Here is a 138,369-nt window from a genome sequence, read left to right as displayed (position 1 = left end):
ATCTAGAACCTGCCAGCTGCTCTCCTGCTATCTAGAACCTGTCAGCTGTTCTGCTATCTAGAACCTGTCAGCTGTTCTCCTGCCATTCAGAAGCTGCCAGCTGCTCTCCTGCTATCTAGAACCTGCCAGCTGCTCTCCTGCTATCTAGAACCTGTCAGCTGTTCTCCTGCCATTCAGAACCTGCCAGCTGCTCTCCTGCTATCTAGAACCTGTCAGCTGTTCTCCTCTCCTTCAGAACCTGCCAGCTCTCCTGCTATCTAGAACCTGTCAGCTGTTCTCCTGCCATTCAGAACCTGCCAGCTGCTCTCCTGCTATCTAGAACCTGCCAGCTGCTCTCCTGCTATCTAGAACCTGTCAGCTGTTCTCCTGCCATTCAGAACCTGCCAGCTGCTCTCCTGCTATCTAGAACCTGCCAGCTGCTCTCCTGCCATTCAGAACCTGCCAGCTGTTCTCCTGCCATTCAGAACCTGCCAGCTGCTCTCCTGCTATCTAGAACCTGTCAGCTGCTCTCCTGCCATTCAGAACCTGCCAGCTGCTCTCCTGCTATCTAGAACCTGCCAGCTGCTCTCCTGCTATCTGGAACCTGTCAGCTGTTCTCCTGCCATTCAGAACCTGCCAGCTGCTCTCCTGCTATCTAGAACCTGTCAGCTGTTCTGCTATCTAGAACCTGTCAGCTGTTCTCCTGCCATTCAGAAGCTGCCAGCTGCTCTCCTGCTATCTAGAACCTGCCAGCTGCTCTCCTGCTATCTAGAACCTGTCAGCTGTTCTGCTATCTAGAACCTGTCAGCTGTTCTCCTGCCATTCAGAAGCTGCCAGCTGCTCTCCTGCTATCTAGAACCTGCCAGCTGCTCTCCTGCTATCTAGAACCTGCCAGCTGCTCTCCTGCTATCTGGAACCTGTCAGCTGTTCTCCTGCCATTCAGAACCTGCCAGCTGCTCTCCTGCTATCTAGAACCTGTCAGCTGTTCTGCTATCTAGAACCTGTCAGCTGTTCTCCTGCCATTCAGAAGCTGCCAGCTGCTCTCCTGCTATCTAGAACCTGCCAGCTGCTCTCCTGCTATCTAGAACCTGTCAGCTGTTCTGCTATCTAGAACCTGTCAGCTGTTCTCCTGCCATTCAGAAGCTGCCAGCTGCTCTCCTGCTATCTAGAACCTGCCAGCTGCTCTCCTGCTATCTAGAACCTGTCAGCTGTTCTGCTATCTAGAACCTGTCAGCTGTTCTCCTGCCATTCAGAAGCTGCCAGCTGCTCTCCTGCTATCTAGAACCTGCCAGCTGCTCTCCTGCTATCTAGAACCTGTCAGCTGTTCTCCTGTCATTCAGAAGCTGCCAGCTGCTCTCCTGCTATCTAGAACCTGTCAGCTGTTCTCCTGCCATTCAGAACCTGCCAGCTGCTCTCCTGCTATCTAGAACCTTCCAGCTGCTCTCCTGCTATCTAGAACCTGTCAGCTGTTCTCCTGCCATTCAGAACCTGCCAGCTGCTCTCCTGCTATCTAGAACCTGTCAGCTGTTCTCCTGCCATTCAGAACCTGCCAGCTGCTCTCCTGCTATCTAGAACCTGTCAGCTGTTCTCCTGCCATTCAGAACCTGCCAGCTGCTCTCCTGCTATCCAGAACCTGCCAGCTGCTCTCCTGCTATCTAGAACCTGTCAGCTGTTCTCCTGTCATTCAGAACGTGTCAGCTGTTCTCCTGCCATTCAGAACCTGCCAGCTGCTCTCCTGCTATCTAGAACCTGCCAGCTGTTCTCCTGCCATTCAGAACCTGCCAGCTGCTCTCCTGCTATCTAGAACCTGCCAGCTGTTCTCCTGCCATTCAGAACCTGCCAGCTGCTCTCCTGCTATCTAGAACCTGCCAGCTGCTCTCCTGCTATCTAGAACCTGCCAGCTGTTCTCCTGCCATTCAGAACCTGCCAGCTGCTCTCCTGCTATCTAGAACCTGCCAGCTGCTCTCCTGCTATCTAGAACCTGTCAGCTGTTCTCCTGCCATTCAGAAGCTGCCAGCTGCTCTCCTGCTATCTAGAACCTGTCAGCTGTTCTCCTGCCATTCAGAACCTGCCAGCTGCTCTCCTGCTATCTAGAACCTGTCAGCTGTTCTCCTGCCATTCAGAACCTGCCAGCTGCTCTCCTGCTATCTAGAACCTGTCAGCTGCTCTCCTGCCATTCAGAACCTGCTAGCTGCTCTCCTGCTATCTAGAACCTGCCAGCTGTTCTCCTGCCATTCAGAACCTGCCAGCTGCTCTCCTGCCATTCAGAGGCTGCCAGGCTGCCAGGGGAGGAGCTGCCAGTCTAGCAGGGGTGCCTCAGATGGTGCTGGAGACCTCTGCTCAGAAACTAGGATCATGGAATCATAGACTGGCTTTGGTTGGGAGAGTCCTTGAGGAGCAGCCACTCAGCACCACGCTCAGCACCACAGCTCTGCCTCTGGGAAACCCCTCCAGGGATGGGCATTCAACCACCTCCCTGGGCAGCCTGGGCCAGGCTTTGAGAAGCCTTTCAGGGTCCCTGTCTGTGCTGTGCTGAGGACTCCAGTGCTGGCCCCAGCAGTTCAGGGGGGTCTCAGCAGAGCACAGCAGGGGGCAGATAGATGCAGGGCACTCCAGATGCAGAGAAGCTCCCTGGGGCTGGTGGTCACCTGCACCGCTCCTGGCTCAGTGCAGGACATCTCAGCCTTCACCTGCAGTGGCCCACCTGGTTCTGCTGGGGTTGTAAAGCCAGGTGAGGGACTGTCCCCTCCTGCTGGCAGCTGCAGCAGCCACGGGAAGCTGCTCTTGTGCCCAGGGCTTTAGGTCTGCTCTCCCGCAGGGGCTGGCGAGCACCATGCATCCTGCACAGCTCAGCTGCAGGCTCCTCAATTCCCAAGCCCACCATGAGGTCAGGCTGGTGCCCCCTCTGTGCCCTGGCCCACCTGGGGTGCAGTTATTCAGCAGCCAGGTGCCAGCCTAGGCTGTGCCACTGGGACAGGCAGGGTAGGGCAGGGCTGAGCAGCCCCCGTGCCAGCCCTCAGGACAGGGCTGCCCTGCTGGGCGCTGCTGGCAGGGGGTGAGGTTGGGCCCCATTGACTCTGCTCTGTGATCATGGCCTGGAAGAGGGGGAAAGGGGGATGGGGGATGGTAGGGAAGGGGAAAATAAACCTGCAATAGCTGCAGGCTCTGATTCTGGGAGAGTTTTACCACTTCCAGCCCTCTGCAGTCCAGTGAGGGGAAGCAGAGCCATGAGCAGCACCTGGACCTCCCTGTGTGTGGCCACCAGGCCAGGGGAGGTTCTCCTCCCTCTCTGCTGTGACTTAGTGAGACCACATCAGGAGTCCTGGGGCCAGTTCTGGGCTCCCCAGCTCCAGAGGGACAGGGAACTGCTGGAGAGAGCCCAGGGCAGGCTGCAGAGCTGCTGAGGGGCCTGGAGCAGCTCTGGGAGCAGCAAAGGCTGAGAGCCCTGGGGCTGAGACCCTGCAGAAGAGCAGCCCCAGAGGGCAGCTGAGCAATGCTCAGCAAGAGCTAAAGGAGCTGTGGGGGGCAGGAGGCTGGGGCCAGGCTCTGCTGAGTGGTGCCCAGGGCCAGCACAAGGGGCAGTGGGCACAGACTGGCAGCCAGGAGGTTGGATCTGAGCAGGAGGAGAAAGTTGTTCGTTGTGAGGGTGCTGGAGGCCTGGAGCAGGCTGCCCAGAGAGGTTGTGGAGTCTCCTGGTGTGGAGAGCTTCCAACCCCCCCTGGGCATTGTGCCCCTGGGCATTGTGCCCCTGGGCAAGCTGCTGGGGGTGCCCTGCTGGAGCAGGGCTTGAGCTGGGTGAGCTCCAGAGCTCCCTTCCAGCCTCTCCCTGCTGGGATTCTGGGATTCTCTGTGGCAATGTGGGACCACTGTGAGGAAAGGAGGGTTGAGGGAAGCCTGTCCCTTGCTGTGCTCCCTCCCTCACCCTGCAGCCCCCCCCTGCACATGGCCAGGGGGTCTCTGCTTTCTCCAGCTGGGAGCCAGGGTTGTCCAGTTGCAGTTTCCTCCTGATTGCAGAACAGGCTGAGCTGGGAGCCCAGGGAAGGTGAAGGAAAGCAAGGAGCCCTCTGCTCAGTGCAGAGGGGAAGTCAGCAACAGATGGAATGCTGGGGCTGAGGAATTCAGAGCTTTCACTGCTTCAGTTGTTCCTAGAGTGATTATTTCAGTGAGGTGATTAATGCAATTAACTGGCTACAAAGGGGGGAGAAATGTGGCTCAAGTAAGAAAAGAATCAGTTTGAGAGAGCTTAAATAAGTGAAATCCACTTACTTTCAGCCCAGCTGGGCCTGCTGGCATTCTGCTGAGTGCTGAATTCTGCTGCATTTGGGGAACTGCTGGCAGCTCTTCCTGGGAAGAAAGGCAGAGATTGTATCTGTCCCCAGGTGGAGAGCAAAAGGGATGCAGATAAAAGAGAGAAATCCACAGGCTGCCAATTCTAGTGTGAAGTGTTGGAACACATAACCAAAGGTGCTGTTTGGAGACATCCAGGCTGGGACAGGGTGCAGTGCCCCAGCTGCAATGCAGTGGTCAAGAACAATCCAGTGCTGAGAACCCTGCTTTGCTAGCTGCTAAAGGTAGAGGCAGGGAGCAGCAGTGGCTGTCAGCCTGGAGTCATGGAATCATGGAATGGTTTGGGTGGGAAGGGACCTCCAAAGCTCCTCCAGTCCACCCCCTGCAGCCAGCAGGGACAGCCCCAGCCAGAGCAGGCTGCTCACAGCCCCACACAACCTGCCCTGCACTGCTGCCAGCCATGGGGCAGCTCCCAGCTCTCTGGCCAGCCTGGGCCAGGCTCTCCCCACCCTCAGCACCAAACATTTCTCCTTCTCTCCACTCTCAAGCTCCCTCTCTGAGTTCCAAACCATTGCCCCTGCTGCTGGCACCACAGGCCCTGCTCCAAAGTCTGTGCCCAGCTCTCTGCTCAGCCCTTGAAGCACTGCAAGGCCACCAGAAGCTCTCCCTGGAGCCTTCTCCTCTGCAGGCTGCCCAAGGCCAACTCTCTCAGCCTGGCTCCCAGCAGAGGGCTTCCAGCCCTGCCAGCACTGCTGTGGCCTCCTCTGGCCCTGCTGCAGCAGGTCCCTGGCTGTGCTGAGGGCTCCAGAGCTGCCCCAGCACTGCAGGGCTGTGAGCAGAGCACAGCAGAGGGGCAGAATCCTTCCCTGCCCCTGCTGCCCTCACTGCTGGGGCTCAGCCCAGGCCAGGCTGGGGCTGGGCTGGCAGTGCTTGGTGCTGGCTCTGCACCCCCAGTACCCCCAAGTCCTCCTCAGGGCTGCCCTCCTGCCCTCCATCCCCAGCCTGGATCGATGCAGGTGCAGGATCTTGTCCTTGGCCTTGCTGAACCTCTTGAGGTTCACATGGAGACACTTCTCAAGCTGTGCAGGCCTGCCTGGATGGATCCTGCCCCTCTGTGTGTCAGCTGCAGCTCTCAGCTCAATGCTGCAGAGAGTTTGCAGGCTGCCAGGAGCCATCCTTGTGTAGGGTGCAGACAGGAGGTGACCTGGGTGGAATGGCTAGAGACTGAGCACAAAATGAGGTGCTCAGGGGTCCTTAGCCCTCAGAATCTGTCTGGAAGGCTGTGGCTGACCAGGGGGGCTGTGGATGCCTCCTCCCTGAAGGTGTTCAAGGCCAGGTTGGATAAGGCCACATGTTCTGGTTCAGAGAGACCTTAAGTTCAACCACTGACCTCAGGCCACCATGGCCACATCCCAAAGTGCCACATCCACACATTCCTTAAGCACCTGCAGGTACAGGGACCTGCCCTGCCCTGTTCTCTGGAGGTGCTGGAAGGTGTCCAGAGAAGGGCCACAAGGATGAGCAGGGGGCTGGAGCTGCTCTGCTGTGAGCACAGCCTGATGGAGTTGGGGTTGTGCAGGCTGGAGGAGAAGGCTCCCAGGAGACCTTCTGGTGGCCTTCCAGGATCTGCAGGGGGCTCCAAGAAAGCTGGGGAGGGACTTTGGAGGGGGTCAGGGAGGAATAGGACCCTGGGGGATGGAGCAAAACTGGAAGTGGGGAGATTGAGATTGGCTGTGAGGAAGAAGTTATTCCTCAGGAGGGTGGTGAGAGCCTGGCACAGGCTGCCCAGGGAGGTGGTGGAAGCCTCCTGGCTGGAGGTGTTTGCAGCCAGGCTGGAGGTGGCTGTGAGCAACCTGCTGTGGTGTGAGGTGTCCCTGCCCATGGCAGGGGGCTGGGACTGGCTCAGCCTTGAGCTCCCTTCCAGCCCTGACAGCTCTGTGGTTCTCCCAAAGTGGCACAGCCCTGCACCATGGCTTTGGCAGGATTTTGCAGGGGGGGGGAGGGTGTGTGCCTGGATCCTTTTGCCCCCACCCAGGCATCCTGGTGTCTCCTTGCTGGCAAGGGCCGGGAGCAGGGCTGCAGAACCTCCTGCTGCCGGCCGGCAGGATGCCGTAAATCGCGGGGAGCTGCGGCGGAGCCCTGGGCTGTCTATTGAGAAAAGCCAATACCCTTCTGTCTGTCAGCTGGCACTTAGGGATGAGTGAACACTTGTGTTAGATTTTCCAATAGCAGTGCTGGGGTCAGCAGGGTGTCTGCTGCCTTTAGCCAAATCCAGATGGGGCTTTCCTATAAACAAGTGCACCCCGAGTATTTACACAGGCGATGGCACCTGACGCCTCCTCTCTCAGGCCAGCCCATTGAGTAGCCACTCATACTATAAGTCACTTCAGTGCATTAAGTAAATATTTTAATATAGCCATGTCACTGTTTATGATAGGATGGCTGGGGCCCAAACCTTGCCTAATGCTTGGGGAAAAAGTCAGTTTACACCACGCTGCGCAGCGAATCAAAGAATGCCTAAACGGGGCTCTTTTGTTACTCCCAGCTCTGTTTACTTTACTCTTCTGTAAACCTTTCCAAACACTTGCTTACAAGAGCTGACACAACCCAGATTTCCCCGGGCCCGAGGTGCTCCTCGTGCCGGCAAGGTGCTGCGAGGAGGCAGCGGCGGAGCCTCCGGCGGGCAGCCCCGGCCCGGCCCGCGCCCCGCACCCGGCTCCCGGGGGCGCAGGACGCCGGCTCCGGGGGCTGCAGGATGCCGGGTCCGGGGGTCGCAGGACGCCGGTTCCGGGGGGCGCAGGAGGCCGGGTCCGGGGGGCGCAGGACGCCGGCTCCGGGGGCTGCAGGATGCCGGGTCCGGGGGTCGCAGGACGCCGGTTCCGGGGGGCGCAGGAGGCCGGTTCCGGGGGGCGCAGGACGCCGGCTCCGGGGGCTGCAGGATGCCGGGTCCGGGGGGCGCAGGACGCCGGTTCCGGGGGGCGCAGGACGCCGGCTCCGAGGGGGGCAGGACGCCGGTTCCGGGGGGCGCAGGACGCCGGCTCCGGGGGCTGCAGGATGCCGGCTCCGGGGGGCGCAGGAGGCCGGCTCCGGGGGGCGCAGGACGCCGGCTCCGGGGGCTGCAGGACGCCGGCTCCGGGGGGCGCAGGAGGCCGGCTCCGGGGGGCGCAGGACGCCGGCTCCGGGGGGCGCAGGACGCCGGCTCCGGGGGCTGCAGGACGCCGGCTCCGGGGGGCGCAGGACGCCGGCTGCGGGGGGCGCAGGACGCGCAGGACGCCGGCAGGGCGGAGGGAAGCCCTCGGGGCTCCTGCCCCGGCACAGGTGGCTCTGCCTTGTGGTGACAGAGCTGGTGCTGGGAGCAGATGGCAGCAGTGCCACAGAATGGCTTGGGTTGGAAGGGAACTTCAAGGCTTATCCAGTCCCAACCCCCTGCCATGGGCAGGGACACCTCACACCGCAGCAGGTTGCTCACAGCCACATCCAGCCTGGCTGCAAACACCTCCAGCCAGGAGGCTTCCACCACCTCCCTGGGCAGCCTGTGCCAGGCTCTCACCACCCTCATGGGGAACAACTTCTTCCTAACATCCAAACTGTATCTCCCCACTTCTAGTTTTGCTCCATCCACCAGCACAGGTTGCTCACAGCCACATCCATCCTGGCCTTCAACACCTCCACAGCCTGCCTGGGCAACCTGTGCCAGTCTCTCCCCAACCTCACTGCAAAGAATTTCTTCCTCCTCTCCACTCTCAATCTCTCCTCTCCCAGCTCAAAGCCATTGTCTCTCATCATAGAATCATAGAACCAATAAGGTTGGAAAAGACCTCAAAGATCATCAAGTCCAACCTGTCACCCAAGACCTCATGACTACCAAACCATGGCTCCAAGTGCCACATCCAATCCCCTCTTGAACACCTCCAGGGATGGGGACTCCACCACCTCCCTGGGCAGCACATCCAAGGGCCAACAACTCTCTCTGTGAAGAACTTTCTCCTCGCCTCCAGCCTAAACCTCCCCTGGCACAGCTTGAGACTGTGTCCTCTTGTTCTGGTGCTGGGTGCCTGGCAGAAGAGCCCAACCCCGACCTGGCTACAGCCTCCCTTCAGGGAGTTGCAGAGAGCAAGAAGGTCTCCCCTGAGTCTCCTCTTCTCCAGGCTAAGCAGCCCCAGCTCCCTCAGCCTCTCCTCACAGGGCTGTGCCCCAGACCCCTCCCCAGCTTTGTTGCCCTTCTCTGGACACCTTCCAGCAGCTCAACCTCTTTCCTGACCTGAGGGGCCCAGAACTGGACACAGGACTCAAGGTGTGGCCTGAGCAGTGCTGAGCACAGGGCAGGATGAGCTCCCTGCTCCTGCTGGCCACAATGTTCCTGATGCAGGTCAGGATGCCCTTGGCCTTCTTGGCCCCCTGGGCACACTGCTGGCTCCTGTTCAACCAGCACCCCCAGGTCCCTCTCTGCCTGGCTGCTCTCAGCCACTCTGACCCCAGCCTGTGGCACTGCCTGGGGTTGCTGTGGCCAATGTGCAGCCCCTGGCACTTGGATGTGTTCAGTCTCCTGCCCTTGGCCTCTGCCCATCTGCCCAGCCTGGCAAGGTCCCTCTGCAGAGCTCTCCTACCCTCCAACAGCTCAACTCCTGCCCCCAGCTTGCTGTCAGCTGCAAACTCACTGCTGATGGACTCCATCCCCTCCTCCAGATCATCAATAAAGATATTGAACAGGCTGGGGCCCAGCACTGCTCCCTGGGGCACACCACTGGTGCCTGGCTGCCAGCTGCCTGTGGCACCATTCACCACCACTCTCTGGGCTCAGCCTCCAGCCAGTTCCTAACCCAGCTCAGTGCTGCTGTTCCAGCCAGGGGCTGACAGCTTGGCCAGGAGCTTGCTGTGGGGGACGGTGTCAAAGGCCTTGCTGGAGTCCAGGCAGACTCCATCCCCAGCCTGCCCCACATCCCCCAGGCAGTCCCCTGGGCATGGAAGGAGATCAGGTTGGTGAGGCAGGAGCTGCCCTGCCTGAATCCCTGCTGGCTGGGCCTGAGCCCTTGGCCATCCTTCAGGTGCAGTTATTGCCCCCAGGATAATCTGCTCCATCACTTTCCCTGGCACTGAGCTCAGGCTGCCAGGCCTGGAGTTTCCAGGTGCCTCCATCCAACCCTTCTTGTGGATGGGGACCACCTTGGCCAGTTTCAGTCACCTGGGACCTCTGCAGTGAGCCAGGGCTGGAGGAAAATGATGGAGAGCGGCTTGGCAGCTCATCTGCCAGCTCTCTCAGCACCCTAGGATGGATCCCATCCGGTCCCATGGACTTGTGAGTGTCCAAGTGGCTCAGCAGGTCCCCAACTAATTCCTCATGGATTTCCAGGGCATCACACTGCTCCCCAACCCCATTGCCCAGCTCAGGAGGCCACTGGTCCTGAACTCCTGCCCTGCTGTTAAACATTGAGGCCAAGAAGGCGTTCAGGACCTCAGCCTTTGCCTCATCTTCAGTCACAGTGCTCCCCTCCAGGACCCATAAGGAGTGCAGGTTCTTCTTGCCCTCTTTCTAGCATTGATGCATTCATCCAAATGCTTTTCCTTCTCTTTCACAGCAGTGTTCAGCTTAGGTTCTAACTGGGCCTTTGCCTCTCTCATTTTTCTCCTACATGTTCTAGCAACATCCTTAAATGTATCTCCAGTTGCCTGCCCCCTTTCCAAAGGGGATACAGCCTCTTTTTGACCCTTGATCCCTTCAGGAGGTGCTTGCTCATCCAGGCCCAGAGCCTTCCCCTCAGCTCATCTTCTGGCAGGTGGGAGCTGCCAGTGCTCCCTGACCAGCCCCAGCCAGGGCAGCATCTTGCTGCAGTGCAGAGTGTCCAAAGCTTGTGTTCAGTTTGACAGAGCACAGAGATGTTTCTGAGCTTTTGAGGTCTTTGTGGGCATCAGCAAAGCTCCTGCTCAGCTCCCAGGCTGGATGATCTTAGAGAGCTTTTCCAAGCCAAGCCACTCCCTGGCTCTGTGCCCCTCACTGCCCCGTGCCCAGCTGTGCCATTGCCCGTGGCCTGCTGGGATGCCAGTCCCACCTGCAGCACCGAGGGCTGGGTGGTGATGAGCTGCCAGCCTGCCATGTGGAGCTGCAGCAGGAGTGCTGGGCTGCCAGTCCCCCATCTCCTGGCTCTCTGGCCCGTGCCAGGTGCTGCCCTGCAGCTCCCCCAGGCAGCTGCGTGGCCGTGGGCAATGGGGAGGTCTTTATCTGTGTCCCAGTGAGAGCTTTTGGGGACGGCTGTGAAATGGGCAGCCTCAGCCCTCCGCTGCTGAGGCCAGGCTCTGGTCTGGTTAATTACACTGTTTGTTGGTTTAGCCTCTGCCAGAAGGCAGCAGGCTCTCAGAAGCCATCCCTCGGCAGGGAGCTCTGAGCAGCAGGGCCAGGCAGTGGGGCCGGACAGCTCCTTGCAGCCTTGGAGCATTGGCTCTGCTGGGAGCTGAGCCTCAGCCAGGCCCCAGGAGCCGCAAATCTCCATCCTGCCCTGATCCAGATGTGTTCCTGCTCCCTGCCTGCGTCCCCCCTGCCAGAAAGCAGCCCTGACAGGCAGCCAGCACAGCACAGCCACCTCATTTGGGCTCAGGCTGGGTGAGTGGCCTCCAACCATGGCTGGAGGAGAGCTCGAAACGCTCAGGCACTCCTCTCACTGTGGGGCTGTGTTCTAACCATCTGTGCCTCAGAAACTCCTTGAGCCAGGGCTAGCATGGCTATGTCTGACAGCTCATGGTGGCTTTCTCTTCCATGAAGGTACCTGAGTGCCTTTTGAGCACATCCTGCAGCAAGGAGGTCCACAATGGGTGAGAAAATCTCTCCCTCTGTCTTTATTGATGCTGGTACTTGAACACCTCCTTGGTTCTCCCCTGTCCCTGCAGCGAACAGCCATGGCTGCTGGTCCTGCCTGGGCCCCTTCTGACCGGGCAGTCCTCCAAGCTGAGCTGTGCTGCTTCAGTCCTGAGGCTCCCAGTGCATTGCACCTGCCCTTTGGTCATCCTTGCTGCTCTTCTCTGTGCAGAGGAGAGGACCCTTCCCCATCAACATCACTTTGCATTTCCCTGTGCATCATTCAGCCACTCAGTGTCAGGATGTCCGTCTCCAGCTCTCCACAGCAGCTTTCTTTTTCATGGCACTAAGAGGACTATAAGGACAATGTCTCTGTCTCCTGATCCTGCACAACCCCCAGCACAACTTCCTGCCTTCTGCCTTCTTCACAGCAAACCTACCCTTTGCTCCTTACCTCTGAACACTCAGCTTCTGCCTCACTCCCAGAAGGACATTGAGGAGCTGGGGCAGGTCCAGAGAGGGGTAACGAAGCTGGGGAAGGGTCTGGGGAACAGGGCTGGGGAGGAGCAGCTGAGGGAGCTGGGGGTGTTGAGCCTGGAGCAGAGGAGGCTGAGGGAGACCTCATTGCTCTCTGCAGCTCCCTGAGAGGAGGCTGGAGCCAGGTGGGGCTTGGGCTCCTGCCAAGGAACAGTGATAGGACAAGGGAAAATGTCCTGAAATTGTGCCAGGGGAGGTTCAGGTTGGACATGAGGAACAACTTCTTCCTCAAAAGGGTTGTGAAGCCCTGGCCCAGGCTGCTCATGGCAGTGGTGGAGTCCCCATCCCTGGAGGGGTTTCAAAGCTGTGTAGATGTGGTGCTGAAGGCCAGGGTTTGGTGGTGCCCTGGCAGGGCTGGGTACCAGCTGGGCTCAATTTTCTTTTCCAGGTGCTTCCCACCCTTAGTGGTTGTTCATTTCCATCTGTGCTGGGTTAAGGACCAGTCTGCAAACAGGGGGAGGGCTTGTGAGTGCTTAGCCCTCCCTGCAGGGCGTTTTCCCCCTGGGAAACTGAGTCTGTTGCACTCCCCCCTCCCTGCCCAGCCAGGGTACAAAAAGCAGGGCATTGCAGGCATTAGCTCTCCTTTTGGCTCCTGCCTCTCCTGGGTGCGAGCTACTGTGGCTGCCCTCTGCTCCTCTGCCATATGGTCAGGCCTGATCCTTCTCCCTGCTGCCTCTCTGCCTCTGCAGAGAGAGACTGGTTTTGTATTCTTGGTTTTTTTTCCCCCTCCCATCCATCCTTGTTCCTTGCCCTTGTGAACCTTGCCTGTTATTTTATATCTATATAGATATTGTTTAAAGGAAACTCCTTCTGGGCTTGCTTAGCCTGGAGAAGAGGAGGCTCAGGGCAGACCTTATTGCTGTCTACAACTACCTGAAGGGAAGTTGTAGCCAGGTGGGGGTTGGTCTCTTCTCCCAGGCAACCAGCACCAGAACAAGGGGACACAGTCTCAAGCTGTGCCAGGGGAGGTTTAGGCTGGAGGTGAGGAGAAAGTTCTTCCCAGAGAGAGTTGTTAGCCATTGGGATGTGCTGCCCAGGGAGGTGGTGGAGTCCCCGTCCCTGGAGGTGTTCCAGGGGGGATTGGATGTGGTGGCACTTGGTGCCATGGTTTAGTCATGAGGTCTGTTGGACTGGATGATCTTTGAGCTCTTTTCCAACCTGGGTGATACTGTGAGACTTTGATTCTGTGATTTACCTCTTTACCTCCAGGCCAGCTGCAAATTATTGCTTGGTGGATTTGCTCCTTCCCTTTCCTTTTTTTCCCCTCCCTGTTGGGAGGGAGGAGGGGGGAGAAGGGGAAAGATTCAGCCTTGCCCCCGTCTGAGCTCTGAACTCCCAGTTAAGGCTCAGACCACTACACTGTAATTCCATGATTCTGTGATTCTGCAACTTTTCAACAGCTTTCAGTGAGCAAGCTTGTTAGAAATGCTGTGAAAATCCAAGAGGACTCAGGGTGACCTTTACCCAGGTGCCCTCAAAGAGCTCCAGCACAGCTGAGGTGTGAGGCACTGAGAAAGCCATCTGGATGTGTCTGCCTTGTGCCAGTCACCTTCCCTCTCCCCATTACTGTCCCATCTGCATGTCCAGTGCTGGGGGCTGGGCTGAGCTTGGAGCCACCCACCCTGGCACTCCTCTGCCTTGCTGAGCCTGGCTGCACCTGCTGATGTCTTTGCTGCTGGAAGCCTGTTTGTTTGTGCTTAGGGAAGGCCTGGAGCTCTGGATGGGAGCTGTGGCTTGGGGATGCCCTAGAGCAGCCTTCCAGCACCTGAAGGGGACCTACAAGAAAGCTGGAAAGGGACTTTGGAAAAGGGCTGGGAGTGATAGGAGAAGAGAGAAAGGATTGAAGCTTGAGGAGGGCAGATTGAGACTGGAGATGAGGAAGACTGAGAGAGTTGGGGTTGTGCAGGCTGGAGAGGAGAAGGCTCCCAGGAGACCTCATTGTGGCCTTCCAGGATCTGCAGGGGGCTCCAAGAAAGCTGGGGAGGGACTTTAGATGGTGTCAGGGGGGGATAGGACTGGGGGGGATGGAGCAAAACTGGAAGTGGGGAGATTCAGATTGTGAGGAAGAAGTTGTTGCCCATGAGGGTGGTGAGAGCCTGGCACAGGCTGCCCAGGGAGGCTGTGGCTGCCTCCTCCCTGGAGGTGTTGAAGGCCAGGCTGGATGTGGCCTTAAGCAAGCTGTGCTGGTGGGAGGTGTCCCTGCCCATGGCTGGGGGTTGGAACTGGCTGAGCTTTGATGTCCCTTCCAAGCCAAACCATTCTGTGAGTCTATGACTCCACAGATAAAAAGGCTTAGTCCCAGAGGGAGCAGAGCTGGTGATCTCCCTTGCTGTTTAATGAGGCTGGGGAGATTCCTTCCCTCAGCCTAGCTAACGTTCCAGCTTCCCATAGGATCTTGCCAGGATCCAGAAATAAACCATCAGCAGAGACACTTCATTACATCTTGTCTTGGAGCTCTGTGTGTGCCTTCCAAGCAGGCTCAGGTCCTTTAAAAGGACATTGCAACAGAAATTCCCTCAGCACAGGAAGCACAGGGACCTGTGGGACAGGGTCCAGAGGATGCTCAGAGGCTGGAGAGCCTCCCCTGTGAGGCCAGGCTGGGAGAGCTGGGGCTGTTCAGCCTGGAGAAGGCTCCAGGGAGACCTCAGAACAGCCTTGCAGTAACTGAAGGGGCTGCAGGCAGGCTGGGCAGGGACTGTTCAGAAGGGCTGTGGGGATAGGCCCAGGGGCAAGGGTTTGGAACTGGAGCAGGGCAGAGTCAGGTTGGACATCAGGAGGAAATTCTGCCCAGGGAGGCTGGGGAGACACTGGCACAGGCTGCCCAGGGAGGTGCTCCATCTCTGGAGGTCAAACCTGATGGGACCCTGAGCAGCCTGCTCTGGCTGGAGCTGTCCCTGCTGCCTGCAGAGAGGTTGGACAGGATGACCTTCAAGGGCCTCTTCCAACCTGATGCAATCTGTGAATCCATGATTCTGTGCATCTGGATTCCAGGTGGAAGCACTGAGCATCTGTCCCTGCCATGAGGATTCCCTTTCTCTGGCACCAGCATTAGCCATGCCAAAAGCTTTACTGCCTCCTGGGCCTTTCTCACACAGCCAGGGCACTGATTCCTCAGGTGTCTGAGGGAGCTGTGGGTCATGGGCACCGAAACAGGAGGGACCAAGGATGAGTTTAGCAGTGGGACCTGGAGTCCCAGCTAAGGCCAAGCTTTGCCTCTTGCACTAAGCCCACCTGCACTTACCCAGACCTACCCTTTTTGGTCACAGGCCTGGTGCTGGGAGCTGGGCTGATCCTGCAGATAAACTCAGCCTGGAGGATGCATTACAGTTTCTAGCTGGTAGAAGCCTGCTGTTCTTGAGCAACCTTCCAAGCAGGAAAGCAGGAGCCCAAGCTGCTTCTAGATGGAGCTTGATAAGTTAATGGAAGGGGATTTTATGACGTGACAGAAATGATCCTAGAGTGAAAAATGAAGCCTTGGGATAAGCCTGAGTGTTCCCTTTGCTGCTGTCTCTGGAAGAGCCTTGACACTCCTTCTTGCACTGTGGTTTCCCATCCCCATGCTTTAGTTAGCTGTCTGAAGGAACCATGAGTTTGCTTTGCTTTGCTTTCCCCTTGATGCAGCCTTGGCCTCTGGGCTGGAGCCTTCTGCCACAGCATTTAGGCCACAGATAGGATCTGCTCTGCTGCACTGCTGCTTTGTGTCAGAGCACTCCTGAGTGCCTGAGTGAGCTCTCCTGCTCACAGCAGTGTCTGCTGAGCTTGGAGCCACAAAGCATTCTGCCCTTAGCTGGACTGTCAGGTCCCCCTGTGGGCTTTTTCCCTTCCTTTATGGGATGAGCATTTGTGGCCTCCCCTGGGAGTTCACCTTCATGGACTCATAGAATCACAGATCTGGGCCAGGAGAGACCTCCAGAGCTCCTCCAGTCCAACTCCCTGCACTCAGCAGGGGCATCCCCAACTAAATCAGGCTGCCCAGGGCCCTGTCCAGCCTCACCTTGAATAGCTCCAGGGATGGAGCCTCAACCACCTCCATGGGCAGCCTGCTGCAGTGTTCCAGCAGCCTCCTGGTGCAGAACTTGTTCCTCACATCCAATCTCAGTCTGCTCTGCTCTAGTTTGAAGCCATTGCCTCTTGTTCTGTCACCACAGGCCCTTGCAGACAGTCTCTCTCCATCCAGCCTACTGGCAGGCTGCTCTGAGGTCTCCCTGGAGCCTCCTCTTCTCCAGGCTGAGCACCCCCAGCTCCCTCAGCCTGTCCTCACAGCAGAGCTGCTCCAACCCCTGATCATATTTGTGGCCTCCTCTGGACCCTCTCCAGCAGGTGCAGGTCCTTCCTATATTGAGGGCTCCAGAGCTGGATGTCCTGTGGGCACAGGGAGAGCAGGCAGAGGCTTGGCTGCTTGGTCCCTGAGCTCAGTGCAGTGGATGAGCCCCAGAGGCTGGTGTTGATCCCTTCTCCTACATTTGTCAATTGAGAAATGAGCATGAAACATGAGCAGCCTGTGGTGTCTCTCCTGCAGCCACTGGGGCCTCCTGCAGGACATGAGAGGGCTGGGGCTGTTCAGCCTGGAGAGGAGAAGGCTCCAGGGAGACCTCAGAGCAGCCTCCCAGTGCCTGAAGGGCTCCAGGAGAGCTGGGGAGGGACTCTGGACAAGGGCTGGGAGTGCCAGGATGAGGAACAATGGCTTTGAGCTGGGAGAGGGGAGACTGAGAGTGGAGAGGAGGAAGAAATTGTTGGCAGTGAGGGTGGGGAGAGCCTGGCACAGGCTGCCCAGGGAGGCTGTGGCTGTGCCCTGCCTGGAGGTGTTAAGGCCAGGTCCAAGGCAGGGGGATGATCTGTGGTGTGTGTCCTTTCCTCAGCCCAGAGCAGCTCACTACAGTGAGCACAGCTGCCATGGGACAGCTGAAGTGATGCACCTCAGGGTGCTCTCAAGCCTGGGGCCACCATGCCATCAGCCCTCCTTCCAAGCAAGCCCCTGTGTCCTCTGCAGCACTCTGCAAAGCCATGGGACAGCTCCTTTGGCTCCAGGGGGTCCCCATTTGTACCAAGCTGCAGAGGGGCTAAGCAGGGCTCCCTCCTTGCTAGTCCTGAGCTGGTTGTGACCACCTGGCCTGGTCCTTTGGTCCATACAGCACTGGGCAAGTCCAGTGGAAGGCTGAAGAACATCCCAGACGTGGCTGGGAGCAGGGAGATGAAGGGAGCTAGAAGCATGCAGAGGGAGGAGTTGCAGCAGAGCCTCTTGCTGTAGGCTGTAGCCACTTCCAGCTTGCAGCAGCACCTCAGCCCCACTCTTGGTCTCCAGGTGTGGTGTCTGTGACCTGAAAGCTGCTGCAATGCATTTCTCAGAGAATCAGATCACCCTGGAGGCCTCTGCAGGGCTCAGCACTGGTCCACAGTGGCAGCTGGGAGCATGACAGTGGAGATGGAACTCCCTCACAGCACAGCCCCAGTCCAGCCTGCAGTCCCAGTCCAGCTCCCAGCACTGCTGAGCATGGCTGGCACCCAGGGCTGGGCTCCCCAGTACAGGAGGGACAGGGAACTGCTGGGGAGAGCCCAGGGCAGGCTGCAGAGCTGCTGAGGGGCCTGGAGCAGCTCTGGGAGCAGCAAAGGCTGAGAGCCCTGGGGCTGAGAGCCTGCAGAAGAGCAGCCCCAGAGGGCAGCTGAGCAATGCTCAGCAAGAGCTAAAGGAGCTGTGGGGGGCAAGAGGCTGGGGCCAGGCTCTGCTGAGTGGTGCCCAGGGCCAGCACAAGGGGCAGTGGGCACAGACTGGCAGCCAGGAGGTTGGATCTGAGCAGGAGGAGAAAGTTGTTTGTTGGGAGGGTGCTGGAGGCCTGGAGCAGGCTGCCCAGAGAGGTTGTGGAGTCTCCTGGTGTGGAGAGCTTCCAACCCCCCCTGGGCATTGTGCTCCTGGGCCAGCTGCTGGGGGTGCCCTGCTGGAGCAGGAGGTTGAGCTCCAGAGGTCCCTTCCAACCCCACTGTAGTGGGATTGTGGGATTCCAGTGTCAGAGACACTAAGAGCTACTCTGTCCCTCCCCTGAGCACAAAGGATGCCCATGTGTGGCACAGGGCCAGCCACAGTGTCTCTGAGACTCCTCATGGCTGTGGTGGAGAAAGGCTCCAGAGTGAGGAGGTGTGGAGCAGGTGTGGAGCTGGGACAGAGAGCAGAGGGCTCCCTTGCAGTCCTTCCCCTTCCCTCTGGCCTGCCAGGCACTGCAGGCATTGCTGCTGCCTGTTCCCCATTCTCCAGGGCACTTGGATGTCATCATGAAGCCTGTGGATGGTTATGATTAAAAGCTCAAGCACAGGTCCCAGGCACAGGGCTCAGGCACAGGTCTCAGGCACAGGTCTCAAGCACAGGGCTCAGGCACAGGGCTCAGGCACAGGGCTCAAGCACAAGGCTCAAGCACAGGGCTCAGGCACAGGGTCTGAAGCACAGTTTCTCAGGCACAGGGCTCTAGCACAGGGCTCAAGCACAGGTCTCAGGCACAGGGCTCAGGCACAGGGTCTGAAGCACAGTTTCTCAGGCACAGGTCCCAGGCACAGGGTCTGAAGCACAGTTTCTCAGGCACAGGTCTCAAGCACAGGGCTCAAGCACAGGTCTCAGGCACAGGGCTCAGGCACAGGGTCTGAAGCACAGTTTCTCAGGCACAGGTCCCAGGCACAGGGTCTGAAGCACAGTTTCTCAAGCACAGGTCTCAGGCACAGGGTCTGAAGCACAGTTTCTCAGGCACAGGGCTCAAGCACAGGGCTCAAGCACAGGTCCCAGGCACAGGGCTCAAGCACAGGGCTCAGGCACAGGGTCTGAAGCACAGTTTCTCAGGCACAGGTCCCAGGCACAGGGCTCTAGCACAGGGCTCAGGCATAGGTCTCAGCCACAGGGCTCAGGCACAGGGCCTGAAGCACAGTTTCTCAGGCACAGGTCCCAGGCACAGGGCTCTAGCACAGGGCTCAGGCATAGGTCTCAGCCACAGGGCTCAGGCACAGGGCCTGAAGCACAGTTTCTCAGGCACACATTGTCAAGCAGCTACCTGAAGGGAGGTTGTTGCCAGGTGGGGGTTGGTCTCTTGTCCCAGGCACCCAGCAGCACTGGTGTGCAGGGGCAAGCTTAGGCTCCAGGTGAGGAGCAAGTTCCTCCCAGAAAGAGTAATTAGCCCCTGGAATGTGCTGCCCAGGGTGGTGGTGTCCCTGTCCCTGGAGCTGTTCAGGAAAGGCTTGGATGTGGCACTTGGAGCCATGGTTTAGCTGTCAGGAGGTGTTGGGTGTTAGGTACTGGGTTGGACTTGATCTCTGAGGGCTTTTCCCATCTGGTTGGTTCAATGACTCTATGAATCACAGAGTGTTATGTCTTAGACAGGACCTCAGAGCTCAGCCAGCTCCAGCCCCTGCCCTGGGCAGGGACACCTCCCACCACCAGAGGTTGCTCAAGGCCTCATCCAGCCTGGCCCTGAACACCTCCAGGCAGGGCACAGCCACAGCCTCCCTGGGCAGCCTGTGCCAGGCTCTCCCCAGCCTCACTCTCTGCAATCTCTTCCTCATCTGCTGTCAGATTCAGTTCTGAAAAGAGAAGAAGCAGCAAGAAGCAAGGCTGGGAGCTGCTTTTTGAGCCTTTGCAGCATAGTTCAAACTTCCCTGCCTATTCTAAGACTTTTCAGTGTATTTTGAGCTGACTTTATACAGAAGGAGAGTGTCCCAGAGCCCCAGGGAGGTGTTTTCTCCAGCTCAGAACTGATTGCCTGTGCTGCCCAGGGCAGCTCTAGCTGTGCTGTTAAGGGGCCAGGAGATAGCCCTGGCCACAGGAGCAGGGCTCAGAGCCGGTGCCAGGCTGCACAGGAGCTGCACCCCTTGGTGCTGCTCAGCCCAAAGCAGATGCAGAAACACAGCCACAGCTGATGAAGCTCAGACTGCTTGGAGCAGAGGGCAGGTTGTGTGGTGAGGGCTTGTGGCCCCTGTGCCCTGGGCAGGGCTGCTGCATGCTGCTGTCCGAGGCTGTGGCTGACTGTGCAGCTTGGTGCTGTGCTTCAGCTTCTAACCCAACCTACTGTGGGCAGCAGGAGCAGGGCAGGGCCCCTGGGCTGGCCACTGCCTGCACCTCGAGTCTGGGGTTCAGCTTTGGGCCTCTCACTCCAAGAAGGACATTGAGGGCTGGAGCAGCACCTGAGAGGGGCAACAGAGCTGGGGAAGGGTCTGGAGAGCAGGGCTGGGGAGGAGCAGCTGAGGGAGCTGGGGGTGTTGAGCCTGGAGCAGAGGAGGCTGAGGGAGACCTCATTGCTCTCTGCAGCTCCCTGAGAGGAGGCTGCAGCCAGGTGGGGCTTGGGCTCTGCTCCCTAGGCTCAGGGGATAGAAGGAGAGGAACTGGCCTGAAATTGTGCCAGGGGAGGCTGAGGTTGGAGAGGAGGAGAAATTTCTCTGCTGCCAGAGTGGTCAGGGCCTGGCAGAGGCTGCCCAGGGAGGTGGTGGAGTCCCCATGCCTGGAGGTGTTGCAGCAAGCTGTGGCCATGGCTCCTGGGGGCATGGCTTGGTGGCCATGGTGGGGCTGGGTTGGGGTTGGGCTGGGTGAGCTCAGAGGCCTTTCCAACAAAACAGTTCTGTGATTCTCTGATTCTTCATCCACTTCATAGCAGGGTTACAGCTTCAGCTTGGTGTTTGCATCTCTCTCAGCATGGGAAGAGGCTGTGAAGAGCAGAGCAGGCTGCCTGGAGAGGCAAGGGATCTGCACAGGGCTCTGGGGAAGTGCTGTGGTCTCCACAGGGCTTCTGTCCTGTGGTTGTGGAATCATAGAACTGTTGGAGTTGGAAAAGACCTTCGAAGCTCCTCCAGTCCACCCCCTGCAGCCAGCAGGCACAGCCCCAGCCAGAGCAGGCTGCTCACAGCCCCACACAACCTGCCCTGCACTGCTGCCAGCCATGGGGCAGCTCCCAGCTCTCTGGGCAGCCTGGGCCAGGCTCTCCCCACCCTCAGCACAAAAATTCCTTCCTTCTGTTTGGTTCAAATCTCTCTCTTTAATTTCAAACCATTGCCCTTGTGCTGGCACCACAGGCCCTGCTCTAGTGTCTGTCCCCAGCTCTCTGCTCAGCCCTTCAAGCAGCTCTGAGGTCTCCCTGGAGCCTTCTCTTCTCCAGGCTGAACAGCCCCAACTCTCCCAGCCTGTGCCCATAGGGAGGCTCTCCAGCCCTTTGCTCCCCCTGGCCCTGCTCCAGCAGGTCCTTGTCTGTCTGGGGTTGGGGGTCCCACAGCTGGACACAGCACTAGTCAGTGCTAGACCTCTCCACCTGAGTCCATCACACCAGGTCTGGTTTCTCTCCTGGGTGCCTTAGGGAGCAGAGCATCCCACCACAGGCACAGAAATTCCTGCCTGGCCCTGGGCAATGCCAGGGGAGCCAAGAGCTCTGTGGCATTTGGTCAGATGGGTGCCAGCCCCTGGGAGAGCTCTAAGAGCTTCACAGGGTCACCAACCTGAGACATGCTGTGCTCAGGGCCCTGGATATTTCCTGGAGACTGCTCTGGGGCTGCTCAGGCAGCTGGCAGTGGGCACAGCCCTGGACTCTGCACAGCTGTCAGCTCAGGGATCCTGCACAGCACAGGCCCCCTCCAGCTGCCCCCAGGCTTCTTGTTTAGCAAAGGTTTGGAGCTGTTTCCTCTTGGAAGGGCAACACTGAGCTGCTGTTTCTCTGAGGATCACAAGGTCCTGCAGCAGCAGCAGGCAGGCAGGGAGCAGGCAGCTTTGCCTGTGCCAGAGAGTTCATCACTCAGAAATGCCTCCAGGGGCCCACCCCAGCCCCCAGCCGTGCTGCAGGCTCTGACAGGCATGCAAACACATCCCATAAGCATGGGCAGCTGGTTAGCAAGGGAAGGGGACAGCCCTGGTGCCAGTCCTGCAGCACTGCATGCAGCAGAGGGGGTTGGCAGCCCCTGCTGACTGTCAGAGCCCATCAGGTGGGGTGTCCTCCAGGGAAACACCTCCTGCACAGAGAGACTCCAGCTGCATCACTGTGCCAGCCCCCAGAATGGAATGGAATGGAATGGAATTAGAATAGAATAGGATAGGATAGGATAGAATAGGATAGACTAGACTAGACTAGAATAGAATGGAATATTAACCAGGTTGGAAAAGACCTCAGAGATCATCCAGTCCAACCTCTCACCCAGCACCATCTGATCAACTCAACCATGGCACCAAGGGCCTCAGCCAGGCTCTTCCTAAACACCTCCAGGGATGGGGACTCCACCACCTCCCTGGGCAGCACATCCAAGGGCCAGTTACTCTTTCTGGGAAGAATTTCTTCCTCACCTCCAGCCTAAACCTCTCCTGGCACAGCTTGAGACTGTGTCCTCTTGTTCTGGTGCTGGTTGCCTGGGAGAAGAGCCCAACCCCCACCTGGCTACAACCTCCCTTCAGGTAGTTGTAGAGAGCAAGAAGGTCTCCCCTGAGCCTCCTCTTCTCCAGGCTAAGCAACCCCAGCTCCCTCAGCCTCTCCTCCCAGGGCTGTGCTCCAGACCCCTCCCCAGCTTTGTTGCCCTTCTCTGGACACCTTCCAGCAGCTCAACATCTTTCCTGACCTGAGGAGCCCAGAACTGGACACAGGACTCAAGGTGTGGCCTAACCAGTGCAGAGTACAGGGGCAGAATGACTTCCCTGCTCCTGCTGGCCACACTGTTCCTAATGCAGGCCAGGATGCCCTTGGCCCTCTTGGCCACCTGGGCACACTGCTGGCTCATGTTCAGCCTACCATCAACCAGCACCCCCAGGTCCCTCTCTGTTTGGCAGCTCTCAGCCACTCTGACCCCAGCCTGTAGCACTGCCTGGGGTTGCTGTGGCCAATGTGCAGCCCCTGGCACTTGGATGTGTTCAGTCTCCTGCCCTTGGCCTCTGCCCATCTGCCCAGCCTGGCAAGGTCCCTCTGCAGAGCTCTCCTACCCTCTAACAGCTCAACTCCTGCCCCCAGCTTGCTGTCAGCTGCAAACTCACTGCTGATGGACTCAATGCCCTCCTCCAGATCATCAATAAAGATATTGAACAGGCTGGGGCCCAGCACTGCTCCCTGGGGCACACCACTGGTGCCTGGCTGCCAGCTGGCTGTGGCACCATTCACCACCACTCTCTGGGCTCAGCCTCCAGCCAGTTCCTAACCCAGCTCAGAGCTGCTGTCCCAGGCAGGGGCTGACAGCTTGGCCAGGAGTTTGCTGTGGGGGACAGTGGCAAAGGCCTTGCTGGAGTCCAGGCAGACTCCATCCACAGCCTGCCCCACATCCCCCAGGCAGTCCCCTGGGCATGGAAGGAGATCAGGTTGGTGAGGCAGGAGCTGCCCTGCCTGAATCCCTGCTGGCTGGGCCTGAGCCCTTGGCCATCCTGTCAGTGCTGTGTGACTGCACTCAGGATGATCTGTTCCATGGCCTTGCCTGGCACTGAGGTCAGGCTGCCAGGCCTGGAATTCCCTGGCTCCTCCAACCTGCCCTGCTTGTGGATGGGCATCACCTTGGCAGCTTCCAGTCCTCTGGGACCTCTCCAGTGAGCCAGGGCTGGTGGTGAATGATGGAGTGCAGCTTGGCAGCTCACCTGCCAGCTCTCTCAGCACCCTAGATTGGATCCCACCTGGTCCCATGGGCATGTGGGGATCCAAGCAGCTCAGGAGGTCTCTAACTACTTCCTCCTGGATCTCAGGGGAACTGTCCTGCTCCCTGCCTCCATCTGCCAGCTCTGGAGGCCACTTGTCCTGCAGACAACCTGTCCTGCTATGGACAACGGAGGCAAAGAAGGTGTTCAGGACCTCTGCCTTCTCCTCCTCTTTAGTTACTATGTTCCCCTCCATGGCCACCAAGGAGTGGAAGTTGTCCTTGCCCTCCTCTTGCCATTCACACATTTGTAGCAGGATTGTTTGCTGTCCTTCACAGCAGTGACTAAGCTCTGAATGTGCTTTTGCCTCTCTAGTGTTTCTCCTTCATGACCCAGCAACATCCTTACATCCCCAGGGGTCACCTCTCCTTCCTGCCAAAGATGTCTCCTCTTTTTTCCCCTTAATTCACTCAGAAGCTCATCACCCATCCAGGCTGTCTGCCCCAGGGCTCATCTCTGGCACATTGGCTCAGCCTGCTCTGAGCCTTCAAGAGTTCTTCCTGGAAGCAGCTGCAGCCCTCCTGGACCCCTTGGTTCCTAAGGGCTGTTTCCCAAGGAGCCTTCTGAGTTAGTTCCTTGAGTAACCTGAGGTCTGCCCTCCAGAAGTCCAGAGTGGAGGTTTTGTTGCTGCCCCTCTCAGCTTGGCTGCATATTGAACACTCAATCATCTCCTGGCCACTGGAGCCCAGACAGCCTCCAACCACCACATCCCCACCAGCCCTTCTCTGCTTGTAAAGAGGAGGTCAAGCATAGCCTTGCCCCTGGCAGGCTCACACAGCAGCTGGGATAAGAAGCTGTCCTCCATGCACTCTAAGAACCTCCTGGACTGCCTCCTCCCTGCTGTGTTGAGATCCCAGCAGATGTCAGGCAGGTTGAAGTCACCCATGAGGACAAGGTCAGGAGATCCTGAGACAGCCTTAAGCTGCCTATAGAATGCTTCATCAACTTCTTCCTCCTGGATGGGTGGTCTCTAACAGACTCCAACCAGGATGTCAGCCCTGTTGGCCTTCCCTCTAATTCTCACCCACAGGCACTCAACCTGATGGTCCCTGATCTCCAGCTCAATGGCATCCAGTGCCTCCCTGATGTACAGGGCCACCCCTCCACCCCTTCTCCCTTGCCTGTCTCTCCTGAAGAGCCTGAAGCCATCAATTGCAGCACTCTAGCCATGGGAGTCATCCCACCAGGGCTCTGTGATGGCAACTACATCATAACTCTCCTGCTGCAGCAAGGCTTCCAGCTCCTCTTGTTTGTTACCCATGCTGTGTGCATTAGTGTCCATGCACTGCAGCTGGGCTGCTGGTTTCACCCCTGGCTCCAGCATATCACCCCCACACTCCTGCCTGGGGGGAATGGTTCCAGCCCCTTCCCCCTTCCAGTCTAGTTGAAAGCCCTGTCAATGGCCCTGGCAGCCTTGCAGAATCACAAAATCACAGCATGGTACCACAGGGGCTGGAAGGGACCTATGGAGATCACCCAGTCCAGCCCCCTGCCAGCAGGGAGCACTTGCAGCCCAGAGAGCCAAGCAGAGCCTGGGCTGCAGCAAGAGAAGTGTGGCCAGCAGGGCAGGGAGGGGATTCTGCCCCTCTGCTCCACTCTGCTGAGCCCACAGCTGCAGCTCTGGGGCCAGCTCTGGAGCCTCTGTGCCAGGAAGGATCTGGAGGGGCTGGAAGGTGTCCAGAGAAGGACAGAGGAGGAGCAGAGGGCTGGAGCTGCTCTGCTGTGAGCACAGCCTGAGGGAGTTGGGGTTGTGCAGGCTGGAGAGGAGAAGGCTCCCAGGAGACCTCATTGTGGCCTTCCAGGATCTGCAGGGGGCTGCAGGAAAGCTGGGGAGGGACTTTGGAGGGTGTCAGGGAGGGATAGGACTGGGGGGGATGGAGCAGAACTGGAAGTGGGGAGATTGAGATTGGCTGTGAGGAAGAAGTTGTTCCCCATGAGGGTGGTGAGAGCCTGGCACAGGCTGCCCAGGGAGGTGGTGGCAGCCTCCTGCCTGGAGGTGTTTGCAGCCAGGCTGGAGGTGGCTGTGAGCAACCTGCTGTGGTGTGAGGTGTCCCTGCCCATGGCAGGGGGTCTGGGGCTGGCTGACCCTTGAGCTCCCTTCCAGCCCTGACAGCTCTGTGACTTTGGAATGACCTCCTCTCCAAATTAGCTTCTGGGTGCCCACAGAAACCAAGCCATCAGAGAGCCCCCACCAGCCTGCCTGCTCACAGGGCAGCACAAGGGAGTCCTTCTCCAGGGCAGGGTCCTTTGGTGCCCACAGAGTGGCCATGGACAGGGATGCATGAGCAGGGGAATCAGTTCCTGGGGAGTCTGCCCCAGCCTGATCACCCTGAGTGAACTTTAAGATCCACTCTTCTGGAAACACAGTTTGCCCACTGGATTTTGTCCCAGATACGTTCAGCCTCTCCAGAGGGGTGCCAGAGAGGTGGCTCTGGGCAGGCTTTGGTGGAATCACCTACTTCCTGCTATCTTGCACCACTTGAAGCTTCATTCTATGAAAAATGAAGGAGCCATCACTTCAGCAGAGCTTCAGGGGATGGGGCCAGGACTGAGATGTTCCCCTGAGAGCAGCTCCTATCTCTCATCATCCTCCCCAGGCTGAAGGCCAGGAGCTGTCCTGGATGGGGATGGTTGCCACTTCCCAGCACTGGGCTTTGCACTGCCATCCCAGGCCACGGAGCCTCGGGGCAGCTTGGAGCAGATAGCGGCGCTGGGAACTGGGAGCTGGGAAGGAGATGTTATCCTACAAGCCCTGAGGGGGTGAGCAGTTGGCAAACCCTGCTGAGTGTGGGGACCAGCCTCTGGCCACAGACTGGGTGAGTTTGCCTCCAGGGAAGATGTCACAGCCTCCTGCACAGCTCTGCTCACCACGGGGGCCTGGGCAAGAGCCAGGGGGCTGGGCAGTGGCCCCACGGAGGGGCTGCAGCAGAAGCTGCATGCAGTAGCTGCTCAGTGCAGGGGCAGCCAGGCTTGGGGCAGGTTTCCTTGGCTTGCTTTCCCTTCCTGGGGAAGTCCCCTGGCTGGCTTCCCAAGCGCTGCTCCTGAGCTGCGGCTCGCTGCATGGAGGTTGCAGTGGGGAGCAGGGCACTTCTCCAGGGCAGGGGAGGAATGCACAGATCTGTGGGAAGCAGCCTGCAGGCCCCAGCCCGTGCTGCTGCCCTCAGTGTCAGCACAGGATGGGGCTCTCTGTGTCCACGAGGAGGCATCAGTTAGAGGGTAGAAAGGCTCTGCAGAGGGACCTCGACCTGCTCGACAGATGGGCAGAGGCCAACAGGATGGCATTCAACAAGTCCAAGTGCCAGGGGCTGCACTTTGGCCACAGCAACCCCAGGCAGAGCTACAGGCTGGGGTCAGAGTGGCTGAGAGCTGCCAAACAGAGAGGGACCTGGGGGTGCTGATTGACAGCTGCCTAAACATGAGCCAGCAGTGTGCCCAGGGGGCCAAGAGGACCAAGGGCATCCTGGCCTGCATCAGGAATAGTGTGGCCAGCAGGAGCAGGGAGGTCATTGTGCCCCTGGACTCTGCACTGGTTAGGCCACACCTTGAGTCCTGTGTCCAGTTCTGGGCCCCTCAGCTCAAGAAGGACATTGAGAGACTTGAAGGTGTCCAGAGAAGGGCAACAAGGCTGGGGAGAGGCCTTGAGCACAGCCCTGTGAGGAGAGGCTGAGGGAGCTGGGGTTGCTTAGCCTGCAGAAGAGGAGGCTCAGGGGAGACCTTCTTGCTCTCTGCAACTACCTGAAAGGTGGTTGTGGCCAGGTGGGGGTTGGGCTCTTCTCCCAGGCACCCAGCAGCAGAACAAGAGGACACAGTCTCAAGCTGTGCCAGGGGAGGTTTAGACTCGAAGGGAGGAGAAAGTTCTTCACTGAGCGAGTCGTTCGGCATTGGGATGTGCTGCCCAGGGAGGTGGTGGAGTCACCGTCCCTGGAGGTGTTCCAGAGGGGATTGGATGTGGCACTTGGTGCCATGCTCTAGTCATGAGGTCTGTGGTGCCAGGTTGGACTCGATGATCCTTGGGGTCTCTTCCAGCCTTGGCTATACTGTGAGACTGTGATGAGGGCAATTGTCCCACAGGGACATTGTCTGGGAGGCAAACAATGAGATAATGGCAGTGGTGCATTCCCTGGCAGCCCAGGATGGGCTCAGAGGAGCAAAGGTCTCTTCCTGCTCCGGGTACAAGGGGCAGAGTTGTCTGGGACTAGGGGGAATGGAACAAACTAGAAGTGGGGAGATTGAGATTGGCTGTGAGGAAGAAGTTGTTGCCCATGAGGGTGGTGAGAGCCTGGCACAGGTTGCCCAGGGAGGTGGTGGAAGCCTCCTGCCTGGAGGTGTTTGCAGCCAGGCTGGAGGTGGCTGTGAGCAACCTGCTGTGGTGTGAGGTGTCCCTGCCCATGGCAGGGGGTTGGGGCTGGCTGAGCCTTGAGGCCCCTTCCAGCCCTGACAATTCTGTGGTTCTGTGATTCTGCCATGCCAAAGGAGCCATGGCTCTAAGGAGGACCAGGCAGGAGCCCTGCAGGTTTTGGTCAGCATTTGCCCATGGGAATGCAGAGCTGCTGGTGCTGCCTGGGTGCTGTAAACATCACCTAACACACACACCAAGTCCATCCCCACTGAGAGGGTTTTATCAGCAACATTCCTGCAAGCAGGAGCCCAGCAGCACAAACACAGCACAACAGCCACCTGAAGAATGTGATAAGGCTGCACTGCAGCTCTGAACATCTCCCTCCTGGTTTTTCTCTTTGAGTATTTAAAGGTTTATGGTGGCTCAGGATTGCCCAAGAGGCACAGCACAGCCCTGGGTTTCCACTGCAACCTCCAGCAGAGGCAAGAGGGCAGCAGGGTAGGATGCAGATGGATCTGGTGTCTGAGGGGTGTGAGCTGTGCTCCTTCCCATCCCGCTGAGTGCAAGAGGGGGCAAAGGGGGGCAAGGTGAGAAGGTGGGAAGTGAAGATTGGGTCCATACTGGGCAGCTACGACCACCAAAGCTCCACCACAGTGAGCTGAGCAGGAGGCAGCCCTGTGCAGGAGTCATTCCCTAAGACATTTCCAAAGACTAGCAGAAAAGAGCTTCCAGCTGGAAGGAGGTGGTGAACCTCCCCCTGTGCAACAGCCAGGTGCCTACATGTGGATGTCTTAAGCCTGCAGAGATGCCTCAGGTCCAGCTGCCATCAGGTCTGTACCTCCTCTTCCAGGCTAGCAGGGGTGCCTCAGATGGTGCTGCTCAGAGTCATGGAGCCACAGAATGGTTTGGGTGGCAAAGCCCTTGAGGAGCAGCCAGTCAGCCTTCAGCTAATGCTGTCAAGCCTGTGCTCGACCAGGGCCCCCTCAGCACAGCTCTGCCTCGCTGAAACCCCTCCAGGGATGGGGATTCAGCCTGGGCCAGGCTTTGAGACCCGGTCAGGGAAGAACTTTCTTCTAATGTCCAACCTAACGCTCCCCTGGTGCAACTGGAGGCCATTGCCTCTTGTCCTATCACCTGAAACTAGGGGAAAGAGACCAACCCCCACCTCAATGCAGCCTCCTTTCAGGGAGTTCAGGGAGGTCTGGAGATTCTTCCCCACTTTGTTGTCCTTCTCTGGGCACACCGCAGCCCCTCAGGGTCCTTCTTGGTGCGAGGGGCCCGAAAGGGATCCCAGGATTGGAGATGTGGCCTCAGCAGAGTCCAGGAGGCCAATCCCCGGCAGGAGATGGATTCCTGGAAGTGTCACCCCCTCAAGTCACCCAAAATCAGCCCAGGGGGAGCAGGACCAGCACTGTGTGGCCAGCATGGCAGTTTGTCCAGCCACAGCCTTGCTCCCAGCAACAGACTCCTTGGGCCTGTGAAAGAGCCTCCTGTGGCCCCAGCTGCAGAGCCCTGGCCTCACGGTCTTGAGCCTCTTGGCTTCGAGGGCTTGAGGTTCCCCTACACACAGACATGAAGTCTGCTTGGATTGGCCTCATGGTCTTCAGGGCTCCCTGTGCCATGCAGTCTGGCAGGAAGGATGCCCAGGCTGACACTGCAGGGAGGTTGAGCACGGCAGCCCCTGCAGAGCAGCGCAGGCAGGTTGGTGTGCTGCTGGCTGAGCTGGAGCCGGAGGTGCCGTAAGAGCAGGAGGTGGCACCGCTGCAGGCAAGGGCTGGAGGTGTCCTGCGTGGCAGAGAGGGAGCTGCAGGCTGCTGTGTTGCAGTGTGAGGCGCTGGGGAGGCTGCTGTGGGCAGCCCTGGCAGGGCAGTGTGTGTGAGGGGCAGGTTGGGTGTGGGGGTGTGGGGAGGCCGTGGGGGCAGTGGGCTTGGGGTGTGGGGCGCAGGCTGGCAGCAGTGGGGCCGGGCCCGGTGGCTGTGGGCGTTCTAGAGGGCGCTATGGTGCAGGGTATGTGTTCTAGGGGGCGCTGTGGTGCAGGGTATGTGTTCTAGGGGGCGCTGTGGTGCAGGCTGTGTGTGTTCTAGGGGGAGCTGTGGTGTAGGCTCTGTGGCACAGGCTGTGGGTTCTAGGGGGCGCTGTGGCACAGGGTTTGTGTTCTAGGGGGCGCTGTGCACAGGCTGTAGGTTCTAGGAGGCGCTGTGGCACAGGGTTTGTGTTCTAGGAGGCGCTGTGGCACAGGGTTTGTGTTCTAGGGGGCGCTGTAGCACAGGCTGTGAGTTCTAGGGGGCGCTGTGGTGTTGGCTGTGCAGCACAACTGCAGTGGCCTAAGCTGAAGCCAGGGGAGGCTGCCGGGCACAAGGTGCCAGGGTCAGACCCCCCCGAGCCCATTTTGCCCCTGAGCCCTCTCTGCTGTTTGGTTAAAGAAATAAGAACCTCTGGGGCAGAATTTTCTTCTAATCTCCAGCCTGAACCTCCCAGGCACAACTTGAGGCCATTTCCTCTCTTCCTATCACTGTTCCTTGGCAGAAGAGACCAGCACCTGCCTGACTGCAGCCTCCTCTCAGGGAGCTGCAGAGAGCAATGAGGTCTCCCTCAGCCTCCTCTGCTCCAGGCACAACACCCCCAGCTCACAGTATCACAGTATCACAGTATCACAGTAACTAAGGTTGGAAGAGACCCCAAGGATCATCAAGTCCAACCTGTTCCAACAGACCTCACAACTAGATCATAGCACCAAGCGCCACGTCCAATCTCCCCTTGAACACCTCCAGGGACGGCGACTCCACCACCTCCCTGGGCAGCCCATTCCAATGACGAATGACTCGCTCAGTGAAGAACTTTTTCCTCACCTCGAGTCTAAACCTCCCCTGACACAACTTGAGACTGTGTCCCCTTGTTCTGGTGCTGGTTGCCTGGGAGAAGAGACCAACCCCCACCTGGCTACAACCACCCTTCAGGTAGTTGTAGAGGGCAATGAGGTCGCCTCTGATCCTTCTCTTCTCCAGGCTAAACAATCCCAGCTCCCTCAGCCTCTCCTCATAGGGCTTGTGCTCAAGGCCTCTCACCAGCCTTGTTGCCCTTCTCTGGACACGTTCAAGTGTCTCGATGTCCTTCCTAAACTGAGGGGCCCAGAACTGGACACAGTACTCAAGGTGTGGCCTAACCAATGCAGAGTACAGGGGCACAATGACCTCCCTGCTCCTGCTGGCCACACTATTCCTAATACAGGCCAGGATGCCATTGGCCTTCTTGGCCACCTGGGCACACTGCTGGCTCATGTTTAGGCGGGTGTCAATCAGCACCCCCAGGTCCCTCTCTGTTTGGCAGCTCTCCAGCCACTCTGACCCCAGCCTGTAGCTCTGCATGGGGTTGCCGTGGCCAAAGTGCAGCACCCGGCACTTAGACTTATTAAATGCCATCCCATTGGACTCTGCCCATCTGTCCAGTCGGTCAAGGTCCCTCTGCAGAGCCTTTCTACCCTCTAACTGACTAACATCTGTTCCCAACTTGGTGTCATCTGCAAACTTGCTGATGACTGACTCAACCCCCTCATCCATATCATCAATGAAGATGTTAAAGAGGATGGGGCCCAGCACTGATCCCTGGGGGACGCCACTGGTGACTGGCCGCCAGCCGGATGTGGCACCATTCACCACCACTCTCTGGGCTCGGCCCTCCAGCCAGTTCCTAACCCAGCACAGCGTGTTGTGGTCCAAACCACGAGCTGACAGCTTAGCCAGCAGTTTACTGTGGGGGACGGTGTCAAAGGCCTTGCTGAAGTCCAGATAGACTACATCCACAGGCCTCCCCACATCCACCAGACGGGTCACCTGATCATAGAAGGAGATCAGGTTGGAGAGGCAGGACCTGCCCTTCCTAAATCCATGTTGGCTCCCTCAGCTGCTCCTCCCCAGCCCTGTTCTCCAGACCCTTCCCCAGCTCTGTTGCTCTTCTCTGGCTCTGCTCCAGCCCTCAATGTCCTTCTGGGAGTGAGGGCTCTAAAACTGAGCCCAGTGCCCAAGGTGCTGTGCTCAGCAGTGCTGAGCACAGGGAGACAATCTCTCCCCAGGTCCTGCTGGCCACACCATTGCTGCTCCAGGCCAGGCTGCTGGTGGGCTTCTTGCCCACCTGGGCACACTGCTGGCTTTTGTTCAACTGCTGTCAGTCAGCACCCCCAGGTCTTTCTCTGCCAGGCAGTTTGCAGCCACTCTGCATGAAGCCTGGAGAGATCAGGGGGTCGCTGTGACCCCAGGGCAGGACGCAGCCCTTGGCCGTATTGAACCTTTTGGAGTTGGCCTTGGGCCATAAAGACAATGCCTGGAGCCCTGCATGCTTCATGTGGCATCTCCTGCTGCCCCTTTCTTTAGGAGTTGCTGTGCTGCATACGGTGACAGGTTGCTGGGGCTGGGGCTGTTTAGGCTGGAGAGGAGAAGGCACCAGGAACACCTTGGAGCAGCCTTCCAGTACCTGAAGGGGCTACAAGAAAGCTGGAGAGGGACTTCTTAGAAGGGCTTGCAGTGACAGGATGAGGGGCAGATGAACTGCTGAAGCCAAAACTGTTCCTCAGGGAGGCAAAGTTTTGCCTCACTTCCTAAAATCCTTCTGAAGTTCCATGGGATTGTTCATTTTCCCTGAGAACAAATTAAAAGTGCTTAAAAAAACCCAAAATGTATTTTAGCAGAGCCAGCAGGGCAGGGAGGGGATTCTGCCCCTCTGCTCCACTCTGCTGTGCCCACTGCTGGAGCTCTGGGGCCAGCCCTGGAGCCTCTGTGCCAGGAAGGATCTGGAGGTGCTGGAAGGTGTCCAGAGCAGGGCCAGGAGGAGGAGCAGAGGGCTGGAGCTGCTCTGCTGTGAGCACAGCCTGAGGGAGTTGGGGTTGTGCAGGCTGGAGAGGAGAAGGCTCCCAGGAGACCTCATTGTGGCCTTCCAGGATCTGCAGGGGGCTGCAAGAAAGCTGAGGAGGAACTTTTGAAGGTGTCAGAGAGGGATAGGACTGGGGGGGATGGAGCAGAACTAGAAGTGGGGAGATTGAGATTGGCTGTGAGGAAGAAGTTGTTGCCCATGAGGGTGGTGAGAGCCTGGCACAGGCTGCCCAGGGAGGTGGTGGAAGCCTCCTGCCTGGAGGTGTTTGCAGCCAGGCTGGAGGTGGCTGTGAGCAACCTGCTGTGGTGTGAGGTGTCCCTGCCCATGGCAGGGGGTTGGCACTGGATGATCTTTGAGGTCCCTTCCAGCCCTGACAGCTCTGTGGTTCTGTGACTTTGGAATGATCCAATGCATGCTGCTGAGCCTCCTGCTCCCTCTGCTCCCCTCTGTCCCTCTTCTCTACTCTGCATGATCTTCCTCTCTCAGTTTGGGAGGATTGTAAACCTCCTGGAATGTTTTGGGGCAGGTGCAAACAGCTTTGCTGGAGCTGTACCAGGCTGAGAGCAGGACCCAGAGCCCCAGGTGACAGGCATGTGTGTGGACAGTGCTCTGCAGCTCTTCCTGGCTCCCCTGCAAATCCCAAGGAGCAGCAAGCACCCAGGCTGCATGAGGGCAGTGGCAGCCCAGTGTCTAGCCCTGATGCTCAGCAGTTTTCAGCTGGCACCACGCCTGCAGGTTGCTGGTGGTGGGCTGGGGGCTGCCAGGTGGCAGAAGGACACAGCCAGAGCTCAGCAGAGAGGGCAGCAGAGGCTGGAGGAAGCAGCAGGCACACAGCCCCTTGGTGTGGTGGATGCTGGGGACCGGGACCTGCTCCTGGCAGCCAGCTCTCAGGCCCAGCTGTGCTCACCAGGCAGTCCCCATGCAGGGGCTGCCTCCTGGGTGAGGAGCCCTGGCTGCAGGGTGAGGAATGCTGAAGGCCTGAGGGAGCTGTGGGAACCTGCAGCCCTGCCAGCCAGGGGGGATGTGCCTGTGCTGCCCTTGCTGCCACTCCTGCTGTCCAAACCTGCTCCCTGCGTGCAGAACGCTCAGCTCCAGAGGGCAGGGCTGCACTCCTCCGGGGGGCTGCACTCCTCCGGGGGCTGCACTCCTCTTGGGGGCTGCACTCCTCCGGGGGGCTGCACTCCTCCGGGGGGCTGCACTCCTCTTGGGGGCTGCACTCCTCCGGGGGCTGCACTCCTCCGGGGGGCTGCACTCCTCCAGGGGGGCTGCACTCCTCCGGGGGCTGCACACCTCCAGGGGGCTGCACTCCTCCGGGGGGCTGCACACCTCCAGGGGACTGCACACCTCCAGGGGGGCTGCACTCCTCCAGGGGGCTGCACACCTCCAGGGGGGCTGCACTCCTCCGGGGGGCTGCACTCCTCCGGGGGGCTGCACTCCTCCAGGGGGGCTGCACTCCTCCAGGGGGCTGCACTCCTCCGGGGGGCTGCACTCCTCCGGGGGGCTGCACACCTCCGGGGGCTGCACTCCTCCAGGGGGGCTGCACTCCTCCGGGGGCTGCACACCTCCAGGGGGCTGCACTCCTCCGGGGGGCTGCACACCTCCAGGGGACTGCACACCTCCCGGGGGGCTGCACTCCTCCAGGGGGCTGCACACCTCCAGGGGGGCTGCACTCCTCCAGGGGGGCTGCACTCCTCCAGGGGGCTGCACTCCTCCGGGGGGCTGCACTCCTCCGGGGGGCTGCACACCTCCGGGGGCTGCACTCCTCCGGGGGGCTGCACACCTCCGGGGGGCTGCACACCTCCGGGGGGCTGCACTCCTCCGGGGGGCTGCACTCCTCCGGGGGCTGCACTCCTCCGGGGGGCTGCACTCCTCCAGGGGGGCTGCACTCCTCCGGGGGCTGCACACCTCCGGGGGGCTGCACTCCTCTTGGGGGCTGCACTCCTCCGGGGGGCTGCACTCCTCCGGGGGGCTGCACACCTCCGGGGGCTGCACTCCTCCGGGGGGCTGCACACCTCCGGGGGGCTGCACTCCTCCGGGGGGGCTGCACACCTCCGGGGGGCTGCACTCCTCTTGGGGGCTGCACACCTCCGGGGGGCTACACACCTCCGGGGGGCTGCACTCCTCCAGGGAGCTGCACACCTCCGGGGGGCTGCACACCTCCGGGGGGCTGCACTCCTCCGGGGGGCTGCACTCCTCCGGGGGCTGCACTCCTCCGGGGGGCTGCACTCCTCCAGGGGGGCTGCACTCCTCCGGGGGCTGCACACCTCCGGGGGGCTGCACTCCTCTTGGGGGCTGCACACCTCCGGGGGGCTGCACTCCTCCGGGGGGCTGCACTCCTCCGGGGGCTGCACTCCTCTTGGGGGCTGCACACCTCCGGGGGCTGCACTCCTCCGGGGGGCTGCACACCTCCGGGGGGCTGCACACCTCCAGGGGGCTGCACTCCTCCGGGGGGCTGCACACCTCCAGGGGGCTGCACTCCTCCGGGAGGCTCTGCAGAGGGACCTCGACAGGCTGGGCAGTTGGGCAGAGTCCAACGGCATGAGATTTAACACATCCAAGTGCCGGGTTCTGCACATTGGCCACAGCAACCCCAGGCAGTGCTACAGGCTGGGGTCAGAGTGGCTGGAGAGCAGTCAGGCTGAGAGGGACCTGGGGGTGCTGGTCGACAGTAGACTGAACATGAGCCTGCAGTGTGCCCAGGCAGCTAAGAGGGCCAATGGCATCCTGGCCTGCATCAGGAACAGTGTGGCCAGCAGGAGCAGGGAGGTCATTCTGCCCCTGTACACTGCACTGGTTAGGCCGCACCTCGAGTACTGTGTCCAGTTCTGGGCCCCTCAGTTTAGGAAGGATGTTGACTTGCTGGAGTGTGTCCAGAGAAGAGCAACAAAGTTGGTGAGGGGTTTGGAACACAGCCCTGTGAGGAGAGGCTGAGGGAGCTGGGGTTGCTTAGCCTGGAGAAGAGGAGACTCAGGGGTGACCTTATTGCTCTCTACAACTACCTGAAGGGAGGTTGTAGACAGACGGATGTTGGTCTCTTCTCCCAGGCAAGCAGTACCAGAACAAGAGGACACAGTCTCAGGCTGCGCCAGGGGAGGTTCAGGCTGGATGTTAGAAAAAAGTTCTATACAGAAAGAGTGATTGCACATTGGAATGGGCTGCCTGGGGAGGTGGTGGAGTCGCCATCACTGGAGGTTTTTAGGAGAAGACTTGACGGGGTGCTTGATGCTGTGGGTTAGTTGCTTGGGCGGTGTTGGATTGGTGATGGGTTGGACGCGATGATCTTGAAGGTCTCTTCCAACCTGGTTTATTCTATATGTAATTCTATATATGTAATTCACCTCCGGGGGGGCTGCACTCCTCCGGGGGGCTGCACACCTCCAGGGGGCTGCACTCCTCCGGGGGCTGCACACCTCTTGGGGGCTGCACACCTCCGGGGGGCTGCACTCCTCTTGGGGGCTGCACACCTCCGGGGGGCTGCACAGCAGCTGGGGGCTGCAGCTGGCACCTCCTCAGTCTGCATCTGCTCCCCATAGCAACCTCCTGGCCAAGCTGGCAGCCCACAGCCTGGACAGGAGCACTCTGAGCTGGGTTAGGAACTGGCTGGGGTCTGCACTTGGGCCACAACCCCAGGCAGGGCTACAGGCTGGGGGCAGAGTGCCTGAGAGCAGCCAGGCAGAGAGGGACCTGGGGGTAGTGGTGGACAGCAGCTGAACAGGAGCCAGCAGTGTGCCCAGGGGGCCAAGAAGGCCAAGGGCATCCTGGCCTGGAGCAGGAACAGTGTGGCCAGCAGGAGCAGGGAGCTCATCCTGCCCTGTGCTCAGCACTGCTCAGGCCACACCTGGAGTCCTGTGTCCAGTTCTGGGCTCCTCAGGTTAGGAAAGAGGTTGAGCTGCTGGAAGGTGTCCAGAGAAGGGCAACAAAGCTGGGGAGGGGTCTGGAGCACAGCCCTGGGAGGAGAGGCTGAGGGAGCTGGGGTTGCTTAGCCTGCAGAAGAGGAGGCTCAGGGGAGACCTTCTTGCTCTCTGCAACTCCCTGCAGGGAGGTTGTAGCCAGGTGGGGGTTGGGCTCTTCTGCCAGGCACCCAGCAGCAGAACAAGAGGACACAGTCTCAAGCTGTGCCAGGGGAGGTTTAGGCTGGAAGTGAGGAGAAAGTTCTTCCCTGCAAGAGAGATTGGCCCTGGGGATGTGCTGCCCAGGGAGGTGGTGGAGTCCCCATCCCTGGAGGTGTTCAAAGAATGCTTGGATGTGGCCCTTGGAGCCATGGTTAGCTGTCAGGAGGTGTTGGCTGTTAGGTGACAGCTTGGACTTGGTGACCTCTGAGGGCTTTTCCAAGCTGGTTGGTTCTGTGGTTCTGTGGCTCCATGATTCTGTCAGTGTGGTGTCTGTGGGCTCTGCACTGGCTGCCTGGAGAGGGGCAGCAGGGTCAGGGCAGCGCCTGCCTGTGTGTGCTGCTCCTCCTGCAGCTCAGGGGTGGAGGGAGGCAGCAGCCAAGGGTGTTTGCCCGGGGGGGTGAAGCTGCAGGGCAGGGCCAGTGCACACAGACTGTGCCATGGCTCAGTGGGACACGTGGGGGGCAGGCAGTGGGGAGGGCAGAAGCATCCTGCAGTGCTGGCACTCTGAGTCAGGGAAGGGAGGAGGTGCAATGGGGCCATGGGTGGATCACTGCCCCAGAGACACTCAGGAGAAGAGTCATAAAATCACAGAATTGCTGTGCTTGGAAGAGACCTTTCAGATCATTGAGTCCAAGCCTTACCCCAGCACTGCCAGGGCACCACCAAAGCCTGGCCCTCAGCACCACAGCTCCTGGGCTCTGGAACCCCTGCAGGGATGGGGACTGCAGCACTGCCCTGGGCAGCCTGGGCCCGGCCTTGGTGACCCTTTGGGGGAAGAAGTTGTTCCTCCTGTCCAGCCTGAACCTCCCCTGGCACAACTTGAGGCCATTTCCTCTTGTCCTGCCACTTGTTCCTTGGGAGCAGAGCCCAGCCCCCACCTGGCTGCAGCCTCCTCTCAGGTTGCTGCAGAGAGCAAGGAGGTCTCCCCCAGCCTGGCTCCTTTAGCACAGGCTCAGCTCCCAGCTCTAGGCGTCAGGACCCATGGGGCTGTGTCCTTTGTGCTTTCTCTCTGCTGGAGCCGAGGAGCTGTGCTCCCAGGAGCTCAGTTTTGGCCTGGAGAGCACTGGGAGGGGGCAGTGGCATTGCATCCCCCCAGGGACCTCCTGCCTGAAGAGTCAGACATGGAGCTGGTGGATCTGCACTGCCTCAGCCCAGGCCAAGAGCTGGTCAGGGAGGCTGGGGTTGGGGTGGGTGCCCTGGCCAGACTGAATAGAGCTGCTCTCAGCAGACTCTGCATTGATCCACCAGCCAAAGCCCTTGGGACAGAGCCACAGCAGGGCTCCAGCAGGGCCAGGCTGCGTGGGCAAGCGTGGCCAGGGGGCAGGGGATCTGCTCCTCACCCTCTGAACGAGAAGCAAGGAGCCCTGCAGACCACTCACCTGCCCTGGAGGCACTCCAGGGTCCTGGGAGGAAGCAGCCCTGAGCTGCCATGGCAGCCCAGCATGGCATGGCCTGTGCTGTCCCCAGCCTGGCAGCTGGGGCATGGCCTGTGCTGTGCCCAGCCTGGCAGTCAGGGCATGGCCTGTGCTGTGCCCAGCCTGGCAGACTGGGCATGGCCTGTGCTGTGCCCAGCCTGGCAGTCAGGGCATGGCCTGGCAGCTGTGTGCTGGCAGCAGGGTGGGTGGGAGCTGGGGCTCAGCTGTGTGAGTGCCACCGGCTCAGCTGAGGCCAGGGCCCCAACCGGACTGCAGCGGGTGCCCCGGGGCAGGGAGGCAGCGGTGCTGGGCACCCAGTGCCGCTCTGGGGCCCTGCTGTGCCCTGCTGGCCGGGGCAGGCAGCGGCCCAGCGGGCTCTGCCCAGCCGGCAGCGTGGCAGCTGCCCCCCGAGCCGAGAGCCTGCTCCCGGCGCCTGCCACAACCTTCCTGCTGGTGGTCCCCAGCCCCGCCAGGGGTCTGCCTCGGGCTCTGCCTCCCCCCAGCCCCGCCAGGGGTCTGCCTCGGGCTCTGCCTCCCCCCAGCCCCGCCAGGGGTCTGCCTCGGGCTCTGCCTCCCCCCACAGCATTAACAATCAGCATCCATCAGCTGGGCTCCAGCCCGACCTCACCCCCGCTGCTTCCTCACAGGCTCAGCCTGCAGCTCTGCACAGCCTCGGGGCTGCAGCCCCTGCAGCTTGCTGCATCGCCCTGCCTGCAGCCTCTGCAGCTTGCTGCATCGCCCTGCCTGCACCCCCCGCAGCTTGCTGCATCACCCTGCCTGCACCCCCTGCAGCTTGCTGCATCGCCCTGCCTGCAGCCTCTGCAGCTTGCTGCATCGCCCTGCCTGCACCCCCCGCAGCTTGCTGCATCGCCCTGCCTGCACCCCCTGCAGCTTGCTGCATCGCCCTGCCTGCAGCCCCTGCAGCTTGCTGCATCGCCCTGCCTGCACCCCCTGCAGCTTGCTGCATCGCCCTGCCTGCACCCCCCGCAGCTTGCTGCATCGCCCTGCCTGCAGCCCCTGCAGCTTGCTGCATCGCCCTGCCTGCAGCCCCTGCAGCTTGCTGCATCGCCCTGCCTGCAGCCCCTGCAGCTTGCTGCATCGCCCTGCCTGCACCCCCTGCAGCTTGCTGCATCACCCTGCCTGCAGCCCCTGCAGCTTGCTGCATTGCCCTGCCTGCAGCCTCCAGCAGCTCCCAGGCCCTGTGGGAATTGCACCTTTCCTAGCAGCCCTCTGAACACTCAGGGCATGCCCCAGGCTCAGCAGGGATTCAGTGGAGAGCTGGGGGCTGGCACTGCCCGGGCCAGGCAGAGCTGCAGCCCTGCAGGCAGCACATGGAGGTCTGGAAGATCAGCACTGGCAGAGGCTGCTCAGGGAGGTGGTGGAGTCCCCATGCCTGGAGGTGTTCCAGAAGAGTGTGGCCATGGCACCTGGGGCCATGGGTTGGTGGCCAGGGCGCCTGGGGCCATGGGTTGGTGGCCAGGGCACCTGGGGCCATGGGTTGGTGGCCAGGGCACCTGGGGCCATGGGTTGGTGGCCATGCTGGGGTTGGGTTGCTGGTTGAATGTCTCCAAGCAGAACAATTCTGTGGTTCTGTGGCTGGGCTGGGATCAGCACTGGGTTTCCTCAGAGCCCATGCAGCAGGGCTGAGCATGGACTCAGTCCAGCCCAGGTGATGCACGTGGGGACAGTTCAGTGTCCCACCTGCCAAGTGGTACAGTGACACAAGCCCCTTTGGGACCTCCTCCAGGGACACCATACATGGAATCTTCCAGCAACAGTACACAGTGCCAGGGGTGACAGGCACAAGCAAGGCTGCAGAGGACACCAAGCTGTGTGACTCTGCTGCCACTGTGGAGGGAAGGATCCATCCAGAGGGACCTGGGCAGGCTGCAGAGCTGGGCCCAAGCCAACCTCAGGAGGTTCAACAAGGCCAAGGGCAAGGTCCTGCAGCTGGGGCAGGGCAATCCCAAGCACAGAGCCAGGCTGGGTGAGGAGTGGCTGAGAGCAGCCTGCAGGAGAAGGCCTTGGGGGTGTCAGGGGGTGACAAAGTCCCCAGGAGCCAGCACTGGGCCCTGGCAGCCCAGAGCCAGCTGAGTGCTGAGCTGCAGCCAGAGCAGGGAGAGAGCAGCACAGGGAGGGGATTCTGCCCCTCTGCTCTGCTCTGCTCAGCCCCCACCTGCAGCACTGCCTCCAGCTCTGGGCCCCCAGCACACGAAGGACCTGGAGCTGCTGGAGAGGCCACAGAGATGAGCAGAGGCTGCAGAGCCTCCCCTGTGGGGACAGGCTGGGAGAGCTGGGGCTGTGCAGCCTGGAGAAGAGAAGGCTCCAGGGAGACCTCAGAGCAGCTGCCAGGACCTGAAGGGCTCCAGGAGAGCTGGGGAGGGACTCTGGACAAGGGCTGGGAGTGCCAGGCTGAGGAACAATGGCTTTGAGCTGGGAGAGGGGAGACTGAGAGTGGAGAGGAGGAAGGAATTGTTGGCAGTGAGGCTGGGGAGAGCCTGGCACAGGCTGCCCAGGGAGGCTGTGGCTGTGCCCTGCCTGGAGGTGTTCCAGGCCAGGCTGGATGAGGCCCTGAGCAGCCTGTGCTGGTGGAGGTGTCCCTGCCCAGGGCAGGGGTTGGAGTGGATGACCTTCCAGCCCAAGCTATTCCGTGAATCTATGACCTGATGAGGTCCATGGGGCTGGAGACTGAGGTGGAGCAGAGAGCTGCTGGTACAGGGTAGGCAGCGGTGTGTGGGGCAGTGCTGGCCCTGGGAGCAGGGAGCAGCTGGGCTGGGGTAGGATGCTCTGTTCCTGCTGCCTTATACAGTAAATTGGTAACTTTTTTGGTATTAAATCAGGTTTTATCACTGCAGCAATCTTGCACTTTTCTATTCTTGTTCTCCACAAATGACCTTTTTTAGCTCTCCTCAGCTGCTTCCTGATGGGACTCATTAGGAGCTGGTGCTGATTCCTGCAGGCATTCACTTTCACTTAGCATCTGGAGAGGTTGTGTTTTGGACACTGCTCTGCTGAAACCTTCCTTGCAGCTTCCCTCTGCTGTGCTCACTATCAGCAGCTCCTCCTGGGGCACGTGCCTGCATCCCACAAATGCATCTGCTGTCAGCTGGCTCCTTCCCTCCCTGCTGCTGGAGAGCTGTGAGCAAGGGAAGCAAAGAATCACAGAACCACAGAACCAACCAGCTTGGAAAAGCCCTCAGAGGTCACCAAGTCCAAGCTGTCACCTAACAGCCAACACCTCCTGACAGCTAACCATGGCTCCAAGGGCCACATCCAAGCTTTCTTTGAACACCTCCAGGGATGGGGACTCCACCACCTCCCTGGGCAGCACATCCCCAGGGCCAATCTCTCTTACTGGGAAGAACTTTCTCCTCCCCTCCAGCCTAAACCTCCCCTGGCACAGCTTGAGACTGTGTCCTCTTGTTCTGGTGCTGGCTGCCTGGGAGAAGAGACCAACCCCCACCTGGCTACAACCTCCCTGCAGGGAGTTTGAGAGAGCAAGAAGGTCTCCCCTGAGCCTCCTCTTCTCCAGGCTAAGCAACCCCAGCTCCCTCAGCCTCTCCTCACAGGGCTGTGCCCCAGACCCCTCCCCAGCTTTGTTGCCCTTCTCTGGACACCTTCCAGCACCTCAACCTCTTTCCTGACCTGAGGAGCCCAGAACTGGACACAGGACTCCAGGTGTGGCCTCAGCAGTGCTGAGCACAGGGCAGGATGAGCTCCCTGCTCCTGCTGGCCACACTGTTCCTGCTCCAGGCCAGGATGCCCTTGGCCCTCTCTTATCCCTGGGCACACTGCTGGCTCCTGCTCCTCTCCTTGCCCAGATGCTTGCAGGAGCACAGTCTGCAGAATTCCCTGAGGGTTTTCCTGAGCTATTTTGGCCAGAAACCTGCAAGTGGGAAATGTGTCAGGCAAACAAATAACTGCTCCCATCCTTCAGAAGCTCTCAAAAGCTGTGTGTGGGGAGGTGGAATTCTGCCTGAGCTCTCCCATCTGTGCCAATCACAAATTGGACTCCCAGGGAGAGGCTTTTGCAGCAGCATTTTGCTTTGCAGGGTGCTGGGACACATCCTGCTGTAGCAGCCAGCTGCTGCTTGCTGGCTGCAGCATGGAGCTCACAGCCTGCTCGGTGCTGTGGGCAAGCTTTGCTGCTGCTCAGCTTTCTCAGCTAACCAGGCCCCTGTGCCCAGGAAGATTCTCATTTGTAGATCTGGTCTGCAGTCCTGAGAGCTCAAGAGCTCTCTCCTGTGGATGCCCCATGGCTGCTTTCCTTAATCCCCCTGGCTGTGCAAACCTTTGGTGCGTGTGGGTGCAGATTCTTCCTGCAAAGCACCCAAGGGTGCAGCCCCAGCAGGCAGGGGGGATAGAATCAAGCAGGCAAGCTGCTCCTGAAGGCTTCTCTGCAACGTGTTGATCACAGGAGAGCAGATGGAGTAGTGAATGTGCCATGGCCTGATAGTGAGGCCATATCTGAAGTCCTGGGTCCTGTCTCCCAGTTCAAGGGAGACAGAGAACTGCTGGAGAGAGTCCAGGGCATGCTGAGGGGCCTGGAGCAGCTCTGGGAGCAGCAAAGGCTGAGAGCCCTGGGGCTGAGAGCCTGCAGAAGAGCAGCCCCAGAGGGCAGCTGAGCAATGCTCAGCAAGAGCCAAAGGAGCTGTGGGGGGCAAGAGGCTGGGGCCAGGCTCTGCTGAGTGGTGCCCAGGGCCAGCAGAAGGGGCAGTGGGCACAGACTGGAACCCAGAGGTTGGATCTGAGCAGGAGGAGAAAGTTGTTTGTTGTGAGGGTGCTGGAGGCCTGGAGCAGGCTGCCCAGAGAGGTTGTGGAGTCTCCTGGTGTGGAGAGCTTCCAACCCCCCCTGGGCATTGTGCCCCTGGGCAAGCTGCTGGGGGTGCCCTGCTGGGGCAGGGCTTGAGCTGGGTGATCTCTGGAGGTCCTTTCCAACTCCACCAAGCTGGGATTCTGGGATTGTTTCACAAATGCCAGCCTTTGATCACTGTCCCCTGGGTTCACTGGGGACTTCCTTTTTACCTGCTCCTCTTCTCTTCCAGAGGTCACTTTCGTTGCCTTCTCCATCTGATCCTCCTCATTGGAGCAGCCAGGATCTGGACCAGTCCTTTCAGGCTCTGTGATGAATGGTGTGATCAAACAGGATCACTTGGACCACAGAAGTGCACCCAGTGGAAATGAGGAAGAAAAGGCACCCAAGGAGAAGGCTGCCAGCAGAGTGAGAGGCGGCAGCAGGCTCCAGCACCCACCCTTCGCGGAGCGGAAGAACGGTGAGTGCCTCCCCCAGCGGGGCAGCAGGGGGCCCAGATCAGTGCTGCCTCTGCAGTGCTGCCTCTGCAGTGCTGCCTCTGCAGTGCTGCCTCTGCAGTGCTGCCTTGGTGGCTCAGCATTGGCTGTGTGTGTGTGTGGTGCTTTCCAGGGTGTTTCTGATGTCAGCAGATGCAATGGAAGTGGCTCCTCGTCAATGTATTTGTGGGGCAGTTGAGGAAGGTACTCTGTGCTTTGCCACCCAAGGCTTTGGCATCATCTGGGCTGAAAGATGGCATCTGGGGGTCTTGGGAAGAGCCTGGTGGGCTGCCCCTGGTGCTGGGGGCTGCTGGGGAGCGTGGGCCGTGTGGCATTGTCAGTGGATGTCCTGCTCTCACGGAGCACTGGGTGCCTTGGCTGCAGCAAGAGTGCTGCAGGGCAGCATAGCAGAGAGCAGAATTTGGGCCAAGTCTCTGCAGTTTTCAGCAAAATCTCTGTGGGCAACACAAGAGAGAGCAGAATCTGGGGCAGGTGGCTGCCAGGGTCATTTGCTGGGGCCAGCAGGGAGAGCTGGTGGCAGAGAGCGAAGGATCTGTTGGTAGGAAGCCGATGGCCAGAGCAGCTCACGTTTGGCCTGGGCTGGAGGAGCTGTTTGCCATTTCTTTCAGGCAACTGGATAATGTATGAAAGGAGGAAAATTCCTTCTGTGCTCTCTCAGGCTCTCAGCATCCAGCCCTGGGGGCCGCTGGAAGCGCAGCCCGGAGGCGCTGCCTTGGCCTCGCCTCTTCCATTGTTTGCATTATTGTCCAGGACCAATTTTTCTCCATCACTATAAATCAGAAATAATCCAAATGATGTCACCAGGGGTGTCAGGCTGCAGGAGCACAGCAGAGAGCCAGCCCTGCACTGAGCCCGCAGCCAGGCTAGCTCACAGCAGCCAGGGCACTCCTCTTCTGCTGCCCCAGGATCGAAGTGGCCCTGGGATCCCATCCTGGTGACCACGGGGAGGACAGGGTGGCTTTGGGAACAGACTGTTTGGTGGCTTGGACCAAAATCCCATTGTCTGTGGAGCTTTCACACCCCTGACAGCCGTTCTACACCGTGGGTTTTGTTCTGAGGAGGCAAGGACAGAGGCATCTGCAGGCGCTCACAGGGCAAAGCTGCCTCCCAGCAGAGCTGTGGACACCAGGCCCTGCAGCTGCCTCTCTCAGGAGCTCCTGCCCCTCTGGGGCTGCTGGGACATGGCTCCAGCTCTGCAGCCCCTCTGCGCTCTGCTGAGGCTGTAGGCCAGAAGAGACCCCAGAGCCTGGGCATCCCTCCAGCCCTTTGCTCTCCTCCTTCTCCCTTTCTTCCACACAGGCAGAGAGCGCAGGGACTCCGCTCTTCCTGCCCCCCAGCCTGGGAAGAGCTGCCTGCCCTCCTCTCCCATCATCTGGCAGGCTCTCCAAGTGTCACACACGTGATGTGCCACCCGGGCCTGCCTTTGATGTCACATTCTCTGGTGTGACAGCTCCTGCAGGGCTGCTGGAGCAGCCTCACCAGCGTGCAGAGAAGGCAGTGGGAGGGCACATCCCACAGCTCTGCACAGCAGTAGCCAGCAGCCACCTTCCCCTGAAGCAGTTTGTCCCAGTGCCACTCAGGGCCCTCTGTTGGGTTATCAGGGCAGGGACCTTCTACCCTGACCCCCTGCTGAAGGGTGGAGGCTCAGCAGTTGGGATTGCTGGGGGGGAAAAGCACAAGGTCAGGGTGTGCTCAAACCCACCCCCTGGGAGGGCACCCACACAGGTGTGCTCAGCACCCCCACACAGGTGTGCTCAGCACCCCCACCTCATCCTTCACCTCACAAACACGGGGAGCCAAGGACCCAGCACCCAAGATGATGCCTGCATTAATTGTGGCCTTCCAGGATCTGCAGGGGGCTCCAAGAAAGCTGGGGAGGGACTTCTGAGGGTGTCAGGGAGGGATAGGACCCTGGGGGATGGAGCAAAACTGGAAGTGGGGAGATTCAGATTGGATGTGAGGAGGAAGTTGTTCCCCATGAGGGTGGTGAGAGCCTGGCACAGGCTGCCCAGGGAGGTGGTGGAAGCCTCCTGCCTGGAGGTGTTTGCAGCCAGGCTGGAGGTGGCTGTGAGCAACCTGCTGTGGTGTGAGGTGTCCCTGCCCATGGCAGGGGGTTGGGACCCTTGGGGTCCTTTCCAGCCCTGACAATTCTCTGATGCTATTCTATGATTCTATGCCAGTGAAGGAGACAATTCCTGGAGGTGACTTGGGTGAAAGGGATGAAACTCACACTTACTGCCTTTAGGGGTCTGCCAGGGCATGGAAGGTGTGGGACCCCTCTCCTCCTCCTCCTGGCCTGTTGCATCCCATCTTCTGACCAGTAGATCAAGAGAGGTTCTTCTCCCTCTCTGCTGTGCACTGGTGAGGCCACATCTGCAATCTTGTGTCCAGCTCTGGGCCCCTCGGTTCAAAAACACAGTGAGCAGCCTGAGAGAGACCAGCACAGAGCCATGAGGATGATTCAGGCAGTGGAACATCTCCTGCATGAGGAGAGCCTGAGGGAGCTGAGGGCTCTTTAGCTTGGAGAAGAGGAGCCTGAGAGGTGACCTCAGCAATGCTGCTAAAGCTGTGCAGGGTGATGCCCAGAGGCTGGAGCCAGGCTCTGCTGGGTGCTGCCCAGTGCCAGCACAAGGGGCAGTGCTGGAAGCTGAGGCAGAGGAAGTGCCATGGAAACAGGAGGGAAAGTTTTTTTCCCTGTGGGGGTGACAGAGCCCTGGAGCAGGCTGTCCGGGGGGGTTTGTGGAGTCTCCCTCTCTGGAGAGATTCAAACCCCACCTGGATGTGCTCCTGTGTGACCTGCTCTGGCAGGGGGTTGGCCTGGATGAGCTTTGGAGGTCCCTTCCAGCCCCTGAAATTCTGTGACTCTGTGATCTCCTGAGGGTGCAGAGCCTGCAGACCTCAGCCAGGCAGGAGCTGGCCCCTACTCCATGGCCTTGCCAGCTGCAGGCTGCTGAGCTGGGTGGCTCAGCAGGCACCAGACAGACACCTGCCTGCCCAGGGCACAGCTCTCAGGCCTGGCTGCTGCCCGAGCCTGCCCTTCGAGGCTGCAGGCTGCATTTGACTTATCTGTGACTGAATGAAAACACTCTAGCTGGGGCTCTGTTCAGTGGGAAGAGAGGCTTTCTAACCCCAGGATTAGTCGGCAGGGCCGAGGGGATTTCATCCCCCTTTGTACAAATAAATCTCCTCGGAGCCAGCAGAGAGCTGCAGCAGCAGGACCTGCACTCACCCGGGGCTGGGTGCACACAGCCAGGGGCTGGAGGCCGCTGCTGGAACCCTGGCGCCGCCTGCCCGGCTCTGCCCCGGCCCTGCCCCGCTCCCAGCCCGGGGGTGGCACGCTGCCAGATGCCACACAGCCCTCACTGTGCCAGGCCCACAGCCCAGAGGCCAAGGGCAGGAGACTGAACACATCCAAGTGCCGGGTTCTGCACATTGGCCACAGCAACCCCAGGCAGAGCTACAGGCTGGGGGCAGAGTGGCTGAGAGCAGCCAGGCAGAGAGGGACCTGGGGGTGCTGGTTGATGGTAGGCTGAACATGAGCCTGCAGTGTGCCCAGGCAGCTAAGAGGGCCAATGGCATCCTGGCCTGCATCAGGAACAGTGTGGCCAGCAGGAGCAGGGAGGTCATTCTGCCCCTGTACACTGCACTGGTTAGGCCACACCTTGAGTCCTGTGTCCAGTTCTGGGCCCCTCAGTTTAGGAAGGAGGTTGAGATGCTGGAAGGTGTCCAGAGAAGGGCAACAAAGTTGGTGAGGGGTTTGGAGCACAGCCCTGTGAGGAGAGGCTGAGGGAGCTGGGGTTGCTTAGCCTGGAGAGGAGGAGACTCAGGGGTGACCTTATTGCTCTCTACAACTACCTGAAGGGAGGTTGTGGTGAGGTGGAGGTTGGTCTCTTCTCCCAGGCAACCAGCACCAGAACAAGAGGACACAGTCTCAGGCTGAGTCAGGGGAGGTTTAGGCTGGAGGTTAGGAGGAAGTTTTACAGAGAGAGAGTGATTGCCCACTGGAATGGGCTGCCCCAGGAGGTGGTGGGGTCGCCGTCGCTGGGGGTGTTCAGGGCGAGGCTTGACAGGATGCTTGGTGCCATGGTGTAGTTGATTAGGTGGTGTTGGATGACAGGTTGGACACAATGATCTCGAAGGTCTCTTCCAACCTGGCCTATTCTATTCTATTCCATTCTATTCCATTCTGTTCTGTTCTATTCTCTGTGTGCTCCTCACCTCTGCTCTGCACTGGCCTGACCCGGGCAGAGCTGTGAAGCACAGTCCCAGGAGAGCCCAAGGCAAACATGGATGTGGCTCTCCCTGAACTCACTTTAGAGATGAGCTCTGCCTAGACCCCCATCCCAGGGCTGTGTGGGCACCCTGGTGGGCACAGAATCCACTGGCCCTTCTGTCTTGCCAGGCACTCTGAGCTCAGTGAGGTGACTTCATGCTCTCAGCCGGTGCTCTACCCAACACATTTCTCCTCTCCATGCAGTGAGGCTGTGAGTCACAAGGGCAATGAGTGGCATCTTGTGTTCAGTTTGTGTGCAGATTTGGGGCCCTCACTCCAAGAAGGAGCCTGGAGCCAGGTGGGGGTTGGGCTCTTCTCCCTGGTCTCAGGTGAGAGAAGGAGAGGAAATGGCCTGAAATTGTGCCAGGGGAGGCTGAGGTTGGAGATGAATAAAAATGTCTTTGGTGCCAGAGTGGTCAGGGCCTGGCAGAGGCTGCCCAGGGAGGTGGTGGAGTCCCCATGCCTGGAGGTGTTCAGCAAGCTGTGGCCATGGCTCCTGGGGCCATGGTTTGGTGGCCCTGGGCTGATGGTTGGACTCAGTGATCTTTGAGGGCTTTTAGAAGTGAAGCAATTCTGTGATTCAGTGGTACTATCAAACCCTCTCAGATGCTGACCCCAGGGACAGTGGTTACATGCATCTTCCAGGGATGGTGCTTTTCAGCTGGTAGCAGCTTTCACCCCCTCCTGCCCCATCCTGTCTCCCCCTGTGCCATCATGCTGCACCCCTGTGCTTTATCTGTGGCCACCATTCCATGGGAACACCTTTACAGCATTTTGCCATCTCCTCTGGCTTGCCTCAGGGCTGCTTTTGCCCTGCTCATTCTCTGTCTGGCTGAAGCTGGTGGTTTCTACCCACTTAGGGATATAAACAGCACAGGAGGTTCCACCGCAATATGAGGAGGAACTTCTTCACTGTGAGGGGCACAGAGCCCTGGAACAGGCTCCTCAGAGAGGTTCTGGAGTCTCCTTCTCTGGAGACTTTCAAGACCCATCTGGATGTGTTCCTGTGTGACCTGTGCTGGATTCTATGCTCCTGCACTGGCAGGGGGGGTGGACTTGATGATCTCTGGAGGTCCTTTCCAATCCCTAACATCCTGTGAGCCTGTGTGATCCAAAGCAGCATGGCCAGAGATGGAGAGAGGGGATCCTGCCCCTCTGATCTGCTTTGCTGAGACCTCACTTGCAGTGTTGTGTCCACCTATGGGATCCCAACACAAAAGAGACCTGGGGCTGCTGGAGCAGGCACAGGAGCCTCCCCCTGTGGGCACAGGCTGGGAGAGCTGGGGCTCTTCAGCCTGCAGAAGAGAAGGCTCCAGGGAGACCTCAGAGCAGCCTCCCAGGACCTGAAGGGCTCCAGGAGAGCTGGGAAGGGACTTTGGGCAAGGGCTGGGAGTGCCAGGCTGAGGAACAATGGCTTTGAGCTGGGAGAGGGGAGACTGAGAGTGGAGAGGAGGAAGGAATTGTTGAGAGTGAGGGTGGGGAGAGCCTGGCACAGGCTGCCCAGGGAGGCTGTGGATTCTCTCTCCCTGGACACATTCCAGGTCAGGCTTGGTGGGGCCTTGAGCATCCTGCTTTAATTGCAGGTGTCCCTGCTGACTGCAGGGGGTTGGACTAGAGGACCCTAAAAGGTTCTTTCCAACCTGATGCATTCTGTGTTTCTATGACACTGTGATTTGTCACCAGGTTTGGAGACAGATGACAGTTCTGCTCCTCAGGCATTTGCCAGAGGCCACTGACCAGCTACCCCAGGTAGGAGAGACAGAGAGATTCCTCTGGTGCCTACTCTGGTGCCAGCAGGATGTTTCCTAGCTGCTCATAACGTTTCCACCTAGGCTTCCCACTGCTGCTTTTGGACAACGAGGTCGTTAAGCTGCTGTGTTTATTTGTGCAGTGGAACAGGACCTTCTGACCAGCAGCTCCTGGAGCCCCCCTGCCACACAGGGGAGGATTTTCCAGCACCCATCTGGTTTGTGTTTAATGTAATGTGCAGAAAGGTTGCACATTTTCTGGGCCCGTGCTCATAAGCAGCAGATTGTACAAGAGTTTATTACACGAATGGAGCTTTATATTGCTGAGCTTTGTTCAGCTGCCAGGTGGGGGGGGGAGGGGGAAAGGCAACGTGCTTCATGGAGCCTATCAAGGAAAATTAGAAAGCATTAAACCCTGCTCAATCCATCAGCCATTGGTGAGCTGGTAATCAGATCCAGAAAGGCTAGAGAAGGGCCACGAGGATGAGCAGAGGGCTGGAGCTGCTCTGCTGTGAGGACAGGCTGAGGGAGTTGGGGCTGTGCTGGCTGCAGAGGAGAAGGCTCCAGGGAGACCTAATTGTGGCCTTCCAGTATCCAAAGGGGGCTACAAGAAAGCTGGGGAGGGACTTTTTAAGGTGTCAGGTAGGGATAGGACTGGGGGGGAATGAATCCAAGCTGAAGGAGAGGAGGTTTAGATTAGATCTTAGGAAGATGTTCTTCCCCATGAGGGTGGTGAGACACTGGCACAGGTTGCATGGGGTGGGGGGGTGGAAGTTTCATGGTGAGCTGGAAAGACCCAGGATGAAGTGAAAGCTCCCCCCTGCAGTCCTGGAGGACACACACAGTGAGCTCTGACCACAGGACATCCAGCTCTGCTCCCATCCCATCCAGCAGAACTGACCACCAAGGTCACACATGATATCAACCATCACATTAAAACATTACATCCAAATCCAGAGGTTACAGAAAACCTTCAACCCAGCACAATCCAACCACAAGTTCCCAGCTCACAGCCAGCTCAGCTTGGCCAGCTCCAGACACCAAGGTGCAGCATCATCTGGAGACCTTATTGTGGCCTTCCAGGATCTGCAGGGGGCTCCAAGCAAGCTGGGGAGGGACTTCTGAGGGTGTCAGGGAGGGATAGGACTGGGGGGAATGGAGCAAAACTAGAAATGGGGAGATTCAGATTGGATGTTAGGAAGAAGTTGTTCCCCATGAGGGTGGTGAGAGCCTGGCACAGGCTGCCCAAGGAGGTGGTGGCAGCCTCCTGCCTGGAGGTGTTTGCAGCCAGGCTGGAGGTGGCTGTGAGCAACCTGCTGTGGTGTGAGGTGTCCCTGACCATGGCAGGGGGTTGGGACTGGCTGAGCCTTGAGCTCCCTTCCAGCCCTGACAACTCTGTGACTTGCTCTTGGTGTTTCTGAATCAATAACTACTCTGAGGGACATGGAAGTGAAACAGAGAGAGAGAGAGAAAGAGATGTCTGACCTAGAAGTCATCACAGTGACCAGGCCAGAAGAGGCAAGAGAGCAACAGGTCTGGGGAGAAACCCCCTCCTGGCTCCACTCAGCCCTTGCAAGGAGCATGTGGTTTGGGTTAAGCCTATATTGGAATGGTTATTAAATTACTATCTAGTCCCAAGCAAAACCTAGCCCTTGTCCCACACAGACAGGTAAGAGGTGTATCCACAGGCAGATTTTCCAGATGGCTCCTGATCCAACTCAAACAAAGCCTGCCAGGGCTGTATTGAACCCAGGTGAGAGCTAATCCCAGCCAAGTGCCAGCCCTCGGCGCGGCTCTAATGCCCCTGCAATCGGCGTGGGGGGAGCAGAGGCATGGCAGGAATGCCGCGATACAGGAGGTATTTTTAGAGCTGTGAGTGAGTGCTGAGCCTGGAGCCCTGCAGTGCTAAAGATAGCCCCGGGGAAGGTTCTCCGGGATTGACGGCAGGAGCCCCGGCTGCCGGCTGAGGCCATCGAGCGCTGCGATAGCAGCACCTGCGCTGGCAGCCCGGCAGGACAAGTCATTCACAGCAGATGTGTCACACAGCAACATTGCCATAACACAGCTCGCAGCTGCCTCTCACCACACACATCACTCCTCTCTGGAGGCACCCAGAGGTTCACTTCTTTCCTAACATCTATGGGTTTCTTCTCCAAGGCAGCTGAGGGAGCTCACTGGAGGGGAGAGAGGCTCTGCAGAGGGACCTCGACAGGCTGGGCAGACGGGCAGAGTCCAACGGCATGAGATTGAACACATCCAAGTGCCGGGTTCTGCACACTGGCCACAGCAACCCCAGGCAGTGCCACAGGCTGGGGTCAGAGTGGCTGAGAGCAGTCAGGCTGAGAGAGACCTGGGGGTGCTGGTTGACGGTAGACTGAACATGAGCCTGCAGTGCACCCAGGCAGCCAGGAGGGCCAATGGCATCCTGGCCTGCATCAGGAGCAGTGTGGCCAGCAGGAGCAGGGAGGTCATTGTGCCCCTGTACACTGCACTGGTTAGGCCGCACCTTGAGTCCTGTGTCCAGTTCTGGGCCCCTCAGTTTAGGAAGGAGGTTGACTTGCTGGAGCGTGTCCAGAAAAGGGCAACAAGGTTGGTGAGGGGCTTGGAGCACAGCCCTGTGAGGAGAGGCTGAGGGAGCTGGGGTTGCTTAGCCTGGAGAGGAGGAGACTCAGGGGTGACCTTATTGCTCTCTACAACTACCTGAAGGGGGGTTGTAGTGAGGTGGAGGTTGGTCTCTTCTCCCAGGCAACCAGCACCAGAACAAGAGGACACAGTCTCAGGCTGCGTCAGGGGAGGTTTAGGCTGGAGGTTAGGAGGAAGTTTTACACAGAGAGAGTGATTGCCCACTGGAATGGGCTGCCTGAGGAGGTGGTGGGGTCGCCGTCGCTGGGGGTGTTCAGGGCGAGGCTTGACAGGATGCTTGGTTGTATGGTTTAGTTGATTAGGTGGTGTCGGATGATAGGTTGGACATGATGATCTCGAAGGTCTCTTCCAACCTGGTTAATTCTATTCTATTCTATTCTATTCTACTCGTCTGCAATGCCTCAAGCCCCTCGGAAGCCTTGGGTCTGGCTGAGCAATCCAAGTGGTGGTGGTGGTGGTGGCACAAGAGAAAGCACCTGCCTCAGCCCCAGCCACCTGTGGCCCTACTCCATCCCCTGCTGACCATCTGAGGTTCAGCTACCACTTTAACAGGAGTTCATCACTGCTGCTTGGGGTTCCACGATGCTTTGAGCAGCAAGAGGCTGGGCAGGACCTTTCCTTGCTGAGTGAAATGTCTGCAGGGGTTATTTTAAGGATAAAGCCATGGCAAACATTTCCTGACACCTCATGATCAGTGTTTCTCTTGGCTCCTGGCCCTCACTAGCTGCAGATGCAGGATAAAGACACTGGCTGGTCAAGAGGGGGTTGTGCTGCACATCTCTCTTCTCCCAGCCTTTACCACCCTGTGATGCATTTTGCAGAGGTGGATCCCCCTAGAGAGAGCTCCTCTCACACATCGACCTCTGTGTGCTGCAGCCTTCTGCCTGCAAGCTTGCAAGCCCCTCAAGTCTCCTTTTCCCAAGTGTCAACCCTCAAGTTCACCTCCCAGCACAGCAACCCCTGGATGGGCCACGCTCCCCAGGCAGGGTCCCTCTCTTTGCTGGGTAGGAGATTGCTTGCAGGGGGAGGCTGGTGGCTAGGAGACAGAGCAGTTCCCCTCTCCTCCTATCCTTCACTAGCCCTGCTCTCAGCCCCATGGTGCTCCTGCCCAACTGCTGGGCTGTGCCTGAGCTCTGTGCCCAGCTCTATGCAACCACCACCATCCTCCTCTCCCAGTGGGGCATCTGAATCACTCTGATTTCTTCTTCATGGAACTTTTGAGCTGTTTCTAAGAACAATTTCAATCTCATTGTGACTCAAAGCTGTTGCTTTGCTTCCCACTTCAGAAACTTAATTGAAACAGGATCATTTGCCATCATCCTTCTTCAGTGTGGCCAGCAGGTACAGAGCTATTCTCCTCCTCCTCCCTGCCCTTGGGAGGACACATCTGGAGGACTGGGACCAGTGCTGGGCTCCCCAGTTCAAGTGAGACAGGGAACTGCTGGAGAGAATCCAGCAGAGGCTCCAAAGCTGCTGAGGGGCCTGGAGCAGCTCTGTGAGGAGCAAAGGCTGAGAGCCCTGGGGCTGAGAGCCTGGAGAAGAGCAGCCCCAGAGGGGATCTGATGTTTGCTGGGTAAAAACCTTCCTGGCTGCCTGGCCCCCAAGAGTGGTGGGGAACGGAGTTCACTCTAGCTGGCAGATGGTTGCAAGTGGTGTTCCCCTGGGCTCAGCTCTGGGGCCTTTAAAGTCTTTATTGATGATCTGGATGAGGGAATATAGAGCACCACCAGTGAGTTTGCAGATGACACCAAGCTGGGTGGCAGTGTTGATCTGCTGCAGGGCAGGAAGGCTCTGCAGAGGGATCTGGCCAGGCTGGAGCTATGGCTGAGGTCAGTGGGATAATGCTTAATCAAACCCAAAGCTGGGTCCTGCACTTGGGGCACAGCAACCCCATAAAGGCTCCAGGCATGGGGCAGAGGGGCTGAAAAGTGCCCAGCAGAGAAGGACCTGGGGGGGTGCTGGGTGCCAGCAGCTGAAGAGGAGCCAGCAGTGCCCAGGTGGGCAAGAAGGGCAGCAGCAGCCTGGCCTGGAGCAGCAATGGTGTGGGCAGCAGGAATAGGGCAGGGATTGTGCCCCTGGACTGGGCACTGGGGAGGCCACAGCTCGAGTGCTGGGTTCAGTTTTGGGCCTCTCACTCCAAGAAGGACACTGAGGGCTGGAGAAGGGCAACAAAGATGGGAAAGGGTCTGGTGAAGAGGAGAAGCCTGGAGAAGAGGAGGCTGAGGGAGACCTCATTGCTCTCTACAGCTCCCTGAGAGGAGGTTGGAGCCAGGTAGGTGTTACTGTCCTCTCCCTAGTCTCAGTTGATAGGAGAGGAAATGGCCTGAAATTGTGCCAGGGGAGGCTGAGGTTGGAGAGGAGGAAAAATTTCTTTGCTGCAGGAGTGGTCAGGGACTGGCAGAGGCTGCCCAGAGAGGTGGTGGAGTCCCCACCCTGAAGGTGTTCCAGCAAGGTGTGGCCATGGCACATGGTTGGGCCATGGTTTGGTGGCCATGGTGGGGCTGGGTTGATGTTGGACTGGATGATCTTGCAGGGCTTTTCCACCCCAAACAATTCTGTGATTCTATGAACTGACCACAAGGAGAAACTTGCTTGGTGTGAGGGTGCCGGAGGCCTGGAGCAGGCTGCCCAGAGACATAGTAGAATCTCCTCATCTGGAGAGCTTCCAACCCAACCTGGCCATTGTGCTCCTGAGCAAGCTGCTGTGGGTTGAGCTCCAGAGGTCCCTTCTGACCTCCATTATGCTGGGAATCTGTGAAAAGGGAATTACACATTTATGCAGAAACACCTGAGAAAGCTCCTCTGTGCCTTGTGCCATGCTCAGCTGCCTCACTGCTCTCAGCTGGTGAGCAGCAAGCCTCAAGGAGTCACTTAAGGCTACCACAAGAGACACCAAGTGCTACAGACTCATTGCAGTCAAAAGCAAAGAGAGCCTTGCTCCACCTCAGCAAGCTTTAAGTGATGACTCTGCTGGCACTGGTGCCCTTAAACCTGTGAGTCTGCAGCACTGAGCGGGGAAGAGGTGAAGATTTGTGGCAGCTTTCAGCAGGAGCTCACACGGTGCAGAGAACCACTGGAGAGGTGCTCCCAACCGGTGCCTTCTGCCCTCGGACGGAGCAGGCAGACTGGAACAAAAGATGTTTCCAGTTAAGGCCGCAGCTGTGTTAGATTTGGCCATTCACAAAGAGGAAACATATTTTCCCTCTGAATGACTTCAGAAATGAGGAGCAGGAGGGGCAGCCGGCGTGTCCATGCCGGTGGCGCGCGGCCCTGCACGGCCAAGCACCGCCGCAGCTCCCCAGCACTGCACGGCTGAGCACCGCCGTGCCTCTCTGGCCCTGCACGGCTGAGCACCGCGGCACCTCCCCGGCCCTGCGCGACTGAGCACCGCCGTGCCTCCCTGGCCCTGTGCGGCTGAGCACCGCCGTGCCTCCCTGGCCCTGCACGGCTGAGCACCGCGGCATCTGCCCGGCCCTGTGCGGCCGAGCACTGCCGCACCTGCCCGGCCCTGTGCGGCTGAGCACCGCTGTGCCTCCCTGGCCCTGCACGGCTGAATACCGCCGTGCCTCCCTGGCCCTGCACGGCTGAGCACCGCGGCACCTGCCCGGCCCTGTGCGGCTGAGCACCGCCGCAGCTCCCCAGCACTGCATGGCTGAGCACCGCCGCAGCTCCCCAGCACTGCATGGCTGAGCACCGCCGCAGCTCCCCAGCACTGCGTGGCTGAGCACCGCGGCACCTCCCCGGCCCTGCGCAACTGAGCACCGCGGCACCTCCCCCGCCGTGCGCGGCTGAGCACAGGCAACACCTCCCCAGCTCTGCGCAGCTGAGCACCGCTGCACCTGCCCGGCATTGTGCTGCTGAGCACCGCCGCACCTGCCTGGCCCTGCACGGCTGAGCACCATCGCACTTCCCTGGCCCTGCGTGGCTGAGCACCATGGCACCTGCCCAGCCATGCACAGCTGAGCACCGCCACACCTCCCCGGCCCTGCATGGCTGAGCACCGCTGCACCTCCCCAGCATTGTGCTGCTGAGCACTGTGGCACCTGCCCAGCCCTGCACAGCTGAGCACCGCCGCAACTCCCCGGCCCTGCATGGCTGAGCACCGCCGCACCTCCCCAGCATTGTGCTGCTGAGCACCGTGGCACGTGCCCGGCCCTGCACGGCTGAGCACCGCCACAACTCCCTGGCCCTACACAGCAGCCACAGCTCCACACAGCATACCAGGCACCCTCCACACTGCAGCATGACCTCCTCCACTGAGAAACTTTGTGGAGATGGTCATCACTAGAGGCAGCCCAGGGGCCTGCAAGAAAGCCCTGATGGGATTTTTGCCAAGGGCTTGTAGTGATAGGACAAGAGGGACCGGACTGAAGCTTGAGGAGGGCAGATTGAGACTGGAGGTGAGGAAAACTGAGAGAGTTGGGGCCGGCAGTCTGGAGGCTCCCAGGAGACCTAACTGTGGCCTTCCAGTATCTGCAGGGGGCTCCAAGAAAGCTGGAGAGGGACTTTTGAGGGTGTCAGGGAGGGATAGGACTGGGGAGGATGGAGCAAAACTAGAAATGGGGAGATTCAGATTGGATGTTAGGAAGAAGTTCTTCCCCTTGAGGGTGGTGAGAGACTGGCACAGGTTGCCCAGGGAGGCTGTGGATGCCTCCTGCCTGGAGGTGTTGAAGGCCAGGCTGGTTGAGGCCTTGAGCCACCTGTGCTGGTGGGAGGTAACCCTGCCTATGGCAGGGGCTTGGAACTGTATGGCCTTTAAGGTCCCTTCCAAGCCAAACCATTTCATGAATCTATGAAATGCATGGGAGGCACAAGTGGACTCAGCCCTGAAGCTCCCCATGTGGACCAGGACTCAGTGCTTCCACAGGCAGCTGGGAGGGCACTGCCTCAGGATGCCAGGCTCCTCAAGGAGCCACATCCACCCTCAGGGGTGAGCTGCTGATATCTGGCCTGAACTGAGGCTGACCTCCACCTTAATGGTCGGCAGCAGTTTTTCAGTAGCTCTCTCAGAAGGGAGGTCGGAGTGGGGATGATGCCCTGGGGCTGGAAGGAGGCATTGCAGGCCCCCATGGCTGAAAGCACAGCCCAGGGCACGGCTTGGGCAGGGCCTGTGCAGGCAGAGCCACAGAGGAGTGTCACAGTGAGTGGCACTGGGATCTGTGCTGCTCTCCTGAACTCTCTGTGCTTCTCTTGCACCAGCTTGCATCGAATGTGGCTGAGGGAGCTGGGGTGGTTCATCCTGGAGAAGAGAAGACTCAGGGGGGACTTTGTCACTCTCTACAACTACCTAAACGGAAGTTGTAGTCGGGTGGGGGTCAGGCTCTTCTCCTTCTCCCAGGCAACTAGTGACAGGACAAGAGGGCATGGTGTTAAGCTGTGCCAGGGGAGGGTTAGGTTAGATAGTTAGAGGCTGATTAGGCACTGGGATGTGCTGCCCAGGGAGGTGGTGGAGTCGCCATCACTGGAGGTCTTTAAGAAAAGATTGAAGGTGGCACTTGGTGTGGTGTAAGGTCATAGGCTGGACTTGAGGATCTCAGATGTCTTTTCCAGCCTCACTAATTCTGTGATTCTGTGACTGGGTGACCACGTGGGGAGCAGCAGGGACAGCAGTGGCCGAGGCGCACAGCCTGCCCCGGGGCTGACCGGCAGTGAGGAGCAGCCCTGTGGGAGCTCTGCTCGGAGCTGGACATGGGGCTGGCCAAGACCAGATCCTCCCTTCCTCTGCCCTTCCTCTTGCGGCATCACCACAGCTCTGCCTGCTCAGCTGCTCCCATCCTGGGCAGTTGCTATCAAGAGCCAACTAGCAAAAGCTGCCAAGGCAGAGGCAGCAGCAGCACTAGCAGCAGCAGCACTAGCAGCAGCAGAGGCAGCGGCAGCAGCAGTGGCAGCAGCGGCAGCAGCAGAGGCAGCAGCGGCAGCAGCAGAGGCAGCAGCGGCAGCAGTGGCAGCAGCAGAGGCAGCAGCAGAGGCAGCAGCAGCAGCAGAGGCAGCAGCAGCAGAGGCAGCAGCAGCAGAGGTGGCAGTGGCAGTGGCAGCAGCAGTGGCAGCAGTGGCAGCAGTGGCAGCAGCAGTGGCAGCAGCAGTGGCAGCAGTGGCAGCAGAGGCAGTGGCAGCAGTGGCAGTGGCAGCAGCAGAGGCAGCGGCAGCAGCAGAGGCAGCAGAGGCAGCAGCAGCAGAGGCAGCAGAGGCAGCAGCAGCAGAGGCAGCAGTGGCAGCAGCAGAGGCAGCAGAGGCAGCGGCAGCAGCAGCAGTGGCAGCAGCAGCAGAGGCAGCAGCAGCAGAGGCAGCAGCAGCAGCAGCAGAGGTGGCAGTGGCAGTGGCAGCAGCAGTGGCAGTGGCAGCAGCAGAGGCAGCAGAGGCAGCAGTGGCAGCAGCAGAGGCAGCAGAGGCAGCGGCAGCAGCAGCAGAGGCAGCAGCAGCAGAGGCAGCAGCAGCAGAGGCAGCAGCAGCAGCAGCAGAGGTGGCAGTGGCAGTGGCAGCAGCAGTGGCAGCGGCAGCAGCAGAGGCAGCAGCAGCAGCAGAGGCAGCAGAGGCAGCAGTGGCAGCAGCAGCAGCAGAGGCAGCAGCAGCAGAGGCAGCAGCAGCAGAGGCAGCAGCAGCAGCAGAGGCGGCAGCAGCAGAGGCGGCAGCAGCAGCAGAGGCAGCAGAGGCAGCAGCAGCAGAGGCAGCAGCAGCAGAGGCAGCAGAGGCAGCAGAGGCAGCAGCAGAGGCAGCAGAGGCAGCAGCAGCAGCAGCAGCAGAGGCAGCAGAGGCAGCAGAGGCAGCAGCAGCAGCAGCAGAGGCAGCAGAGGCAGCAGAGGCAGCAGCAGCAGAGGCAGCAGTGGCAGCAGCAGCAGCAGAGGCAGCAGCAGCAGAGGCGGCAGCAGCAGAGGCGGCAGCAGCAGCAGAGGCAGCAGAGGCAGCAGCAGCAGAGGCAGCAGCAGCAGAGGCAGCAGAGGCAGCAGCAGCAGAGGCAGCAGCAGAGGCAGCAGAGGCAGCAGCAGCAGAGGCAGCAGCAGCAGAGGCAGCAGAGGCAGCAGAGGCAGCAGAGGCAGCAGAGGCAGCAGAGGCAGCAGCAGCAGAGGCAGCAGAGGCAGTGGCAGCAGTGGCAGCAGAGGCAGCAGAGGCAGCTGTCCTGCGGAGCCCATGCTTGTTTCCTTAAAAACAACGACAGAGATGTGACCCAGGGGCAAAATGGGCTCGGAAGGGCCCGACCCTGGCACCTTCTGTCCCACGGACGACCTTGCTGCACTGGTGGCACTGCTGAGGCCACACCTTGGGCACTGGGCTCAGTTTTGGGCTCCTCATGTCAAGGACATTGGGAGGCTGAAGCAGGGCCAGAGAAGGGCAACAGAGATGGGGAAGGATCTGAAGAACAGGGCTGGGGAGGAGCAGCTGAGGGAGCTGGGGGTGTGCAGCCTGGAGCAGAGGAGGCTGAGGGAGACCTCATTGCTCTCTGCAGCTCCCTGAGAGGAGGCTGCAGTCAGGCAGGTGCTGGTCTCTTCTGCCAAGGAACAGTGATAGGAAGAGAGGAAATGGCCTCAAGTTGTGCCTGGGAGGTTCAGGCTGGAGATTAGAAGAAAATTCTGCCCCAGAGGTTCTTATTTCTTTTACGAAACAGCAGAGAGGGCTCAGGGGCAAAATGGGCTCGGGGGGGTCTGACCCTGGCACCTTGTGCCCAGCAGCCTCCCCTGGCTTCAGCTTAGGCCACTGCAGTTGTGCTGCACAGCCAACGCCACAGCGCCCCCTAGAACCCACAGCCTGTGCTACAGCGCCCCCTAGAACACAAACCCTGTGCCACAGCGCCCCCTAGAACACAAACCCTGTGCCACAGCGCCTCCTAGAACCTACAGCCTGTGCACAGCGCCCCCTAGAACACAAACCCTGTGCCACAGCGCCCCCTAGAACCCACAGCCTGTGCACAGCGCCCCCTAGAACACAAACCCTGTGCCACAGCGCCCCCTAGAACACAAACCCTGTGCCACAGCGCCCCCTAGAACCCACAGCCTGTGCCACAGAGCCTACACCACAGCTCCCCCTAGAACACACACAGCCTGCACCACAGCGCCCCCTAGAACACACGCAGCCTGCACCACAGCGCCCCCTAGAACACATACCCTGCACCACAGCGCCCCCTAGAACACATACCCTGCACCACAGCGCCCCCTAGAACACACACAGCCTGCACCACAGCGCCCCCTAGAACACATACCCTGCACCATAGCGCCCCCTAGAACACATACCCTGCACCATAGCGCCCTCTAGAACGCCCACAGCCACCAGGCCTGGCCCCACTGCTGCCAGCCTGAGCCCCACACCCCAAGCCCACTGCCCCCACGGCCTCCCCACACCCCCACACCCAACCTGCCCCTCACACACACTGCCCTGCCAGGGCTGCCCACAGCAGCCTCCCCAGCGCCTCACACTGCAACACAGCAGCCTGCAGCTCCCTCTCTGCCACGCAGGACACCTCCAGCCCTTGCCTGCAGCGGTGCCACCTCCTGCTCTTACGGCACCTCCGGCTCCAGCTCAGCCAGCAGCACACCAACCTGCCTGCGCTGCTCTGCAGGGGCAGCCGTGCTCAACCTCCCTGCAGTGTCAGCCTGGGCATCCTTCCTGCCAGACTGCATGGCACAGGGAGCCCTGAAGACCATGAGGCCAATCCAAGCAGACTTCATGTCTGTGTGTAGGGGAACCTCAAGCCCTCGAAGCCAAGAGGCTCAAGACCGTGAGGCCAGGGCTCTGCAGCTGGGGCCACAGGAGGCTCTTTACAGGCCCAAGGAGTCTGTTGCTGGGAGCAGGGCTGTGGCTGGACAAACTGCCATGCTGGCCACACAGTGCTGGTCCTGCTCCCCCTGGGCTGATTTTGGGTGACTTGAGGGGGTGACACTTCCAGGAATCCATCTCCTGCCCCGGCACTGCATCATCTTCTGGCAACATCTGGCACACTGCTTGTGCAGATGCTGAGTCCTGTAGCTGCCACCTAGCAGTTCGCAGGGTGGTGTTTGGAGCTAAGCTCCATGGGGAAGTGCAGCTCCATGGATGGGAAGTGCAGCTCCATGAGTGGGAAGTGCAGCTCCGTGGATGGGAAGTGCAGCTCCGTGGGTGGGAAGTGCAGCTCCATGGGTGGGAAGTGCAGCTCCATGGGTGGGAAGTGCAGCTCCGTGGGTGGGAAGTGCAGCTCCATGGGTGGGAAGTGCAGCTCCATGAGTGGGAAGTGCAGCTCCATGGGTGGGAAGTGCAGCTCCGTGGATGGGAAGTGCAGCTCCATGGGTGGGAAGTGCAGCTCCATGGGTGGGAAGTGCAGCTCCATGGGTGGGAAGTGCAGCTCCATGAGTGGGAAGTGCAGCTCCGTGGATGGGAAGTGCAGCTCTGTGGATGGGAAGTGCAGCTCCATGGTGGGGCTGTCCAACCCAGCTCATGTATTTCAAAACAGGAAGAGGGGGAATGCCCAGCTGTGCCCGTGTTGTGTGTGCACCTGGGGCCAAACCAGGCCTCTTCCTGGCTTGGCTGTAGAGAATGCCACAGGCTGTTCCTTGCAGGGCTGCTGAGCAGCAGCAAAATCTCTCCATAGCTACTGCTCTGCACACCCACTGTTTCTCCCAGAAGATACAGGCAGTCTCTGCTGCCCTGTCCTCGTTCCCCCATCCCCCTAAATTCTGCTGCTCAAGGGCAGGCTGTGCTGGAAGACAGGAAGTGGGGACAGAAGAGGTCAGTGTGGGCTGGCTTCAGTCTGGGCTTGAGCAGTGTGGGCTTGCTTCAGTCTGGGCTTGAGCAGTGTGGGCTTGCTTCAATGTGGGCTTGCTTCAATGTGGGCTTGCTTCAGTGTGGGCTTGAGCAGTGTGGGCTTGAGCAGTGTGGGCTTGCTTCAATGTGGGCTTGCTTCAATGTGGGCTTGCTTCAATGTGGGCTTGCTTCAATGTGGGCTTGCTTCAATGTGGGCTTGCTTCAATGTGGGCTGGCTTCAGTCTCGGCTTGCTTCAATGTGGGCTTGAGCAGTGTGGGCTTGCTTCAGTGTGGGCTTGACCAGTGTGGGCTGGCTTCAGTCTGGGCTTGACCAGTGTGGGCTGGCTTTAGTCTGGGCTTGAGCAGTGTGGGCTTGAGCAGTGTGGGCTTGCTTCAGTGTGGGCTTGCTTCAGTGTGGGCTTGCTTCAGTGTGAGCTTGAGCAGTGTGGGCTTGCTTCAGTGTGGGCTTGCTTCAGTGTGGGCTTGCTTCAATGTGGGCTTGACCAGTGTGGGCTTGAGCAGTGTGGGCTTGCTTCAGTGTGGGCTTAAGCAGTGTGGGCTTGCTTCAGTGTGGGCTTGACCAGTGTGGGCTTGAGCAGTGTGGGCTTGAGCAGTGTGGGCTTGCTTCAGTGTGAGCTTGCTTCAGTGTGGGCTTGCTTCAGTGTGGGCTTGCTTCAGTGTGGGCTTGCTTCAATGTGGGCTTGAGCAGTGTGGGCTTGAGCAGTGTGGGCTTGAGCAGTGTGGGCTTGCTTCAGTGTGGGCTTGCTTCAGTGTGGGCTTGAGCAGTGTGGGCTTGCTTCAGTGTGGGCTTGAGCAGTGTGGGCTTGCTTCAGTGTGGGCTTGACCAGTGTGGGCTTGCTTCAGTGTGGGCTTGCTTCAGTGTGGGCTTGCTTCAGTGTGGGCTTGCTTCAGTGTGGGCTTGAGCAGTGTGGGCTTGCTTCAGTGTGGGCTTGCTTCAGTGTGGGCTTGCTTCAATGTGGGCTTGCTTCAGTGTGGGCTTGCTTCAATGTGGGCTTGCTTCAGTGTGGGCTTGAGCAGTGTGGGCTTGCTTCAGTGTGGGCTTGAGCAGTGTGGGCTTGCTTCAATGTGGGCTTGAGCAGTGTGGGCTTGAGCAGTGTGGGCTTGAGCAGTGTGGGCTTGCTTCAGTGTGGGCTTAAGCAGTGTGGGCTTGCTTCAGTGTGGGCTTGCTTCAGTGTGGGCTTGCTTCAATGTGGGCTTGAGCAGTGTGGGCTTGAGCAGTGTGGGCTTGAGCAGTGTGGGCTTGCTTCAGTGTGGGCTTAAGCAGTGTGGGCTTGACCAGTGTGGGCTTGACCAGTGTGGGCTTGCTTCAGTGTGGGCTTAAGCAGTGTGGGCTTGACCAGTGTGGGCTTGAGCAGTGTGGGCTTGCTTCAGTGTGGGCTTAAGCAGTGTGGGCTTGAGCAGTGTGGGCTTGAGCAGTGTGGGCTTGCTTCAGTGTGGGCTTGCTTCAGTGTGGGCTTGAGCAGTGTGGGCTTGCTTCAATGTGGGCTTGAGCAGTGTGGGCTTGAGCAGTGTGGGCTTGCTTCAGTGTGGGCTTAAGCAGTGTGGGCTTGCTTCAATGTGGGCTTGCTTCAGTGTGGGCTTGCTTCAATGTGGGCTTGCTTCAGTGTGGGCTTGCTTCAGTGTGGGCTTGCTTCAATGCGGGCTTGCTTCAATGTGGGCTTGAGCAGTGTGGGCTTGAGCAGTGTGGGCTTGCTTCAGTGTGGGCTTGCTTCAGTGTGGGCTTAAGCAGTGTGGGCTTGACCAGTGTGGGCTTGAGCAGTGTGGGCTTGCTTCAGTGTGGGCTTGAGCAGTGTGGGCTTGCTTCAGTGTGGGCTTGCTTCAGTGTGGGCTTGAGCAGTGTGGGCTTGCTTCAGTGTGGGCTTGCTTCAATGTGGGCTTGCTTCAATGTGGGCTTGCTTCAGTGTGGGCTTGCTTCAGTGTGGGCTTGCTTCAATGTGGGCTTGCTTCAATGTGGGCTTGAGCAGTGTGGGCTTGCTTCAGTGTGGGCTTGCTTCAATGTGGGCTTGCTTCAATGTGGGCTTGCTTCAGTGTGGGCTTGCTTCAGTGTGGGCTTGCTTCAGTGTGGGCTTGAGCAGTGTGGGCTTGCTTCAGTGTGGGCTTGCTTCAATGTGGGCTTGCTTCAATGTGGGCTTGCTTCAGTGTGGGCTTGCTTCAGTGTGGGCTTGAGCAGTGTGGGCTTGAGCAGTGTGGGCTTGCTTCAGTGTGGGCTTGCTTCAGTGTGGGCTTGCTTCAATGTGGGCTTGCTTCAATGTGGGCTTGAGCAGTGTGGGCTTGCTTCAGTGTGGGCTTGCTTCAATGTGGGCTTGCTTCAATGTGGGCTTGCTTCAGTGTGGGCTTGCTTCAGTGTGGGCTTGCTTCAATGTGGGCTTGCTTCAATGTGGGCTTGAGCAGTGTGGGCTTGCTTCAGTGTGGGCTTGCTTCAATGTGGGCTTGCTTCAGTGTGGGCTTGCTTCAGTGTGGGCTTGCTTCAATGTGGGCTTGCTTCAGTGTGGGCTTGCTTCAATGTGGGCTTGCTTCAATGTGGGCTTGCTTCAATGTGGGCTTGAGCAGTGTGGGCTTGAGCAGTGTGGGCTTGCTTCAGTGTGGGCTTGCTTCAGTGTGGGCTTGCTTCAGTGTGGGCTTGAGCAGTGTGGGCTTGAGCAGTGTGGGCTTGCTTCAGTGTGGGCTTGCTTCAGTGTGGGCTTGACCAGTGTGGGCTTGCTTCAGTGTGGGCTTGAGCAGTGTGGGCTTGCTTCAGTGGGGTTGTTGAGCCTGGAGAAGAGGAGGCTCAGGGGAGACCTTGTTCCTGTCTGCAGCTCCCTGAAGGGGAGTAGACCAATCCCAGTGGGGGTTGGTCTCTTCTCCCAGGCACCCAGTACCAGAACAAGAGGACACAGTCTCAAGCTGTGCCAGGGGAGGTTTAGGCTGGAGGTGAGCAAGAAGCTCTTCACAGAGATTGCCCCTTGGGTTGTGCTGCCCAGGGAGGGGGTGGGGTCAGTGTCCCTGGAGGTGTTTAAGCAAAGCCTGGATGAGGCACTCAGTGCCATGGTCTGATTGATTAGTTAGGGTTGCGTGATCTGTTGGACTTGATGATGTTGGAGGTCTCTTCCAGCCTGGTTGATTCAGTGATTACTTTTCTGGGTGTGTGGGATTGGGGTAGGATCTGAACACCCTTCCTATACTCCTTGACAAACCTCCATGCCCAGCACAGCCTCCCACGTTGTCTCTCTGAGTTCTCCCACAGAAGAGGAACATTTTGACAGTTGGGGCCTGGGGAACCTCCTGAGTCTGCTGTGGATTTCCTCCTGCCCAGCTGTGTTGTGTTGCTGGTACTTTGTTTCCCTGGGTGATGCTTCTGACTTTCACAGCAAGTGAAATTCCACAGTGTCAGCCTTTGCCAGGCTCCAGGCTGGAATGTGTGCTCATGGACCCTGCAGCACTGCTTGGCTTCCACATCTCCTGGACCTCTCTCCATGCTGGGTGGGGCAGCAGGTGGTTTTCTTGCCCCAGTTCTGCTTTGTGCTTGTTCTATCTGGGTGAGGGACAGTGCCCTGCAATGGGGAACTGCCTCTCCAGGCTGTTAGCTCCCAGACAGCTGCTCAGCTCTCTATGCCTCTTGTCCATCATGCTGCCTGGACAGCTACTGGGCTTCCCAGGTGCAGACATGCATGAGGAGATGTAAAGGGACAGGGAAGGAGGGAGGCTAATAAAAGCAGGCTGCCCAGGGAGGTGGTGGAGTCACCCTCCCAGGAGGGGCTGGCACTTGGGGACAGGGTCTAGTGGTCATGGAGGTGTTGGGTAGAAGGTTGACTGTGATGATCTTGGAGGTCTTTTCCAACTGTAATGATTCTATGATTCTATGAATCCTCCCTGAGATCTGAACTGCTTTGCCCAGCTGGGCTTACTGACCATGGCTGGGCAGGGCAGGGCACAGGAGCCTTTCACAGGCTCATGATCTTTGGCTCATGTCTGAACCAGCCAAACATAGATCTTGTAGCTAACTATCATCATGGCCAAGGCTGCAAGCCCACCCTGATCAGGCAGCAGGAGCTGCTGTGAGCTGGCCCATTGTGGCTGTGTTCACTGTCCCCATTCTCCTGGTGCTGCAGGGCTGACTGTGGTGCTTCCTGCAGTGGTTAAAGCGTCTGGAGGTCAGCAGCACCCACAGGGGCTGGAGGAGCACCTGCAGGGGCCGGAGCTGCAGCTGGAGATGGATTTGAGGGGCATGGCACACACTGCTGTTAGCAGGGCACACGAAACACGAACCAGCTCGGGGTGATGAGCTCCAGTTTGTTCCTTTTATGGGTGCTTCTCCCAAACCCACAGTCCTACAAAGCTCATTCCAGATGTGAAGTGCTCCTCTGGCCAGCCAGCATGCAGGACAATAGACATTGTCCTCAGTGGTACACGGTTTAGCCAAGGATGTGAACTAGTCAGGATGCAAAAGGCTGTAGAAGTGAGAAAGTAAACACGGAGCAGCTCTGCTCACACTGGAGTACAGCATCCAGCTACCCAGGGAAGTTAGGAGGAGGAGAAAGGGCCAGGACATGCAGGCACTGCTAGCTAAGAGCTGGGCTCAGGAGGCTGGGCTCAGGAGGCTGGCCAAAGCTTTAATGCCCAGAAACACCAAGCACTGAGCCTCTGTGTCTGCGAGGAGACGAGGAGCAAAGCCCTGGAAGCCCACAGAGTAAGCCTGGAACAGGCTGCAGGCGGTTCACAACTCTGCCCAAGCAGCAGGACCTCCGCACCGCCAGGGCTGCCGTCCCCCGCGGCGCTGGGCAGCCACGGTCTGCTGCACGGCGGCAGGCACGGGGGCCCAGGTGGCCGTGGATTTGTTACAGTGCTGGTGTCCAAGTGGGTTAGAGGAGAGCCCAGCGTGCAGCCAGGAGCGGCACCGCACGTCCTGTACTCGGCACTGCCTCTGCGGCAGCGCTGGCAGGGGGCAGGGCTGCTAGCAGAGATGTTGGGCAAACGAGAGGAGTCCTAACGTGAACACAAACACGGCAGGTCCCCCCCGGGGGCTGCGCGGACTCCAGGCCCACCGCAGAGCTTGCCAGAGAGCCCGGAAGGTGCTTTCCAGCATGCTGCAACCTCCTCCTGGGGTTCTTGGGGGTTCAGAATCAGGACCAGCTGTTTGCATCTGAGGCCCCTTTGGAAGCAGAGGAGAGTGGTGCCAAGAGACTCCTTTTGGACTAAGAGTGCCTCCAGTCCTGCTGGGAAGTTCCAACAGGCAGGTACAGGCCAGAGGGCTTCTGAATCATCTCAAGATGTGGTGGTCAAGGCCAGCTGAGTGCCTGTGCCAGGCTGGCACAGGGGCTGAAGGTGACAGTGACTGGAGGCTTCTTAGGCACAGTCCTGCAAACATCTGCCTGCTGTACTGCTCCAAAGAAGAGCTTCCAAGAGTGAGCATTAAGTTGGCTTCCAGGATTTGCAAAGGCAGCCTGGCTGCTCAAAGGCTTGACAGCAGGTTAAACCTCCTGCTCTGCAGTATCTGCTGGATATGAAGGGCTGTGGGCATGATTCAAGAGAGTTGTCCCTAGAGACCCTCTGTGGCTCATGTAGCCACATGCCTGGAACAGCAATGGTGTGGCCAGCAGGAAGAGGGAGATTCCAACCCCCCCCGGCCATTGTGGTCCTGGGCAAGCTGCTGTGGGTGCCCTGCTTTAGCAGAGGGGTTGGGTTGGATGATCTCCAGCAGCCCCTTTCCAACCCCTGTGGGATGCTGGGATTTGATTCTGTCAGGCTTTTGCTCTGTGCTCATGGTAAGACTCCACTCTCCTTGGTCACTTTGTAGGGATGAGAGCTCTGCCTGGGCACTGCAGCACACTTTGAAGTCAGGCAAAGCTGTCTGGGAGTGTATTTCTTTGCTACAGAACAGGAAAATATTATCCCTCTGGCAGGCCTCTGGGAGAATATTAAAGATAGCTGAGGTGATCTGTAAAATTCACTAACAGAAGAAGACTTTGGTGTCTTAGTTCATTAATGAAGGAACTCCAGTGCTGGGCTTGTAATGTGCTGCTGCTGTCAATCAGGGCAGAATAGTTTGGGGGAGATGCAATCCTCTTGTTCAGAGAGGCTGTTGCAGGGTGAAGTTAGACAGAAACATTTATGGCCACCCCTTTGCTCCAACTCAAGAATCTATTTGCATCTGAAAACTTTGCTGCTGCTTAAATAAAGCAGCTCCTGGGCCTGGGGTGGGATTGGCTCTGCTGGTTTGTTTTCCTGCTCCTCACCCAGCACAGGGGAGAGCCTGTTGGCAGAGAAAGGCTGGGAGCTAAATCCTGTGCTGACCCCCCCAGAGCAAGCCACAGAGCTCACTGGGGGAAGAATCAGAGCAGGACAGGGCTCCTGCCAAGCCAGCAGGCCCAGGGATGGAGCAGAACTAGAAGTGGGGAGATTCAGATTGGATGTTGGGAAGAAGTTGTTCCCCATGAGGGTGGTGAGAGCCTGGCACAGGCTGCCCAGGGAGGTGGTGGAAGCCTCATCCCTGGAGGCTTTTGCAGCCAGGCTGGATGTGGCTGTGAGCAACCTGCTGTAGTGTGGGGGGTCCCTGCCCATGGCAGAGGGGTTGGAACTGGCTGATCCTTGAGGTCCTTTCCAGCCCTGACAGTTCTGTGATTCTATGATTCTATGACCAGCATCCAGGATGTGGCCTGCCTGTGAGGAGCAGAATTCCTGTCCCCTTTCCAGCCTCCAATTGTTTGTTAATAAACCCTGGGGTCTGTGGCTACCCTGGCTGAATGCACCAGGAATGCAGCTGAGGAGCACAGCAGTGGTCCTGGCTGGGTCAGGACAGAGGTTTCTGCAGCTCAGCCTCCTGCCTGCAGCACCAGCAGCCAAACCAGGCCAGTTGCACAGTAGCAGTTCTCCCACCCAGCAATTAGCAGCAGAGGGCTTTGCTCAGCCAGGAGAAAGGCTGCAGATTCAGTGGCCTCAGTGGATGCTGCTTTCATGGGTTTGCCTAACTGCTTTCTGAAGCCCTGTAAGAGGTGATTTGCTGCTTCCACCGTGACCTACCGGGGATGTAAATCATGGCCCTGCTGCAACAACCAGAGCAGCATTCCTCCTGCTGCCTCCAGGCTCTCCAGAGACAGACAGCTCTCATCTTCTGTTGTTTACAAAGCTGTGGGCTGTGCTTGGAGGCTAGAAACAGAGTTCCTACACAGGCTGAGTGCCTGAGGTGTTCATGGTTGGCTCTGCCAGGCTTTCACAGTTCCTTGCCTGTAAGCATCTCTGCAGGGTGAGGAATGGCTTAGGCTGCAGGAGCACAGCTGAGCCGAGGCAGAAGGGTCCCCTTGGACAAGCAGCAGTGCTCAGCTGTTAAAGCTGAGAGCATCTCTCTGGGAGGGAGTGATAGGAGCCACCCCAGGGCTGTGGGGAGCCTGGAGCTGAGCATGGCACACCCCCTCTAACCCACACAGCCAGGTGGGTCTGCAAGGTACATCTGGAGGAAACCTCTCCTGCCCAAAGCCCAGATCAGCTTTCCCTCAGTCTCCCCTGACAGAGGTTTGTTCACCTTGTCCTTAAAGGCCTTCTTTTATGGAAATTCCATCTCTTTTCCAAGCCATTCACTCCAACTCCTTCCTGAAGTGCAAGCCAATAACTCCCAGTCCTACCCAATATGGATATGGGGAATAAAATCCTCTGCTTGAATAAAATGCTCTGTTCTTTCCATGGTGCACTGCACCTGATTGAAAAGCTTAGCAGGGTCCTCCTCGGCCCATTTTCTCCAGAGGCACTTGGCAGCCTTTGTGTCTGCCCTTGGCTGTCTCATTTGCTGAACTTCTGGTGTCCATGAGCTTTGGGCTCTCTTCTGGCCTCTCTCATCTCTCTCAGTGTGAACACAGCAGAGCACAGTGCTCAGGCTGGGGGCATGACCCAAGTGGAGATGAGCAGGAGGGTTCAGCACCTGGCTTTGTAGCCTGCACTGTACCAGCCCAGGGCTCACAGAATCGCTGAACACATCAGGTTGGAAGGGACCCTCAGAGATCATCTTGTGCAACCCCCCCTGCAGTGAGCAGGGACATCTCCAGCTAGAGCAGGCTGCTCATTCAAGCTTGACTTTGAATGTCTCCAGGGATGGGGTCTCCACCACCTCCCTGAGCAGCCTGTTGCAGTGTCTCACCACCCCCATGGTGCAGAACTTCCTCCTGATGGCCAACCTAATCCTGCCCTGCTCTGGCGTTGAACCCCTCGCCCTGTCACCACAGGCCCTTCTGAACAGTCCTTCCCTCTCCTGCAGCCCCCTTCAGGCACTGGAAGGCTGCTCTAAGGTCTTCCCAGAGCCTTCTCTTCTCCAGGCTGACCAGCCCCAACTGTCTCACACTTGTATAGCAGCACCAACAGTCTTGACCTGGCTGATGATCCAGCTGTGCTTCCACCGAGAGCTACAGAGCCTTTTCCTCTCTGCACTGTCCAGCTGAAGAGGCCTTCCTCTCTGCGTTTGTCCCTGTGGATCTCCTCACATCACAGCATCCCAGAATCACAGGATCAGAGAATCAGTCAGGGTTGGAAGGGACATTGTATTAGAGCTTGGAAGGGAGCTCCAGAGCTCACCCAGTCCCACCCCCTGCCAGAGCAGCATCACCCAGGGCAGGCTGCACAGGAATGCATCCAGTGGGGGTTGGAAAGGCTCCAGAGAAGGAGACTCCACAACCCCCTGGGCAGCCTGCTCCAGGGCTCTGCCACCCTCACTGTAAGGAAGTTTCTCCTCATGTTGAGCTGAAACCTTCTCTGTTCAAGTTTGTGTCCATTGCTCCTTGGCTTATTGCTGTGCACCACTGAAAAGAGCTTGGCCCCCTCCCCTTGCCCCCCAGCCCTCAGCTATTGATAGCCATTGATCAGATCCCTCTCAGCCTTCTCTTCTCCAGACTAAACAGCCCCAGGGCTCTCAGTCTCTCTTCACAGGGGAGATGCTCAAGTCCCCTGAGCATCCTCCTGGCTTTCTGTTGGACTCTCTCCAGCAGGTCTCTGTCTCTCTGGAACTGGGGAGCCCCAAACCTCCTACATTCTGCTTACTCTTCCTGCTTGCTGCACATCTCTGCCCCTCCCAGCTTCATCTCTTTTTACACAAACTCATAGTCTGCTCCACTTTGTGGCAGGACAGGTGGAAAAGAAGGGCACTCTGTGGCATTTAGTGACCCACTGGGACCTCCCTGAGTGTTCTGCACCACCCTGAGCAGCTCCATGCAGCCCAGGTTTTCCCAGTCAGCTCTTGAGATTGCTGTGTCAGACAGTGTCAGCAGCCTTGCTCAGTGGAAGGTAGGTGATATGTGCTGCTTCTTCCATACCCCTGGGTGTCACAGAGGGCTTAGGTCTGCCACATTCACACTGCCTGCTTTCTATTTCTTTCCCCTGATCTCAGTCAGTATTTGCTTGTTGGCTCAGCTGGTCACCCCAGGGCTTTTCTGGCAATGGGAACTGAACTGGCTGATCCATCATCTCACAGGATCACAGGATCAGAGGATGTTAGGGGCTGGAAGGGACCTCTGGAGATCTTCCAGTCCAAGCCCCCTGCAGAGCAGGACCATAAAATCCAGCACAGGTCACACAGAACACATCCAGACAGGGCTGGGAAGGCTCCAGAGAAGGAGACTCCACAACCTCTCTGGGCAGCCTGCTCCAGGGCTCTGTGAGCCTCCCAGTGCAGAAGTTCCTCCTCATGTTGAGGTGGAACCTCCTGTGCTGCAGTTTCCATCCATTACCCCTTGTCCTATCCCAGGGCACAGTGAGCAGAGGCTGTCCCTGTCCCTTCCTTCCTGACCCCCAGCCCTCAGCTATTGATAGACATTGATCAGATCCCTCTCAGCCTTCTCCTCTCCAGACTGAACAGCCCCAGGGCTCTCAGCCTCTCCTCCCCAGGCAGTGCTGCAGTCCCTTCAGCATCCTTGGAGTCTCCCTTGGACTCTCTCCAGCAGATCCCTGTCCCTCTTGAAAATTTCCCTTTCCCAACCCAGATACTCTGATTAGCTTTCCTGAAAGCCATGAGGAGTGTTGGCTAAGGTCTTTAGGTTGCCAGCACCTCTAGCAACATTACAACAGATGTCACTTCTCCCAGTTAGAGAGTGGAAGGCAACATGAAGTTCATCTATGCCTTGACTGACCACTTCCAAGACATCCTCTGGTGGTTCAGATTGGATGCACCAGGGCATGGTTTAGGTTAAAGGTTAGGAACAATTTCTTTGCTGCTGCAGTGGTCAGGGCCTGGCAGAGGCTGCCCAGGGAGGTGGTGGAGTCCCCATGCCTGGAGGTGTTGCAGCAAGCTGTGGCCATGGCACCTGGGGCCATGGTTTGGTGGCCATGCTGGGGTTGGGTGGACAGTTGGACTCAGTGATCTTTGAGGTCTCTTCCAATCTTCATGGTTCTCTGATTCTGTGGCTCATATTGAACTGGCCATGTGAAGTCCATCTGAGATGCACAGCAAGCAAATGCAGCTCCCCAGGCAGGGAAGGCCAAGGACACACCAGTGGAAGGCAGCAGGGGCACCTGAGTGGGGGCAGCTTAAGCAGGAGGAAGGGTTTGATTTCACACCCCCATGGTTCTGCAAGGTCCCTCTGCCCCTCAGGGGAATCCAGGTGACATGGGGCAAAGAGCAAGACTGGGTGACAGTGTCAGGAGAAGAGAAGGTGGCAGCCTCAGGGGTGACCATGTGGCTCAGTTGGTAGAGCCTAATGGCAAGGCCATGGGTTCAAGCCTGCAGTGGGCAGCAGTGTTCTCCCTTTTGGGCTGCCCAGGGAGGAGGTGGAGTCCCCATCCCTGGAGGGGTTCAAGAGGGGATTGGATGTGGCACTTGGTGCCATGCTCTAGTCATGAGGTCTGTGCAGACAGGTTGGACTCGATGATCCTCGAGGTCTCTTCCAACCTGGGTGATACTGTGAAGGAGCAGGTACCCAAAGCATCTCTGGAAAGAGCAGGAGCATCACTTCCTACCCCAGGAAATCTCACCCAGAAGCATGGTCCTGGTTTGCTGTACTTCCCAGCTCGACACAGCTTTCTTCTCTGACACTGGGTTACAGCTTGGCAAGCATCAGAAGCCCCTGTTCAGACCTTGTCCTGCATAGACTACAGTCCTTGGGAGAGATCAAGGCAGGGGAAAATAGCAGCTAGCACTGCTCCTTCCTGGCTGCCAGACCCCCAGCAGTGCAGAACCAGAGGGATTCCCTTCAGGCTGTGAGCAGAACCACCTCAGCCACTGAGCACCCTCCCACTGCTCCTGGTTTGCTTCACCTTCAGCCTCAGGCATCTGTCCCGAGGGAGGGGAGAGGCAAGGCCAGGAGGTGGCACAGGCAGTGATGGATGGAAAGCTGACATCAGCCAGCACAAGCTGTGAGCCCACACTGGTTTGTGTGAGCCCACACTGAATGGTCTGTGTGATCCCACACTGAATGGTCTGTGTGATCCCACACTGATCTCTGTGATCCCACACTGAATGGTTTGTGTGATCCCACACTGATCTGTGTGATCCCACACTGAATGGTCTGTGTGATCCCACACTGATCTGTGTGATCCCACACTGAATGGTCTGTGTGATCCCACACTGATCTGTGTGATCCCACACTGATCTCTGTGATGCCACACTGAATGGTCTGTGTGATCCCAGACTGATCTGTGTGATCCCACACTGAATGGTCTGTGTGACCCCACACTGATCTGTGTGATCCCACACTGAATGGTCTGTGTGATCCCAGACTGATCTGTGTGATCCCACACTGAATGGTCTGTGTGATCCCAGACTGATCTGTGTGATCCCACACTGAATGGTCTGTGTGACCCCACACTGATCTGTGTGATCCCACACTGAATGGTCTGTGTGATCCCAGACTGATCTGTGTGATCCCACACTGAATGGTCTGTGTGAGCCCAGACTGATCTGTGTGATCCCACACTGAATGGTCTGTGTGACCCCACACTGATCTGTGTGATCCCACACTGAATGGTCTGTGTGAGCCCACACTGATGTTATGACCCCACCTTGCTCTCAGCAGGCAGGCAGCCATGGTGCAAGCAGGCAGCAGTGGTGCAGGCAAGGAGCCGTGGTGCAGGAAGGGAGCTGTGGTGCAGGCAGGGAGCCATGGGGCAAGCAGGCAGCAGCAGTGCAGGCAGGCAGCAGGAGTGACTGTGTGTGCAGGGCAGGCAGCAGTGGTGCAGGCAGGTGCAGCAGAGGCTGTGTGTGCAGGGCAGGCAGCAGTGGTGCAGGCAGCAGCAGTGGCTGTGTGTGCAGGGCAGGCAGCAGTGGTGCAGGCAGGCAGCAGTGGTGCAGGCAGCAGTGGCTGTGTGTGCAGGACAGGCAGCAGTGGTGCAGGCAGCAGTGGCTGTGTGTGCAGGACAGGCAGCAGTGGTACAGGCAGCAGTGGTGCAGGCAGCAGTGGTGCAGGCAGCAGCAGTGCAGGCAGCAGCAGTGGCTGTGTTCAGGGCAGGCAGCAGTGGTGCAGGCAGGTGCAGCAGTGGTGCAGGCAGGTGCAGCGGTGCAGGCAGCAGCAGTGGCTGTGTGCAGGGCAGGCAGCAGCGGTGCAGGCAGCAGTGGTGCAGGCAGGTGCAGCAGTGGCTGTGTGCAGGGCAGGCAGCAGTGGTGCAGGCAGGTGCAGTGGTGCAGGCAGGTGCAGTGGCTGGGTGCAGGGCAGGCAGCAGTGGTGCAGGCAGGTGCAGCAGTGGTGCAGGCAGCAGTGGTGCAGGCAGGTACAGTGGTGCAGGCAGGTGCAGCAGTGGCTGTGTGCAGGGCAGGCAGCAGTGGTGCAGGCAGGTGCAGCAGTGGCTGTGTGCAGGGCAGGCAGCAGTGGTGCAGGCAGGTGCAGTGGTGCAGGCAGCAGCAGTGGCTGTGTGCAGGGCAGGCAGCAGCGGTGCAGGCAGCAGCAGTGGCTGTGTGCAGGGCAGGCAGCAGTGGTGCAGGCAGCAGCGGTGCAGGCAGCAGCAGTGGCTGTGTGCAGGGCAGGCAGCAGTGGTGCAGGCAGCAGTGGTGCAGGCAGCAGCAGTGGCTGTGTGCAGGGCAGGCAGCAGTGGTGCAGGCAGCAGTGGTGCAGGCAGCAGCAGTGCAGGCAGCAGCAGTGGCTGTGTGCAGGGCAGGCAGCAGTGGTGCAGGCAGCAGCAGTGGCTGTGTGCAGGGCAGGTGCAGCAGTGGTGCAGGCAGGTGCAGCAGTGGTGCAGGCAGCAGCGGTGCAGGCAGCAGCAGTGGCTGTGTGCAGGGCAGGCAGCAGTGGTGCAGGCTGCGGTGGTGCAGGCAGCAGCAGTGGCTGTGTGCAGGGCAGGCAGCAGTGGTGCAGGCAGCAGCAGTGGCTGTGTGCAGGGCAGGCAGCAGTGGTGCAGGCTGCGGTGGTGCAGGCAGCAGCAGTGGCTGTGTGCAGGGCAGGCAGCAGTGGTGCAGGCAGCAGCAGTGGCTGTGTGCAAGGCAGGCAGCAGCGGTGCAGGCAGCAGCGGTGCAGGCAGCAGCAGTGGCTGTGTGCAGGGCAGGCAGCAGCGGTGCAGGCAGCAGCGGTGCAGGCAGCAGCAGTGGCTGTGTGCAGGGCAGGCAGCAGGGGTGCAGGCAGCAGCGGTGCAGGCAGCAGCAGTGGCTGTGTGCAGGGCAGGCAGCAGCGGTGCAGGCAGCAGCAGTGGCTGTGTGCAGGGCAGGCAGCAGTGGTGCAGGCAGCAGCAGTGGTGCAGGCAGCAGCAGTGGCTGTGTGCAGGGCAGGCAGCAGCGGTGCAGGCAGCAGCAGCGGCTGCGTGTGCAGGGCAGGCAGCAGTGGTGCAGGCAGCAGCAGCGGTGCAGGCAGCAGCAGTGGTGCAGGCAGCAGCAGTGGCTGTGTGCAGGGCAGGCAGCAGTGGTGCAGGCAGCAGCAGTGGTGCAGGCAGCAGCAGTGGCTGTGTGCAGGGCAGGCAGCAGCAGTGCAGGCAGCAGCGGTGCAGGCAGCAGCGGTGCAGGCAGCAGCAGTGGCTGTGTGCAGGGCAGGCAGCAGCGGTGCAGGCAGCAGCGGTGCAGGCAGCAGCAGTGGCTGTGTGCAGGGCAGGCAGCAGTGGTGCAGGCAGCAGCAGTGGCTGTGTGCAGGGCAGGCAGCAGCGGTGCAGGCAGCAGCGGTGCAGGCAGCAGCAGTGGCTGTGTGCAGGGCAGGCAGCAGTGGTGCAGGCAGCAGCAGTGGCTGTGTGCAGGGCAGGCAGCAGCGGTGCAGGCAGCAGCGGTGCAGGCAGCAGCAGTGGCTGTGTGCAGGGCAGGCAGCAGCGGTGCAGGCAGCAGCAGTGGCTGTGTACAGGGCAGGCAGCAGCGGTGCAGGCAGCAGCAGCGGCTGCGTGTGCAGGGCAGGCAGCAGCGGTGCAGGCAGCAGCGGTGCAGGCAGCAGCAGTGGCTGTGTGCAGGGCAGGCAGCAGTGGTGCAGGCAGCAGCAGTGGCTGTGTGCAGGGCAGGCAGCAGCGGTGCAGGCAGCAGCGGTGCAGGCAGCAGCAGTGGCTGTGTGCAGGGCAGGCAGCAGCGGTGCAGGCAGCAGCGGTGCAGGCAGCAGCGGTGCAGGCAGCAGCAGCGGCTGCGTGTGCAGGGCAGGCAGCAGCGGTGCAGGCAGCAGCGGTGCAGGCAGCAGCGGTGCAGGCAGCAGCAGTGGCTGTGTGCAGGGCAGGCAGCAGCAGTGGCTGTGTGCAGGGCAGGCAGCAGCGGTGCAGGCAGCAGCGGTGCAGGCAGCAGCGGTGCAGGCAGCAGCAGCGGCTGCGTGTGCAGGGCAGGCAGCAGCGGTGCAGGCAGCAGCGGTGCAGGCAGCAGCAGCGGCTGCGTGTGCAGGGCAGGCTATTACCCTGTCTAGGCTCACTCGGCAGGGCTGCCTCAGAGCCTTGCAGCCTCTTGCAGTTTGTGTCTGTGAGAAGTAGAACTAAAGAGGAGAAATCTGCAGCGTGATCTGGAATGGAGGCAGCCAAAGCCAAAGGCTCCAGCTTGCCTCTTTTGCCCTTCCAGCACTTCACAGTTCATTGTGTGCACAGCAAACAAGTGGGCAGCTTGCCCTGCTCAGGCCACAGCTTGTGTGCAGCTCTTGATTGCTTTCTGTCCTTGTTTTGCTTCCCTCTCCCCAAGTGGGGAATGCTGCCCCGGCAATAATCTCTCCTGCATCTCCTTCTCCCAGATGCTGCTCAGCCACTCACCTCCCTTTGGTTCTCTTTCCTCCCCTCACCACCCATGAGGAGCTCGCAGCCTGCAAGCTTTCCCTCTCCCTTTGCCTAGAAGGAAACCAGGCAAGCAGCCCCAGAACAAGAGGACACAGTCTCAAGCTGTGCCAGGGGAGGTTTAGGCTGGAGGTGAGGAGAAAGTTCTTCCCAGCAAGAGAGATTGGCCCTGGGGATGTGCTGCCCAGGGAGGTGGTGGAGTCCCCATCCCTGGAGGTGTTCACAGAAGGCTTGGATGTGGCCCTTGGAGCCATGGGTTAGCTGTCAGGAGGTGTTGGGTGTTAGCTACTAGGTTGGACTTGATGACCTCTGAGGGCTTTTCCAACCTGGCTGATTCTGTGATTCCAGGAAACCCAAACTGCAGCTGGGGTGAACCTGTGGTCAGCTTCAGTGCTGCTTTGATGACCACTGGGTCACCTCAGCTGCAGTTTGGGGTTCCTTATGGACACAGCCATTCCAGTTCCACTTCCCACATCCATGCAGTACCAAACCCTGTGACTTGCAGGAGACATCCATCCAACCCAGCCACCCTGAGCAGAGGCACCCAGAGCACAGAGCTGGAGAGTCACCAGCAAGGGAAGAGAGATTCAGAGAGGGATGCTGTGAAGAACTGGCTTGAGGGCTGCACCCCAAGGGTGGCTGTCAGTGGTCCATGGCCAAGTGGAGGCCAGGGACAAGTGGAGTCCCTCAGGGATCAGTGCTGGGACCAGGCTTGGCTAACATCTCTGTTGGTGCCATGGGCAGTGGCACTGAGGCTCCCTCAGCACCAAGCTGTGTGGTGCTGCTGACAGCTGGAGGGAAGGATCCATCCAGAGGGACCTGGGCAGGCTGCAGATCTGGGCCCAGGACAGCCTCAGGAGGTTCAGCAAGACCAAGGGCAAGGTCCTGCAGCTGGGGCAGGGCAATCCCAGGCACTGATCCAGGCTGGGCAGGGACTGGCTGGAGAGCAGCCCTGGACAAAAGGCCTTGGGGGTGCTGGGGGAGGAGAAGCTCAGCAGGAGCCAGCAGGGAGCACTTGCAGCCCAGAGAGCCAAGCAGAGCCTGGGCTGCAGCAAGAGAAGTGTGGCCAGCAGGGCAGGGAGGGGATTCTGCCCCTCTGCTCCACTCTGCTGAGACCACAGCTGCAGCTCTGGGGCCAGCTCTGGAGCCTCTGTGCCAGGAAGGATCTGGAGGGGCTGGAAGGTGTCCAGAGAAGGGCCACGAGGAGGAGCAGAGGGCTGGAGCTGCTCTGCTGTGAGCACAGCCTGAGGGAGCTGGGGTTGTGCAGGCTGGAGAGAAGGCTCCCAGGAGACCTCATTGTGGCCTTCCAGGATCTGCAGGGGGCTGCAGGAAAGCTGAGGAGGGACTTTTGAGGGTGTCAGGGAGGGATAGGACTGGGGGGGATGGAGCAGAACTAGAAATGGGGAGATTGAGATTGGCTGTGAGGAAGAAGTTGTTGCCCAGGAGGGTGGTGAGAGCCTGGCACAGGCTGCCCAGGGAGGTGGTGGAAGCCTCCTGCCTGGAGGTGTTTGCAGCCAGGCTGGAGGTGGCTGTGAGCAACCTGCTGCAGTGTGAGGTGTCCCTGCCCATGGCAGGGGGGTTGGGACTGGCTGAGCCTTGGGGTCCCTTCCAGCCCTGACAGCTCTGTGATCTTCAGCTGGAGTAAATCATAGAACCACAGAAGAGGGTTGGAAGGGACCTTAAAGCAACCCCCAGGCTTCCTTCACCAAGCTTCACTTCAGCTGTTGCCTCACAGCCTGGCCTCTCCCACATCCCTCCCATGGTCATCCTCAGCTCTTTCTTTTATTTGGAGTCTTCTGAACTTTTAGGACTTCGATTTCCTAACTGCTTTCTCTGGGAAGTGTCCTCTCCCAGGGCTGTCCCAGTAGCCCCCAGGGGCCACCTCCCCCTCTCTCTGTTGCCACCCTCAGCAAGCCATCAATCCTTCCTCACTTTTCCCACTCCCCTGGCTGCCTTTTCCAGTTTCCTTCTACTAGCCCACTCCTACCTTACCAAACTCACAGAGCTGTGTGGGTTGGCAAAGCCCTCTGAGACCAGTCCAACCAGCAGCCCACCACCACCACGGCCACTAAACCACAGCCCAAAGTGCCATGGGTGCAGGTTCCTGGCCCTGAGTTCAGCCCCCCCAGCTGCACTGCAGCCTGCTGAGGGCTGCCTGCTCTCTTGGCTGCATCTTGGTCTCCCTGCAGATGGGAAAAAAAGGGCAGAAGGAGCAAATCTCTCTCCAGCTCTGAAATCTGGCAGTGAGGCAAACAGGCTTTATCTTCAAGACCTTGCAGACTTACTCATCCTTGCCAGAGAAGAAGCCTTTCCCTGCACTTTTCACCTTCTCCAGACACCGACTTTCACTTGCTCTGGGCCCTGCTGGGACTTTCTCTGCCAGGTTTCTTTCATTAAAGCAGCTCTCTGTGCTCAGCAGCAAAGCAGAGCAGCAAAGCAGCACTTGGATGATCACCAGGGAAATGCAGCTGTGTTTGGGATGTGCTGGAGCTTCTGCCCTCCAGGTCTTTCAGGGTCAGAGGGAAAGGCCCAGGGCTCGTTCCCCTCCAGGAAGAGCAGGGCTGGCAGGCTGAGGGCTTTGGGCATTTGCCCTCTTTGGTACAAGGAATCTCTCAGGCCCCTAGCTGCTCACACAGCTACAGCCACTGTGGGCCAGCTGGGACTCTGGAGGAGGGTGCAGGAAGAAGAAAGTCCCTGAACAAGGACTCAGCTGTGGTCCTGAGAATCCCCTCAGCCCCATGGGAGCATGAAGTGGCCTTGGACACACCAACTCTGCTCTGGACAAGTTTATTCCACAGCTCACTTCTGTTTCACCCTCCCAGCCAAGCTGGGGAAGGGTCTGGGGAGTAGGGCTGGGGAGGAGCAGCTGAGGGAGCTGGGGGTGTTCAGTGTGGAGAAGAGGAGGCTGAGGGAGACCTCATTGCTCTCTGCAGCTCCTGAGAGGAGGCTGCAGCCAGGTGGGGGTTGGGCTCTTCTGCCTTGCAGTAGGTAATGAATGAGAGGAAATGGCCTGAAAATGTTCCAGGGGAGGCTTAGGTTGGAGATGAGTTAAAACTTCTCTGCTGCAAGAGTGGTCAGGGCCTGGCAGAGGCTGCCCAGGGAGGTGGTGGAGTCCCCATGCCTGGAGGTGTTCCAGCAGGCTGTGGCCATGGCTCCTGGGACCATGGTTTGGTGCCCATGGTGGTGTTGGGGAATGGTTGCAGTCGCTCCAAGAGCTCTCTTCCAACCAAAACAATTCTGTGATTCATTGTCTCTGGCCCTCAGGATTGTCTCTCCTATAACCACCTGGGACATCCCAGCACCCAGCTGAGGGGTAAAGCAGCTGCAGTGAGGGCACCCCTACACCAGCTGCAGCCAGGGCACCTCTACACCACCTGCAGTCAGTGCAGCTCTACACCACCTGCAGCCAGTGCAGCTCTACACCAGCTGCAGCCAGGGCACCTCTGCACCAGCTGCAGTCATTGCAGCTCTGCACCAGCTGCAGCCAGGGCACCTCTACAGCAGCTGCAGCCAGGGCACCTCTACACCACCTGCAGTCAGTGCACCTCTACACCAGCTGCAGCCAGGGCAGCTCTGCACCAGCTGCAGTCAGTGCACCTCTACACCAGCTGCAGCCAGGGCACCTCTACACCACCTGCAGTCATTGCAGCTCTGCACCAGCTGCAGCCAGGGCACCTCTACAGCAGCTGCAGCCAGGCACCTCTACACCACCTGCAGTCAGTGCAGCTCTACACCACCTGCAGCCAGTGCAGCTCTACACCAGCTGCAGCCAGGGCACCTCTACACCAGCTGCAGCCAGGGCACCTCTACACCACCTGCAGCCAGGGCACCTCTACACCACCTGCAGTCATTGCAGCTCTACACCTGCTGCTCTGTGCCCTGCCACTCTTCTTCCCAGAGCAGAGTCCCCCTGGGTGTTTGATGCATTCTGGAGGCAGTGTTGCCATGGAGGGGGTTCTCTCCTCAGCTCCCTACAACCAGCCTGCTCTCTTCCCACACTCATCTCACACACAAGCTGTTCAAAGCATGCCCTGACAAGGCCCTTTGGGACGTGGGTTAGTGGCCATGGTGGTGCTGGGCTGCCAGTTGGAGTCAGTGCTGTGAGAGGGCTTTTCCAGGCAAGCAGTTCCATGAGTCTGTCATCCCCTGAGCTCAGCACTGCTTATTTTGGCTGGCAAAGTTTCACACTGCTCTAGGGGGGGAAGGCCTCCCCAGACTCAGAGAGGGTGCATGAGGAAGGGATTCCTTGGTGAGATGCTCTGGTGAGACCACAGCTGGAGCTCTGGGTCCAGCTCTGGAGCCAGGAAGGATCTGGAGGTGCTGGAAGGTGTCCAGAGAAGGGCCACGAGGAGGAGCAGAGGGCTGGAGCTGCTCTGCTCTGGAGACAGACTGAGGGAGTTGGGGTTGTGCAGGCTGGAGAGGAGAAGGCTCCCAGGAGACCTCATTGTGGCCTTCCAGGATCTGCAGGGGGCTCCAAGAAAGCTGGGGAGGGACTTTTGAGGGTGTCAGGGAGGGATAGGACTGGGGGGGATGGAGCAGAACTAGAAGTGGGGAGATTGAGATTGGCTGTGAGGAAGAAGTTGTTGCCCATGAGGGTGGTGAGAGCCTGGCACAGGCTGCCCAGGGAGGTGGTGGAAGCCTCCTGCCTGGAGGTGTTTGCAGCCAGGCTGGAGGTGGCTGTGAGCAACCTGCTGTGGTGTGAGGTGTCCCTGCCCATGGCAGGGGGCTGGGGCTGGCTGAGCCTTGAGCTCCCTTCCAGCCCTGCCAGTTGTGTGGTACTATGATTCCATGGTGGAGGACTGGAATGCTTCCATGGCTCCTCTCTGGGAGAACAGGGAGAAGGCCTCCACCAGCCCCACCAGAATCCCAAGGGTCCTGCTCCACAGGAGGGCAAAGATTTCACTGAATTCTTTATGTTCCTTCCCTTTCTCCACCCCCAATGGCTTGGACTTGGCACCATCAGCTCCCTTTTTGGCCACAGACTTATCAGCTGCCCCTTGCCACAGGGAAGTCTCAGGTGCCAGGGGGATTTCAATCCTCCAGGAGTGCTCCAGCTGTGGAGAAGGGCAGGGCAGGGCAGGAGCCTCTGCTTTCCCAGGATGTCATCTTGCTGTCCTGCTTTGCTCAAACAGCCCTGGCTTGGCAGCAGGGCAAGGCTGTGCTTTGCCACATCCTGCCTCCAGCCCTTGGGGCAGGTGGAGCCCTGGGGGGATAGAATCATAGAATCATAGAACATTAGAGGTTGGAAGGGACCTCCAGAGATCATTGAGTCCAACCCCCCTTCCAGCACAGGGTAAGGAAAGGAGAGGACCATATGAGGGAGAGATGAGACACAGCGGGGCCCTGGAGCACACAGGGACAGCCAGGGGGTGGCAGATAGAAAGGGATTGTGAACTCAGCCAGCAAGGGAGGCACTGAAGGTTGCTGGACTGAGGGTGAGGAGCCTCTGTGTCTGCAAGGACACTGGGAGCAGCTCACTGGGGTTTGGTCTCAAACTCCTAGTGAATGGTTGGGGATCTAAGCTTTGCTGCACCAAACACAGCTCCAAAGTTCCTGAGCAGCCTTCCAGGAGGGGGTAAGGTGCAGATCTTAAACATCAGAGACCAAACAGGACAACAGCCATGGGAGGCCCTGAAGGAAGGTGGCAAGGCCATGAGGACAGTGATCACATTATTGCCACCTCATATGGAGCAGAGCCATGGTAGGATGTCCTGCATGGACACAGCCACCTCGAAACACCAAGCAGCAAACCCTCAGGGGTGCCAGCAGCAGCCAGGCTGCAGCATGCAATGGCAGCAGCCTCCAAGTGCCACCCAAGTTAAAGTCTAAGCAGAGGTGGTCTCTGCAGGTACAGACCTGCTGCAGGGCTCTTTTCCAGGCCAGGGCAGCACCTCAGAGATGTTTTCTCGCAGCACAGGGCTCCTCTGCCCACATGAGGAAGGGCTGCCAAGGACCAGGAGCTTGAGAAGCTGGTGACAGAATTATTGTGGATAACCTTTGCTCCTGGATGGAGCATTCCCAGCTGCCCTGGAGGAGGGGCAGGGAGCCAGAGGGTTGTGTCTGTGCCTCACTGCTGCTGTGGTTCATGGCGTGTAGGGCAGAGCAGGGGGGCAGGGAGGGAGGCAGGCTGCAGGTTGGGCTGTTGTGCCAGGCTGAGGGTGCAGCAGGGCTCCTGCCCAGCCACGCTGCTCTGAGACCTCGAAGATCATTTGCCCAGAGTGGGCAGGCTGTGGCAGGGCTCTGGGATTGCTGTCATTTGGGAGAGAAGAGAAAAGAGAAAGGTCATCCACGTTTCTGCAAAGAGATCTTCTTGTCCTGGCTCCCAAGGAGGAGAGGCAGTGGCAGCCTGAGCTCCCAAGCACTTGGGGGGGTCCACTTTAGTGCACAGAGACCAAAGTCCCCACAGCTTAGTCTAGGTTTAAAGGCTGCAAGAGCTAGATGAGAGCAAGGCCATCAGAGCCCTTCGCAGTGCCTGAAGCAGTGCAGGGGACACAGCTGCCCTGCAGCAGACATGCTGGAAGCCCTGGGCTGCCCTGGCAGCTGCCCAGCCACTCAGACACCCAAATAACCTCTGGGGTTCCTTGTAAATGAATAAAACCTGCTGCATCTCCAGCAAGCATTTTGATGCCTGTGAATCAGCATTTCCCTATAAAATGGTTTCAGCAGAAAATTCCCTGGGAGATCCAGGCCTGATAAGGGCTGCAGGCTTGGCCACAGCCCAGGCAGTGCTGAGCCATGGGGCAGAGCTGAGAGCAGTCCCCTGGGGCCCTGCTGCTGGGGCCTGACCTTTCTGCAGGGCACTGCCTGGCCTGGGCATCTCAGCTGCTATTTATAGCCAGGAGCAGCAAGTGCTGTGCAGAGAGGCTCCAGCAGCCCCTCCAGGCAGCCAGCTGCAGCTGGGTGTGCAAGAGCTGCTGGCAAGGACAGTGTCCAGTGGAAAAGACACTTCACAGCAACTGGAATGGAAACCAACTCCCTTTGGAGAGAAATCATCCCAGTGGGGGCTCTGCTCCTGCAAGTGCTGCCACACAGAGCCCTGGGCTGAGCCACAGAGCCACAGATTGCATTGGGTTGGAAGGGAGCCTCCAAGGATATCCTGTCCTACCCCTGCAGGCAGCAGGGACAGCTCCACCCAGAGCAGGCTGCCCAGGGACACAGCCAGGCTGAGCTTCAATGTCTGCAGGGATGGAGCCTCCTCCACCTCCCTGGGCAGCCTGTGTCAGTGTCTCCCCAGCCTCCCTGTGCAGAACTTCCTCCTGAGCTCCAACCTGACTCTGCCCTGCTCCAGTTCCCAACCATTGCCCCTGGGCCTATCCCCACAGCCCTTCTGCACAGTCCCTCCTGTGACTTCCTCAGCTCTCCTGGAAGTCCCCTTCAGATGTGGAAATGTTGCTCTAAGGTCTGCCTGGAGCCTCCTCCTCTCCAGGATGAACAGCCTCAAGGCCTTTAGCCTGTGCCTACAGGGGAGATTCCCCAGCTCTCCTGGCAGGGCTGGAAGCCCTCTGCTGTGAGCCAGGCTTGGTCTCTTCTCAGAGAGGGAGACTGAAGGTGGAGAGAAGGAGAAATGTTTGGTGCTGAGGGTGGGGAGAGCCTGGCCCAGGCTGGCCAGAGAGCTGGGAGCTGCCCCATGGCTGGCAGCAGTGCAGGGCAGGTTGTGTGGGGCTGTGAGCAGCCTGCTCTGGCTGGGGCTGTCCCTGCTGCCTGCAGGGTTACACTGGAGGGGCTGTGAAGATCTCTTCCAACACAAACCAGTCTGAGATTCTATGAAACAGTGAAGTTAGATTACTCCCTCTCAGAACCATCTGCAGAAGTTTTCTCTGAGTGTCTCACAGCTTCTGAGCTCTCTGAAGTTGCCTTTACTGGTCCAACATGCAGGAGCTGCCAGAAAGGTCCTGCAGGGCTGAGGACAACACAGGCTGTGTGAGGGCACTTGGTGGCTCCACAGTGCCCCAGAGAAGCAGCCAAGCCCAACTCTAAATGAGATATCCAAATCTTCTTCCCATCAAGCAGTTAGGGTTGGTGTTCCCAGATCTCCCATTAATTACCTGCTGCACACAGAAGTCACTTGCTGCTGCTGCTGCTGCTGCTTCTCTCCTGCTAAATGAGGTCATGTCCCTGGCCCTGCTGCTCCAAGCTCATGCTGGCAGAATGCTCCCTTGGTGTACAAGAAGACAAAGCAATGGAAGCAGGGGGATGGCTTCTGCTCAGGTCACCATCAGGCAGCTGCTCAGCAGCCTCTCTGGATGGGGGGAGCAGCAGGCACACTGCAGCCCAGGCTCACATCTGGCTTAGGCTGAGGGGAAGACAGAGCAGGAGGCAATCTGCTGCTTCTGCTGAGTTACCTGCTTGGAGCCATGGCTCTTGGGAGCTCTTCCATGCAGCAGAGCACAGCCCTGTGGCAAGGCTTGTCCTAAAGATTTCAGCTCCATGGAGAGAGAGATCCTGAGGTCAGTTACTGCCCAAAACCAGTTCAGAACTGGCCCTAGGAAATGGTCTGAGCTGGTGGGGGTTGAAGGAAGAACTTCCTCTTAATGTGTAGTGAAAATGTCTGAAGATAGAATCACAGAATCTCTTCAGCTGGAAAAGCTCTCTAAGAGCTTTTGAGTGCAACCAGCAGCCCAACCCCACCATGGCCACCAACCCATGGCCCCAGGTGCCATGGCCACAGGGTTCTGGAGCACCTCCAGGCATGGGGACTCCACCACCTCCCTGGGCAGCCTCTGCCAGGCCCTGACCACTCTGGCAGCGAACAAATTTCTCCTCCTCTCCAACCTCAGCCTCCCCTGGCACAGCTTCAGAACATTTCCTCTCCTTTCACCTGAGCCTAGGGAGCAGAGCCCAAGCCCCACCTGGCTGCAGCCTCCTCTCAGGGAGCTGCAGAGAGCAATGAGGTCTCCCTCAGCCTCCTCTGCTCCAGGCTGCACACCCCCAGCTCCCTCAGCTGCTCCTCCCCAGCCCTGCTCTCCAGACCCTTCCCCAGCCTCAGCTTCTCCTGGCACACTGGAGAGCAGCTCTGGGTGATCCACAGGCACGAGCAGGCAGTGTGGGAGCTCAGGGGAAGGTTGGGCTCCATCACTTCCAATACTCTCCTGCAAAGCTGCATTTTAGCCTCCCCCCCAGCACTCAGAAGTCCAACCCCAGTGCTGTGAGGTTGTGTATAATTGTGTCCCAGAAAAGAATAGGAAGGGATTAGATGTCCTTGAAAGAAAATTCTGCTTATCAACAAAGAGAGAGCCAATCCCTCACTCCAGTTCTGAATGCCAGGGGCAGTTCAGCAGCAGATTATAGCTGGGGGTTGAGGCAGTGCTGTGCCAGGGTGGATGTGGCTGTGGATGGGGCACAGAGTTGTCTGCAGATGTGCACTGCCAGTCCCCTCTGCTGAGGGGAAGGACTCCTCCTGAGAGCAGAAGTTGTGTTCCCCGCTCCAGGTCTTCCTTCAGCTGTGGCAATTAAACTCTCACCCTTTCATTGGAGCTTCTGCCCAGGTAGAGCAGCAGTAAGGTGTTGGAAAGCAAGCCAATAAAATTCTTGCCATTTAAGAAGACTTTTGGTCAATATCTAGAAACAACCTTGAAAGAGAGTGGTGCTGGCCCAGGGCCTGCTGAGAGCCTTCAGCAAACACAGGAGTCAGAGGGGAGAAGGAGAATGGAAACCATTTCATATTCCTCCCCTGTGGGACCAGGCTGGGAGAGCTGGGGCTGTGCAGCCTGCAGAAGAGAAGGCTCCAGGGAGACCTCAGAGCAGCCTGCCAGGGCTCCAGGAGAGCTGGGAAGGGACTCTGGACAAGGGCTGGGAGTGCCAGGCTGAGGAACAATGGCTTTGAGCTGGGAGAGGGGAGACTGAGAGTGGAGAGGAGGAAGAAAATCTTTTGAATGAGGGTGGTGAGAGCCTGGCACAGGCTGCCCAGGGAGGCTGTGGCTGTGCCCTGCCTGGAGGTGTTCAAGGCCCTGAGCAAGCTGTGCTGGTGGGAGGTGTCCCTGCCCATGGCAGGGGGTTGGAGTTGGCTGAGCTTTGAGCTCCCTTCCAACCCAACCCATTATAGGATTCTATGATTCCAAGCACTGAGCAGAAGCTTCCAACTAAGGAATTGTGCACTGAGGAGCAGTGGCTTCTGCTTTCACCTAATTGCCCTTCTTGGCCACTCCATTGGACATCCATGGGAGCCTGGCAAGTCACCTGGAAGAGGCATTGCACTTGGAAAGAATGGCTATGGGCCCCTGTGAAGCACAGCAGTGCACAAGTGCTGTGGACCTCAGTCACCAGAGAAGGTCCAGGAGCCCTGGCTGATAGCTGATCTCTTATTGCAAAGCCTTCAGTTCCCACCAGCTCTTGCACCCCTTGAGAAACACAGCACAGTGCAGACCCTCTCATTTTCCCCTTCCCCTGTTGCACCTGAAAGGGAAATTCTGCTCTTAAGTGTCCTCACCATGCCCTTGGAAGGTGTTGCTGACCACTGCAAGTGCAGAGGTTGGCTGGGGTAAGCCTGTGGGGTGAACAGCAGAACCAAACCCTGCTGTGTGCAGGGGTGAGTGGAGATGCCAGGGACAGGCAGCTGCAGCTCAGGGCTGGGAAGAGGCTTTGGGGCAGTGCTGGGCCACGTGCAGGGAGAAACGAGGGGCAGAGGGGGATGTGCACCTGCAGCACAGGAGGCCAAGGGCAGCCTGGGCTGCAGCCAAAGCAGTGTGGCCAGAGCTGGAGAGAAAGGATCCTGCCCCTCTGCTCTGCTCTGGGGGGCCCTCACCTGCATGGATGTGTCCAGATATGGATCCCCCAACACAACAGAGACCTGGAGCTGCTGGAGAGGGTCCAGAGGAAGGCACAAAGATGAGCAGAGGGCTGCAGAACCTCTGCTATGGGGACAGGCTGAGAGAGTTGGGGCTGTTCAGCCTGGAGAAGAGAAGGCTCCAGGGAGATCTCAGAGCAGCCTTGCAGTGCCTGAAGGGGACCTCCAGGCAGGCTGGGGAGGGACTGATCAGAAGGGACTGTGGGGATAGGCCCAGGGGCAATGGTTTGGAACTGGAGCAGGGCAGAGTTAGGTTGGAGCTCAGGAGGAAGTTCTGCACAGGGAGGCTGGGGAGACACTGGCACAGGCTGCCCAGGGAGGTGGTGGAGCCCCAGCCCTGGAGCCATTCAAGCTCAGCCTGGCTGTGTCCCTGGGCAGCCTGCTCTGGCTGGAGCTGTCCCTGCTGCCTGCAGGGGTTGGAGAAGATGCTCTTGAAGGGTCCCTTCCAACCCAGGCTGTGAAGCTGTGAAGCTGTGGCATGGGTGCCCACTTGTGATTCAAGCACTTCTGTGGCTGCTGTTCTCTGCATGACCAAACCAGCTCCTTGCTGCCAGTGAAGGAGCAGCTCCCCTTAGTGACAGTGATGCAGCAGCACTGCCAAGGGCTCTTGGTGCCACCTACACCATAGGCATTTGGGTCAGGATGAGTAGCACCTAAGGCTTGTGGCAGGAAGGGTTGGTCAGAGCTGGGCTGGCAGGACCAAGGTCTGCTAATCCTCCTGTGACTGAGAGCCAGGAGCTCCTGCACCCAACAATGCACAGAGAGAGACTGTTGGAAAGATTCCTCCAGTGATGCTGGAACAAGCAACTTCCCCTGCCCCTTGTGCAGCCTTGGGAGCTCTGCAGTGACTCTTTGGCTTTTTAATTATCCCTGGTATTTCTGCTGCTGGTTCTCACTTCTTCCCAGCATTTGTTCTCTCAGAAATGACTTCCTCATTCTCCACTTGATAGGCTCCATAACTCCTGAGAGATGTCAGCCTTCTGCAGCCTTCTCTCCCCACCCCACGGAGCCAGTGGTGGGCCCAAGCTATCTGATTGTAGCAAAACATGGCAAGAGGCTGGCCCCAGGATCTGCTGACCATATATAGGCTTGAATAGCCTTTGGAGAGATGCTGGTGGATATCTCTGATCAGCACAGGGCAATCAGAAATCACCATGAAACAGCCATCCCAGCAGCCCTCTGTCAGGCACTCTAGAATCATGGACTCGTGGAGTGGCTCAGGTTGGAAGGGACCTCAGAGATCATCTACTCCAGACCCCCTGCCACAGGCAGGGACACTTCCCTCTAGCCCAGGCTGCTCAAGGCCTCATGCACCTGGGCTGGGGAGCCCAGCACTGAACCCAGGACTCCAGATGCGGTCTCGCTAAGGCAGAGTAGAGGTGGGGGAGAAGCTCCCTCAGCTGCTGCTCACAGTCTTTTGGATGCACCCCAGGACCTCATTGGTCCTTCTTGGCCACCAGGGCACATTGCTGGCTCATGGAGAACTTGTTGTCCCCCAGCACTCTCAGGTCCTTCTCCACGGAGCTGCTTCTCAGCAGCTGCCCCCTCACCTGTCCTGCTGCAGGAGGTTGTTCCTCACCAAGAGCAGGACCCTACCCTTGCCCTGGTTGAGCTCCATAGAATCACAGAATTGTCAGGGCTGGAAGGGACCTCAAGGCTCATCCAGTTCCAATCCCCCTGCCATGGGCAGGGACACAGTATCAGAGTCTCACAGTATCACCAAGGTTGGAAGAGACTTCAAAGCTCATCGAGTCCAACCTGTCACCACAGACCTCATGACTAGCCCATGGCACCAAGTGCCATATCCAATCCCCTCTTGAACACCTCCAGGGACTGTGACTCCACCACCTCCCTGGGCAGCCCACACTACAGCAGGTTGCTCACAGCCACCTCCAGCCTGGCTGCAAACACCTCCAGGCAGGAGGCTTCCACCTCCCTGGGCAGCCTGTGCCAGGCTCTCACCACCCTCCTGGCCAACAACTTCTTCCTCACATCCAGTCTGAATCTCCCCACTTTCAGTTTTGCTCCATCCCCCCAGTCCTATCCCTCCCTGACACCCTCAAAAGTCCCTCCCCAGCTTTCTTGCAGCCCCCTGCAGATCCTGGAAGGCCACAAGAAGGTCTCCTGGGAGCCTTCTCCTCTCCAGCCTGCACAACCCCAACTCCCTCAGGCTGTGCTCACAGCAGAGCAGCTCCAAGCCCTCTGCTCCTCCTCGTGGCCCTTCATGAGGTTCCTCTGCCCAGCTCTCACCCTGGTCAGGTCTCACTGGATGGCAGCTGCCAGCCACTGCTCCCAGTTTGATCACCAGCACTGCCTTGTTGCATCTCAGCCCTAGTCCTGCTGGAGCTGTCAGGCTCTTGCCGAGACACAGCATTTTGTGGGTGCAGTGGAAAGAAGCAGAAAGGCAATTTCCAGGCCCAAGAAGCTGGGTTTGAAGGTCTCATCATCACATTTTAGTAATTCCTGTAAATCACAGAGCAAAGTGGGCATCTGAGAAGGGCTGCTGGGGGGGGGAGGGGGTGGAGGAGAGGGCAGAGGTGAGGCGTGAAGGGAGCAGCGCCGGCGATGCAAACAAAGGCTGAGAGCTGCAGGCCTGCATTCTCTGTGTAAACTCCTTTGTGCTAAGAATAACCTGCCTGGACAGTGTCCTACAGCATGCTGCAACCCAAAGGGCATTTGGGTCTGACAAATGAAGGCTAATAGAGAGAAGCTGTTCCCATCCCAGCCCGCGGATTGGAACCATGTGGGGAGCCATCGGAGCGCAGGCTTCGCTGACAGCCCCGCGCTGGGAGCAGGCTTTGGCAAGTGCCAGATTGCACCACTAAGTTCATTAGCATTTGCCATAAGGGAAAACAGCAAAGGTTGACTCCAGCAAGCAAACCTCCAGCTCAGATCCTATCGCTGTGCCCAAGATGTTTGCTTTGGAAACACCTCTCTGGGGTTCCTGTCCTGCTGCTCTCCACATGCTCTCCGCGGACAGCTTCGGCTTTCGCTCCGCCCGGCCTTGGACTCTGGCCCAGGAGTGTGCTCAGTGTCAGCACTCCCAGCTGCAGAACATGTGCATGCTGGAGGGTTAGCCGCCGGATGATGCCCCCGTGGTGCCCACAGGCCGGGCAGGTCGGCGCGCAGCAGGGGCTGGGGTGGACACTGCGAGCGATGCCCCAGGGAGGGCCCAAGGGCAGGCAGCGGCGGCAGGCAGGGAGCGCAGCGGAAGCTGTGGTTCTGAGGCTGTTTATCATCCGTCTCTTGCTGCTTGTCTGCTTGCAGCCCTCTGTCCTTCCTTCAGGGCTTGAAGGTAATAACAGACCCTGAGTTCTGACTTGACAACGGTATTGTCGTGTGAAAAGCCCCACAACTGCACCTCCTGCTTGTTCCTCTCTGGACAGCAGATGCTAAGCACAGCGGTGAGGCCGAACACCTCACCCCAAACACTGCAAGCTGAGGAGCAAGAGCAGATCAGGCACAGCACAGAGGCTGTGACACCTGTGACAATAAGCAGTGTACTTGTGACTGGCTGTGATGTACCTGCCTCAGATTAACAGATTCACAGCATGGGTTGGGTTGGAAGGGACCTCAAAGCTCATCCAGCTCCAAGCCCCTGCCCTGGGCAGGGACACCTCCCACCAGCACAGCTTGCTCAGGGCCTCATCCAGCCTGGCCTGGAACACCTCCAGGCAGGGCACAGCCACAGCCTCCCTGGGCAACCTGTGCCAGGCTCTCCCCACCCTCATTGCCAAGAATTTCTTCCTCATCTCCACTCTCAGTCTCCCCTCTCCCAGCTCAAAGCCATTGTTCCTCATCCTGGCACCCCCAGTCCTTGTCCAGAGTCCCTCCCCAGCTCTCCTGGAGCCCTTCAGGTCCTGGCAGGCTGCTCTGAGGTCTCCCTGGAGCCTTCTCTTCTGCAGGCTGCACAGCCCCAACCCTCCCAACCTGTCCCTGTAGCAGAGGCTCTCCAGCCCTCTGATCATCTTGGTGGCCTCCTCTAGACCCTATCCAGCAGGTCCAGGTCTCTCTTGTGTTGGGATCCCCTATCTGGCCACTGCAGGTGAGGTCTCCCCAGAGCAGAACAGAGCAGAGAGGCAGGATCCCCTCTCTGCATCTCTGACCATGCTGCTTTGGATGCAGCCCAGGCTGCCCTTGGCCTTCTGTGCTGCCAGTGCCCATTGCTGGCTGCTGTCCAGCTTCCCCCCTACCAGCACCCTCAATTCCTTTCCTGCAGGGCTGTTCTCAGTCTCATCATCCCCCAGCCTGGACTGGTACCAAGGATGTACCACATCTAACAGAGTCCTGCAAGCAGGAGCTGTGCAGCTCCGTGCCTGTGATGCTATGGATGTGTGGGGCAGGAACAGATCCTGCAGCATCCATTGGAGGGTGCCTGTCCCTGTGCTAGGAGCAGGACTTGAGTTCACCAGGACATTTCCTTCAGCACAGTCCAGGTTGGTATTGGCCATGACATGTAGCAATGTAATGGTGGAAAGAGAAAGCTGAGATACTTGTGGGGCTTCTTGGCTTGGTGAAGACTCTGTGTGCTCTGTGCAGTGCTCTGCAGAGGGAGAATCCAGCTGTGGCTCATGCTCCTCCTCTGTTCATCTCACTCCCATGAAAAACAGTCTACAAAGCAAAACTGCATCTGCATGGCAGCTGGAGGCTCTGGGGCTCCAGGGAGTGGTGGGAATGGGGTCAGAGACAGTGAAGGGATGACCAAAAAACCAGCGAGGTCTCTGCTGCCAAACTCCCCCTGCCCTTTGGTGCTGCAGAGAAGAGAGCTCACCCGAGTGCTGGCATGCCTGCCAGGGCAGGGGGAGCACCATGGCAGCCCCCAGCCAGCAGGCATGGCTGGGCACAGAGCAAGTGACAGCTCCAAGAGAGCAGGGAGAGCTGCCTGCTGCAGGAGGAAAGGATGCTGCTCCCAGCTGCACTCCACGTGCTGCAGGGGGGTCTCCAAAACAGACCTTGAGGCCCTGCTTGCTTGTTGTGGCTGCATCCAAAAGAGCAGCAGCTTGCCTGGGCTGGAGGCACATCCTGAGCTGTTGTCCATGCTGCAGCATCTGCTGTGCTGCACTAAGCCTACACTGCCAGGACAGAGACACTCACATCAGCTGTCTGGAGCAGCAATGTCCTCCTGTGGTGTCCAAGGATCATGGGCATGTTTTGATTGGAAGAGGCACTGAGTCCAACCACTGACCAGCACTGCCGGGGCACCACTAAACCATGGCCCCCAGCACCACAGCTCTGAAACCCCTCCAGGGATGGGGACTCCACCACTGCCCTGGGCAGCCTGGGCCAGGGCTTGATGACCCTTTGGGGGAAGAAATGGTTCCTTGTATCCAACCTAAACCTGCCCCGGTGCAGGCTGTTTCCTCTTGTCCTGTCATTTGTTACCTGGGACTAGAGCCCAACCCCCACCTGGCTCCAATCTCCTTTCAGGGAGCTGTAAAGAGCGATGAGTTCTCCCTCAGCTTCCTCTTCTCAGGCTGAAGAACCCCAGTTCCCTCAGCTGCTCATCACCAGACTTGTGTACAGGACCCTTCACCAGCTTATTTCCTCCTCTTTGGACAAGCTCCAGCGCCTTACTGAACCATGGAACGGTCTGGGATGGAAGAGGCCTCCAAAGGTCACCCAGTCCAACCCCCTGCAGTCAGCAGGGACATCACAGAGTATCACCAAGGTTGGAAGAGACCTCAGAGATCATCAAGTCCAACCTGTCACCACAGACCTCATGACTAGACCATGGCTCCAAGCGCCACATCCAATCCCCTCTTGAACACCTCCAGGGATGGGGACTCCACCACCTCCCTGGGCAGCACATTCCATCCACATCCTCCACTAGATCAGGTTGCCCAGAGCTCTGATGAGCTTCACTCTTCCTTCTGTGCCCTTGGTGCTGCGCTGGGGCCGCAGGCAGGCTGGCAGACCCCAGGGACACGCTGTAGCCAGGCTTGGCGCGGCAGGGGCAGCGCCGGCAGGGGCAGCCCGGCAGGGGCAGCGCCGGCAGGGGCAGAGCCGGCAGGGGCAGCGCGGGCAGGGGCAGCCCGGCAGGGGCAGCGCGGCAGGGGCAGCGCCGGCAGGGGCAGAGCCGGCAGGGGCAGCCCGGCAGGGGCAGCCCGGCAGGGGCAGCGCCGGCAGGGGCAGCCCGGCAGGGGCAGCGCCGGCAGGGGCAGAGCCGGCAGGGGCAGCGCGGCAGGGGCAGCCCGGCAGGGGCAGCGCGGGCAGGGGCAGCCCGGCAGGGGCAGCGCGGCAGGGGCAGCGCCGGCAGGGGCAGAGCCGGCAGGGGCAGCCCGGCAGGGGCAGCCCGGCAGAGGCAGCGCCGGCAGGGGCAGCCCGGCAGGGGCAGCCCGGCAGAGGCAGCGCCGGCAGGGGCAGCCCGGCAGGGGCAGCCCGGCAGAGGCAGCGCCGGCAGGGGCAGCCCGGCAGGGGCAGCCCGGCAGGGGCAGCGCGGGCAGGGGCAGCCCGGCAGGGGCAGCCCGGCAGGGGCAGCGCGGCAGGGGCAGCCCGGCAGGGGCAGCCCGGCAGGGGCAGCGCCGGCAGGGGCAGCCCGGCAGGGGCAGAGCCGGCAGGGGCAGCGCCGGCAGGGGCAGCGCGGCAGGGGCAGCCCGGCAGGGGCAGCGCCGGCAGGGGCAGCCCGCCAGGGGCAGCCCGGCAGGGGCAGCCCGGCAGGGGCAGCGCGGGCAGGGGCAGCCCGGCAGGGGCAGCGCGGCAGGGGCAGCGCGGGCAGGGGCAGCCCGGCAGGGGCAGAGCCGGCAGGGGCAGCGCGGCAGGGGCAGCCCGGCAGGGGCAGCCCGGCAGGGGCAGCGCCGGCAGGGGCAGCGCCGGCAGGGGCAGCCCGGCAGGGGCAGCGCCGGCAGGGGCAGCGCCGGCAGGGGCAGCGCGGCAGGGGCAGCCCGGCAGGGGCAGCCCGGCAGGGGCAGCGCGGGCAGGGGCAGCCCGGCAGGGGCAGCGCCGGCAGGGGCAGCGCCGGCAGGGGCAGCGCCGCCGGCACAGGCAGCGGTGCGTGGCTCACTCGTGTGCAGCCCCTCTCTGCCCAGCTGTGCCGGGATGCGCAGCCCTGCTCTGTGTCTCATGCCGTTCATAATCCCCTGGATGTCTTTGTTTAAAGTAGTGCAGTGGAAGTGCTATTTTAAGGCCCCATTGAGGCAGGCGGAATGCGAAGCCTCCTGCCGCTGGACGCTTCGCGCTCGCCGCTTATCTGCGGCTATTTTGTCTGCCGCGAGGGTGGAGGTTTCGCTCCCCGGGCGATTTCGCTTTCCCAATTTACATTTCATCTGCCTGCAGCAGCCACAACAGCCTGCGGGAGGTCGCGGCCGTGCGCTGCGGCGGCGCTGGGCAGCGCTCCGGGGGTGCCGAGGGGCAGGTCCTGCCAGGTGCTCGCCGGGCAGAGCCTGGCGCTGGCAAGCCGGGGCCGGAGTCATGGGGGAAGTGCGGCTTGCTCGCAATTCATCAAGTAGCTACGAGCGGTGTTTGGCTCTTCAGCTGGAGATAAGGCTCAGCTGACTTCGCTGCGTGTTCAGAAAGTATTTTTGTTTCCTGAAGTGCCTCCGAGTTAAACTCCCTCCCCTGGAGGCTGAGTCGCTGTGGGAGAGGTGCTGGTGGAAGCACTCCCGGGCTGGATGGGCTCTGCTCTGTGGCAGACAGCACATCAGAGCTGGACACAGCCTCCCCAGCAACAGAAGTGCTTGGCTTTACTTTTTTTGATACAGCTGAGCTGGTTTGTTGTGATTGTGGAGTGAAAGTCACTGCTGAAACCCAGGGAAGGGAATGCCTGGGGAGAAAAAAGCCAAGGTGTAAAAGCCACAGACTCATAGAATGATAGCACTCCAATAGCTGAAAGGAAAGGGCCCTACAAGATGAGCCAGGAAGGACTTTTTACAGGGGCTTGTAGTTACAGGATGAGGGGGAATGGATTGAAGCTTGAGGAGGGCAGACTCTGACTGGAGAGTAAGAAGAAATTCTTGAGAGCAAGGGTGGTGAGACACTGGAGCAGGCTGCCCAGGGAGGCCATGGATGCCTCCTGCCTTGCTGCATGAGGCCTTGGGCAACCTGGGCTGGTGGGAGGTGTCCCTGCCCATGGCAGGGGGTTGGAGCTGGATGATCTTTAAGGTCCCTTCCAACCCAAACCATTCTATGAATCTATGAATGAATTGTTTGGGGTGGAGAAGCCCTCTGAGCTCATCCAGTTCAACCATCGACCCAATACCGCCATGGCCACCAACACCATGTCCCCAGGTGCCTTGGCCACATGTTTCTGGAACTGCTAGAGGGATGGTGACTCCACCACCCCCCTGGGCAGCCTGTGCCAGTGCTGGAAAGGAAGTGTTTCAATTAAGTTTGCAGCAGTAGCCCAGGATAAAATAAAACAAAATAAAAACTCAGTCCCAGGAACAGTCCAGGCTGGAGGGGGAAAAAGGGAAGTGCTGCACAACCCCCCTCCCCCCCCCCACCCCCTGCCCCCAAGCCCCCTGGTTATAGGAGTGCCCCAAACACTTCTGCTCCCTTGTGCAGGCTGGGCAGGCAGTGAAGCACTAGGGCAGCTTGGCCAGCTCAGGCTTTGCATGGTTGCAGCCATGGTCAGCACTGGTGAGGACTGGGGAGTTCCAGCACTGAGGAATCTTAGGTGGGAGCTTCTCTCAGCTCAGCTCAGCTCTCTGGACTCTCCCCCTGCCCCCTTCACCCTCCTCCTGGGGTATAGCTAAGCCAGCAGCTAGAGCTGAGAAGTTAGTCAGGGCTGCACAGGGACTGGCAGGTTCCTCTTCCTTTCTGCTCATCTGTCTTCCATCCCAGCCACAGGACACTCTTCTTGTAGGGGAAGATGGAGAGGAATTGTCTCCAGCTCCCACTCCTTCAGTCCCTGACTGGGACAATCTCTTCTCTTGAGGACTACACCTCCTGAGGGAACAGATATGTGAGTGATTTTTCCAACCATCTTCTCTTCTCCATCTCTGGAGAAGGAAACTCTGAGGAGGTGAAGAAGCTCTTTAAAGCAGCTCTGATCTGCTGTGCTGCTTTGGTAGTGGGCTTTGGGGATGTCCCAGCTGGCAGCTTTGCAGGAGCAATCCTGAATACTTGAACCTGGAGAAGAGAGGCCTGGAGAGTTCCATCCAAGTGACAGAGGAACCAGGAGAGATGCCATGGGACTGGGCCAAACTAGACATGTAACCCTGGCTTGTTCCTCTCCCTTCTTTCATACCCCTGATTCCTCACTTTGGACTCAGCAGGCTGGAATTACCATGGCTGGGTGACTGCTTTGGGATGGGATCATGCCAGGTGACTGCTTTGGGATGGGATCATGCCTGGTGACTGGTTTGGGATGGGATCATGCCAGCTGACTGTCCCTCTAGTTCCAGCTCTCCAGGAGAGTTGGGGAAAGGGACTTTGGTCCAGGTATTCTGTGTTAGACTCTGCTGGACTTGCAACCCTTTACAGAGCTTTTTGTTTTACACATCCTTTACTCTCCCACTGGTGGGAAGTTTCCAGTGCTGCTCTCTCCTGCAGCAGCTTTGGTTGATGAGAGGCAGACACCTCATGCTCCAAACAGGATCAGGGGCTCCCACCACAGCCCAGGCCTCTGGCTTTGAGAGGAGGACCTGTAAAACTTCCTGGTCCTGTTGAGGACAGCCTGCCCAGGCCTTTCCTGGGGGTCCATTTGGGTGGAGAGGAACCAGCTCTTCCTAGCAGGAGCTGAGTGCCCCTCTGGGCAAGGGGCTGGAGCCCCAGCGCTGATCCCAAAGCTGAGGGCGCCTGGCCGGGGCGATGCCAGCAGCAGAGCGGTGACTGCGCAGCTGCAGAGCAAGGACACCCTGGCAGGAGCAGCCCTGGGCAGCGGAACACCAGCCAGGGCTGCCAGGGCTGAGCAGAGCATGTTCCTGCTGGGTATCCACAACACAGGCTGCAGCTCTCCCCTCTGCAGGCTCCCTTGTAAACACTGTGAGCTCCCTCCTGCCCCTGCCCCCGCGGCGCTGATTGATGGCTCTGCTTTCAGCTGGGGCTAAGAATAAAGTGTGAGCTCCAGGCAGAGCTCTCTCGCTGCCACGGGCTCTGCTGTCATGAGATCAGTGGCTGCGAGGACAGGGGAGCTGGCAACACACGGGAGGCGTTGCTGGGGCATTTCTTACCCCCCTCCCGAGGGGCAGGACCAGCTCTGTTTAGAGACCCTGGCCTGCTTTGGCAGGCAGCAGCTGGGACCTCTGGGGCCTGGGGTGTTTTTTAAGTGGCACAGGGAGCTCGGAATGATTTACAAGTGAGAAACAACAACATGCCAGTGCCACTTCTGAAGCACATTTTTTTCCCTCTAAATCATTTTCAAGTCTTTTTCTGCAGAGGCTGGAGCCCTGCTGAGGAGCCCTGGCCCAGCCCTGCCTTTCTCCCGTTTATGGTCCCCCACGCACAGGCAGGCAGTGCCTCCGCTCCTCGCCCGTCCCAGGGCTGCCCTCGGAGAGCTCCAGCCCTGGCAGGGCTTCCTCAACCGCAGGGCTTCACATCCTGCCCCTCGGCCAGCACCCCCTCGCTGCACACTGGCGCTTGCAGCCCTTGCCTGGCAGCTCCTTAACTCTGCCCCTGCTGGAACACCCAGCGGGACCGGGAGGGCTCCGCCGGGCAGGGCGAAAACCAGCCCGGTCCTCCTCGGCATGGCGAGCAGAAAAACTCATGTTTCAGCTGCATGTATGATGTCATGGGGCTGAAAATAGGGCTGTGTCCTGGAAAAATGAGATTGGCTGCTGGAGGCAAACGAATGGAAAGGTCACTTGGCCAGGGCCTGCCCAGCGCTCCCAGCGCCGCATCAGGGACTTATCGGCTCTGCTTGGCAGCGACTCCCACATGATCCCAGGCACTCCCTCATGATCCCAGGCACTTAGCTCTGTTTTAGACGTTATGAAAAATTGATTGACTCCTTTTGCCCGAGAATTTAGGTGAAAGAAGGAATAAAAGGTTGTTTATGGACAGCCTGCTCTCCCCATGAGCAGCAGGGGCCAGCTCTGTAAGAGCAGGGCATCAAGTCCTAATGCTGCAAAGTACCTGCGTGTTTGACATGGCAGAGGGAGCTCCTCTGGGATTAGCTCCTCTGGAGCAGCTCCTGAAGCTAAACAGAAACAGCAGCGAACATTTTCCATCCTTTCTGCCTCTGAGCAGCTTCTTGCACCCTCTGGCACAGGCCACATCCTGCCTAGGTAGCACCAATCCATCCAGTAAGGCAGACTGCAATGGGTGGAGGGCAGGTCTCCGGCCCTCAGCACCCCAGCGTGGTGCTGGTGATACTGGGATGGCTGAGCCCCTGTGTGCCAGGCTGTGGGGTACAACAGACCTGGGCTGTCTGAGCCCCTGTGTGCCAGGCTGTGGGGTACAACAGACCTGGGCTGTCTGAGCCCCTGTGTGCCAGGCTGTGGGGTACAACAGACCTGGGCTGTCTGAGCCCCTGCGTGCCAGGCTGTGGGGTACAACAGACCTGGGCTGTCTGAGCCCCTGTGTGCCAGGCTGTGGGGTACAACAGACCTGGGCTGTCTGAGCCAGTCTCACAGTATCACTAAGGTTGGAAGAGACCTCAGGGATCATCGAGACCAACCTGTCTCCACAGACCTCATGGCCAGACCATGGCACCAAGTGCCACATCCAATCCCCTCTTGAACACCTCCAGGGATGGGGACTCCACCACCTCCCTGGGCAGCACATCCCAATGCCGAACGACTCGCTCGGTGAAGAACTTTCTCTTCACCTCCAGCCTAAACCTCCCCTGGCACAGCTTGAGACTGTGTCCCCTTGTTCTGGTGCTGGTTGCCTGGGAGAAGAGACCAACCCCTTCACCCCTGAGTCTCCTCTTCTCCAGGCTAAAGAATGCCAGGCTGTGGGGTGCAGCAGGCTTCTCCTGTGGGTGTTACTCCCTCACTGATTCCCCAGGGCAGCAATCTTCTTCCCAAACACCAGCCAGTGCCCTGCAGCGAAGGAAGGCTGGTGATGCCTGGTGTGCTGAGAGCCATTTCATTGCAGCAGGTGTGCAGCATCACCTGGGGTGGGCATCACCTGGGGTGAGACCCAAGTGGTTTTGTTCATCTGCTTTAAAAGCTCAAATGAGAGGCTTCTTGCCTGGCACAGACACAGCAGCTGTGGAACAGCACTCAGGGGAGACCTAGAGCTGCACTGCTGGAGGTGAGCACTGCATGTCAGCAAGGTGTTCTCTGTTCTCATCTCCTGCTATTGGCCAATGCCTGTGGCTGGGCTGTTGGCCAGGAGGTCTGTAGTCACCCAGGAGGGCTGTAGTCACCCAGGAGGACTGTCTTTATGTTCCCCTTCATCTGGAATTAAAGGCTCTGCCATCTTCCAGAGCAGGCAGGGTGCAGAGACACTTCCTAGGTTGGCTGCATCTTATTTCTAGCTGGCCATGGAAAGGGAGGTCCCTCTTGAACAGTGTTTGCTCTGTGGTGCTGCTCTTTACCTTGGCTCTGCAGAGCCAAAACCAGGCTACAGGGACAGCTTTGCTAACTTAGGGGACCTGAGCACGTCCCCTGTGAGGAGAGACTGAGAGCCCTGGGGCTGTTTAGCCTGGAGAAGAGAAGGCTGAGAGGGATCTGATAATGTCTATCAATAGCTGAGGGGTGGGGGGCAAGGGGAGGGGGCCAAGCTCTTTTCAGTGGTGCACAGCAATAAGCCAAGGAGCAATGGAAACAAACTTGAACAGAGAAGGTTTCAGCTCAACATGAGGAGAAACTTCTTTGCAGTGAGGGTGGCAGAGCCCTGGAGCAGGCTGCCCAGGGGGGTTGTGGAGTCTCCTTCTCTGGAGCCTTTTCAGCCCCACCTGGATGCATTCCTGCAGTGGTCCTGCTTTTGGTAGGGGGCTTGGACTGGATGCTCTCTGGAGGTCCCTTCCATGCTCTAATGTTCTGTGATTCTGTGATTCATTCCCCTGCCCAGGCTCATACCTGACAGGCTGAGTTGCAGCCCTGCTGAAAAGGACCTGGGACTTGTGGTGGTTGCCAGGCTGCATACGACCCAGCAGTGCACCCTCCTTGTGGTCAAGGCAGGGCACTGGCTAGGGAATTGAGGACATTTTACTGCTTCCCTCTGCCCCTTACTGATGAGAGCACTCCAGGAGGAATGTGCTCTGTGCTGGGTCCCCTGCCTGATGGTGGATGGGAGAAACTGGAGATGGTGCAGAGGAAAGCTGAAGCAGATGGCCTTCAAAGCAAAGAAGCTGGGCTGGTTTGGTCAGGGAAGAAGGAGGCTCAGAGGGAATCTGAAAGCAGACAGCAGCTATTTGAAAGGTAGCTACCAAGGCAACTGCACCAAACTCCTCTCAGCAGTGGGAGACAGCACAGCAAATGCCAAAAGCCACTTGAGGTAGGAAGCTCAGCCTCAGCCTCAGCACCAGCTCCAGCACAAGGCTGATGCAGCACTGAAGCAGACCTCCCAGAGAGGCTGTGGGCTCCCATCCCTGCAGTGTGGAAGGCTCAGGCAGAGAAGCTGTGGCCAGCCTGACCTGGCTTTGCTGCTAACCCCTCTTTGTGGAGGAGCAAGGACAAGGCTCAGAAGGTCCCTGTGGCTCTGGGCCTCTTTGCTGGTGTCAGGGCTGCTGTTACAGCAAGGGGCACTCCTCCTAAACACAATTTCATTTTCATGAGGTGAGGACCTTGCAGCCAGCAAAGCTCCCCACCAGCCTCTACCTGCTCCTCTGCCCTGCAGCTGTATCACAGAATCAACCAGGCTGGAAAAGACCTTCGAGTCCAACCTATCCCTGAACACCATCTGATCAACTCAGCCATGGCACCAAGTGCCTCATCCAGGCTCTTCCTAAACATCTCAGGGATGGGGACTCCACCACCTCCCTGGGCAGCACATCCCAGTGGTCAATCTCTCTCTCTGGGAAGAACTTCTTCCTCACCTCCAGTACAAATATCCCCTGGCACAGCTTGAGACTGTGTCCTCTTGTTCTGGTGCTGGCTGCCTGGCAGAAGAGCCCAACCCCCACCTGGCTACAGCCTCTCTGCAGGTAGTTGTAGAGAGCAAGAAGGTCTCCCCTGAGCCTCCTCTTCTCCAGGCTAAGCAACCCCAGCTCCCTCAGCCTCTCCTCACAGGGCTGTGCTCCAGACCCCTCCCCAGCTTTGTTGCCCTTCTCTGGACACCTTCCAGCATCTCAACATCTTTCTTAACCTGAGGGGCCCAGAACTGGACACAGGGCTCAAGGTGTGGCCTGAGCAGTGCTGAGCACAGGGCAGAAGGACTTCCCTGCTTCCAGACCTCCTGGAGGTCTTTGCTTTCCAGCAGCACCACCCAGCTGCTGGGTGGAAATGCCTCTTGACCTCCTTTGGTGCAGAGCGTGTGCTCTGCCTCAGGGAGATGGATTCTGTTTGACTTATCTCAAAACAGGACAGACACACAGATATTCCCCTGGGTGCTGGGAATGCAGCCTCTGAAGGGGAGGTTGCACAGCCTCTCTTCCTGCAGATGGCTTTGTTTTCCCAAATGAAGTGTCACAAAAGCCTTCACAAATACTGCAACAGCACTCAGATGCTGTGTGGTGCTGCAGCCAGTGCCAGGCAGAGTGTTAGATCTCCAAATCCCAGAGGCTGCAGGCAGCAGCTTCAGCAGCTTTGAGCAGGGAGGTAGGAGAAATGAAGTCCCTGTCTCATGGGCTTGTGGGGGAGCAACACCAACACCCATCCAGCACTTGGGGCTGTTCAGACACAGGCTCTGTCCATCATTGAAGTGAAAATGACTTTAAAAGTTTAGTCTAAAGTGTGTTGGTAAATGAGCTCAGGTTCAACAAAGCCAATTGCCAGGTCCTGTACTTGGGGCACACAACCCCATGGATGCTCTGGGCCTGGGGCAGAGGGGCTGGAAAGTGCCAGCAGAGAAGGCCCTGGGGGTGCTGGGGGACAGCAGCTGAAGAGGAGCCAGCAGTGCCCAATGTGCCAAGAAGGGCACCAGCAGCCAGCAGGAGTAGGGAAGTGATCATCCCCCTGTGCTGGACACTGGTGAGGCCACAACTCCAATCCTGGGTTCAGTTCACTCCAAGCAGGACATTGAGGGCTGGGGCAGCACCAGAGAAGGGCAACAGAGGTGGGGAAGGGTCTGGAGAGCAGGGCTGGGGAGGAGCAGCTGAGGGAGCTGGGGGTGTGCAGCCTGGAGCAGAGGAGGCTGAGGGAGACCTCCTTGCTCTCTGCAGCTCCCTGAGAGGAGCCTGGAGCCAGGTGGGGCTTGGGCTCTGCTCCCTAGTCTCAGTTGATAGAAGGAGAGGAACTGGCCTGAAATTATGCCAGGGGAGGCTGAGGTTGAGATGAGGAAAAATTTGTTTGCTGCAGGAGTGGTCAGGGATTGGCAGAGGCTGCCCAGGGACACGGTGGAGTCCCCATGCCTGAGGCAGACTCCTGAGAGCAGCATGGAGGAGCTGAGCTGCTCCCTGTGACTGCCTCATGGAGGATTTCATCCTGCACTGGCATTTCTGCAGCACTTTTCTCAAATCATAAATTCCTCCAGAAACAGAGAAAATGACCCAGAAACACTGTTACAGAGAACCCCCTGCATCCTGGGCAGGAGCAGGCAGGGTGAGACTGCAGCAGGCCAAGGGCAGCCTGGGCTGCATCCAAAGCAGCATTGCCAGAGAGCCAGAGAGGAGATTCTGGCACTTGCTCTGCTCTGGGGAGACCTCAGCTGCAGGGCTGTGTGCAGGGCTGGAGCCCTCAGCACAGGAAGGACCTCCAGAGGAGGGACATGAGAATGCTCAGGGGGTTGGAGCATCTCTGCTGTGAGGACAGGCTGAGGGAGCTAGGGGTGTTCAGCCTGGAGAGGAGGAGGCTCTGGGGAGACCTCAGAGCAGCCTGCCAGTAGGCTGGATGGAGAGAGACTGTCTGCAAGGGCCTGTGGTGACAGAACAAGAGGCAATGGCTTCAAACTAGAGCAGAGCCGATTTAGATTGGATGTTGGGAACAAGTTCAGCACCAGGAGGCTGCTGGAGCACTGGAACAGGTTGCCCAGGGAGATGGTTGAGGCTCCATCCCTGGAGCTATTCAAGGTGAGGCTGGGCAGGGCTCTGGGCAGCCTGATCCAGTTGGGGATGTCCCTGCTGAGGGCAGGGGGTTGGACTAGAGGAGCTTTGGAGGCCACTTCCAACCCAGAGCATTCTGTGATTCTGTGATGCTGCAAAGTCCTGCAAGCATCAGACCCAACCACAGGAGAGGAAAGGTCACAGCCACACCAAGCATGTCATCAAGAGCAGCAGCAAGTAGCAGCCAGGGCCCGAGTGGGGCTCAGGCCTGAAAGATGGAAAGATAGAAATGCTGCTGGCTTTGATCCTGGCAGAGAGCGTTCCAGGCAGCTGTCAACTGCTGAGCATTGGAACAACCAGGGCCTCCCAAAGGGAAATAACATCTTTGGAATGGGCAGGCTGAAGAAAACACCACATCTGAGATGATGCATTGATGGGGGAAAATAAATTCAGCAGGGAATTTGGTGCTGTGCCGAGCAATGTCCTGCAGATAAGCCTGGCCCGGGGCTTCAGTCACGCACTAATGAGCCCGGCCTCATTACGGGGCATAAATCACCCTGCTGGACCCAGAGCAGGGCAATAAATGCAGGAATAAATAACAAACACTCAGTGGACAGTGCTGGCCACAGGAAGATGAATTGATCATAAACACAGTTTCCACAGGCTGTGACACCAAGGAGCATTCCTTTGGTATCAGCCTCGCTCTTCTTCCCACCGACTTGTTCTCAAATTAACATCCCAGCAAGTATTTGCCTCCTTGCTCTGGACTGTGCAGCCAGCCCCAGAACAAGAGGACACAGTCTCAAGCTGCACCAGGGGAGGTTTAGGCTGGAGGTGAGGAGAAAGTTCTTCCCAGCAAGAGAGATTGGCCCTTGGGATGTGCTGCCCAGGGAGGTGGTGGAGTCCCCGTCCCTGGAGGTGCTCACAGAAGGCTTGGATGTGGCACCTGGAGCCATGGTTGAGTTGTCAGGAGGTGTTAGGTGCTGGGTAATAGGTTGGGCTTGATGGTCTCTGAGGGCTTTTCCAACCTGGTTCATTCTGTGATTCTAAATAAAATGAGAGAGGGCCACATCCATACCCCCACCCCACCCCCCCTGCTTGCCTGCATCCAGCCATTCCCTCAGGCTGCTGCTGCACTCCAGGTTGGGATTCACCTTCAGCTGTCAAGGAATCATGGAGTGGTTTGTGTTGGAAGGGACCTTCACAGCTCCTCCAGTCCACCCCCTGCAGCCAGCAGGGACAGCCCCAGCCAGAGCAGGCTGCTCACAGCCCCACACAACCTGCCCTGCACTGCTGCCAGCCATGGGGCAGCTCCCAGCTCTCTGGCCAGCCTGGGCCAGGCTCTCCCCACCCTCAGCACCAAACATTTCTCCTTCTCTCCACTCTCAAGCTCCCTCTCTGAGTTCCAAACCATTGCCCCTGCTGCTGGCACCACAGGCCCTGCTCCAAAGTCTGTCCCCAGCTCTCTGCTCAGCCCTTGAAGCACTGCAAGGCCACCAGAAGGTCTCCCTTGTGCTAGGTCCCTGGCTGGCCCTCTCACTGTAGGTGATGACTCTGGGGTCCCTTTGGAGCTACCCTTTTATTTGCTGCCCTCCAGCACTTGCAATTCCTTTTACCATTGCTTCACCCCCTGCTGTCACCCCCCTGGTGCTCACTTTCCTGGAAGGTACCCCTGGGAGTCTTGCTGCTGCACTGCAGCCCAGCATGCCCTGGGTCCTTTCTGAGGGAGAGCTTTCCACCTGCATGCAGCCAGCTTGTGGCACCGTGGTCTACCTGCAACCAGAGCCCTGCACACGAGAGCTGAAGCTGTGGAAGTGGCAGCACAGAGCTGCATCCCCTGCTCCTGGTGGGGGGGGTTGTCCAAGGTTCAAAGCAAGCCATCAGGAGGAGCAAGAAGTTGTGTTGCTGTGCCCTGCCCTGGCAAGGTTCTGCTGATTCCCTGCCCACCCCCAGTGCTGTCAGACAAGACCAGGGTGAGCCCCACTGGGATCACTCTGCTGGGCTCAGGAGCAGCCTTTCCAGCAGCTTCAGGGCTGATTTCCTCTCCCTGGTGCTGCAGGGCTGCAAACTCTTCTTTCATTCTCTGCCTGCTCTCTCCTAGGTGAAACCCACTCATTGTTTTTAACTGGGTCTGGAACTCTCCTCTCTCCCCCAGCCTGGCCCTCCTGCCCAGGCTGATTCCATGGCTGTAGGCACTCCTGGTAGCTTGCCTGAGCACAAACCATCTTGCTGCTCCCCTTCCCTGTTTCCATAGGCAGTAGCCAGCTGCTCTGAGGAGGCATTTCTGATGCATGGCTCTGCAGCTGCTGTCTGCCTGCTCGAGCTGCAGGGATGCCAGCAGCCTGCCCTGCTGGCATCCATATCAAACCATCCCTTTCCCTGCAGCACAGTGCATGGCCTTGGCCATCTCTCACCTGCATTTGTCCTGTGTGACCTGGGGAATCCTCTGGCACCCCTAGCACACAAGTGGCCTGGAGTGGGTACCATGCCTCACCTCACCTCACCTCACCCCACCTCACCTCACCCCACCTCACCTCACCTTCAAGCTGTTCCTCCCAGCATCTGCTTCACCTTTACCAGCTCTGAAGCCTAAATTCTCATGTGCCAAAGCCAAATGCTGTCTCATTTTGTTTCTTGGAAGCAGCAGGAGTCAGGCAATGGGAATGTTGCTGCAGATAAATAGTGGTCAAAGGATTTGGAATCCTCTACTTGAGTGCAAAACCTGCATGAGCAATGATTGTAGAAGAAAACCTGTGATGTTCTACTGGATAAGTGGCTCTGGTGGCCCCCCCCGTGTGCAGCATTCCCTCTGCTGATCCTCCATGTTAGCAGTGCCTTCAGATCATGGAGATGGAGGGCAGCAAATAAGAGACTTTCTTGAGTAATCAGAGGCAATCAGCAAGCTCTTAGCTTCCCCTGCTGCTCATTTTCCCTAGGCTGGGAAGGAACTGGGCAGCAAAAGAACTGGAAGATGTTTTCAGTGTGGTTCTGGCCGGCACAGATGCTTCTAACAGGGACATTGCTGTGCATTGTTTCTTAACAGGCCCCTCAATTAGTTCTGCCCAGCACAGCACAGTGGGGAGCTGGTTTTATCTCCCTGCCTCTAGCCTTGGTGTTGGCTCAGCCAAGGAGGGCTGTCCCCTGCTGCTTCCCGGCACAGGGCTGGGGAAGCCTGGGAGAGGAGACAGCTCAAGGACGGGCAGGGTGCAGGAGCAGCCACCATGCCCATCGGCCTCGGCTGGCAAACGCAGCCATGCCCCCTCTGGCTGGCACCACAGCCCTCCAGGCTGCAGGAAACGTGCTGGGCTCCTTCCAGCTGAGATGCCACCACCAGCAGCAACGGACGTGCAGAGCGCTGTGATGCTTGGGTGAGATCCCAGCCCGGCAGGCGCCTGCACCGCCCCTGCTCTGCCCTGCCTGCTCAGGGGCTGAGGCAGCAGCCACCTGGAGCTGCTGCGGCCACCTGGAGCTGCTGCAGCCACCTGGAGCTGCGGCGGCCACCTGGAGCTGCAGCGGCCACCTGGAGCTGCGGCGGCCACCTGGAGCTGCTGCGGCCACCTGGAGCTGCAGCGGCCACCTGGAGCTGCTGCGGCCACCTGGAGCTGCTGCGGCCACCTGGAGCTGCTGCGGCCACCTGGAGCTGCTGCAGCCACCTGGAGCTGCTGCAGCCACGGGTGGGTGTGGCAGGTGCCAGGTGCTGCCAGGAGATGAGGTCCTGTTTGGGGAGTGCAGAGCAGCCTGTGGCCTGCAGACATGGCTCTGGAGCTGGCCCGTTCCCGCCTGGAGCATGGCTGGGTGATGTGGATGCACTCATTTGTGCAGAGGGCCAAACCGGGCTCCAAGAAACCCCTGCCACTGGGATTGCCCTTCCCTGCCCACCTAGAAATGGTGCAGTCCAAAATAGTCTGCACAGAGAAGTGTTCCTACCACTGTGTGTGTGCTGCTCTGGATTCCAGCCTGCCCTGGTCGTGTTTGCATGGCCTGCAGCCCTGGCTGTCTTTCCTCAGAGCATCCTCTGCTCCTAACCCACATAGGTTGAAGAGAGCAGCAGCCTGTTCATGCATCTAGCACCTGCCTCTGGCTTTGGGGTTCTCCGAATGCACAGCCACAAACTAAGCAGGAAGCCTTCTCTTCCTTCATGACAGGATCCCAGCAGGGTGGGGGTTGGAAGGCACTTCTTGGAGTCATCCAGTCCAACCCCCCTGCTCAGGCTTGCCCAGGGGCACAGTGCCCAGGGGGGGTTGGAAGCTCTCCACACCAGCAGACTCCACAACCTCTCTGGGCAGCCTGCTCCAGGCCTCCAGCACCCTCCCAACAAACAACTTTCTCCTCCTGCTCAGATCCAACCTCCTGGCTGCCAGTCTGTGCCCACTGCCTCTTGTGCTGGCCCTGGGCACCACTCAGCAGAGCCTGGCCCCAAGCCTCTTGCCCCCCACAGCTCCTTTAGCTCTTGCTGAGCATTGCTCAGCTGCCCTCTGGGGCTGCTCTTCTGCAGGCTCTCAGCCCCAGGGCTCTCAGCCTTTGCTGCTCCCAGAGCTGCTCCTCAGCAGCTCTGCAGCCTGCCCTGGACTCTCTCTGCAGTTTCCTGTGCCTCTGGAACTGGGGTGCCCAGAACTGGACCCAGGGCTCCAGCTGTGGCCTCACCAGGGCAGATCCTTAGCTTTCTGCCTGCAGAAGAACAAAGTGGGAGACTAAATGGGCATCTGTGAAAGAGAGACAGCTTTAACAAGCTTAATATTTAGTGATGCACTAATGGCTTCACACAGCCAAGTGGAAAGTGTTGCAGGTGTGGAAAATCAGAGCAGGCTGGAAGGAGCCCAGCTGGGCTTGGGTCAGTCTGACAAAGTGAATTCTTGAGCTGGTAGTGACGTTTTGCATTCACAAGGATGATGTCTGCTGAGTCCAGGCAGCAGAGAGGGGCAAAAGTGTCACCAAAAGCACCCCAAAATGGGTTTACTGCTGCCAAGGAAGGGACCTTCCCCTCCACCAGGCTGGTGCCAAGGGCTGCTGTGCACTCACCTGGGATGGAGCAGCCAGCTCACCCCAGGGGATGCTGTGAGGAAAGAAAAGCTTCAAAGCAGAGAGAAAGAGGGAGAGGCAGAAAAGCATCCAGGCTGAGGATGAGGTGGCCATGAGGTGGTGTATGGGCACAAAAGCTGAGGGGCAGCAGGGGAACAGCAGGACTTGCCAAGGCTCCCACCTCAGCTTTTGCTGGTCAGCATTCCAGTGCTGAGACACATCCCAGGAGTGCAGAGGAGAGCACAGGAAAGGTGGAGAAGAAGCTGGGCCCTGGGGGCTGTTCTGGGGCTGGACCCTGGGGGCTGTTGAGGGGCTGGACTCTGGGGGTTGTTCAGGGGCTGGACCCTGGGTCTGTTTAGGGGCTGGACTCTGGGGGCTGTTCAGGGGCTGGACCCTGGGGGCTGTTCAGGGGCTGGACCCTGGGGGCTGTTCAAGGGCTGGACCCTGGGGGCTGTTCAGGGGCTGGACCCTGGGTCTGTTTAGGGGCTGGACTCTGGGGGCTGTTCAGGGGCTGGACCCTGGGGGCTGTTCTGGGGCTGGACCCTGGGGGCTGTTCAGGGGCTGGACCCTGGGGGCTGTTCAAGGGCTGGACTCTGGGGGCTGTTCTGGGTCCAGTGCTGTTTGACATCTTTGCCAGTGATGTGGAGAGTGGCCCTGAGGTACCCTCAGAAGGTCTGCTGAGGACACCAAGCTGTGTGCTGTGCTGCATTTATTGCAGGGAAGGGATCCCTCCAGAAGGACCTCGACAGGCTTGGGAAGGGACAGTGGCAGCTGCATGAGGTTCAACAAGTCACAGGGAGAGGTCCTGTGTCTGGGTTGGGCCAGTCCCAGGCACAAATCCAGGCTGGGGGCAGAGTGGGTTGAGAGCAGCCCTGAAGAAGGAGGCTTGGGGGTGCTGGGTGCTGAGCAGCTCCCCAGGAGCCAGCAGTGCCTCCTGCAGCCCTCAGGCAGCTGTGTGCTGGGCTGCAGCCAGAGCAGGGTGGGCAGAGGGCAGCAGAGGGGATTCTGCCCCTGGGCTCTGCTCAGACCTCACCTCCAAGCCTGCCTCCAGCTCTGCTGTCCCCAGCAGCAGAAGGACACAGAGCTGCTGGAGAGAGTGCAGAGGAGGCCACAAAGATGCTCCCAGGGCTGGAGCAGCTCTGCTGGGAGCACAGGCTGAGGGAGCTGGGGCTGAGCAGCCTGCAGAGGAGAAGGCTCCAGGGGCACCTCAGAGCTGCCTGGCAGGGCCTGAAGGGATCCTGCAGGAAGGCTGCAGGGGGACTGATCCTGAGGGGGTCTGAGACAGGCCAAGGGGAAATGGTTTGGAGCTGAGGCAGAACAGGGTTAGAGTGGAGCTGAGGAAGAAGTTCTTCAGCACCAGGCTGGTGAAGCTCTGGCACAGGCTGCCTCCCTAGGCTGTGGCTGTGCCCTGCCTGGAGGTGTTCCAGGCCAGGCTGGATGAGGCCCTGAGCAAGCTGTGCTGGTGGGAGGAGTCCCTGGGCATGGCAGGGGTTGGAGGAGATGATCTCTGAGGTCCCTTCCAACCTGAGCCTTCTGTGATTCCATGATTGTCTGACACTAAGTGCAGCAGCTGCAGGCATTCTGAGCACTTTACACATCCCTGTGGAGGAGAAACCTCCTGTGGCAAAGCTCAGAGAGTAAATTTAAGACTCTGGGGCACTGTCCAAGGCTGCTTCTCAAGTGCAGGGCAGGAACTTGAGCTATTTGTCTGATTTTCCTCTGGAAGTTTTATGTCCTCTGCAGAGCATCCAGAACAGCCTGTGTGTGGTTCAGGCACAGACTGCACCTTCTGCCAGGACAGCTTCCAGCTTCCAGGAGCAATCTGGAGCTCACAAGCTGCCCAGCACTTGGGAAAGCTGATGTGACAACGGGGCTGTGCCTTTGGGATGAGGACTGTGGCACTGGGAGATCTGGGAGGCAGCTGCACCCAGCAGTGCTGAGGGGAGGCCTGGGGGCGCTGGGACCTGCCCAGGGCTGTGCACCAGGTGACTCTGGGCTGGCTTTGTCTGCCACTGCTCATGGCACTCGGTGGCCTCACTTCCCATTCCCTAGGGAAGGTGGACTTGGCTGCTGGGCCCGCTGCTGCATGGGCATGGGCCTTGGCAGGAGCTGGGTTATCCCTGCAACAGTTTGCTGCTGGCCTGCTGCTGCTCTCATGTCTTGGCAAGTCAGGAGGAACATCTCTTTGTCTTCACATCCCTGTGGCTTTGCCCCTTTGTAGTCTTTCAGCTACCAAGTTTTCCTTGGGAAACTTCTAGCTGCAAAGAGCCCTGAGGTCTCTGGCTGAGCCCAGAGGCACAGTGCTGAAGGCCACAATCCAGACTGGAGTCAGAGCCAGCAGTGGCTTTCTGGGGTCCTTCCTCCATTCCCAGGATGGCACAAGGAGAGGCTGTGTTTTCCTTCTTGGCTTTGCATTCACCTCAGGGGACAGTGGCTTCTCCAGATGACCTCAAGGTTCTTCTCCCAGGCAGATGAGGACTCTTTGGCTGCATCCTGTGAGGCTGAGAGCTGGAGCCCGACCCAGGCCCAGGAGAAGATCTGCGCCGGGTGCAGCTCCATCCCCGGCCCTCTTTGGGACTGCTGACAGTCCCAGTGCCCGGGCAGAGCAGGGCAGGAAGGCAAGCAGGGTGCCATAGGCACCGGTGTGAGCGGAGCTGCAGAGGGCACGGTTCCTGCCACGCCAGAGGTGGCTCCACGCAGTACAGCAGGTCCTGCCAAGAGCTTTTTTTGGCCGCTCAGTCCAAACTTCCCTTCTGCTCATGTTCCACCGCTCCTGGGCACAGCATGTGCTGGCTTGGAGCACCCCAAATGACCCTCGCTCCCTACCATCCAGTTATTGTTTCATTTAAGGGCTGTTGGAAGCTCCTTCGGCCTGCCCCTGCTTGCCAGGGCCCCGCTCGCTGCGCGGGGGCCGGCGGACCGGCGGCAGGGACCGGCGGCAGGGACCGGCGGCAGGGACCGGCGGCAGGGACCGGCGGCAGGGACCGGCGGCAGGGACCGGCGGCAGGGACCGGCGGCAGGGACCGGCGGCAGGGACCGGCGGCAGGGACCGGCGTGCTCCCCACAGGGGCGCTCCGTCCTCCCGAGCGCTGCCGGGGGCTCCCTCTGCCCTGCCGGGGGCTCCCTCTGCCCTGCCGTGCTTGCCTCTCCCAAGCAGCCCAGGACTTGATAAAGCCAGGCAGCAGGGTGGATGAAAGGAGCTAAATGCCCTCGGCTTGGAGCCGGGGGAGCGGAAGGCAGGACATAAATAACTGCGCTCTGCCTTTCATGTTTATCACAATTGCAGCAGCACCATATTTGGAATAAATATTCCAATATCCGAATGCAGCACGTGAGCAGAGTTGATCTGTTGTGGTGTTTGGAGTAAACACTCGGCAAACTCATCAATTTCAGGCACCCTCTCCTCTCGCCCTTCCCCCGGCGAGGTGGAGCTCGGCAGCTTGGACGCGGCCCCGGCTGCCTCTCCTGCGTTCAAAGCCCTGAGCCTGTCCCCGGGGCTGAGCTTGTGAATGAACCACCCAGGAAGCAGGACTCAGGCAGGGCTGTGGTGAACCTGCCCCAAGCACCAGCCAAGGATGTCCCCAGCTGGAGGGAGGAGGGGGCAGCCTCTTCTTCTTGGTGCAGAGGCAATGGTTCCAGGCTGCCCCAGGCTGGAGCTCAGGAAATATTTCTGCCCTGGAAGGGATCTCAGGCAGTGGAAGAGGCTGCCCAGGGCAGTGCTGCAGTCACCATCCCTGGGGGTGTTCCAGCAGTGTGGAGCTGGGGCTTAGGGACAGGGTTTGGTGCTGAGCCTGCGGTGCTGGGTCAGAGGTTGGACTGGGTGAGCTTGGAGCTCTCTTCCAACCAGATGGATTCTGTGGTTCTGTGATTCTGAGGCACAGCTCCTCCAAGTGCAAGGTTCTGCAAATCTGGACTGGGGGCTGTTGCAATTGAGAGCAGCCCTGCAGTAAAAGACTTGGGGATACTGGTGGGGCAGGAGCTGGGCAGGAGCCAGCAATGGGCACTGGCAGCACAGGAGGCCAAGGACAGCCTGGGCTGCATCCAAAGCAGTGTGGCCAGAGCTGGAGAGAGAGGATCCTGCCCCTCTGCTCTGCTCTGGGGAGACCTCATCTGCATTTCTGTGTGCAGTTCTGGTGGCCCCAGCACAAGGAGGACCTGGACCTGCTGGAGAGGGTCCAGAGGAGGCCACAAAGATGATCAGAGGGCTGTGAGAACTTCCCCTATGGGCACAGGTTGGGAGAGTTGAGGCTGTTCAGCCTGGAGAAGAGAAGGCTCGGGGGGGACCTTACAGCAGCCTTCCAGGACCTGAAGAGGCTCCAGGAGAGCTGGGGAGGGACTGTTCAGAAGGATCTGTGGGGACAGGACAAGTTTTGAAGCCAGAGAAGTGTAGATTGAAGTTGGACATTAGAAAGAAGTTGTTTACTATGGGGGTGGTGGAACACTGGAACAGGTTGCCCAGGGAGATGATGGAGGTCCCATCCCTGGATCCATTCCAGGTCAGGCTTGATGGGGCCCTGAGCAACTTGATTGAGTTGGGAATGTTCCTGCTGCCTGCATGGGGTTGGACTGGATGACCTCTGGGAGTCCCTTCCATCCCAGTACAGTTCTGATTCTCTGTGACATTCTGGTGTAAATGTTGAGTTTTCATAAAGTCAAATGAAAGAGGTGCCCAGCACTGCCAGCCAGCACCAGGTGAAACCAAGAGCTTTGAGAAGGATTTGACAGAAGCAGAGGATCAGGACAGCTGCAAGGGTGTCTTTGTCCCCAGGCCAGGGCTGTTCAGCCAGGTGATGCACAGCTGTGAGACATTACAGTCTGCTCATGTGTGGAGGACCTGCAGGCTGGTCTGCCCCAGCACTGTGAGCAGACACAGAATCATAGAACTGTTTGGGTTGGAAAAGGCCTCTGAGACCACCCAGTCCAACACCAACCCAGCACCACCATGGCCACCAAACCCTGGCCCCAGGTGCCGTGGCCACAGGGTTCTGGAACACCTCCAGGCATGGGGACTCCACCACCTCCCTGGTGGAGGAGGGTGAGGGGCTGACATTGTCACCACGAAGCCTGCTCAGGGAAGCTGGTCCCTGCTCAGCCCAGCTGCTGTGCTGTGGTAGGCACCACGAGAGCAGCCAGGGTGCCAACATGCAGCCTGCCTGCTGCCCTTGGCCAGCGGCGAGGCTCAGGGCGCTGCAGGCAGCGTGAGGCAGCTACAGCCTCCTGCAGGACAATGCTGCTCCTGGGCTGCTCCCACTCAGTTCTGCTGCTGGAGGCTCGATTGTTGCAGCCTGTGGGCAGGCAGCAGGTTCAGGCAGTGGTGCCTGCTGAGGGCAATGTGGACCTGCTCAGGGGCTGTACCCGGGGCCCTCCATGCCGGGCAGCAGCAGCGTGCCCAAGCCGTGTGCCCCACCACCTTCCCTTTCTTCCCCCTTTCACTCTCAGGCTCAGCAGATCAGATTTTGGCAGAGACCCTTTAGCTTGCTTCCATTTGCAGCTGCAAACATGAGCTCTGCAATTAATTTCCCTCTCTCTGTTGTCTCAGCAACGTTGGGCAGCAGGCAGAACGCTCAGGCCTCTGGACTCCATTTGGGGCTGCCGGCACAGGGCTGCCAGCTGACTCCCAGGCATGGACTGCAGCAGGGCGGAAATGAGCTCTGAGGGCCTGTGGGACCTCACCACGGCTCCCTGCACGTTGGCACAGTGGTGAGCACACGTGTGTGCAAAGCCTGCCAGAGCTCTGCCACAGGCCTGCACGCTCCCAGGGGTGCCATGGCTTGCCAGGACACACTCGAGGGCTTGGGGAGCAGCGCTGCCGCTGCCTGCCGCGCACCAGCACAGCCTCCCTGCCGCATGGCCTCACGGCATTCCTGCCTGCCTCCAGCCTCTGGGCTTCATGCAGCTGGGCCACAGGGTGCTCTGCGTTCTTGGGCTTGATGGAATCATGGAGTGGGTTGGGCTGGAAGGGACCTTAAAACTCATCCAGCTCCAACCCCCTGCCATGGGCAGGGACCCCTCCCACCAGCACAGCTTGCTCAAGGCCTCATCCAGCCTGGCCTGGAACACCTCCAGGGCTGGAATTGGGATCCATCTCTCTGCAAATATCTCTCCAGAGCTTGAAGCATAACTCTCTGTTGACCCTGATGCTTGCTGAGCTGTCCATGCTGCAGAGACCACAAGCTGTGGATGAGCAATCAGCTGAGAGCCTTTTATCACATCCTTCTTTCTGCTGGCTCCAAGGCTGCACTGCCATTTGCTTTGGGACTGGGAGCACTGGGGTACAGAAATCTGTTGCTCTCTTCTCCCAGGTGCCACTGTCCTTTGTGCAGAAGACACTGCAGGGGGGCACCAGCCCCTTCCAAGAGGATGCTCTTGGGTCTGGCCATGGTCACACTCATTCTTTTCATTGCACTGTGTGCAGGCTGGAGGCATCTGGAGCACTCCTCCTCCCTGGGTTCCTGTCAACATCTAATGCCACATTTATGCAAGATCAAACATTCAGATGCCCTGTTTTGAATGCAGAGGTTCAGATTGCATTGGGTTGGAAGGGACCCTCCAAGAGCATCTTCTCCAACATCTGCAGGCAGCAGGGACAGCTCCAGCCAGAGCAGGCTGCCCAGGGACACAGCCAGGCTGAGCTTGAATGGCTCCAGGGCTGGGGCTCCACCACCTCCCTGGGCAGCCTGTGCCAGTGTCTCCCCAGCCTCCCTCTGCAGAACTTCCTCCTGAGCTCCAACCTAACTCTGCCTTGCTCCAGTTTCAAACCATTGCCCCTGGGCCTACCCCACAGCCCCTTCTGAACAGTCACTCCCCAGCTCTTCTGGAGCCCCTGCAGGTACTGAAATGCAGCTCTGAGGTCCTCCTGGAGCCTTCTCTTCTCTAGGCTGAACAGCCCCAACACTCCCAGCCTGTCCCCACAGCAGAGGTGCTGCAGCCTCCTGATCATCTTTGTGGCCTCCTCTGGACCCTCTCCAGCAGGTCCTTGTCTCTGTTGTGTTGGGACCTCCATAGCTGGTCACAGAGAGAAGCAATCTGAAGAGGGTAGCAGCCAGGGTGGGCAGAAAGGATCGTTCCCCTGGTCAGTTTCTCTGGGCTCTCCTCTGCCCCAGGCAGAGGGTCCCTGGTACAACTTCTTCCCTGGAGAGGCCCTGCCCCGAGCGTGACTCAGGCTGCACAGGTCCCAGCTGCCCCTCAGCACGGAGCCCTGGGCTGCCACGGAGCAGGGCTGGGTTTGTTGACACATCTCGGAGAGATCTCCCTGATTAATGTGCTGAATCTCAAACACAGGCTGAGAGCATGAAATCCCTAACAGGGCTTGAGATCACAGATAACATAATCACACACAGAGCTCTTGGAAACACTTTCAAGCCGTGTAATGTCTATATTCTTAGTGTTCCTGACAGTGCTAATGGAAGCAGGGAGCTGACAAGATCTCCTCTCCCATTGTTTGGAAACCCCTTCTCACACAGTCCTGGTCCTTCCAGCACCATTTAAATCTCCCAGGCCCACAGGAACTGGGATCTCCAGCCTTACTTCTCCCCACTCTCCAGTTAGTGACAAAAGGCTCAGGAGGCTGTCCCAGAGGAGATGTCACAGCCTGCCAGGCTGGAAGGGACCCCAGGGACCATCTGCTCCAACTGAGCCTTCAAGCTGCCCAGGGCAGGGACTCCACCACTTCCCTTGGGAGATGATTCCAGTGTCCAGCTGTGCTCATGGAGCCCAATGCAATGTCCCCAGCAGCACCTTGTCCCCAGCAGCCTTGGCTCTGCCATGGGACTCCTTGTCCCAAGGGAGTCTCCATGCTGCTGGTGGCCTCCCTTGATGTCCTGGTCCCTGGCAGTAAGGTCTGCCCTGAGCCTTCTCTCCTCCAGGCTGAACAACCTCAGCTCTCTCAGCCTTCCCTCCCAGGGCAGAGGGCTCCCAGGCCTCTGATCCTTCTCCTGGCCCTTCCCTGGACACTTCCCAGCCTGTCCACATCTTTTTTGTACAGCAGGGACCAAAACTGCAGGCAGTGCTCTGAGGTGTTCTGAGCAGTGCTGAGTAGAGTGGGAACAATGACTTCTTTATCTGTGCTGGTGATGCCCTTGGTGATGCAGCCCAGCATCCTGTTGGCTTTCTTTGCCTCTGCAGCACTCTGCTTACTCATGCTGAGCTTGTTGGCCACCCCCAGGGCCCTTTCCAAGGGGCTGCTCTCCAGCCAGGTGGCTCCCAGGCTGAGCCGCACTGCTGCTGATGTTTTCCAGAGGGGCAGGATGGCTCTGTTGTGCCTGTGGAAGGGCCACCAGTAATCCAGGCAGGAGGGAGCTTTGCTTCTCAGCCTTTGTGTCCTTGCTCTGCTTCTCAGCAGCGTGGGGGGGGAGTGGTGAAGCACTGAGCGTTGAAGGCAGGCTGGGGAATGCTCTTCACTGTGCCCCGGGCTGCAGGGCAGGCAGAGGAGCCGCGGGGGTGCACCGGGAAGCTCTGGTGCCCTGGCAGAGCCTTACATGGAGCACAGCTCACGCCTGCTGCCCTAATCCTCTGAGGATGCTGGGTCAGTTTTTCCTGCTCATCTGGCTCCAGCTCAGCACATGGAGCCGCTGAGGCTTCCCGAGGGGGGACAGGGTGAGGCTGTGACTTCTGCAGCTTATCAGGTCTGCGCTCCGTGCTCTGTGATGGGAACAAAAGCAGGGAGGGTTCCCTCTCCTTTTCCCACCCAGCCCCACATCTGCCCGCGGCAGCGCGCTCGGCCCCGCGGCACTCGCGGGAGGCAGCTCTGGGATTTGAAGCCGCAGCAGGCAGGGATTTCACGCTGCAGCAGGCAGGGATGTTTGCTGGGGTTGGGAGGCAGCGAGGGGGAAGGATCCCGAGCCCCCCTCGGAGCCCTGGCAGCGGCGCAGTGAAAGGAGCTGGAAAGGAGCCCTTCCCAGCACGGGCGGTGCGTGTGCTGCAGCGCCGAGCGCCCCAGCGCCCAGCGCTCTGCGCGCCCCAGCCGAGCCCCACACGCAGCTGGCTCCGCCGCAGCTGCACCTCCACCTGACCCAGCGGCAGGTCCCCGCTCTCGCTCCGGTTTTAGCTGCTTTGTTTTGCTGGCTTCCTGCTGTCGGCCCCCGATTGCCTTTGCTGATACAGGGCAGAGCCCTCCTGGCAGTGAACCGCATGGAAGCGGAGGGAGATGGCTCTGGGAGCACAGCCCCTTAGGAGATGTCTCCAGAGGGAGATGCCAGCTGGACTCTGAAGGGAGAGCTTCCCCCATCTCCAGCTCTGCTCCCCAGCTCTGCTCAGGCTTGCTGGTGAGGACATGGAGAACAAGCCTCCGGGTCAGGGCAGCCATCACCAGCACCAGGCAGGGAACCTGAGGCAGCTGTGACCAGGTCCGTGAAGGAGGCTGTGCCAGGACTGGAGCCAGCTTCTCCCTGAGACACCCCAGCAGCTCAGCTGGGAGGGGGTGGTACCCAAAAGCAAGGGCTGCCAGCATCTCCTCACACACCACAGTGCTGCTGCTGAGAGGCTGTCCCATCACAGGCTGTCCCATCACAGGCTGTCCACCAGAGCCCCATCACGCACTTCACACCTGGCAGAGCCTGGAGGCTCCTTGCAGGCTCACTGGGTACCAAGGCAGGGCTCTGCCAGCACAGCTGGGCTCAAGGAGCCCCTGGCATCAACTCTAGCCTGGGCTTGCCCTCCTCACCTTCCCAGCTCCAGCACAGCCTCCTTCTGCCCCACAGAGACCAGCAGCAGCTGCCAGGAAGGTGCTTGTGAGCCCCATGGCAGCAGCATGCTCTGTCCCAGCACACATCCAGCAGGCAAGGCTGGCACCACCTCACCAGCTGCCCCCTGAGCCTGGCAGGTCTCAGTACCTCAGCCTCCACCACAGGAGCAGCCAGGGGAAGAGGAAGGCAAACACCAGGCAGGGTTTGGAGGATTTTCTGAGATCCCTTGGGAACAGTTTGTGTCTACCTGCAGCAGGCATGTACCCAAAGAGTGCCTCTGGGGCCAAAGGAAGACGAATGTGCAGCCTCTGGGGACACAGCCATGGACCTGTGAGAGCTGCAAGTAACCTTCTGTGGCCTCTCAGCTCCTGTCCCTGCCTGGCTTCCCCATCTGCTCCATGCCACTTCCCAGGGCAGAGCCTCTGGTTGACACAAAGCTCAAGGTGTGCTGCACAGCCACTCCCAGGGCTCTGGCTGCCCAGGGGCTGAGTCTTCTGCCTTATTGTCAGACAAATGTGGTTTCTTTTCTTTTTTACCCTCTTTGGAAAGTTTGGGGACTGCAGAGAATTGAAACTAAATCTGCTGGACCAGGGAACCTTTCCTTTTCCTAGCAGAGGAAGCATCATAGAAAATCTACCAGGGAGAGCCTTCCAGCTCCCCCCTGCATGAGGTCAGTGGCACAGCACAACGTCAGGGAGCAGCCTCTCAGCAGGGTTTGGACCTCTTATCTTCATCCTGGAGCTCCAAGTGCCGTGCAAAACATTGCTCCACTCAGGCAGAGGTATCCTGTACTTCACAGCATCATCTCTTGCTGGTTCTTGTCACTAGGCAGGAGGGCAAGGTCATGGGAATGCTGAGGTGTTGCTCTGGGCACAGGGACAGTGTCTGCACTGCCACACTCTGCCTGCTCTGCTGAGCCCAGGCAGTGCTGGGAGCTAATGCAGGGGCAAGCAGGCACAGGTTGGGCAATGCCTTGCTCCCTGCCTGGGCTTTAGCTGCTGCCTCACAGGGCACCTCCTGTGTTTCTGGATAAAAACTGAGCTGAACTCAATGGTGCTGACAGCCAGCTCCAGACAGAAGCAGAGTCCTAGAATCACAGAATGGGTTGGGTTGGAAGGGACCTCAGACAGCATCCAGCTCCAGCCCCCTGCCCTGGGCAGGGACCCCTCCCACCAGCTCAGCTTGCTCAGGGCCTCATCCAGCCTGGCCTGGAACACCTCCAGGCAGGGCACAGCCACAGCCTCCCTGAGCAGCCTGTGCCAGGCTCTCCTCACCCTCACTGCCAACAATTCCTTCCTCCTCTCCAGTCTCAGTCTCCCCTCTCCCAGCTCAAAGCCATTGTTCCTCATCCTGGCACTCCCAGCCCTTGTCCAGAGTCCCTCCCCAGCTCTCCTGGAGCCCTTCAGGTCCTGGCAGGCTGCTCTGAGGTCTCCCTGGAGCTTCTCTTCTGCAGGCTCAACAGCCCCAACTCTCCCAGCCTGGCCCCACAGGGGAGGCTCTGCAGCCTCTGCTCATCTTGGTGGCCTCCTCAGGACCCCCTCCAGCAGCTCCAGGTCCTTCTTGCTTTGAGGACACCAGAGCTGGAGGCAGTGCTGCAGGTGTGGAGCTGGTCAGTGTGGCAGGTTGGTGTTCCTGCCTCACTGGTTAGGGGAGAGACATGAAATTAAGTAACAGTAGTTAATATAATTTGCCAGACTCCAGACCCTGGAAGCAGAACTGTGTCTGCTGTGCTGATGGTCTCAGCTGCAGCAGGAGAGAGCCTTGTGGCAATCACACCACAGAGGAGAGGAATCATATTTGATCTTAGTTGTGGTTGATTTTGGAGTGCTGGGGATTGGCTGCCATTTCCCATGGTGGATTGCATCAGACTTGATGTGGCCCTGGGCAGCCTGGTCTGGTTAGAGAAGTCCCTGCTGGCTGCAGAGGGCTTGGACAAGGTCACCTTTGAGGGTCACTTCCAACCTGCTGCAACCTGTGAGTGGTCTCCTGGGGTGCAGTGAGAAGGGTGTAACCAGCAGGGCAAGGGAGGCTCCTCCTCCCCTCTACTCTGCCTTAGTGAGACCACATCTGGAGGTCTGGGTCCAGTTCTGGGCTCCCCACTTCAAGGGAGAGAGGGAGAGAGTTCAGTGGAGGCTATAAAGCTGCTGTGGGGTTGGAGCAGCTCTGCGAGGAGCAGAGGCTGAGAGCCTGCAGAAGAGCAGCCCCAGAGGGGATTTGATCAATGCTCAGCAAGAGCTAAAGTGTGGGGGGCAAGAGGCTGGGGCCAGACTGTTCAGTGTGCTGGAGGCCTGGAACAGGCTGCCCAAAGAGGTTGTGGAGTCTCCTGCTGTGGAGAGCTTCCAACCCCCCCTGGGCATTGTGCTCCTGGGCAAGCTGCTGCGAGTGCCCTGCTGGAGCAGGGCTTGGGCTGGGTGAGCTCCAGAGCTCATCCCTTCCACCCCCAACCATGCTGGGCCTGTGGGATTCTGTGAAGTTGGCTTCTGCTTCAGACTGGGAGTTCCTAGAATCAGTCATAGAATTGCCAAGGTTGGAAGAGCCCTTTGAGATCATGGAGCCCAAGGAGCAGCTGGAAACCATGGAGCAGTTCAGCATGAGGCAGCACAAGGCAAGTACAATCCCCCAGCACGGTGTCACCATGAAGGAGGCAAACTGCAGGCCAGGAGGGCTCCTCCCAGCACTGATAGGGGGAAACTGGTGCCAGGGAGCCCTGCAGAGCCCATGTCTGGAAAGGTGCAGTTCTGGTCCCTGCTTGAAGAGAGACACATTCATTGCTCTCTGCACGAAAGCCTGGGCTAGATCCCAGGGATTAAGCAAAGCTGCTCTTGACTGCTTAAGCTGAAGATCCCTGCTGGCACCAGAACACATGGATGGAAAGTGATCATTAGGAGTTTCATCTGAACGTGAGGAAACACAGCCTGGAGGTCAGGAGTGAGGGGCAGGAAGAGTCTTCCCTATGAGCAGTGCAGATAGGTCCAATGGCTCCCAGCTGGAGGTGGCTCGCTGGAGGAGAAAGACTCCATGCTGCCTGTAGGGTCAGGTCCAGCCTGGTGGCTTCTCCTTGCACAAGCTGCCTGGTGCCCAGGGCACTGGCAGGGCAAAGGGGCTGAGCAGAGCTGAAGCACAGGCTCTGGTTATCAGCCCTGCCTCCAGATTTTCTCCTCTCTGCAGGCTGTTTGTTTGGCTTTCATCTCCCAGGACACACTGAAGTCCCCTTTGGCTCTTTCCAGACTGGGAGTTTCTGGTTGCTGATAGGAGGCACTGCTGCAGCATCTGTGTGCAGATGGAGGGGGGCTTCCTCCCCTCACCTTGACATCTCTGTGCCTCCAAAACAGCAGAAGTGCTCCCAAAAGTTGCCCCCAACCAAATCTCTGTACCACTCAGTCCCACAAGGACCAGTTTTAGGACAGGCAGGGCACCTGCCACGTACAGCTCCTGCAGCTGGTCCTCCTGCTTCCTCCCAGGGCACCTCAGCCCCACATCCAGGCAGGGAGAAGGGGATGTGCAGAGGGCTCAGGGATGTGCAGAGGGCTCAGGGATGTGCAGAGGGCTGTGGGATGGCAGAGCAGGGGGAGAGACAAGCACAACCCACAGGGACACTCAGTAAATCCTTTCTATCATGCACCCAGGGTGGGAGACAGGAACCTGCTCAGCTCTGAGTGGAAGGCCAGCAGGCCCTGGAGGGCAGGCTGTGGAAGGTAGGCTGTGGAAGGCAAGCAGGCTGTGGAGGGCAGGCTGTGGAGGGCAGGCAGGCTGTGGAGAGCAGGCTGTGGAGGGCAGGCTGTGGAGGGCAGGCTGTGGAGAGCAGGCAGGCTGTGGAGGGTAGGTTGTGAAGGGTAGGCTGTGGAGGGCAGGCAGGCTGTGGAGGGCAGGCTGTGGAGGGCAGGCAGGCTGTGGAGGGCAGGCTGTGGAGAGCTGGCTGTGGAGGGTAGGTTGTGAAGGGCAGGCTGTGGAGGGCAGGCTGTGGAGGGCAGGCAGGCTGTGGAGGGTAGGTTGTGAAGGGCAGGCTGTGGAGGGCAGGCTGTGGAGGGCAGGCTGTGGAGAGCAGGCTGTGGAGGGTAGGTTGTGAAGGGCAGGCTGTGGAGGGCAGGCTGTGGAGGGCAGGATGCGTTTGCTGTGCGTTAGTGCAGGGCAGCAACAGCTTCTCTTACCCTGAGAAGCTCTAACCTCCCTTTTCTGGTGAGACCCAGCAAGTCTCCTCACACAGGCACTTGGCAAGGGGGAGCACGGGGACCCCACAGCCAGCACTCTGGCTGCCCCCCCCCAGCTCTGCCCTCGTTGATGAGCAGAGAGCTCGAAGCGTTGGGGCCGGCCCCGGCGACCCCTGAGCACTGCCATTGTGTGCCTGAGAGCTGAAATCATTTGCCATTGTTCCTGCTCCCCGGCGGGATGGCTGCGGGACAGGAGACCCAAAAATACACTCTGGTAAGAAACATCAGCTGAAGGCTCCCTGGGGATGGGATTCTCATGCCTCTGCCTCTGCCTGGCCCGCCCCAGCGCGGAGCTGCCGTGCTCGGTGCTCCCCGGGAGCCCCGGCAGTGCCAGGGAGCCCAGCAGTGCCAGGGAGCCCCAGCAGTGCCAGGGAGCCCAGCAGGCTGCCCCCCAGCCCGTGCTGAGCGCACAGCTTGGCACAGCTCCTGCTCTGTGCTCTCGGAATGGCTCCGGGGGGCACTGAGCAGCTGCTCTGAGTGCCGGGGGGTGAGGTGCTCCCAGGGGCTGATCTGCTCTGTGAGCTCTGTGAGCTTCTGCACATCTTCCAAGGGAGTGTCTCTGGGTCCTTGCTGTGAGCCCCTTGCTGACAGCTGCTGCCAGGACAACTCAACACAGAAGCACCAAATGGGTTGGGTTGGAAAAGACTTCCCAGCTCCCTGAGTCCAACCATCCACCAGCACCACCATGGCCACCAAACCATGGCCCCAGGTGCCACGGCCACAGCTTGCTGGAGCACCTCCAGGCATGGGGACTCCACCACCTCCCTGGGCAGCCTCTGCCAGTCCTTGATCACTCTGGAAGCAGGGAAATTTTCCTCCTCTCCAACCTAAGCTTCCCCTGGCACAATTTCAGGCCACTTCCTCTCCTATCACTTGATAGATGGGAGCAGAGCCCAACCCCCACCTGGCTCCAGCCTCCTCTCAGGGAGCTGTAGAGAGCAAGGAGGTCTCCCTCAGCCTCCTCTTCTCCACACTAAACACCCCCAGCTTCCTCAGCTGCTACTCACCAGACCCTTCCCCAGCTTTGTTGCCCTGCTCTGGTCCATGTCACATCATTCCTCTGGTTACAGACTGTCCAGGTCCTCTGAGATTCTCCACCCTCCTCCAGGCTGCCAGTCAGTGGAATTCATGGATGTAGCAAAGCATTCATGTCCATGGCTTCTGTCTGTGCTGGCAGCCCTCTGCATGTCTGCTGCACACCACAGCCCCTTGGCTCTCACTGTGCACCTGCACAGCCCTTCTTGGCTGGGCATGGCTGGGCACAGCCTGTGGTGGTGCAGCCAGGCACCAGTGGCGTCCCCCAGGGATCAGTGCTGGGCCCCATCCTCTTTAACATCTTCATTGATGATCTGGATGAGGGGGTTGAGTCAGCCATCAGCAAGTTTGCAGATGACACCAAGCTGGGAGCAGATGTTGGTCAGTTAGAGGCCAGAAGGGCTCTGCAGAGGGACCTCGACCGACTGCACAGCTGGGCAGAGGCCAACAGGATGGCATTCAACAAGTCCAAGTGCCAGGGGCTGCACTTTGGCCACAGCAACCCCATGCAGAGCTCCAGGCTGGGGTCAGAGTGGCTGAGAGCTGCCAAACAGAGAGGGACCTGGGGGTGCTGATTGACAGCTGCCTGAACATGAGCCAGCAGTGTGCCCAGGTGGCCAAGAGGGCCAAGGGCATCCTGGCCTGCAGCAGGAACAGTGTGGCCAGCAGGAGCAGGGAGGTCATTGTGCCCCTGTGCTCAGCACTGGTTAGGCCACACCTTGAGTCCTGTGTCCAGTTCTGGGCTCCTCAGTTTAAGAAGGACATTGAGAGACTTGAAGGTGTCCAGAGAAGGGCAACAAGGCTGGGGAGAGGCCTTGAGCACAGCCCTGTGAGGAGAGGCTGAGGGAGCTGGGGTTGTTTAGCCTGGAGAAGAGGAGGCTCAGGGGAGACCTCATTGCCCTCTACAACTACCTGAAAGGTGGCTGTAGTCAGGTGGGGGTTGGTCTCTTCTCCCAGGCAACCAGCACCAGAACAAGAGGACACAGTCTCAAGCTGTGCCAGGGGAGGTTTAGGCTGGAGGTGAGGAGAAAGTTCTTCACTGAGCGAGTCGTTCGTCATTGGGATGTGCTGCCCAGGGAGGTGGTGGAGTCCCCAGCCCTGGAGGTGTTCAAGAGGGGACTGGATGTGGCACTTGGTGCCATGGTCTGGCCATGAGGTCTGTGGAGACAGCTTGGACTTGATGATCCTTGGGGTCTCTTCCAACCTTAGTGAGACTGTGAGACTGTGATACAGCAGACAGGAGGAATGCTACAAGAGGCTGGGGCCAGGCTCTGCTGAGTGGTGCCCAGGGCCAGCACAAGGGGCAGTGGGCACAGACTGGCAGCCAGGAGGTTGGATCTGAGCAGGAAGAGAAAGTTGTTTGTTGGGAGGGTGCTGGAGGCCTGGAGCAGGCTGCCCAGAGAGGTTGTGGAGTCTCCTGGTGTGGAGAGCTTCCAACCCCCCCTGGGCATTGTGCTCCTGGGCAAGCTGCTGGGGGTGCCCTGCTGGAGCAGGGCTTGGACTGGGTGAGCTCCAGAGGTCCCTTCCCACCTCACCATGCTGGGGGGCTGGGATATGACACCTCAACATACCCTGGCCCTAATGGCATTTCCAGCTGAGCAGTGCTGGGACCCTCACCTCTCCCTCCTCTCCCCATTTCTGGAGGAGCAAAGAGAGCATGGGAGGAGGGGGCAGCCCCAGGGCAGTGCCTTGCACCACACAGCCTGTGCTGGACACCCTGCTCTTCCTTCTGCTTTAGCTGCTGCCCAGGGCTGGGCTCCTGCAGTTGCTCTGTCACTCAGTGTCTCCTCCTGACCTCGAAGGAAGGGCTGGCAGGAGGCTCTTCAGTGCTGCCCAGGCATGAGTGAGGCAAACTGACACCCTGAATGATTGGCAACCAGCTACTCCCTGCTTAGTGCAGAGCACTGTGGCCACACAGGGCTCCTTGAGGCAGGCCAGGTGATTGCCTTGTCTCAGAAAGAAGCTCTTCACAGAGCCTCTGTGGCCACTGGGATGTGCTGCCCGGGGAGGGCTGGGGTGCATGGCCCTGGAGGTGTTTAAGCAAAGCCTGGATGAGGCACTCAGTGCCACGGCCAAGCTGATTCGGCAGGGTTGGGTGATCAGTTGGACTTGATGATCTTGGAGGTCTCTTCCAACCTGGGTGATTCTGGGAGAGAGTGGCTGGGAGAGGAGGGAGATGAGAGCAGAGGTGAGAGCAGGGAAGGTTCCCCACTGCAGCGTGCTCCCTGCCTCCCTGCTGCTGTGTGCCCCACCAGGCATGGAGCTGCCTTTCATTCCTGACTTCCCTTCACTGCTTAGGCCTCACCTTGAGTCCTGTGTCCAGTTCTGGGCTCCTCAGGTCAAGAAGAACATTGAGAGACTTGAAGGTGTCCAGAGAAGGGCAACAAGGCTGGGGAGGGGTCTGGAGCACAGCCCTGTGAGGAGAGGCTGAGGGAGCTGGGGTTGCTTAGCCTGGAGAAGAGGAGGCTCAGGGGAGACCTTCTTGCTCTCTCCAACTCCCTGAAGGGAGGCTGTAGCCAGGTGGGGGTTGGGCTCTTCTCCCAGGCACCCAGCAGCAGAACAAGAGGACACAGTCTCAAGCTGTGCCAGGGGAGGTTTAGGCTGGAGGTGAAGAGAAAGTTCTTCCCAGAGAGTAATTGGCCACTGGGATGTGCTGCCCAGGGAGGTGGTGGAGTCCCCGTCCCTGGCACAGCTGTGGGCACCCAGCAGCATCTGAGCTGCAAGGTCCTGCTCCAGGGGCAGCCTGCCTCGGGTGCTGGGATCCCCAGAAAGGGCAGCAGAGAGGCATCTGTGGGAGACAAACTCCTGTGAGAGTGGAGAGATAGTTTGTGTGGGACAAACCTCTATGGGGACAGAGCTTCCACTCCCAGTGCCACAGACCCCACACACCCCCAGCAGGGAAGGGGATCAGGAAGAGCAGAGCAGCCCCTGGGGTGGAATGAATGCAGCAGCTGAGCTGGCAGCAGTGCCAGTACACAGCAGGTGAGTTTATGCCCAGCCTGGTGGTCACAGTAACCAGGAGAGCAGCCCAGGGAGCAGAAAGGTAGATGAGCACCTCCAGGGCTGCAGAGAATGGGAGGAGAAGGAAGAGGAGGGGGAGGAGCAGGAGTAACCTGACTTCTGGTCTGGGATCCACCTGCAGGCAGCTCAGCTCAGCTGCAACCTGGCCTTGGAGTCTGTCCCAGCCACACCAGGACACAGCTTCTCCACTGGGAAATGCCTCAGCCTGTCCTCCCAGACTCCTTCTGGAAGGAGGTGCTGCAGGAGCAGGGGCAGTGAGGAGCTCCTCTCCAGCACTGGGCTGGGGCTCAGCTTTCCCAAGAAGCGCTGTGAGAGTTCCCAGGAACTGCTGTGTGACCTCCCTGGGATGAGCTCTGCCCAGGCAGAGCTCTGTGGCTGCCAGGGTGGCAGTGGTGCTACACTGCCTGGTGAGGGAAGCCACAGGCAGCTCTGACAGCGGCTCCAGGGACAGGAAAGCCATTTCAGGAGCTCCCTGGAGCAGGATGAGGCTCCTGGCCACCAACAGATACCTCCTAACTCAGAAGTGCCTTGGTCTGGAGGTGGTTTGGGCCAGCAAGGCAGGCTTTGGGGGAGAAGCTGCAGGTGAGGAGAGCAGGTGAGCACAGAGGCCAGGTCTGAAGGGCTCAGTGCTGCACCTCCCTGCTGCTTGAGAACTGGAACAACATCTCTACAAGAAAGGTTTCAGATCCCCACAGCTCCTTTAGCTCTTGCTGAGCATTGCTCAGCTGCCCTCTGGGGCTGCTCTTCTGCAGGCTCTCAGCCCCAGGGCTCTCAGCCTTTGCTGCTCCCAGAGCTGCTCCAGGCCCCTCAGCAGCTCTGCAGCCTGCCCTGGACTCTCTCCAGCAGTTCCCTGTCCCTCTGGAGCTGGGGAGCCCAGAACTGGCCCCAGGGCTCCAGATGTGGTCTCACTGTGACAGAGTAGAGGGGGAGGTGAACCTCCCTCAACCTGCTGGCCACACTCAATGCACCCCAGGACCTCATTTGCCTTCCTGGCCACCAGGGCACATTGCTGGCTCATGGGGAACTTGTTGCCCCCCAGCACTCCCAGCTCCTTCTCCACAGAGCTCTTCCCAGCAGCTCCCCCCTCAGCTGTCCTGCTGCAGGAGGGTCCCCAGGGGCAGGACCCTACCCTTGCCCTTGGTGACCTTCATGAGGTTCCTGCCCAGCTCTCAGCCTGGTCAGGGCTCACTGGATGGCAGCACAGCCTGAGGGGTGCCAGCCCCTGCTCCCAGTCTGGATCATCAGCAAACTGGCTGAGGGTCCACTCTGTGCCTTCATCCAGGTCACTGCTGAAGATGTTGAACAAGACTGAGCCCAGTCCTGACCCCTGAGGAGCACTGTGAGCTACAGGCCTCCTACTAGACCCTGCACACTGACCACAAGCCTCTGAGCTCTGTCCTTCAGCCAGTTCTCAGCTCTCCTCACTGCCCACTCCTCTAACCCATACTTCCTAAGCTCCCTTGGGAGGATGTTAAGGGAGGCAGTGTCAGAAGCCTTGGGAGCTGTTAATCCTCTCACCTCTCCTCTGGCCACACTTCCCCAGGCTCCCTCCTGATGACCTGGCACCAACAGGCACTCCAATAGCTGAGAGCCAGGGGGCATCACCAGTTCTGCTGCTTCACCAGTCCTGCTGCATCAGCAGTGCTGCTGCAGGGGCCTCTGGGCTCATACACAGCCCAGGACAGACACAGGGCATGACAAACGGGGACAGCACACACCAGTCCCTGCCAGCTGCTGCTCCCAGGGCTGCAGGGATGCTGCTGAAGGAAATCCTCCTCCATCTGGAGCTGCAGGAGCAGGCAGGGCTCCTGGGGGATGTGCCAGGCAGCTGCTGCACAGCCTGCAGATGGGGCACAGGTTAATGAGGGAGGATGGAGGAGCAGCCAGGGCTCCCCCTCCCCGGGGCCACCAAGCCACCCTGTGCCTCTGCTCTCTGGGCTCACAGGGCTCCCACTGCCAGTCCCACAGCCAGATGCTGCCCAGGGCACCCACAGCCTGCACACCACACCTGGGCAGCTTTCACCTGCGAGGAGGACTCGGGGCAGGGTTGATGACAAACTGCCCAGGAGCCAGCACTGGGCCCTGGCAGCCCAGAGCCAGCTGAGTGCTGAGCTGCAGCCAGAGCAGGGAGAGAGCAGCACAGGGAGGGGATTCTGCCCCTCTGCTCTGCTCTGCTCAGCCCCCACCTGCAGCACTGCCTCCAGCTCTGGGGCCCCCAGCACAAGGAGGACCTGGAGCTGCTGGAGAGGCTCCAGAGGAGGCCACCAAGATGAGCAGAGGCTGCAGAGCCTCCCCTGTGGGGCCAGGCTGGGAGAGTTGGGGCTGTGCAGCCTGGATAAGGCTCCAAGGAGACCTCAGAGAAACCCTGCAGGACCTGAAGGGCTCCAGGAGAGCTGGGGAGGGATTCTGGACAAGGGCTGGGAGTGCCAGGATGAGGAACAATGGCTTTGAGCTGGGAGAGGGGAGACTGAGAGTGGAGAGGAGGAAGAAATTGTTGGCAGTGAGGGTGGGGAGAGCCTGGCACAGGCTGCCCAGGGAGGCTGTGGCTGTGCCCTGCCTGGAGGTGTTCCAGGCCAGGCTGGATGAGGCCCTGAGCAAGCTGTGCTGGTGGAGGTGTCCCTGCCCAGGGCAAGGGGCTGGAGCTGGATGATCACTTCCAACCCAAACCATTCCATGTGCTGAGCCAGGGGGCACTCAGGGAGGTGATTCCTGGCAGGTCTGGCTGAGCATCCCAGGCTGGGCACTCAAGGGCAGGGTCCACAGCAGAGCAGGGCCAGGTGAGGGCTGCTGTGTGTTCACTGGGGGTGCAGGGCAGCTCCAGTTCTGGTGTCAGATCACCTCAGAAGGGGTTCAGTCACCTCCTTCCCACAAGTGCATCATTCCCTGCTGGTCAGAGGCTGGCTCCCATGACCTGATCCTCCACAGGAGGAGGCTGGCCCAGCTCAGAGCAGGAGAGGGCTCAGAGCCAACAGCCTGGAGCTCAACTACGTTTGAAGGACAGGGTCAGGACCTGCCCTCAGCCCCAGCCTTTCCTGCTGCCAGTGGTTGTGGGTGAGGAGGGTAACATCCAGATGGGCCTCTGCCAGATGGGCTGAGGATGAGTCCTACATCATGGGGCTCCTCACCACAAGCCTGGCAGAGCTCCTCCAAGGGGCTGAAGGACTGCCCGTGGCAGGGGGGCTGGAACTGGATGATCTTTGGAGGTCTTTGGCAGCCCTGAGAGCTCTGTGATGCTGTGACTGCTGTGTGTGGTTCCCCAGCCAGGTGAGTGTGGGCTCTGGGGTGGCAGTGCAGGCAGATGGCAGCTGGGGCTGTGCAGGGATCTCAGCAACCAGGGAAAGGCAAATATTTGTGATATTAGAAATAGCTACCAAAATACAGCCCCATAAAAGCTGTGATTAGGAGCAGAACAAGGAATGCATTCCAGAGCTGCTGCTGGGCCTTAGCTTGCTTGGGAAGCTGGCATCTTGGCCTCCCTCTTCCAGGGCTGCCTCTCCCCAAGGGGCTGCTCCGACTACGTCTTTCCTGTGTCTATTGTCTGAGATGCCCAACACCCTGGGGACAGAGGAGAGGGAACATGAAATGGAGGCCCTGAGGAGCTGTGTCCATCCTCATCTGAGCTTCCACATCTCTTCCTGTTTTCTTCTCCCAAGTGAAGTCTCCTCCTTTGGAGAGCAAGCCTGAGGACACCTCCCAGGCAGGGCCCCCCGGGTCAAGGGCACCTCGTCTGCAAAGCTGCCGGTGCCCACCCTGGCTCACACTGAGCTTCCTGCCTCTATCTCAAACCATTTTGTGCTTGAGGGTCCTCTGTCTCCTTGGAGCTTACCAAGAAGGGGGCAGCATGGCAGCTCAGTTTCATAGCTGTGGCCCCAGCAGGCTGGCAGTAGCCTCAGACTTGCTGTGCTTGTGGCAGTCGCTGGAGATGGCAGTGGGATGGCAGAGCAAGAGTGGCACAGCTCGTGGGGACCCTGGGCAAAGGGACCCTTAAGCCACCAGTTCAGATCATCACCACAGGGCACTGTGTGCTCCAGAGGTCCCAAAGGATTGGCACTGTGCCCCTGCTGCTGCCATCAGAAGACACTGATGGCGCTGGGGGGAAGCTGACCTGCAGGTCAGCTCTGCACCCAAATCGCCAACCTCTTCACAGCAGCACCAGCTGGCAGAGCAGGCTGCATCGAGGGGGGCATGCAGGCACCAGGAGATGTCCCTCCACAAGCCTGCCCAGATCCTAGAGCATGGCACTGGGACTGGTGTGCTGGGAAGTGCTCAGTGCCACACGGGCACAGGGCTCCTGGCCTCCCTCGTGGCAGCTGGCAAACGCACAGGGAAGGTGCTGCAAGGACAGGCTCATGGTGAGGACACATTGTAAGGCCTGGAGGTGCTGTGCCTCTGCTGGGCTCCATGCAGCACAGTGCACAGGTGTGGGGCAGGCTGGGCAGTGGCTGGGCAGCAGCTAGATTGGGTTGTGTCCACCTCTGGCCACAACTGCCACAGGTTGCCCAGGAGGCTGTGGCTGTCCCCTGCCTGGAGGTGCTCCAGGCCAGGCTGGATGAGGCCCTGAGCAAGCTGTGCTGGTGGGAGGTGTCCCTGCCCAGGGCAGGGGGCTGGAGCTGGATGAGCTTTGAGGTCCCTTCCAACCCAAACCACTCTGTGACTCTGAGCTGCTTCAAACAACCCCAGGCAGTAGCAAATCTAAGCCAAAGCTGGCTCCAGTCTACCTGAAAGGAAGGTGAGGAAACCTTGCTTGCCATACTTGTACCATGGCAGCTTCCCATTAACTGCTGAGGGGTCTGGAACACTCCCCAGAAGCAGTTTGTACCCATGCTGAAGCTCTGCTGGCAGCTGCAGCCCTGCATTGCACCTCAGGAGCAGGGCTGGAGCCCTGGAAGGCTGCTGGTGTGTGCTTTCTGCCTCAGAGGCCACCAGCACGATCAGGGGCTTGGAGCACCTCTGCTGCAAGGACAGGCTGAGGGAGCTGGGGGTGTGCAGCCCAGAGAGGAGGAGGCTCCAGGGAGACCTTCCAGCAGCTGAAGGGGCTACAAGAAGGATGGAGAGAGACTTTGCAACAGCCTGCAGGGACAGGACGAGGGGCAGTGGTTTGAAACGACAGAAGACTTAGATTGGATGTGGGGAACAGGTTCTGCAGAGGGGGTTGAGCTAGAAGACCTCTGCAGCTCCCTTCTGGTCCAGACCAGTCAGTGATTCTGTGATCCCTGTCCTTCTGCTGGGCTTCCAAGCAGTGCTCCTCACAGCTCTGTCTCTTCTGCACTGTCCTGTCCCTGGCACAGCTGGCAGCCAAAGCACTGCGAGGCAGCTGAGGTTCTTGCCCTTTTTCCCTGGGGAGGGGCAGGCCCCAGGAGCTCCTCTCCACCACAGCTGATGTCATTGCCCTTCCACCAGCAGACAAACACTAATCTCTCTCTTTTCTCCCAGGCTGTAGCAGAGTTCTGTTGTTTGGTTTCCTCTTGGTCACTTGGTGTGCAGTCAGGAAGGGCTGGGAACTGTCCACCAGGCGACCTCGGCGCGGTGATGCAGCTCTCTGCTTGCTGAGACCAGCAGAGGCTGAAGCAGAGCTCTGAGTACCCTTTGGTGGCTTTCAGAGTTTCTGCACTGCCTTTTGTCAGCTCTTGCTGCTGCCTTACAGAGCCCTGGAACTGCCTTCTGGGGGACAATCCATAGAATCACAGAACTGTCAGGGCTGGAAGGGAGCTCAAGGACTTCCAACCCCCTGCCATGGGCAGGGACACCTCACACCACAGCAGGTTGCTCACAGCCACCTCCAGCCTGGCTGCAAACACCTCCAGGCAGGAGGCTTCCACCACCTCCCTGGGCAGCCTGTGCCAGGCTCTCACCACCCTCATGGGCAACAACTTCTTCCTCACAGCCAATCTCAATCTCCCCACTTCTAGTTTTGCTCCATCCCCCCCAGCCCTATCCCTCCCTGACACCCTCAAAAGTCCCTCCCCAGCTTGCTTGCAGCCCCCTGCAGATCCTGGAAGGCCACAATGAGGTCTCCTGGGAGCCTTCTCCTCTCCAGCCTGCACAACCCCAACTCCCTCAGGCTGTGCTCACAGCAGAGCAGCTCCAGCCCTCTGCTCCTCCTTGTGGCCCTGCTCTGGACACCTTCCAGCCCCTCCAGACCCTTCTGGCACAGAGGCTCCAGAGCTGGCCCCAGAGCTGCAGCTGTGGTCTCAGCAGAGTGGAGCAGAGGGGCAGAATCCCCTCCCTGGCCCTGCTGGCCACACTTCTCTTGCTGCAGCCCAGGCTCTGCTTGGCTCTCTGGGCTGCAAGTGCTCCCTGCTGGCTCCTGCTGAGCTTCTCCTCCCCCAGCACCCCCAAGGCCTTTTCTCCAGGGCTGCTCTGCAGCCAGTCCCTGCCCAGCCTGTAGCAGTGCTTCTGGCTGTAGAGCCTTGGGAGCATGTTCCACCCCAGCATGCAGGTTGCTGGGCTGCAGGCACTGGGAGGCAGAGTGCAATGGATGTATTCAGGACCTGGAAAAAGGAAAAGCTTGGCCATCCAACCACTGCTGGAGAGGGTACAGGAAAGTGCCAGAGGGATACTGAGGGGACTGGAACAGCTCCCTTGTGAGGAAGGACTGAGAGGGTCGAGGCTTTTTGGTCTGGAGAACAGCAGCCTGAGGGGGATCTGATCAGTGCTGATCAACACCTCAAGGGTGGGTGTCAGCAGGATGGGACCAGGCTTGCTTCAGTGGTGCCCAGGGACAGGGCAAGGGGCAATAGGCACAAACTGGGCCATCAGAAGTTCATCTGAACATGGGGAGGGACTTCTGTGATTGAAGGGTGTGGTGTGTTGAAATTACCCCCCAGCTCATCTGGAGACAACTACCCCCAGAATAAAACTGCCAGACCAGCTCAGCTTGGGAGCAAAGGAAGCTCTGCTGACAGGCAAACTACAACCTAGAAACATGAAATGCAATGGATATGTACAGAATGAACTGCAGATGTACTGCACAGATACACAGCAACACAGAAACTCCTCCCTGGGACAGGACAAGGAGCAAGGGATGTGAGCTGCAGCACAGGAGGTTCCACCTCAACACAAGGAGGAACTTCTTTACTGTAGGGGTCCCAGAGCCCTGGAGCAGGCTGCCCAGAGAGGCTGTGGAGTCTTCTTCTCTGGAGCCATTCCAGCCCCATCTGGATGTGTTCCTGTGGCACCTGAGCTGGATCCTATGCTCCTGCTCTGGCAGGGGGCTTGGACTGGATGATCTCTTTGGGTCCCTTCCAACCCCTGACATCCTCTGATCCTGTGATCCTTAGACCCCCCTGGATGGATCCAGGGGACCTGTTCAGCTCTTCTCCCACTCCCTGCATCCTTTCTGTTACCTCACACAGGAGTCAACACAGAAATACCCCTGGCAAGGCCACAGGAGAGAGAGAGAGGAAAGTTGCAACCAGAAGTGCCAGAACAAAGCTGGGGAGGGGTCTGGAGCACAGCCCTGGGAGGAGAGGCTGAGGGAGCTGGGGTTGCTTAGCCTGCAGAAGAGGGGGCTCAGGGGAGACCTTCTTGCTCTCTACAGCTACCTGAAGTGAGGTTGTAGCCAGATGGGGGTTGGGCTCTTCTCCCAGGCAAGCAGCACCAGAACAAGAGGACACAGTCTCAAGCTGTGCCAGGGGAGGTTTGGGCTGGAGGTAAGGAAGAAATTCTTCATAGAAAGGGAGATTGGCCACTGGGATGTGCTGCCCAGGGAGGTGGTGGAGTCCCCATCCCTGGAGGTGTTTAGGAAGAGCCTGGATAAGGCCCTTGGTGCCATGGTTTAGTTGAGCAGATGGTGCTGGGTGATAGGTTGGACTGGATGATCTTGCAGGTCTCTTCCAACCTGGTTTAGTCTAGTCTAGTCTAGTCTAGTCTAAGAAGAAGTTTCTGCCTCTGCTCCATATCCCATTAGCAATCCAGTGACTTCTGTAGACCTTAGCATTGTTTTCCTTTTGCATCCAATGGTCATTTACTTTACTTGCAGTCTTTGCAGTCAGGGTAAAGTTCCCCCTTCAAACTGTACCAAAGGGTGACAGCCCTGGAGCAGCTGCCCAGAGGGGTAGTGGAGTCTCCATCTCTGGAGACACTCAAAACCCACCTGGACATGTTCCTGTGTGACCTTCTCTAGGTGACCCTGCCTTGGCAGGGGGCTTGGACTTGATGATCTCCAGGGATCCCTTCCAACCCCTCCCATTCTGTGACTGTGATCCTGTGGTCCAGGACATGGAGGTGAGGCTGAGGCAGGCAGCTGGTGAGGGGGAAGGGTTGTGGGATGTCATTGTGTGTCCCCAGCTTGCTCCTGCACATGTGGTCATTGCCACCGTGCCCACTGGCTGTCCCCTTCGGCACTATGGCCACGGTGAAACCCTCGATTGAGACTGCTGGGAGAGTCCTTTCTTTCCATGCAGGAATGGTTCGAGTCTCCAGCCAACAGCAGCTCAGGTGTGTTTGCCTTTCAGAGACATTCCTGAGTCTGGCTGAGGGCAACTTTATAACCAATTCCTTTCTGGAAAGCATTGGACTTAGGGAGATGCTGCTCCAGAGGGGTGCAAGCAGGCTGCAGTGGAAGCAATCTGGGTTGGGCCAACCCCAGGCACAAAGCCAGGCTGGGGGCAGAGTGGGTTGAGAGCAGCCCTGAAGAAGGAGGCTTGGGGGTGCTGGGTGCTGAGCAGCTCCCCAGGAGCCAGCAGTGCCTCCTGCAGCCCTCAGGCAGCTGTGTGCTGGGCTGCAGCCAGAGCAGGGTGGGCAGAGGGCAGCAGAGGGGATTCTGCCCCTGGGCTCTGCTCAGACCTCACCTCCAACCCTGCCTCCAGCTCTGCTGTCCCCAGCAGCAGAAGGACACAGAGCTGCTGGAGAGAGTGCAGAGGAGGCCACAAAGATGCTCCCAGGGCTGGAGCAGCTCTGCTGGGAGCACAGGCTGAGGGAGCTGGGGCTGTGCAGCCTGCAGAGGAGAAGGCTCCAGGGGGACCTCAGAGCTGCTGCCAGGGCCTGAAGGGATCCTGCAGACTTTCCCTGAGGGTGTCTGGAGCCAGGCCAAGGGGGAATGGTTTGAAGCTGAGGCAGAGCAGGGTCAGGCTGGAGCTGAGGAAGAAGTTCTTCAGTGTGAGGGTGATGAGGCTCTGGCACAGGCTGCCCAGGGAGGCTGTGGAGGCCTTGAGCGACCTGTGAGAGCTCCACCACAGCGGGGAAGTTGGAGCAGCTGACCTCTGAGCTCCCTTCCAACCTGAGCCATTCTGTGGTTCTGTGATCCAAGGTCTGCCCTGTGAGCCCTGCTCTGCTTATTCCCAGCACACACCAGAGGCAGGCTGCCACGAGACCCTGCCAGCCTCGCTGCCAGCGCCTGCCCCTTCTCCTTGGCTCTCCAGGAGGCTGTTTGCTTGGGTGAAGTTTTTCAGCATCCAGCCTGAAGCCTGTCCCATTTTTCTTCCCCACTCCTCCCCCAGGGATTCACTTGTCACATTCTTTAGGTGAGGTTTTTGTCACTGGCTCACACCTTAGAGCACGCACACACACCCCCCACAGCCACCAGCAAGCCAGACTATTCCTTCCCAAACAGAAACTCATTCTTGTCAAGATTCCCATCTATAAATATCTCTGGAAAGGACAAGAAAGTTTAGCTTGGCATCAAAATGTGGGTACCATGAGGAATGCCATTTTTCAGTGCCACCAGCTGCCTTCCAGGGCTCCACAGCTTGGTCCTGCCCAGAGCCTGCGTGTGCTGCGCCCGGCTCTGCCCCGGGCCTGCAGCCTGGGCACGGCGGGCAGCAGAGCCTGGGCAGAGCTGCGGCCCCGCTGCCCAGCCAGGCAGCAGCCACAGATGCCAGAGAGCTGCCATCTGCAGCGGGGGAACGGGAGAGAGGCAGCTGGATGCGCGCTGTGCAGCCCGTCAGAGGGCCACCCCCATCCCCAGGGGTTCAGCACCTCGGCGAAACCCCCGCGGCAGGGGCGGCAGGCCGGGAAGTGGCTGGCCGGAGGGGGACTCCCCCGAGCTGGTGGGTGACAGAGTTCTCTGCCCTGACCGCCAGTGCCAACCAGTGCTTGTCTCCCAAAGTGCTTTCCCCAAGGTGCCCTGTGGCAGCCCTGCACATCTGCACTTGCTGGAAGGAGTTGGTGAGGGGTTTGGAGCACAGCCCTGTGAGGAGAGGCTGAGGGAGCTGGGGTTGCTTAGCCTGGAGAAGAGGAGGCTCAGGGGAGACCTTCTTGCTCTCTACAACTACCTGAAGGGAGGTTGTAGACAGGCAGGGGTTGGTCTCTTCTCCCAGGCAGCCAGCACCAGAACAAGAGGACACAGTCTCAGGCTGCGCCAGGGGAGGTTCAGGCTGGATGTTAGGAAGAAGTTCCATACAGAGAGAGTGATTGCCCATTGGAATGGGCTGCCTGGGGAGGTGGTGGAGTCGCCATCACTGGAGGTGTTCAGGAGGAGGCTTGATGGGGTGCTTGGTGCCATGGGTTAGTTGTTTGGGTGGTGTTGGATTGGTTGATGGGTTGGACGCGATGATCTTGAAGGTCTCTTCCAACCTGGTCTATTCTATTGTTCTATTGTTCTATCTGCAACCTGTGTGTGGCACTCCTGGCTCCTCCTCGTTCTCCCCTGGAGGAGTCCTTGCTCCCTGCCCGTGGCTGGGACAAGCTGCTCTCCCCTCCTGATGCATCTCTTGCCCGCTGCCCACAGAGCCCCTTCCCACATCCTTTGAACTCCCCTGCTCACAGGCCATGCTCCACAGGCCCGAAGGAGCACGGGGCTAAGCTCTGCAGCCTTGCTTGTGGAGAGGGAGGTGTCTGTGCCTCTGCCTGAAACAACCTCCACAGGCATGTGGATGGCCTCCAGCTCAGGTGCACTCTCCATTACCCAGCTCTGCTCCCCCCAAGGGATCCCCACCTTGCCAAGGGGCTGTGTCTGGCACACCTCGGGGGCCAGGCAGCAGACTGCAAAGGACACTCTCACACCCTGCACCCCAGCACTCAGCTGGGGGCTGTGGTGGCAGATCAGTCCCTCCCCCCCTGCTGTCAGCTCTCCCCTGGGGAAGAACCCCATCTGGGATGGCTGCTGATAGGGAGGTGCTTAGGTCAGCCCTATCTCGGCTCCAAATCCTTTCCCATTGTGATTTAAAGCCGAGGCTGCAGAGCCCGGGAGCTCAGCGGGAGGCACATTTGGCTAATCTCTGTCTGGGCTCCCAGCACAGTGACACCTGGCACAGCGATAGCAGAGCTGGCTGCCCGCAGGGGCCTCTCCTCCACATCCTCAGAGGCTCACAGCAAGCAGGAGCCAGCATCCCTCAGCCCTTATCTCCCAGCTACGCTGAGAGGAACCTGAGGTGTGTGAAGGAGACTTTATCTCCCCAAGTGACAAAAGCGCAGCATGCCAGAATCGCAGACTGCCAGGGGCTGGAAGGCACCTCAAGAGATCATCCAGTCCAACCCCCCTGCCTCCAGTAAATAAGCTGCTGGGTTGGGGAGGGTCCCAGATGTTTCTGGAGTGTATTTTGAACCTTCAGAGCTCTCCACCGAGCAGGGAGGAGCTGTGTGTACTGCCCAGGAGAAGCCTTCCCCACGTGGAGAACAGGGCATGGAGCAGATGCTCAGGCTGCCCTTAGCAATGGGCACACCTGAGAGCCATGGTGAAGGGAGCAGCCCCTGGAGGTGTCTCCCTCCACTAGACTTAGGTGAAGGCAGGGTGACACAGCCTCAGCTAGAAGTAGGTCCTCTGAGGATGTGACCTGAGCTGTCACAGAGTTGTTGGTCCTCTATAATGCTGTGCCCACCTGGAGAGGAGCCAGGTCCCCCCTGGGCTCAAGCCCTCCACACAGCATTGCTCTGAGTGTCTCCAGGACCACAAAGTCTAGTGGAAGGTGTCCTTGCTGATGCCAGGGGGGGTTGGAACTGGATGATCTTCCAACCCAAAGCCTTCTATGAATCTATGACCCTCCTATGGTTTC

The sequence above is a fragment of the Dryobates pubescens genome, chromosome 20, assembly GCF_014839835.1.
Source record: "Dryobates pubescens isolate bDryPub1 chromosome 20, bDryPub1.pri, whole genome shotgun sequence".
Lineage (NCBI taxonomy): Eukaryota > Metazoa > Chordata > Aves > Piciformes > Picidae > Dryobates > Dryobates pubescens.
Note: the sequence above shows the minus strand (reverse complement) of the source record.